The following is a 121,351-nucleotide window of genomic DNA, read 5'->3' on the forward strand; positions in this document are numbered from 1 at the left end:
GCGGTTGACGTTGGTCTCAGCATCTATATAAGCAGGGCCAGCTGATGCAGTGTGACATTTTAGTTATCGATTAGTTAGTTATCGATGATTTCCTACTACTATCGATAGGTTTTTCATCCCTATATAAAAGCCTGTTTCAGTCGAAGCCGCTTATAATAGTTCTAGACAGCGACAACAACAGTCCTCCCTTACCAACAGCAGCAGTAGTGCACTAGTAAATGCATTCAGTGAAAAGTTGACTCATATTGACAACACATGAGCCGTCTAGTTCTGAGGGTTAAATCAGCTTTTCACTGTTTATTTTATCACAATGAATACTTTATTCTCACTGTCAGTGATAACGCCAAGATGTGATCGGTATCTCATCCGATATTGAATTGAACAACAAATTAAAAAATGATTGACACGCAAGCAGCCGGGTTTTCTTTCTTGTAAAAGTATTTTACTTCATCCTTGCGGTCGTGGCTTTGCACACAACCCTCTTGTGATTTTTTGCTTGTAGATGGTTCAAACGTCACAGGATCATAACCCGTTTCTGTAATATTAGAAACTCCGGTAGAAACGGAATCTGCATCTGCACATATAAATTTACTAGAGGAAGCAAGAGAGGTATCCTTTCCAATCGTTTGTATTGATGAAAACCTGCCGGCAAATTATGACCTCATGTCATTCAACCTAGCTCAGGTATAGTAATAGCTATATTTTCACACATTATTTATTCAAACAACCATTTTTAGAATGCCGACAATTGCATAGATCTTGCGAAGCGAGAAATTTTGGACAAATTGGATAAAATTAAGAAGGAAGTTCGGGAATCGATAGTAGATGCCGTTAGAAGTATGTTCGTGAAAACAGTAGCTACTTTGAAAAGCGACCTGGAAATTAAATTGGCATTCATGCAACAGGTTACAATGACAGAAACTCTTGTTCATAACTTTCAATTCGAGCCAGTCAAATCAATTTCGGATTTAAAAAATTTGGAACAAAATTTGGAAAATTCAGAGTATATGGAGAAGTTTGTAAGTATAACTGAACTACTAAGCTACTAGATATTTTGGTGGTAAATCACAAATAGCTAATTTGTGTTCAAATATAAGCTCTCATGAAACTCAAAAACACATCATGAAATATAGAATAAAAGGCTCTACATTTTTGTTTAAAAAAAATATTTTATATATGTCAATTATCTCGTCTTTTTCAGTATAACTATATGAAATCTGTAATTGGACCGCAAGGTGATCCTTGCAACGGGCTCAATGTATGCTACGATTTAATTGACAACATCTTCGAACGGAAATTTATGGTATGTGCTCTTGGACGGGTACGAGCCGAAGCGAGCAACCAAAATATGCTATCAAAGAATTTAGAAACATTCTCAGCGCTTTTTTTACTATAGTGAAAAGTGTAAACAATAATTTTTCCATCAAAATGATGGAAAGTTTTTTCAAATCCATCACTAAAAACGCGAAAAAACGAAGCGAAGCGAAGGGATTGCGGATGTCAACCGCTCATCGTCGAACAAAGAAGCCGAAAGCTGGTCCCACTAATTTCTCAATAGGTAAATATTAAAATGCTTTACTTTCTATAGAACCAAGGGTAATATTTCTATGTATTTACTATCACAGATGAAATCGCTATCTTAAATAACCAATCTTCTGAAGAAAATGGAACAGAAACGAGTAGTCTGAAAGAGAATGATGAGAATGACGAGAATGGCGTAAGTGACGAATAGGAACGAGGCTCGAGGAAAATATATTGTTTAATATATATTGTAGATTTAGTTATGCGTAAGTTTATCTGCTATCATAATTTGTAGTCATTAGCTTCATGGTTGGTTTCGAACCCATTTTTAAATAATTAACTGTACTTAAATTAATTCTTAATTAGTTATACCATATTGAATATATTTCTTTTTATTATATTTAGTACAATTTTCTGCTTTTTATACGTACATGAGAAATCAAACGTAAAGAATCAAACAATTAATCTTTAAAAAACAGTCTTGCTTTCTATGCTACATAGTTACTGTATAGTGTGCTGAAGTGGTATAAAAACATATCTAGTTTTTTTGTATTTGATTGCAATTAATTTGCATTTTATATCACTAGGACAATATACTTTTTCTTTTCCATGGCATGTTATATCAGTTATATATATATTTAAAACTGAGGAACGAATAGGAATTTTGAAAAAATCTTCCTTTTGCTTAAGGTGGCAACCGGCAATTTTCAAATCCTTATGCGAAGTCATTGTCGCAGAAGACGTTCTTACTATTTCATTTTCATAGGTTAAAAACCATGAATCTTTAAACGCAGTACTTAAAGTAAATCCTTTTAATTTACATTTCACAAAATCGCCTTTTTTATCAAGATGCACTTGCACTTCATCTTGATTTTTCGATTTGTTCTGGTTTAGTTGGAAAGAATTTTTTTCAGCAAATAGAAGCAGGAAATGAAAATAAACGCGGTCATCTAAAATATCTTTAAGAATCACTACTCCTACATAATTTAAAAAAATTCGAAACTCAACTCCTTTCCTAAAAGCAATACAATCTATGCCTCGCATAGATCGATGTATTTATAACGGTAGTTTCATACTTGTCAATGCAGCTGATAGTTTTTATAGATAGAAAGATAGTTTCTCGCGGCCACAAAGTTTTGCAGTGAAACCGAGGCTTTCATCACGCCAACCGATGAGACAGCGTTTCATAACACCTAGTTCTAGCAGGTGAAGCGGATCAGCTATAACGATATCTTTGATTATGTGGAAACCAGGTAGTTTTAAAATCGGTGAATCTTCTTTGTGGTGTTTTCCATATATCTTTCGTCTAAATTCAGTGTCTGTCCTTAAGGCGCAATGAATGTTTGGAAAAACTACCGTTCGTGATATATATGAATATTCACCCTCTGTTGTACATTTTAAACATCCGTGAATTCCGTTGAAATTTACAACACCTAATGAAAAATCGAGAAAATCGCTGTATTTATATTCATTTTTTTTTATTATTTAAATTTAGTGTAAAATATGTAAAGAAAGTGTAAATGGGTGCTAACAGGTAATTCAGTGCTATAACGTTGGATTTTTTTGTGTAGGTTTTTGTTTTTGCAAAATAAAAAGTCACAGATAGTGTCTTAAAATAAAATTTTTAAAATAATTGTAATTTACAGTCAGGTGTTCAATGTCAATAAATGTATACCTTTTATAAATGCACGTGCCGGAGAACCACATATGAAGCATCTTATATTGATTTTTATTTTACAGCCATTGATGGTTTGTCCATTTTGCAGAAGAGGTATCATTTCGTTTACGAATGGAGACAGATATTCGGTTACATCTAGTGGTTTTGTCTGACCGCAAAATATTCCAATCACCATTGGTTTTACATGCTCCATTCCATGAATATTGGCCAGGATTGGCCAGAACCGAGCCCTCGAACTTTTATGAAGAGGCACTCCATCGATGTTTATGTTTAACTGGATCGATATGTCGCTTGATAAATCTTTAAACGTACACCGTAAACAATTCCCGAGCCCTTGATGCCAATATTTTCCGCGAGATATACTTGAGCAACGTGAACCAGTATTTTTTGGGGAACCAAGTAAAGTTCTCGGGTCAATGGGAAGGTTCACATCGTCGTAGTGGTTACGCAACAAAAGTAAAAGTTTTCCAAGAGCCTTGTGTCTTATGTTGTATTGAAGCGCCCATTCCTTCTAGTTGTCTGAGAACTTTTCCATTGGTTTGTTGTTCAAATTTTCTAAAATTGCACTCAAGTGCTCATCATCATGGAACTGTGGTTCCGACCAGATGTGAAATGAAGACCCGTCTTCTTCGAAAGATGTAGAGCTTTTTTCGTCCAGGTTCGTCGAGGAAAACTGGCAATCATTAGCCTCCGGAATAGAACACGGGTTTTCTAATTCTAAAAAGTGCACAGAATCCCATTTCAAAGTTCATGTGGTTTTAGAAAAGCTTTAAATTTTCAACAACAACAAAAAAATTTCAATCTTACCTGCAGCCGTTTCGCTTGATGAAAAATCTTCTTCACTAGCCGCTAGCATTTTTTTTCAAGTTATCTTTCCATTTTTCGCGATTCTTTTTCAATCTTCTATGGAACGTTCCACTTTTTTTATACTTTTTAAAAGCTTGTTTGTTGAACATTTTTGCAATGTCACCAACTTTCAATCACCGGATTAAACAATTGACAGATTAACTTTTAAGCAGAATACAGAATATTAAAAGAAGCGCTTATTCAGCCGATTTGTTCAGTATTTAATCGATGCTGTATAATAGTCAAATTTTTAAGTTGAAAAAAAGCTTAACAAGCCAACAATTCAGTGATGACATGAGGTTTATCTACAAGTTTATTTAAACCTGAAATGATTGCTTATTCAGCTAACATATCAACCTGAATGTTGTGGCAATCAGTTCCACCTGTAATCAGACTTTATTCAGCTATTCTGAAATTTTTAGCTATTTTATTCAGCCCAAATGTTTGTTGGGTCGTCTTTGGAGCTGTTATATACTGGGAGACCATCTATATTTATGTTAATAAATATATTTGTCGACTGCATTATTCCACTGAATACCTTTTCTATGCAAAACTTAAATCCATGGTGCCAATAGTGACCATTTCCTACTGGATTCAGAAAAATTGTTTGTTTCGTTTTTAGGAAAGTTCGAGGATCTCTAGGAAGTTTATCGGAAAGCTGGATGTTTATTATTTTTAAGAGCTCTTTCAAAGCGGTGTATCTGATATTAAAATTTAAAGCCCATGACTGTAGATTAGGGTGTCCCAAAAAAATCGATGTTGAAAAAGTCAAGGTGCTCAGCCTTAAATTGAGATAATGTTATTTATAGCATTTTTGTAAAACATTTCGACCTTCTAAAAAATCGTATTAGGTTTCCCAAATGTGATTTATGAAAAAATGACTTTTTCAAGCTACAAAACAACCGTTTTGCAATTTTTTTTTATTTTTTTTTATTTTTGTATTTTTATTTACATTTTTTTTATTTTTGTGGGGTTGATCTTGAATATTTTTCATGGTTTGGTTCAGCATCGCATTCAATTATTTGACTCACGGAGCCTATTAAATATCACAAAAAAGTGATTTTTTCTCATAGCTTTTAGATAAAAACCTTCAGAACACATATAAAATTTTTTTTGATATAGAACTTATTTTTGCCTGCAAAGCGGGATTCAAGACGCAAATTTACATGAAAAAAGATACTTGATATCTTATCAGGGGGCTGAGATATTGGCGTTTTTACATGTGATGGAAAACTATGCATTTTCTCAAAAATGCCTCTAAAGCTCAATATCTCCATTGCACAGTGTTTTTTTTTGCCGTTTGTGCGAATAATTTCCTCAATTCAAATAATGAGTGATTCAAATAATGAATATAGCCATAAGGTATGTTCGGAGAAGTTTCAGGATATTCAAAAATGCATCTTTGGATGTAGAAAGATGGGTGATCAATCCACCAATGAGTGAGATAAAAAAATTACTTTTTAATCAGAATAAGATAGATGCAAGGTGTCTTCGGCGAAGTTTTAGGTTATCTTAAAACAAGAAACTTCACTGAAGACATCATGTTTCTGTTATATATTACGTGCAACATTGAGTTTTTTATTTGAAGGCACTAAAAATCACAATTTTTGTTCTAACTTTTTTCGCAGATTTTTCTGAATTTTTAAACCTTCTACTAAGTTTTCAGTCATCCAAAAACGCATTTGTTTCCTGAACATTGTTATTTTTTATCTCCCAAAATAAAACAGTTATTAAACATATTTGTTAAAATGCATAATGATCCATCACATATAAAAATACCAATACCTCAGCTCCCCGATAAGATATCAAGTATCTTTTTTCATGTAAATTTTCGTCGTAAATCCCGCTTTGCAATGAAAATTTCAGTTCTGGATCAAAATTTTTTTTATTTGTGTTTTGAAGGGTTTTATTTAAAAATCATAAGAAAAATTAATTAATCTGTGATGTTTAATGGGCTCTGGGAGTCAAAAAACTAAATGCAATGCTGAACTGAACCATGTAAAATATTCAAAAACAACCCCACAAAAATAAAATTTTTTTCATAAATCACGTTTGGGCAACCTGAAAACAATTTTTTAGAAAGTCTAAATGTTCTACAAAAATGCTATAAATAACATCATCTTTCAGTTTAGGGCTGAGCACCTTGACTTTTTCAACATCGATTTTTTTTGGGACACCCTAGTAGATCCTCCAGCAAGTTTGCATAGGTCTCTTCTTTAGAAGAAATGAATCTGTTGTCCTCTGTGTGCTTTTCCTCTGAACAGGCCGATTTTATATTCAAACAGTGCTGATTCTGATTTTCGCAGGCTACATAAGTATCAACTTTTCCACTAGATGAAGTGACGTTTGGCATAGGCAGCGTTAGTATTTGCTGCATATTCGTTTCAACTTTCCTTTTGAATGTTCCACTCGCTTTGATTTTTTCAATTCTTCCATCAATTGCTTGCAACTTCGAGAAAATTTGATGACAAAGTTTTTTGGCCTCTCTTAGGAACGAAAGTTTTGTGAAGTCTTTTAAAGTATACCCAAAGTATTAAGGTTTTTATTTTGCTACGAGAAGTTAGAAACAAAACTTGATTGTATGGTTTGATTGTTCGTTTGTACTAAGTTTTAAGACAGGATCGAAAACTATTTAAGTGTACCAGTGAAACCTGAATGCAAAAGTTCTAACTTAGAAGTGAAAAATATATTTTTAAGAAAGCTTTAAGCGTTTATTTTTATGACTGCTGCTATAAAACATTAATAAAAAAGTAACAAATGTGCTAAGCATTCGGATTATTACTTGGGGTGTTTAATTCTAAAGTCCGCAGAAGCGGCATTTCTCATCATTGAGTTTGCCTATCTATCTTCTTCATATGGTACTTACTCGGACAGTGCCCACAATATATCTAACTAATGGTAGCAGTGGTCATAGGCTCCTACAGGATGTGCAACTTTTTTTTCTCACTCACTTTTCTCAGAGATGGCTGGACCGGTTTTTATAAAATTAATTGCGAATGAAAGATCTAGTTGCGCCATAGGCTAGGTTGTGGATGTGGGTTTGTGGTTGGTTGTGAGTGTGAGTTTGTGAACCACCAATTAAAATCACTATGATGAAGCAAGTTTGGAACATTCTCAATTGATCCATTGCGGAACAGACCATTTTTTTCAAAAATGAGTTTTTTACATAAACCGCATCTACTCAAGAAGCTGAAGTTAGGAGACTAGAAAAATTTCGAAAAATCGAACTTTAAAGCTAATTTATACCATGTTGAAATTTCGTCCGAAACAGAATGGCCATTAGGGGCTTCGCAACTTTCTCCACAGTCCAAATAAGCACTGACGAAGGCACTAAGTAAGTGTTGAAATACGTATATGCAAGTGATAAGTGAGAAGTAATAGAATTAAATAGTGAAAGTGGATGAAAAGTATAGTGTTTAGTGAAAATATTCTATCAAGACGCTCGAACAGAAGTTTATTTCTAAGTGCATCATCTGACATAAAGTCTTAATGAAAAAGGATAATCATTAAAAGTAACTAGAATTAGTTAACCTACGTTTAAAAATATGACTAGGCACACCAAAATCAAAAAGATGCTCGACACTCGTGAATGTTCTCACACAAAAGGCAACAGGTTCATAATAACCATAGTTCGTGCGATGGAATTGGTTTAAAAGCATCGAAGAGGGCCTCAGCATACGTTGAGATGCACGGAAATTCATCAATGACAGCAACTTCGGGGAATCCAGTTCAGCGTTTAGAATCTTGGCAATGCATACAGCCTGTTGTACTTTGCGGCGGTGCTCTAGAGTGTCTAGTCCAAGCAGGCGGCAACGATCCGGGCAGGGTGGCAGATTCGTAGGATCACGCCAAGGTAGTTCTTTCAGGGCCAATCGGACGGAACGTCTCTGTATACGCTCGAGGCGCAGGTTCCATGAAAGCTGGTGCGGACTCCAAACCACACTTACGTTTTCTAGTAGGGGTCGTACAAGGGAGCAGTATAAAGCTTTCAGACAATGGGGATCCTTGAAGTCACGTCCAATTTTTGCGATGAATCCTAACTGCCGACTTGCTTTCGAAACAATTGCAGTACGATGACTATCGAAGGTCAGCTTTCTGTCAAGTATAACTCCAAGGTCGTTGACGTAATCTACTCTGCGCAGCACTTCTCCGTCGACAGCATAATCAAAAAGTATTGGCCGTTCAATGCGGTGAAAGGTTATCACTTCACATTTAGCAGTACTTAGAACTAGCGAGTTTAGTTAACACCACGTCACAAAGGTATTTAAAAGTGATTGTAGATGATAACAATCCTTGATGGTGCGAATCGTCAAGTAAATTTTTAAATCATCGGCGTAGACCAATCTGCAACCAATCCCAAGTGCATCAGCAACGTCATTGAAGAAAATAATGAATAGAAGCGGTCCTAGGTTACTACCCTGTGGTACGCCAGACTTGTTCGTGAACGCAGACGATAGACCTGATCCAAGCTTAACTTGCAAAATTCTATTGCACAGGAATGATTCAAGCCATTTAACGAACCGTGATGAAGCACCAAGACGGGAAATTTTGTTCAGCAGTATTCGATGATCAATTCGGTCGAAGGCAGCTTTGAGGTCAGTGTAAATAACGTCAACCTGTACGTTTCGTTCGAGTTCAGAAATACAATTCGACGTGAAATCCATCAGATTTGTTGTTACAGATCGCCCAGGAACAAAACCATGCTGGTCCGAAGAAATGTATTTGCGTGTGCAATTCAAAACAATAGAGCTTACAATGATCTCGAACAATTTAGACGCAGCTGACAGATTAGTTATTCCACGGTAGTTTTTGACATTTCGTCGATCACCACTTTTAAAAACCGGAAACATATAGGAGTGCTTCCATACCTCAGGAAACTTCCCTTGAGCCAAAGATTGGGTGAAAATTGTGCAAAGTGGAGCAGCCAGAATATCAATACAACGGCGCAAAAGAACGGCCGGTATTCCGTCGGGGCCAACAGTGTACGAACATTTAAGTTTCTAAGCGGCGGTAGTAATCATGTCATGTGTGACATCAAAAATGTCAAGATCAACAAGGTCGGCTAGCACATTAGCCGCAGCACGCCGAGCATCGTCATTTGAGGCACAATCCGTGGCAAATACTGAGGAGAAAAACTTCGCAAAAAGCTCACAAGAGTCAGAGTCCGAGCAGGATACCATTTCCTCCAAATAGACGTCCGAAGGAGTTGAGCGACTTTCCCGTTTTGAATTAACGAAATTCCAAAATTTTTTCGGATTTCTGCGCAAGTCTGTTTGAACTCCCAGAACATATGATTTGTAAAGACTAGAGTTTAACCGCCGATATTCTTCACTTGAGCGTTTAAAATTTTGTTTAGATTCGTAAGACCGCAAACGGCGAAGCCTGCGCAGGCATGCGTTTCGTTTACGCTTTAAAACTCTTAAGCTGTGATTACTCCAAGCTGGAGTGAAAGGCTGTTTCACAAATGGTAAATTTTCTCTAAGCCATGAACCAACAACTGAGCAGAAGTTTGCTGCCATCAAGTCCACATCGTTACTGTTCAACAGTGCTGGCCAGTCAATGTTTTAAATAAAAGCATTAAAAGCTTCAAAATCGATTCTTCTGTAGTTTAATTCCCGCCTCACGGGTGTGTCACTAGAACAGCCAATCGCATTACACAAGTTAGTAGTAGAAATTTGTTAGGGGGGGATGGTGTACATCAACGGGTAGCATCGGGGCAACACTCTCATCAACGGAGATTTCGCAACCAGAGGTGTAAAATACCAAATCAAGCATGCGTCCAAGGTGATTCCGAGTTAAATTTCCTTGGTTCAAGTTTAAAAAATCCATACCGTCAATAAGAGTAGCACTCGCGTTCGATAGTTGCGTGGATTCATTGTGCTTAATGACACCATTGTAGTTGTCCCATACAATACGCGGTTGGTTATAATCCCCACATACCATCATGATGCTATCGACTGCGCTGCTCGCATAAAAATCTCGTAGGGAAGCAAGTGAAGTGAATAAATACCGTCATGTTATATGTGATATGTAACATTTTACATCTGATATGTAACTTGTTATTTGTCCTGTAACATGTTACACGTGATTTGTAGCATGTTACACATAATGTAACACAAAAAATGTAACATTTAAAATATCATGTAATATGTAACATGTTGTGTTATATGTAATGTTACATGTGACATGCCATGTACATCACATAACATGTGACACTAGCCATTTTATACGAGTTAACGTCATTTTTATTTATGTTTATGTACATAGTGGTCTGTTCCGAAACGATACGAGGATTCCAGTAAAATATATATGAAGTCAGAGTGGTCTATGAACATTGGTGAGATAAAATCACCGATTTCGCAAAGAATTTGTTAATTTTATGTATCTCAATGTTAAACCACTTCATAACCTTTATATTAGAACATTTTGTTTGAAAAAATCCGTTGAACAGAGAGATCCGTTTTATTCAAAGATTTTTCGAAAATTGCTTCTCCTGAAAAATTTGCTCGATGGCACATAGACCACTCTGTTTCGCAATAGCTCAATTCATCGTTTAGCAATAGAACATGAAAAACATGTAAAAATAAATATATTCTTCATTGAACCTTATTGCAATGCCTCTCAATGTGTCATCTTTCTTGTTCGTTTGGCTCGGATTTTGACATGTTCGTTTGACTCACAACACTCTCTTCGCATATCTCTCCCTCTGAGTATTGCTAGGGTTTTTCTGTCTAAAAATCTATTGTTTTGTCTTTTGTTCGTAAATAAACGTTTGATCGCTTGCCAGAATCTGTCTTCTCTCGGGTATATCGAAGGCCGTGAGTAATCTTGTAGTTTTGACTACTTTTTCGGTGGAATATGAAAATGTTCCACTGGAGTAAAGCCGCCCTCTATACATGGGGTAAAACCGCCACGTATACAACTGTTTGTTGTTTTACTTCAAGACCCAAATGCCTCGACACTACAAAGGGAATGTTTGGACGACCAGCAAAGCAAACTCAAGCCACATTAGACATCGATGTTAATCGACCATTTTCGATTAGGTTGAAGCTTTTCTAGTAATATTTTTTCAACAAGACTCATTTTTGAAAAAAGTAAACTTGTGTAAAAATGGTATTAATGAATAAAAACAATGTTAGAGTCAGGACGGTTTGTTTGGTCGGTATGAAGTCTCCGGCAGAGTTGAAAATAGTAGTTTTTTACTTTCGAAAAAAGTATACCATGTAAAAAAAATTAAAGAAAAAATATAAAAATAGAAAACTGTAAAAAATATAAAAATAGAATTGAAAACAAAGATTTTTGACTTTCTCCTAGGAAGGTATAGCAATCACTGGAAAAACCAAACTCGACTGAGTTCGACGAACTGAGCATTTTCTGTATGTATGTATGTATGTATGTGTGTATTTATTGTGTGTATGTGTGAATGTATGTGTGTATGTATATGTATGTGTGTGTATGTGTGTATGTATGTGTGTGTATGTATGTGTGTGTATGTATTAGTTGATTAATTGCTATTATTAATTGATTAATATTAATTAATTAATTGCAAATGAGAGGTCTAGTTGCGCCATAGGTTGCTATTGAATTTGATTGTAATCGGATTTTTAGTTTAGAGGTTATGTATCAAAAATCACGAAACATCAATATCTCAGAAACCACACAACCGATTTCAATAAAACTGGTTGCAAATGATCGGACTGTCAAAAAAAAAAAAAGTCATCCTGAGGTTGTTTAAACTCACTCATTTTTTTCAGCGATGGCTGAACCGATTTTCACAAAATTAGTGTTAAATGAAAGGTCTAGTTGCCCCATAGGTTGCTATTGAATTTCATTGTAATCGGATTGTAACTTTGTCCGTTGCTAATCAAAATGTGAAATCACGTAATAAGAGTAAACATTTTGACTTTCTCCTAGCGATCACTGGCTAATTAAAAGGCAGAAAAGTTATCCAACTGGCCGAATGTCATATTCTACTCGACTAAGTTCGACGAACCGAGCATTTTCTGCATGTATGCATGTATAGGTGTACATGTGTGTGTGGATGTTGGTGTGTACGTGTATATGTGCACGTTTTTTTTTTCACACTCACTTTTCTCAGAGATGGTCTGACCGATTCTTCCTATCTTGGTGTCAAACGAAGGGTCTATTAGGGGGCCGCTTAGGTTACTATTGAACTTCATTGTAATCAAACTTTCAGTTTTGGCGCTGCAGCAAAATATGAAAATCGCTACTATATCTCTATGAACATAGTTGAATTCAAATTAATGGGCTTTAAAACCCTTAAACAATGAATGTCATAATGTTAACACATGTGGTTTAAAAGTTTTAGAAAAAAAAACTTAACCCGACAGTTTAAAACTATAGCTACGATCAAAATATGTGGCCTCAACATCATTTGAATTCGGTATTGTACTAGTTCAATGTTTGCAGCCTTGCTCGTTATTGAATTTGAAATTAGGAGGCATTTCTATCGGTGGCCACATGCGACGGTTCCCCACAGTTGTAGCAGTGGCGTTTTGTATCTGCATTTTCGCTCTCTTTCCTCGGTTCCGGTTTCCTACGTTCCTTTCGCTTCTAACCAAAATCATCGGCTCGAGGTTTTTTCGTCGATTTCGTTTGCACCTTCTCGAAATTTGGGAGTTTCTCTTTCAACTGGCTGATGCTCTGGGCTTTGTAGAGGGGAGATCGATGGAAATCATCATCAGTGATTTCATCAACCACGTACTCGCAAATGCTTGCTTCGTCAAGGTCAATTGCCAGAGCGATGCGCTGTATTTCGTATATGTAGTCTCTCGAGCTTTCCGTTGGCTTTTTCATCCGCGCAGCCAGTTTGCGATGGACGTCGCTCGCTCGAACAAATGGCGCCAATTCCTTAATCAGAGCGTTCTTCAGTTTCAAGCTGCGCAAAAACAAATCGTCTGGCAGTGCCCGTCATTTTCTTCCTGCACATAATCATTTTTTGCTCGTCACTACAATTCGCCGTTTTCGACATGGTTTCGAATTGCAGCATCCAGTCTTTTATATCCTGGCCCTCTTCAGCACCGAATTATTCGATGCTGTCTTCGACGTCGCGGAATGAATACAGTCGTTGTTCCACCGGTTTAGCTCGTGTATCCTTCGGTGTTGATGTGGGTGCATCAGTACGGAAACGCAACGAGATCTCGTCATTAGTATCATCGCTGTTGCCATCGTCGTTATGGCGGCTGTCGTCGTTGTTTTGTTTATCATCGTCGTCGTCGATATAATCACCGTCGTGTTCATCGCCGAAATCCTCCTCTGCATGACGGCTGTCATGCTCCTCGGTTTCGGCCACCGTCGTTGCATCATGGGCGAGTGTTCTCTTCGCCATTGTTTCTTCGCTTCCCGATGAGTCAATTTGACGCCTCTCACATTCTCGTGCCAAGCCGATCTGAGTGAAATTTTCGTTCGGCCATCTTAAATTTTACTGAACTACTTTTCTGCGTTAATTTTTTCACTCAAATCGTAGCTTTCTACGTCTCAAATGGCTTTCCAACAACTCCACATCTCGGTTGAGCCCCCCATGAAGAAAGGAAATGTGAGTTGCTGGGGAAAAAAACGTACAGAATTTTTTTTTGTTGGGTTTTAGCTACCGCGACCAAAAATTAGATCTATTGTAGCATTCCCCAGCTTTTTATTACCTGATCAGAGTGAAAAATTACTATGAGAAGTAACTCTCAGCCCCTGATTTAGGTATGATCCCAATTTGGTATTATGTGCCGTATAAACTGCACTACCTTATTAGGACAAGACAGCCAAATTTCAAAGGGCTGTAACAGTCCCTTTTTGAAAAACATTGCTCTTTTGTTGTAAAGTGCTGGACAAAAACATAATAAATGTGCTGAAGACTCGATTTCTTCATTACAAAAACGACAAACATCGTTGTCAGCCTTTCTAATTATTTTCAGATGATATTTGGCTGAACAATGCCCTGTAATTAGTCTTATATAGGGGCATAGGTCTTTTTTAGATAGAGCAATTTTGTGTGTGTTTGATGCATGTAGCATCACAAACTGTTTTGATTGCCGGGAAGTGATAGTATTTTTCCAGTTTGAATCTATCATCATTTTTTCCCAGTTTCTGAATTCCATTTTTATGGAGCATGGAGAGATACCACAAAACGGTTCTGGTCCGAAAAGCTGTTTAGAAGATCCTAGTTTGGCTAGTTCATCAGCTTTTTCATTACCTTCTATTCCACAATGTCCCGGAACCCAGTAAAGATTTATTGTATTCTGATTAGACAACTGTTGAAGCAGCTGAATGCACTCCCACACCAGTTTTGACGTACATGTAAATGATTTTAACGCATTTAGAGCAGCTTGGCTGTCAGAGAAGATGCAAATATTTGCATGCTTGTATTTTCTCTTCAAGCAGACAGTGCTACATTCTTTAATCGCCTTAATTCCAGCCTGAAATACGGTTGGCCATCCACCCATAGAGACTGACAGATTGATTCCGGGACCTGTTACTCCAGCTCCCACTAGACTGTTGAGTTTTGATCCGTCAGTATAAAATACTACAGATCCTGGACGAGTTTGTGGCCCTCCCGAACTCCAAAGAGAACGGTTCGGTTCTTCCACGTTAATCTTACGGTCAAAAATGAATTTCGTTTCCATCCAGTCATTGATAACTGTTACTAATGGATTGATGCGAATTCGATTTATAATACTCAGGTGTCCTTCAGCGGTCCCTGTAGCTGATGACTTTGTTCGCTGTAATCTTAGAGCTGTTTTCCCAGCTTCTAATTGCACAAATTGATGTAGTGGAAGAAGATTCAAAATTGCGTTCAGGGCGTTCGAGGGTGCACTATGCATCGCACCTGTAGTGGAAACTAAAACCAATCGTTGCAGTTTGTTCAACTTATCGATTGCACAAACGTATAGAATACTTTATGAAAAGTTTTAGCTCAATCGGACTTACAAGTAATAAATTTCATAACAATTTGATATGTGGTTCAAAAGTTATGGAAAGAAACGAAACCCAAAGACTGTTCAATACTAGCTGCTTTGATCAAAATATGTGGCCTCAAAATCATTTCAATTCGAACGTTCCCGGCGGTGCTCTAGACCATTTCTATCATTTCACTATTTTTAGCACGAATATTACAACAAATTTCAAATATTATACGTGAATTATTACTTCAAATACAACAATGTTCAAGAACCCAAAGATTGAATGTATGTTGTATTTGAAGTAATAATGAATGAATTGGATTGCATTTGGCAATTTAAAGATGTTTTCAAGAAAGCGGAAGTCGTAAATTCGTATTTCAAAATGAAGTATACAGTTGATTCCTGGCCTCTTAACATTATTACGGGTGTTGGAAAACTTACATCCGGTAATGTTTGTACCTTTGAGACTATTTTCCAGAAACCGGAAACTACTATCTAGAAATATGAACGGCGTCTGAAGTCGATTTCTGGCCTCATCGGATAATATTTGGTAGCTTTAGATTGTTGATCCGAAACTGTCGTCATCGAAATACCCAGACTAGACAATATTTGGCAAATTTACGATGTTTTCAAGCAATCAGAAGCAGTCATCTGGATTTTAAATGATGTTTGAGGTCGCATTCTGGCCTCTGGGTATCATCTAGGTTTCTAAAACCCATATTAAATGGTATTTGGCCATTCTTTTGATGCACCTCAGAAATGAAGGAAATAATATCAATCAATGCGTTAAAGAATTTCGTATTCACATATAAATTCGATTATTTAAGGAACCAAATTTAATTAGACATTATTTGTAAGATACTAAGTACAAAGGCTGACATGAATAATTTGAATATAGACGCAAAAGTTGGATGGTGCGAAACCAGTACAAAATTGTGCGTTTTTAGTGCAATTGTTGATGAAACTTTTACCCAGTACAATAAATGCGTGTGAGGCATAACGCAAATCATGCTCTAGCATTTTTTCAAAGTATTTGGCAGCTCCAAACTACTACACTTAAAAGGTTTCCACTGGCGTTAGTATCGTCATGTTTCTCTGTATTGGTATTGATAATGTTTTACAGAAGGTTGCTCTCGTTGAAACAGTGCAACCAGCAATTAATATTTATAATTTAGGTACTACTAGATTGATGAAAGTTTTAACTGATCGGTTCACTTTCATGAATCCCATCATTTCAAAACATCATTGAACCATTAACAATTAAAAAGACATTCAGTTTGTTCAAAACATTTGGCATTTAACTATGGCTCTGTCATTCGTTGTTTTGCTTTCGTCTCGATTAGACGCAAATTGTTCATCTCCGTTTGAGTTTGCAAAATAACAATACACGAGTTATCGTACGGGTGTTTTTTTTTGTCGATTAGTTCTTGTGCTGCGCGATAACAATAGCCGGTAGTTTATCGGCAGAAACATCTTCTGCACACTGGTAGGGGCAGGCTACCCCGCCAGTGATCCGATACGCAGCTGATATATCAGCAAGAATAATTCTCCCGCACCGCTGTTACCCCGCTAGCAGCACGGACCACCATACGATCGAGCGAGTGGAAGTTAACTACAAGTGGCATCTACAAGGTCGCGTGTAGGATACGGCCACTGTGTCACAACACGAAGCTGGATCGACGCTCGATTAATCCTACTATCAGCCGTGAGGTCGTGACTTAGACGTTCGGTGAAGTATTCACTTTAGAATTTTTATCATTATTATTAATAGTATTATTATTATTGTTATTATTATAATTATTATTACTATTATTATTATTATTATTATTATTATTATTATTATTATTTTTAATATTATTATTACTATTGTTATTAGTATTAGTATTACTGCCTTTTTTTTTATTTTGATCCATTGTAGTTTGAAAAATTGTTTTTAAAATTTAATAGCAACTACTTGACCCCCCCCCCCACATTCGAATATTTATCGTTTGTGTGCGGTAGAGCGTAACGCTCCCGCAAAATGGACGACATGCAGGTGCAACTATTCCTGGATGTGGAAACAACTGGGGAAGAGATTGAGATCTCCCCCATCAATTCCCCTCTACCTTCCCCGCTACCTAGCCCCGTACCAAGGGTACCGGCAACACGGGTGAAAGCTTACCCAGATGCTTCGAAAGGTCCGTTCGTAGTTTACTTCAGGCCCATAAAGAAGCCTCTAAATATAATTCAAATCGGCAAGGACCTGGCAAAACAGTTTTCGGACGTAACCGAAATTACAAAGGTTAGACCGAACAAACTGCGAGTTGTTGTGAGTAGCTTGAAGCAAGCAAACGCAATTGCTAGCTACGAGCTCTTCACGAGAGAGTACCGCGTGTACATCCCTGCCAAGGACGTGGAGATCGACGGTGTGGTTACCGAAGGAAGCCTCACGGTCGATGACATTTTGCGTCACGGGGTTGGATGCTTCAAGAACCCCCTGATTCAAGATGTAAAGATACTGGATGTCAAGCAATTGCATTCAGTATCCATCGAAGAAGGGAAGAAGAAATTCTTCCCTTCGGATTCCTTCCGTGTAACATTCGCCGGATCCGCACTGCCGAACTACATCTCTTTGGACAGGGTTCGTCTGCCTGTACGCCTGTTCGTACCGCGTGTCATGCATTGCCAAAACTGCAAGCAGTTAGGTCATACAGCCACCTACTGCTGCAACAAGGCACGCTGCAGCAAGTGCGGAGGCAATCATGCTGAGACCGCTTGCAGTGAGGATACTGAAAAGTTTCTTTACTGCGAGGGAACTCGGCATGACCTTTCGGCGTGTCCCGCGTACAAACAGCGCGAGGAAAAAATAAAGCGTTCCCTCAAGGAACGATCAAAGCGCTCTTTCGCAGAAATGCTGGAGAGTGCTGAGCCACCCTCGACAGGAAACATCTTTTCCTTTTTGCCAACCGATGAGGGTACATCTGACGATCCCGTCGAAGGGTGTTCTTATGCCATGCCAGAAGGATCTAGGAAGAGGAGAATGATCAACTCTCCTAATCTTTCTCGCAAAGGTCGCAAGATAACCCCTAGCGGAATGACCAATAAGCCAACACAAAAAGGAAGCGGTGAAGAAAAACCGAAGCAAGTACCTCCCGGTTTTAATTTTAAATCAAACCAGGAGTACCCACCGCTTCCTGGGGCACCAAAAACCCCTCGTGCACCCATTTCTCGATCAGAAGATAAAAAAGAAACAGGGTTCATAAAATTTTCTGATATTGGGGACTGGATATTTAAAACATTCAACATACCAGATCCCCTACAAAATATTCTTCTTGCCCTTCTTCCTACAGTGAAAACCTTTTTGATGCAACTAGCAGCAACTTGGCCCCTCATTTCAGCCATCATATCTTTCGATGACTAATACGGCGAAAGAGGTTAGGAATTTTATCACTGTATTACAGTGGAATTGCAGAAGTATCATCCCCAAATTCGATCTATTTTCTCATTTAATAAATACATACAATTGTGACGCATTTGCGCTCTGTGAAACCTTTCTCAATTCAAGCGATCAACTCAATTTCCACGATTTTAACATTATTCGTCGAGATCGAGACTCACACGGTGGAGGGGTACTTTTAGGGATTGAAAAGTGCTATTCCTTCTTCCGAATCGACCTCCCCTCGATCTCGAATATTGAAGTCGTTGCCATTCAAACGAATATGAATGGAAAAGACCTATGCCTTGTTTCGTTATATATGCCTCCATCCGCGCGGATTGAACAGAAGCATCTCACTGATATAGCAGAGTTGCTTCCCGCGCCTTTTTTGATATTGGGAGATTTTAATTCTCACTGTTCGCTATGGGGGTCGCTGTACGACGACAACCGATCTTCTTTAATCTGTAACTTGATCGACGACTTCAATATGACAGTTTTGAATACTGGGGAAGCGACACGTGTACCTAATCCTCCAGCACGTGAAAGCGTGCTTGACCTATCCCTTTGCTCGACATCACTAGCGTTAGATTGCCGGTGGAAGGTAATCAACGATCCCCACGGTAGTGATCATCTTCCAATCGTTATATCAATTGCTAATGGTTCAACTCCCCCGAACCCAATCAATATTTCCTACGACCTTACACGTAATATTGATTGGAAGTGTTATGAGTCTATTATAGCGCAATCTATCGAGACTCACGAGGAACTTCCTCCGGAGGAAGAATACGCGTTCTTAGCTGGCTTGATAATCGACGCCGCGACTCAAGCTCAGACGAAATCGATACCCGGGGTAACGATTAGACAGCGCCCTCCCAACAAATGGTGGGACAAAGAGCGCTCTGAGCTGTACGCGCGAAGGTCCGCGGCGTATAAGGACTACCGGGAGTACGGCACTGTCAACCTGCTTCGAAAGTACGAGGCACTGGGCAGGCAGATGAAGAGCTTAGTAAAGGCGAAAAAACGCGGGTACTGGCGGCGGTTCGTAAACGCGTTGTCCAGGGAAACAGCGATGAGCACTCTTTGGGATACCGCCAGATCGCTGGATACTCGATTTTGCCAAAAAGGTCTGTCCAGACTCTGTACCGGAACAGAAAACCTTTCGCGACGCGTTATTAGTAACTACGGAAGAGCCTCCATTTTCGATGTTGGAATTTTCAATGGCTCTCCTGTCGTGCAACAATAAGGCTCCAGGGTTAGATAGAATAAAATTCAACCTGTTGAAGAATCTACCCGACTCTGCAAAAAGACTCTTGTTGAATTTGTTCAACAAGTTTCTTGAGCTAAATATTGTTCCGCATGACTGGAGGGAGGTAAAAGTCATTGCTATTCGGAAACCCGGGAAACCTGCCTCTGATCACAATTCATATAGGCCGATTGCGATGCTCTCTTGCCTCCGGAAATTAATGGAGAAAATGATCCTCTTACGGTTAGACAAATGGGTCGAAACAAACGGGTTACTTTCAGATACTCAATTTGGCTTTCGCCGGGGCAAAGGGACGAACGATTGCCTAGCGTTGCTTTCTACTGAAATTCAACTAGCCTTTGCTCGAAAAGAGCAAATGGCTTCTGCGTTCATGGATATTAAGGGGGCTTTTGACTCTGTCTCTGTAGAAGTTTTAAGCGCGAAACTTCATTCGCAGGGACTTTCACCAAATTTGAATAACTTTTTGCTCAATTTGTTGTCAGAAAAGCATATGTATTTCTCACATGGCGATTCGACAACTTCCCGAATTAGTTTCATGGGTCTTCCCCAGGGCTCATGTTTAAGTCCTCTCTTATATAATTTTTACGTCAATGACATCGATGAATGTCTTGCAAATTCATGCACGCTAAGGCAACTTGCAGACGATAGCGTTGTATCCATTACTGGTGGCAAGGCTAGCGATCTGCAAGGACCATTGCAAGATACCTTAGACAATTTGTCTGAATGGGCTCTTAAGCTGGGTATCGAATTCTCTCCGGAGAAAACTGAGCTGGTCGTTTTTTCTAGGAAGCATAACCCAGCTCAGCTGCAGCTCCTACTAACGGGTAAAACGATCTCTCAGGTTTTAGTCGCTAAATATCTCGGGGTATGGTTCGACTCCAAATGCACCTGGGCTTGTCATATTAGGTATCTGACACGAAAATGCCAACAGAGGATTAATTTTCTTCGTACGATTACCGGAACTTGGTGGGGTGCTCACCCAGGAGACCTTCTAAGGTTATACCAAACAACGATATTGTCAGTTCTTGAGTACGGCTGTTTCTGCTTTCGCTCCGCCGCGAACACGCACATTATAAAATTAGAGAGAATACAATATCGTTGTTTGCGTATTGCCTTGGGTTGCATGCAGTCGACCCATACGATGAGTCTTGAAGTGTTAGCGGGTATTCTTCCGTTGAAACATCGTTTTTGGAATCTCTCTTACCGGTTGCTAATTCGATGCACAGTTATGAACCCATTAGTAATTGAAAATTTCGAGAGGTTGGTCGACCTTCAATCTCAATCCAGATTTATGACTTTATATTTTGACTATATGGCTCAAGATATTAATCCTTCTTCATACGATTCCTCCAATGTCGCACTTTTAGATACTTCTAATAATGCTATATTCTTCGACACCACCATGAAACAAGACATTTCTGGTATCCCGGATCAATTGCGACCCCAAGAGATCCCTAAGATTTTTTCCAATAAGTTTAGACATGTTAGTTATGATAAAAGGTTTTACACTGACGGATCTAATCTAGATGAGTCCACTGGCTTCGGTGTTTTCCACGAAAATTTTACCGCCTCCTACAAACTCGATGCTCCTGCTTCCGTGTACGTCGCAGAACTTGCTGCTATTCAGTACTCTCTTGGAATTATCGAAACGCTACCCATAGACCACTACTTCATCTTCACAGATAGTCTCAGTGCCATTGAGGCTCTGCGATCAATGAAGCCTGTGAAGCACACCCCGTATTTCCTGGGGAAAATACGGCGGTTTTTAAGTGCTTTAACAGATAAAAATTACCGGGTTACCTTAGCGTGGGTCCCTTCTCATTGCTCGATTCCGGGTAACGAAAAGGCTGACTCTTTAGCTAAGGTGGGTGCTATTGACGGCGATATTTATGAAAGACCAATTGCTTATGATGAATTTTATAGCATTTTGCGTCAGAGAACACTCAACAGTTGGCAATCATCATGGAACTCAGATGAACTGGGACGGTGGCTACATTCCATTTTTCCTAAGGTATCGACGAAAGCATGGTTCAAGGGGTTGGATGTAGGTCGGGACTTCATTCGCGTGATGTCCAGACTTATGTCCAATCACTATACGTTAAACACGCATCTCTTTCGTATAGGGCTTGTAGACAGTAATCACTGCGTTTGTGGCGATGGCTACCATGACATCGAGCATGTTGTTTGGTCGTGTACCGAATACTGTGGTGTTAGGTCTGAGCTTATAGATTCCCTTCGGGCCCGAGGAAAACAACCGAACGTACCCGTTAGAGACATTCTGGGAAGCGGTGATCTCCAGTACATGACACAGCTATACGTGTTCATAAAACACGCTGGTATTAAAATATGAAACTCTTCTATCTATTTGTTAGATTACCATTCCCGCTACACGCTGAAAGAAGATGATACACTAAGCTGGAGACACTCAAACGAAGACTCGGCATCTTTATGTTCACGCAGACACCTCAGTCCAAACTGCTCAAATAGAACATCACTGCTTAGCCATGTACAAATAAATAAATCGTATAACTCAATATAGTTAAAATCAAAATTGTAACTCCCCTCCTCTCACCTTAAATCCCCACTAGCTCGTAGTCGGCCGCGAGAATAAAGAAAAGGCCTCCCTCTTTTCCCTGCTAATTTAGAATTAAAAAAAATGTACTTGGCTCAGTTAAACATAAATTGTATCGTGCCGTGTCAAATAAACTATTTAAAAAACTATGGCTCTGGTTTTGTCCATATGCATATGATTCCACGTTACTGGCACCAGCGTCACTAAGTTTTGTGGGGGAACATGAATCGCTGTTGGTTGTTTTGGCTGCAGAGTATTATTTGGGATGAGCAAGTCGTTTATATGAACCGGCGCACGAAAGTGAAGCATGATTTTTCGAGCGTCCCAAAATGATCGTTCCCCCGAAACTGAAGTTTACCGGAACATTAAGATTCTCATGTATATGATATATATTCGGATTTCAATTTTTTTGCGAATCGGGAAGACACATTGATTTTTCAAGACTTGAACTTTTGCGTGTATGTACGTAGTACATGAGTACAGTGACGTTTCGATTATACTGATATGTGTATGTGTATGTGAATGTTAAGTTTTCAATGTTGGGTATAGTTGTGGTCAGTGGTGGGCACCGCTAACCGAAAATTTAGCGACGCTAATCGCTAAGTCGCTAACCGGAAAATTTAGCTTGATAATCGCTAAACGCTAAACCCACATTAGTGGAACTTTCGCTAATCGCTAATCGCTAACTTTTTAATAGGTAAATAGTCATATCGCTATATTTATTGCTCATGTTTTGTAAGATTTGGATCAGTTTGATCTGTTTTGGTTAAACAAACGAAAACAATTACTTTTTAATGCTATTTACAGTAGGAGGTTCACGAAACGGTATTCATATTTGATTTTGTAAAAACAAGAATAACAAAAGTTATTTAGCTTGCATTGAAAATAGATACTCTTAGGAATGTTATCATGAAAATTCAATTATTATCTTAATCGAAAAAATAGAACCAAAGTTCTCATAATTTCAAGCGCATTGCAATTCATCAAAGTTCTTGGTGTGCCAAAAATTCAATCTAGACCTTGTGCTTGTTCTTCAAAATGCTCCTGTGGCTTGTACGATAACTGGAACTCCATTCTAGGGTAAAAAAACTGACAAAAGTAACTTTCGCAGTAATGTATGTTCATCTTTCGAAGCAATTTACGTACGCCATCAGCAATTCACAGTTTTTCTAAATATTTCTATTGTCGCTTCTCCACAAAATTTAGCGAATTAGCGATTAGCGTTTCGAAGGCCAAAATTTTAGCGACGCTAACAGTTTCGCTAACCAGCTCAAAAATAAGCGAAATCGCTAAATCGCTAACTGCATTTTAGCGTCGCTAATTAGCGAATTAGCGGAATGGTGCCCACCACTGGTTGTGGTATATTTATTATTGAGAGTGAAAAATAATTCCAGCAAAAAATATCTTCTAGAAAATCTATAACGAGCGTCTTAGCAGAGTGATTGAGATCAATCAAAGAAATAGTTATCGGTTTCCGTTATACTCTACTAAATTTTTTGGAAATAAATATTGAAATTCAGTCCGCAAATATATATTTCGACTGTGACGTACAGTCTTCCTCAGTGCTTATGTGGACTGGTAAAGAGCAAAGCGTAAATCCTGTTTTTTTATTTGTAGTAGGTAAAAATGAAAATTTAGCACCCTTAATTGGAGTTAGGTAGGGAATTATGCGGTCGATTGTTTACCGTACCATGTCTGGGGTTTTTGGGAAGCAGATTGAATAGCCATGAGGGGTGATTACCTGCGTCTTTATTGAGAAGCGTGCATGAGTGTTGTTTATAAATTTCTAAACTTTCAGCTACGTCTAATTTCCATAAATTATTAACGGGGCGGAGGAGGTGAATGTTATCCGAAGTTAGTGGATGTTCCTCGTTAAAAATATGTTCAGCCACTTTTGATTTGAAATGGTGTGGTGGGGCATTTGTTGAAACTTTACTTGCTTTGGTCACTTCTGCGAAATGTTCTTTGAAACGTATCAATAGGTTACGTTTAGTTTGTCCAATGTAAACCATGTCACAGTGACTGCATGCAATTTTATAAATTCCAGCTTTGTTCAGGGTATCAATAGGGTCTTTGGTAGACCCTAATTTTGTTTTGAGTTGGGTATTTCTACTAGTGTAGACAATATCCATCCCAAATTTTCTAAATTTTGAACGAAGTGGGCGTGTCAAGTTAACGTCATATTCAACTGCTACCCTTTACCAGTCCACATAAGCACTGAGGAAGACTGTACGTCACAGTCGAAATATATATTTGCGGACTGAATTTCAATATTTTTTTCCAAAAAATTTAGTAGAGTATAACGGAAACCGATAACTATTTCTTTGATTGAAAAAATATCTTTTTTTTCTAAAAATTGAAAAAATTGTTCATGTAAATCTATCATATGGCTAAGTCTCACCGCTAGGTGGATTAGTTCGTGTTTTTGTGTATTAGAGTTATTTCAAATTTCAAAACTCCATATTTCGGTAAAATCGTAACGAAAAAGATTTTATTCGTAACAAGAATGATATATTATGAGAAATCAGTGTAATAAAGTCTAATTTGCGTGAGAAGTTATTAAATTAATAGGAGATATAGACACAAACAAGATGTGGTACACAAATTACGCGAATCAAAAAATCTGGATTTTGTACCCCCTCTTCCCCTTTGTAACAATAGATAACGCTTGGCAGAATATATCCCCCCCCTCCCCCTCCCTCAAAAAATTTCGTAACTTTGAACAAACTTCTTCCCCTGATTTTCCAATTTCGAAGAAAAGAAAATACAGAGACCACATTTGTTTATTTCAAAGCTTTTTCGTTTCAAAGGGCTTTAAAGATAAAATAAACGCTATCAATGAAGCTTTAAGCACAGACAAACAGACGTGCCTCATCGAAGTAAAAACCTGGAAATTGTCGTCGTTGTCGTTGTGCGTCAAAAAGAATTACTACCTACTAACTAATTTTTTTAAATACAGGTTTTGTCTTCGCTTAAGTGACACCAGCGGCATTACTGGCGGTTCTTGTTCTTGTCGTTAATGAGCGTGCACGCTTACTTACAGTGACACTAGCGGCCTACCAAACGAATTTTCAAAATAATTGTTGTTTTTCTGGTCTAAAAGACCGTCATCGAGTGGCACGTCTGTTTGTCTGTGCTTTAAGTGAATTAGAATTCTCGACTATTTTTTGATAAGGTCGTATGCTTAAACGTAAACAAAAACGAGTGAGAGTTATATTCCTTGTACTTCACATGCACAAATCATCTCTCACTCGTTTTGTTTACGTTTAGACATACGTCGTAATCACAAAGTAGTCAAGAATTTCCTTTTAAATTTATTTAATCAGTTACGTAACTGTCCGAAGTACCCCGCTTCTCCACTAATTCAATTAAATTTTTTTAGTTTGTTTTTTTTTTTTAATTTAAACCATTATATAAAAATGAAATAATACGTGGTTTCAAGAATTAATAATGAATAGTAAGTATATTTGCAACACCGTAAGTAAAATGTCAAATCAGAAAAATAAATAAAATCAATAGGAAATGAAAAATTCGATTGGAACTATTTTTTTTTCAATCTCGAACATTTTTGTTCACTTTATCATATACTTCAGGAAAAGCGACTTCACATTGGTACTTTTGACGCATCTTATCGTACAAAGTATGGTCGAACATGCGCCGGAACTCCTTTTTTGTTCTGTAGGTATCTGCGTACAGCATTTGAAAACCTTTGCTCTTTTCGACCAAATCTTCAATGGCACGGGTTGTTTCTGAAGCATTGAAGCGGCGATCCTTTGGCACACCATATACACCAATGTCGACATACAGATCTTCATCCATCCCGTTACTTGGCATCAACATTCCTGGGTTTCTGGGTAGCAAGAAGGGACATAGCCAGATTGGATATACGTTCACCAAACGATCGAACTCTTCACAGCATTTTTTCATGGTACTTGTTGGAACCAGCAGGTCTTGAATTATATGATTGTTTTCATATAATTTTTTGACTGTTTCAGTTTGCGTAAGTTTAAGAAGAGAAACTTTGATAGGTAATAACCAACCGAATAGATAACGGAAAATGATGTTATTTCCAAATGGAACAATATCCTGAAACGAGAGATATTAATGTGATATTATTACATAAAATAGTGAAAAATTATAGAAACAGTATTAATATTTTCTTATTATTTAGAAACTAGAACATAGGTGGTTTGTGTTGTTGTAAGTTTAAACATTGACTACACACAGACAGCTGTTTTTTTGCCTTTCTCCTAGAAAGGTATAGCAATCACTGAAAAAAAACAAAGGTATAAAAGTGCTCCAAAGGGTCGAATCTCGTATATCAATCGACTAAATTCGACGAGCTGAGCATTTTCTGTATGTGTGTGTGTATGTGTGTGTGTATGTATGTAACGGTCTCCCAAACTCACTCGATTTTCTCAGAGATGGCTGGACCGATTTTCATGAAACTAATTGCAAATGAAAGGTCTAGTTGCACATAAGACCCTATTGAATTTTATTTTAATCTCAGAGACTACAAAATCGATTTGAACAAAATTGGTATCAAAAGAACGGGCTTGTTTTTTGAAACATTTGTGATATAATTTTATAATGATTGGACATGTAGTTCAAAAGTTATGTAAAAAAACGTGTTTCAAACACTGTTTAAACTCACTCACTTTTCTCTGAGATGGCTGGACCGATTTTTCACAAAATTAGTGTCATATGGAAGGCCTTGTTGCCCCATAAGACCCTATTGAATTTTATTGTTATTGGACTTTAACTTTATCCGTTATGTATAATAATGTGAAATCAGGCTATGACAAGAAACATGTTTCTAAGACTGTTTGAACTCACCCACTTTTCTCAGAGATGGATGGACCGATTTTCACAAAATAAGTTGTAATAGAAAGGTCTAGTTGCCTGATAAAACCCTGTTGAATTTTATTATAATCGGACTGTAACTTTGTCTGTTATGTATCAAAATGTAAAAGTTATGAAACTCCATTATCTCAGAAACTACACAACCGATTTGAACAAAATAGGTATCAAATGAATGGGCTGTCCTTAAAACCCCTAAATAACGAATTTCATGATGATTGAACATGTAGTTCGATAGTTCGAAGGTTAAGAAAAGAAACGTGTTCAGAAAACTGTATCAAATTCACTCGTTTTGCCAAAGATGGCATCAGGGGCCATTCACATACCACGTGGACAGCTTTGGGGGGGGGGGGGGGGCTAATGTCCACGGTCCATACAGTCCATACGGAAGCTACTGACTAGAAATTTAAAATGGCGTCTGAAGATGATTTCTGGTCTCAGGGTATCATACCGCTTCTTCAAATCGTATTGGATGATATTCGTCACTTTAGGTCACTCGTTGAAAATCTGTCCACGTGGCTGTGGATGAAACTTAACAGTATTTGGCATCGTTTGCCATCAAAAACTCAAAAATGCAAACACTGTTAAATTTTAAATGTTCGGTATAGTTGTGCTGTTGGCTACCAAAAATTTGTTGTTTAGAATGAATAAAAAATAAAGCAGAAATAATCAAGGTGTATATTTTAAGTGTTAGAGTAAATCTATTTTAACAAATTATAAGTTCGAAGGAGAAAGGCTGGGTCTCGCCGCTAGATGGATTAGTTTAAGTTTTTTGCTATATAATTTCATTGCTGAGCAGTGAAGGAAATATTTGAAAAATAACATAAAAGCAGAAAAGGTAATTAAAATTTTATACTTTTGCGATATTATTTAGGGATCTGAAGATTTACAGTTTACTCACTAATCGTTAAGTAAACGAAATACACTAAAATCGTGTTTTAAACGGATTTCGGAATTTACGCGGATTATTTTTCTACGAAGATTTTCCAAAAAAGTCGTTTTTACGCGGCATATTTTCAACAGTGTTCCATTTTGAAATCGTTAATTTTAAGTGTCCGATGTGTTTACTTAGTAAAATAACTGAATATTAACTGACCATTTTATTTTTAAGGCGAGTGCTAAGGTATTGATGATTACAGGACACATTCCACGCTCTTCTACGCCAAGACATCAACATTTAATATTGCATATTTGACCCAGAACTGTTGTGTATGTGAAAGAGAATAAATTGAACTGCACGGAAAACGTTTGTTTCATTTGAATTCATTTGAAACTCATCTAAATGATTGAATTAAAACACTCATAAAAGATTAATAAAATCATAGTTTTGACACTATTTTAAAAAAATATGCTTAACTGATACTATTTTGAAGCTATGGGCATGTGATACATCAGAAAGTAATGGGTTTTTATGGACGTATTCATGGCCTAAACGTAGTTGTTGCTGCTATTTTGTAGATTCAATTGGTAGGTCACTGACAAACAGGTCCTTTATTATGGTGTCGCGTTACAAAAATAGTAAATTTTTTCATATTGTGCAAATGTTACAAACTGTAGAAAAGTAGTATTCAGGATTTTCTTAGTACTCGATGAGACCTTTCTTAGCATATGCTGGTATGTGAAATTGATGCATTCTACTCAAAGTTACAATAGGGTCAAAGTTATGGTGTCGCCTTACGAAAATTTTATGTGTTTTTATAAAGTTACCAAAAACGAGTTTTTGAGCTTTTGTCAGTGTATATTGATAATACAACATGGAATTATGATGAATAATAGTGATCTGCATCAAATTATATCCACCTAGAAGTGAGGAGGTTGCTTTTCACTGGAATTAGATCATTACATATTCAATGCCAATGGAAACCTATGAGAAATTACTAGAAACCATCAAAAACCATCGGAAACCATCAGATGACATTAAAAATGTAAAAATATCTTTGTGCTTGAAAATTAAAATAAATTATGGAAACGCGAATACCGTCTGCCGGGGTGAGATTGTGCCAAAAAAGGATACGTTTTTGTTCCTCGGCTTGTAATGCACACATTTAGGCAATGAGTTTGATACAAATCACGTCAATGCACACTTGAATGTTTAGTTAACGACTGCCGCAAATATGGTTAAGTTACAATAAACTATAATTTTGCTAAAATTGAATGAACTTTGGCCTAATCTCACCCCTTCTATGGGGTGAGATTGTGCCAAAAATACAAAGTTGACTTCAACACCTGAAAAATGAACAGTAGTGTATCTACGAATAATTCACATGAATAACATGATGAAACAGTAAATATAGGGTCGACCATAAACAACGTGGACTATTAAGGGGCTGTAGGGGGTTGACCAGAAACTACGTTTCATATGAACTGTAGAAAAATGTATGACTGGATCAAATAGATATCTGGAGTAACCAGTTATGAGAACGTGGCTTATAGACAGTCTCTATACACATAGTGGCGTCTCCAGGTAGCCTAGAAAGAGATAACGTTAGGACATAAGGCCTGAGAAGACTTTTCGTTTCAATTATTATATGTCATTGACCACTGTATATTCCATTGGAGATCTCAAAACCACTGTAAACGTACCCACAACTATCCTTCCTCGCTTTGAAAGTCATTATTTTTTATAAAATAGGTGTACAAAATTTTGTAACAATCCATAAGTAATATCAGTCATTGTAAATTTCCATCTAACTAACAGTTGTTAGCTTACTGTTCTCAAGCTTTTAGTAATTATTTCTAATAATACCATAGCTAGACAACATGCCCTATGTAAATAATGCAAGTGTTTTGGTGTATACTGATATAATTTTCTCGTGAATGTGAATTCCGCACACTGTACCGTTCATTATAGCTTGGCACAATCTCACCCCAAAAGGGCTCGAAAAGTGTACAGTTTGGAAAAATATTATTTTCTGAGCCAAGCCAACACAGGTTTAATGCATAATATTTCCTCAACACATTGAAGACGACATCTTAACGTACCAGCTGAGTAGTAAGTTGATGTGATTTATTGATCGGATTGGTTTGGCTGGGACATTTTTGGATAAAGTTTTTAACGCATGTTTTTCACCTTGTACTTTGAATCATTATTCAAGTGAAACAGTTCACTGATATTATCTATATTCCATTTGAAGTTGTGGATAAATATGTCATGTTTCATAAAGTATTGAATTTGCGATAATAGGTTCTAGAAATCTCAAGTAATTCAACATACAAACATTTCCCGTTTTGGCTTAATCTCACCCCCGCACAGTGGGGCAGATTGGTCTGTTGGCGCGACAAAACCTTATAATTCCTTAACAGTTGTTTGCACAGTGTTCATATCTTCGGCAATGTTGTTCACCATAAAAACATCTTCTTGAAAAATGTATTCAAGCAGCTTTAATTTTTGTTCTACAGATGGCGCAGACATCTATCTTTTGAATAAAAGGTTCTTGCCATTTTGTTTCTTCGGGAAAGTTGATTATATCATCATTGACATAAAGTTGTCGAACATATTACAACTGTAGGACTGACCGTTAACGAGATAAAATTATTTTCATTGTTCATAAACCCAAAATTTCAGTAATGAATTATAACTGGGACTTAATTACATATGCTTCTATTTCAGATATATTCGAACTTTCGAGTCATCATGAAATGAATTATTGAAGGTTTGTAGTTGCCTTTGTATAGTTTTTGTCAACCTATGATGTGTGAGAAAGAATATAAAAAATAGTTTTAATGTTATTGTTTGTGATAAAATATTTCAAATAGGAACATTGTTCAATTAAAGATTAGTTGGTCATGTTCCCTTTCTAAGAGCTCTTCTTGGGTAATTTTATACCATTTAACATGAATACTAAACGCTTACTTTTGTTTAAAACACTGTTCACCCAATAACAAACTGTTTCCTAGTACTAATAATTATTTCCGAGGGGTCTTAATACTACTGGACGTCAGTATCGAAAGACCCCCGAACAAAATCATGGTCGTGTTGCATACACCGGCATTCAGCAAAGCCTATTGTAGGAAAAACATCGATACGGATACTGCTGATTGACGATTTTTTATATGAATTGACATGAAAACAATCGTTGCGAAAACTCGAATTACTCGGTAAGTCGCAACTAGTAGCAGCTGATTTTTGGTTTAGTACTAGCCAATACCTTTTATTTTAGTACAATGATAGTGTCATAGCAGAACAACGTAGAACTTTATGTTTTCCATATTGCCGAAAATGAGGAAAAATTACAAAAAAAAAAACTTGTTTTACACATTATGCCTCCTACGAACCTATTTTCAACAAAGCTGTCTTAATATCACATTACCTATTAGTTTATACTTTTTCATGAGGATCATTTGAGTTAGCTAATTATTTCCTAAGTATTTGTATGCCCTACTGGAAAATATCTGAGAAAATTTTTTCTTCCATTTTACAAGCCTTGTAAATCCTCACTTTTACAATATTATAGGACATTTTCTAAATTATTTTTCAAAGTGAATTATCATGATTTCCAGTCGATAACATGTCTACTGCAAGTAAAAATAAAATGAGGCCTGAAAACTTAATTTCATTTTATTTAGTTTTGTCGCGACTTTTCTTGGTTCTGCCCCACAGTGCCCCGTGGCTCTATCTCACCCCGGCAGACGGTATATTATTATTTCAAAGATAGTGTAAAACAGTGTATTTGACTATTTTAACCTCTAATAGACTTACGCTGTTTCTTAAGCCATTGATTCAATTGCTAGGTTTAGTGTCTAGTTTTTCTTTGCTTTTTGGTGTAAATACTGCTTTAACTAACCATGTTATTTACGAAAAACACATCAACAATAATCATTGCCACATGACAGAGAAAACAGAAACCTCACGTACACGACATATACTCTTGTAATGTTTTTACTTCTAGTCAAAAATTGAAAACGTATTATACCCAAACGATATTATTTTTATTTTTATTATTATTTTTATTGAATAATTCATCCGACAGTAGTCTTAATGAATAAATATTAAACTATATGGCTGGGAAAAGCCACCTTGAAAGGCCGTGAATGCAACCATTCAAGCTGGCATAAAAACCCAACATCTTTTGCAAATAATACATGGCAACAGTACAAGTATAAAATAACATACATTATATACAATTCATAACATACAAGACATGACTAAAAATTAAAATTTGCGTAGTATCGATTGAAGAGCACGGCCATTCGGCGAACAGGTTCATTCTGGCCGTAGTTCGTGTGGTGCGAATTCGTTTGCAATAGGCTCTGGCTTCGACGAGGACGAATGGGACAATACAACTGCAGCAACGTCAAGATGGCTGGACAATCATACCGGCTAGTCAAAATATTGTGAGTCATTCTGGCAATTATCTCCTTGCGGCGCTGCTCGAGAGGGGATATTCCAATCAACAGGCAGAGGCTTTCGTAAGGTGGCAAATGATCTGGATCTCTCCATGGCAAAGTACGGCAGATCCTTCTATGCGCTCAATTCGCTGACTCCAAAATTCATAATGCGGGTCCCAAACAACGCAAGCAGTTTCCAGAATAGAGCGTACTAAAGAACAATAGAGAGCTCGCATGGTGCCATAATCAACAAACTCATTTCCAATTCTGAATATCCAACCAAGTTGACGATTAGCTTTGGAGATAATCATCGACAAATGCTGCCTGAATGTTAGTTGAGTGTCTAACAAAACACCCAAATCGGTGACGACATTGGTACTTTGTATACATGTACCGGCAATGTGGTAATTGAACAAGAGAGGCTGTTTCTTGCGCTGGAAACTGATCACGGTACACTTCGGAATGCTTAGCATCATATAGTTGCGATGGCACCAGTCATTAAAAAGTTCAATCAGCGATTGAAGCCTACAGCAATCTTCAGCAGTCTCGATAAGTTTAAAAATTTTCGTATCATCTGCGTACAATAAACGTGTGCCAGGTGGTAAAACTTTTGTAACGTCATTAATGAACAGCGAAAAAAGTAGCGGTCCCAGGATGCTACCCTGTGGAACCCCTGAACTGTTACTAAACCAGGTAGATCGCGACGTGCCCAACTTAACGGCAATCTTACGATTACGCAAGTACGAGTCTAGCCATGCCACCATTCCAGTTGCAGTTCCGAGTTTGTCGCACTTGGCACAAAGTAGGCCGTGATCAACACGATCGAAGGCAGCTTTGAGGTCCGTATAGACAGCGTCGATCTGAAGGCCCCGATCCATGCCGCGAAGGCAAAATGATGTGAACTCTAATAAATTTGTTGAAACAGATCTACCAGGAAAAAATCCGTGCTGCGCAGTAGAAATGTAGTTTTTCACGTTAAACATAAGATGATGATGAATAATGGCTTCAAACACTTTGGAGCAGGCACACAAACATGAAATTCCACGATAATTTTCAACATTACGTTTATCACCTTTCTTGAATACTGGAAACATGAGCGATTCTTTCCAGCTGCAGGGAAATTGATGTCGTTGCAGAGAAAGATTGAAAATAGCGGTAAGCGGTGATACCAGACTATCAGTACATTTTTTCAGAAGAACGGCAGGAATTCCATCGGGACCAGGAGAGTAAGATTGTTTTAAGTTACAGATGGCTTGAGCTACTTCTCCGATTGTAACCGTGAAGATTTCGGCATCGAACACATCGCTCGGAACATGAGCCAAAGCTGCGGCAATGTCGTTAGGTGAAGCACACTCCGTGTTAAAAACGCTGGCGAAGTGTTCGGCGAACAAATCACATTTTCTGTTGTTCGATGAAGCTTCACTGTCCAGCAAAAACATACTGGATGGTAATCCTTCCTCCTTACGCTTCGAGTTAATGAACTTCCAGAAGCTTTTTGGATTTAAACGTAAGTTGTGTTCCGTTTTGCGCACGAACCTCGTGTACAGAATTCTATTCAATGCTTTATAGGAACGACTGGCAGAAATAAACCGGATCCGATTGATAGGGTTTCTATTCTTTTGATATGCGCGCAAAGCTGACTTTCGAGTGCGGTTAAGCTTAGTAAGATGCCTGTTTCCCCAAACAGGCTTACAACGAGGACGATCTTTTGGAATATGCTGATTTATAAGTTCCTGAACTATTTGAGTGAATTCTGACACGGCATCATCCAAGTTTTGACATTGATTGAGAAATGACCAATCAATATCACTCAAAGCAGAATTGATTGCATCGAAATTCCCACGCCGAAAATCAAAACTGGAAGGATCAAACTCGTCTATGAACTGAGTTTTGATAGCTCTGTTGAAAGTATCCATCAAAGGAGGATGATGAACGTCAATGTTACATAAGTGATCAGGTGCAATAGTGACTGAGCATGCTGGCAAAGCATGCGAGTTTGCGAAAACTAGATCTAGAAATCGGCCATTCTGGTTGCAAACAGAATTAATTTGTTGCATGCAGTGAAATGCCATACCGTCTAATAAATGGGTGCTACCGGCATTAACAGAAGAGCGCGAAGCGTCAACAACGAGATGATTAGCCTCAGTCTGCATCGACCAGGAAAGACCAGCACGGTTTAAATCTCCGAAGATAAGAAGATCGTCGTTAATACTAGTCGAGTTGACAGCTTTTTCGACTGATGAAATATGCCGATCAATTATCTCAACTTCATTTCGCAAGTTAGGAGGAATGTAAATAGCGCCGATCACAATGTTCAATTCACCGTTATTAATTGTTACCCACAGCTGCTCAAGCGAGTCATCCATAGCTTCAATCAATAATGCCGACGCCAACGATCGTCGCACAGCAACGATTACTCCTCCACCCCTTGCCTTGGTGCTATTAGTCGAGCAACGATCGGTCCGGTACACGGTATAATCAATGCCGAACAGTTGGGAAGATGGAATTTGAGAATCTAGCCAGGATTCGGTGATAATGATGCAGTCGTAAAGCGAATTGGACACTTCCAAAGCAAAATCGGTTACTTTGCTGCGTAGACCATGCACGTTCTGATAGTAGCAGAGTAAAGATGAAAGGACAGTGTCGCACGGAGAGTCGCATTGTTGCCGGTCAGCTCGCATGCCACTATTGTCCGAAGATAAAACAGTCCTGGCTGTCTGCTGCTCACCAGCGTAATCGTCCAGTGGAAGAGCTCGTCGGGGAGGGGTCGTAGACACAGGCGTCAGGTGGGGCGTCATTTCGCACTGTGCAGTGCGATTAGTCATTGGGCTATGGGGAATAAATTGTGCATAAATTTTTTGAATGTTGGGAAAATGCAAAGACTTAACTGGACTGGGGGCCGGCTGGCCCCCAAGCTCCCTCGGAGGTTGAGAAATCAGTTTGAAGGCGTCAGATGAGGACTCACAGCATGCTGTGAGGTTAACGTGCGTATAAACTTCGACGATCTCGGTTTCCAAAAATCCACGGAAGTATTGCGTTCCTCAAACAGCCGAAAATAAATTCCCTTTGGCCAGTTGGTAGCATCAAGAGCAACATCTTTTAGTTGCAAGTCAATTCCGACTTTAAAGGACACAAAAGCAAACGATTTTATATCGGCATCTTTCTTAATCAGCTTTCTGACAACTGGTTGTGCGCCAGGTACGCATTCTCGGACAAGAGCCGATATTTCATCTTCAGAAACGTGCGGAGCAATGCGCGAAAGGTAGATCCAACACTTAGCCGCTGGCTGCGGAACAGTTTCGACCAATTTAGGAAAATTTTCAGTTGACTTAGTACCACTAATCAAGTCAGCAAATCCACTAGATCTTTTAGGGGTCAAGTTCGGAGAAATAATCCTAGGACGCTTAGAGCTACGACTAGCCGATTAAATCGCAGGTGCAGTATTGGCGAGATACTTGTCAGATAACGACCCGATAAATGCATTAATCTGGCCAAGTTCAGTTTTAACTTCGTTCAAGCAGCAGGAGATTGAATTAGCTAAAGATGACGAAACATCAGTAGCAGACCCCGATGAATTACGCTCCCTCAAATTCTGAACGGATATCATGCATTCGGTGCAGAACCAAAGCAAGTTGGTTTGACCATTGACAAAATCTAAATTCGATCGTGCCCATCCGAAGCATTTCATGTGGGCAACGCGCTCGCATGAATGACATTTGATCAAATTAAGGTTTGTAATAGGTTGCGAGCATTCGTAGCAATTTTTATCCATCATAGCAGTAGCTTTCTGTCGCTCGGACGGCATGAATGGAGGCGTTTGGCGTACACGGCGCTTGCAGGCGATGGCGATGACAAAAAGGCGATGAAGCTTGCAGTTGTTACTCACAGATGTCGCTTCGGCGGAAAAAAGCAATGAACAAAGCAGTTGGAGCGAAGATAGACTCGGATTCAACTAGAAAACACTTCTTCTGAATTTGCACAAAAAAGTTAATAGAAAAACTATGAATTCACTATAACCACGACGACGGATATCACGATAGCCGACAGGGTTACTTTGGTGAAATTTCAATAACAAAATCGAGCAAAAAAGCGAAATAAAACACGAACTCAAAAATAGTCACTCGATCGTTACACAGGCAAGGTTGCCAAAAAAGATATACCTAAATATTAAACGAGGGAAACTCGTTGGTGTTCAATGCTAAAACCTCCGAAACACGAAAACAACCAGGCCAATTACACTTCATCTCGTTCCTTGGGGAGTTGCTGAATAATACCTTTTCAACACACGGTGGCGAACTAGCCTGTGGCTGACCTTAATAAAGCAATAAAAAAAAGCTTTTCAACATTCATTCAAACTCATCGAACTCTAGTTTAAATTTCTTTTCTTTCCATAACTTTTGAGCCCCATATCAAATTGTTATGAAGTTTGTTATTTGTAAGTTTGAGAGATGACTCGTTCGTATGACATTAGTTATGTTCAAATAAGTCATGTAATCTTTGAGATAATAGACTTTCGTTGTTTTACTAACAATTTATTGCTTAACGGTGGCTTATATTCAATTTAAATCAAATGAAATGGGAACGTATATAGCAGCCAAACTTCGAAACCACGTGTTCAATCATAATTCATCAATTAACCCTTAACTAGCACGCTCATCTAATAATAATATTGTTTAAATCGGTTGTGTAGTTTCTGAGATAATGAAGTTTCGTGATTTTCACATTTCGGTTTATAACAGACGAAGTTACAGTTTGATTACAGTAAAATTCAATAGGGTGTTATGAGGCAGCTAGACTTAATAATTGACGCTAATTTTGTTGGAATCGGGTCAGCCATCTCTGAGAAAAGTGAGTGAATTTAAGTAGTCTTCGGAATATGTTCCTTTTAATAGCTGGATTTCACATTTTTAAACATAACAGACAAAGTAATAATCCGATTGCAAAACAAATCAATCTTATGGGGCTACTAGACCTTCCATTTGACACTGATTTTATGAAAATCGGTCCAGTCATCTCTGTGAAACATGAGTGAGATTAAACAGTCTTCAGAACAAATTTCTTTTCATAACTTTTGAACCACAAATTCAATCTTTATATAATTCAAAAGTGAAGGGTTTTCTAGGTAGCCCGTTCATTTGAAATCAATTTTGTTCAAATCGGTTGTGTAGTTTTTGAGATAATGATGTTTCATGATTTTCACATTTTAATACATAACCTCTAAACTATAAATCCGATTACAATAAAATTTGATATCGTCTTATGGGACAAGAAGACCTTTCATTTGCAATTAATATCATGAAAATCGGTCCAGCCGACTCTGAGAAAAGTGAGTGAGAATAAAAATTCTCATTTTATTTGATTATAATTAAACTTAAGCAACCGTTATGAATTAAATTGTTAATAAAACAACAAAAGTCTATTATCTCAAAGATCACACGACTTATTTGAACATAACTAGTGTCATACGAACGAGTCATCTCGCAAACTTACAAATAACAAACTTGATGACAATTTGATACGTGGCTCAAAAGTTTTGTAAAGAAAAGAAATTCAAAGACTATTCAACACTATACCTGCTTTGATTAATATATATATCTATAAATATGGCCTCAACATAATTTGAATGTGGTATCGTACTAATTGAACGTTTCCGGTATCGCTCGTGATCAACTTGTTCGAAATTAAGAATCATTTCTTTTTTTCGCTATTTCTTAAGCACTAACATTACGTCAAATTCCATATTTTATACTTCAATTCCAACATCAATATTTTAGACGTTAAGGCTAACATTACGTCAAATTTCATATTTTATATTTTAATTCCAACATCAATAATTTAGAACCCAAAGAGTTAATATACATTTATTGGATTGAATCGTTCATGTTAATCTATTTTTACAAATAAAAGTTTGAATGAGAAAGGCTGGGTCTGACCGCTAGGTGGATTAATTTAGATTTTTTTCTTGATTTTTCAATGATCGGTCCGATTGCATTGTTTGGATAATCTTTTGTAGTGTTATTAAAAAATCGATATTGAAAAAATGAGCTATTTCAGATAATTGGTTTTTAATTTTTCTTTCAGCTTTTTTTCAAAAAATAAAAAAAAAATTCGTAGCGTATATTTTTTCGGAAAGACAAAATTATTTTCTACAACTTTGTGGAAGACGTCACACCAATCAAACAAACCGTTTGGGCTCGGCAGAGCTGCATGCCACCACGGGTCGACGTGTGGCGATCGTCGAGGGCGCACAATACAGGTGTGACCACTGACAGTACCGAACAGTCCCGGACCAGCAGCGGGAGGTCGCCTAGGGGTGGTGAGCGTCGGACCAGGGATAGTCGACTGCTCGCAAAAGCCACAATCACCCGGAAGCACCTCTGACGGAGCGAAAAGAGCCGCTCCCAACACCCAAAAGCACTTACCCGCCCATCGGGACTGATGCCAGTAAGGTTCCGATTATGGCAACTGGCAGCGTAGTGAACGGATATGAGCTGGATTTCGGAATGGTACCGCATCCTCGGGCTGGCACCTGCATCGAGCTCCCTTAGTAAAGTCGTGTGACAACGGCTTGAAATGGCGAGGTGGTACCCGGTGCAGGGGTCTCCGTCCCATAAAACCTGGCAGGCCTTCCAGTACGTTCCGAGTCTATTGCCTGGTGGGAATCAGGCAGGAGTAGGATCAGATGGTTGTTCCTGACTTGCGCCGGTCGGTGGAGTCATAGTTGCCCATAAGGCGCTATGACTGCTTACCCTAGCCATGACTTCACTGCTTCGGCATAGACCACCATGGGACCACATAGGCGACTACTCCACCATGGACAAGGATAGCGGCTGGAAGGGGGACCCATTTAACATCAAGATGAACACATTCAAAACGAAAGAGACGAGTGCGGAGGGATTACAAAATCCCTTCGCAAGAGGTGGCATCCAGCGGTCTCCGCAGAAGAAGGCGGAGACGGATGCGGCGAAGTCTGGAGGTGGAAAAACGGTGAATCCGTCGGTGTCAACACCAGACATCTCGGTAGACGGTCCCTTGCTAGTCAAGGCCGTCGAAAGGTGTATGGACACGCGGCCAAGAGTGGCGGCGCTGTCTGAACAACTCGAAGCCATAATCGAGTTCTTGGCGAACAGGCGAAACATCGCTGGCGACCTGAAGCAGAGCCTCCTCCTGCTTCGGAGCACCATTGATGAAGCCAGAAAGGAGCACGAAGAACTCGTAGCTCAGGTGAAGGCGGCCGAGAAAGCGGCCAGGAATGGGAGGGCGACTGCATCTAAAGAGGTGCAGACAGACGCCCCCTCGTTCACTCGGTCTGCTCCACGGGGCAGGTCGCTAAGCGAACGAGGCAGTCCCCGGGGGAATCGGCCCCCGGGAACACCAAGAAACGATTGGTCGTGCTACTCCCACGGGAACACACGCCAACCGGTTCAAGGTCCACCGCGGAAAAGGCACAGGTGGAGGCTACGGGCAACCCTTGGACTACCGTAGAGGGTAGGAAGCGTCGGGAAGGTGCGACGCGACATGATGGCGGAGCGGCCAGAGGACCAAAAAAGGTCAAAAAGGCGCGGAGTAGGGGTGATGCCCTCATACTCAAGACGGATGGGTCGAAGTACTCAGATGTCTTGAAGAAGATGAGGGGGGAAGCCCAGCTCAAGGATCTGGGGGCGGATGTGCGGAGTATCCGCCGATCTCGCACTGGCGAGATGATACTTGAGCTCCGGAAGGACGCCAAGAACAAGGGGGCTACCTACAAAACGGTAGCTGAAAAGGTCCTAGGGAAGGAGGTGCAAGTGCGGGCACTCACCTCAGAAGTGACTCTCCAGCTTAAAAACCTGGACGAAATCACTGAGGGGTGCGACATTGCACAAGCCCTAAAAGCGAAGTGCGGGGTGGAGGTGGCTAAGGAGTCAATCCGCCTCCGCAAAGGTCCGGCGGGGACCCAGATAGCTACCTTCCGACTACCGTCGGCGGACGCTAACCTGGCCATGAAAGAGGGCAAGTTGAAGGTCGGCTGGTCTGTATGTCCTCTGGGCATACTACAGCAACCAGACATTTGCTTCCGGTGCTTCGAGGGCGGACATAAGTCCTGGACCTGCAAGGGGCCCGATAGGAGCCAGCTGTGCAGGCGATGTGGAGGTGCAGGCCATAAAGCAAAGGACTGTGGGGAGTCTCCCAAGTGCATGGTATGTTCCAGGAAACGGGATGCCAAACACTTTATGGGAGGCCCCAGGTGCCCAGCCGGTAAGCCGGCTGCGAAACCACGGGCGTAAGGGTGACGCAACTGAACCTGAACCATTGCTTCGCGGCTCAGCAGCTGCTACACCAAGCAGCCACTGAGTCGTTGTCGGACATCGCCGTCATATCGGATCCCTACCGCATCCCTCCCGGAAACGGTAACTGGGTTGCGGATAGGTCCAGTTTGGCGGCCATATGTACGACGAGCAAGTTCCCGGTTCAGGAGGTTGTCTCAACCTCAGAAGAAGGGTACGTAGTTGCTAAGGTGAACGGAGTGTTCTACTGCAGTTGCTATGCTCCGCCACGTTGGTCTACCGAAAGGTTCACCCAGATGGTCGACCTCCTATCCATGGAGCTAACGGGCCTAACGCCGTTGGTGGTGGCGGGCGACTTCAACGCTTGGGCTGTTGAGTGGGAAAGTCGCTTCACGAACCAGAGGGGCCAGATCCTGTTGGGGGCTTTTGCAAAGCTCAACCTAGATCTGGCCAACGTTGGGAACAAAAGTACATTTAGCAGAAATGGTGCGGAGTCGATCATCGACGTGACGTTCTCCAGCCAAGGACTGATCAAGAACTGGAGGGTAGACGATGGCTACACTAATAGCGACCACCAGGCGGTCTGTTATAGTGTAGACAACAACGAGAGGCGGCAAGCAACGGGTAGAGCCAACACTCCGACCGTTCGCGGGTGGAAGACATCGCACTTTGATGCCGAGGTATTCGAAGAGGCAATGAGAAGGGAACGCGAGGGGGGCAGTTGGCTCCGCCCGACTGCTGACCAACTAGTTGCTATGCTATCGCGGGCGTGCGACGCCACCATGCCTAGGACTCGCCAACCTAGGAATGGAAAGCCACCGGTATACTGGTGGACGGACGTGATAGCCGACCTTCGCAGTGCGTGCCTCCGTGCAAGACGGAGGATACAGCGTGCGCGAAAGGAAGAAGAGAGGACAGAGCGCCGCGCAGCATTCAGTTCGGCAAGATCGATGCTGAAGAGTGCGATAAAGGCCAGCAAGAGGGCCTGCTTCGATAGGCTATGTGCGAGTGCCAATACAAATCCGTGGGGTGACGCCTACAGGATCGTAATGGCCAAGATTAAAGGCGCGCTGGCGCCTGCAGAGCGATCACCAGCGATGCTGGAGAGTATCATCGAGGGACTCTTTCCACGCCACGAGCCAAGTCCTTGGCCTCCGAAGGTCGAGTCTCACGTCCGACGTTCCAGTATCTCAGACATAGACCAGAGATGGTCGGCCAACCTGCCGAGCATCCAATCCGTGAGCGACGACAGCCGTGTCGAGGCAGGGGAGGAGGCAAGGGTTACGAATGAGGAACTCATCGTGATCGCCAATCCCTAAAGGTAAGCAAGGCACCGGGACCGGATGGTATCCCTAACCTGGCGATCAGGCTGGCGATAAAAACAGCCCCCGGGCTGTTCAGGGCAGTCATGCAGAGGTGCCTGGATGACTGTCTCTTTCCGGACAGGTGGAAGCGGCAGAGACTGGTCTTATTGCCGAAGGCTGGGAAACCGCCAGGGGACCCATCGGCATATAGGCCTATCTGCCTGCTGGACACCGCGGGCAAGGTGCTTGAGAGGATCATCCTCAACAGACTGGTGAGGTACACGGAGGGTGTACACGGTCTGGCAAGTAACCAGGTCGGCTTCCGGAAGGGCAGGTCCACGCTGGACGCAATCTCTTCCGTCATCAAGACGGTGGAGGTAGCAATCCAGCGCAAGAGAAGGGGAATACGCTACTGCGCAATCGTCACGCTCGACGTGAAGAATGCGTTCAATAGTGCCAGTTGGGACTCCATAGCGCTCGCGCTCAGGAGCATCCATGTACCGGTGTCGCTGTACAAGATTCTGGAAAATTATTTCCAGAATCGAGTACTTGTTTACGACACAGAGGAGGGTCAGAAGTGCGTCCCAATTACCGCAGGAGTTCCGCAAGGTTCTATCCTGGGCCCGGTGTTGTGGAATGTCATGTATGACGGAGTGTTAAAACTCAAGTTCCCTGTAGGGGTTGTGATCGTCGGCTTTGCAGACGACATAACGCTGGAGGTTTACGGCGAGTCTATCGAGGAGGTCGAGTTGACGGCCGCGCACTGTATACGCAAGGTCGAGGACTGGATGCGCTCCAGGAAACTGGAGCTCGCGCATCATAAGACGGAGGTCACGGTTGTGAACAACCGTAAATCGGAGCAACAGGCGGTGGTCAGAGTCGGAGACTGCACCATCACCTCGAAGCGATCCCTGAAGCTCTTGGGGGTTATGGTGGACGACAAGCTCACGTTCGGGAGTCACGTCGACTATGCCCGTAAGAGGGCCTCATCGGCTATTGCAGCACTATCTCGTATGATGTCCAATAGCTCAGCGGTTTATGGCAGCAAGCGAAGACTTCTTGCCAGCGTGGTTTCGTCCATACTTAGGTATGATGGGCCAGTGTGGTCCAGAGCGCTAGGTACTAACAGTTACCGTGGTAAACTGGAAAGTACCTACAGGCTCATGTGCCTGAGAGTTGCGAGTGCGTATCGTACGGTGTCATACGATGCAATCTGTGTCTTGTCCGGCATGATGCCTATCAGCATCGCCATCAAGGAGGACAGAGAGTGTTTCGACCAACGTGACACAAGGGGCATACGAGGTACCAGAAGGTCATTCTCGATGCTTCGCTGGCAGCGGGAATGGTCCAACTCCACAAAGGGCAGATGGACGCACCGACTCATACCGGAGATATCCGGCTGGGTCGGGAGACGACATGGTGAAGTGAACTTCCACCTGACACAAATCCTGTCAGGCCATGGTTGTTTCAGGCAATATCTGCACAGGTTCGGACACGCGGTGTCCCCCATGTGTCCCGAATGCGTGGAGGAGGAGGAGACTGCTGAGCATGTCTTCTTCGTATGCCCCCGTTTCGTAAGAGCGAGGTGCAACATGATGGCTGTGAGCGGGCCTGGCACTACTCCGGACAATCTAGTCCGGAGGATGTGCGACGACCCGGACATCTGGAACGCGGTCTGTGCGGCCGCCTCTCAGATTGTTCTGGAGCTGCAACGTGTGTGGCGGGTCAACCACCAACACGCCAGTGGTAGCTAATTACCAGTCTCCAGGTAGTTAGCTAGGAGGTTATAAGAGTAAAGAGGGTGCATCACGCACAAAAGCCACTCCCCGACGTAATACTCAACCGTCGTTCCGGGAAGACCAGGGCTGGAGACTGGAGGGGTTTTAGTAGGTCGGGACAGGGATCAGTAGGTGCCTGGGCGAGTGTAACTACCCCAGCATCTCTCCCCTAGTCTCATCCCCACACCCTGAGTTCTCTTCTCAGGTGTCTGTTTGCAGATTTCCCCGCCACCTTAAAAAAAAAAAAAAAAAAAAAATTAATTCCAACATCAATAATTTAGAACCCAAAGAGTTAATATACATTTATTGGATTGAATCGTTCATGTTAATCTATTTTTACAAATAAAAGTTTGAATGAGAAAGGCTGGGTCTGACCGCTAGGTGGATTAATTTAGATTTTTTTCTTGATTTTTCAATGATCGGTCCGATTGCATTGTTTGGATAATCTTTTGTAGTGTTATAAAAAAATCGATATTAAAAAAATGAGCTATTTCAGATAATTGGTTTTTAATTTTTCTTTTAGCTTCTTTTCAAAAAATAAAAAAAAAATTCGTAGTGTTTATTTTTTCGGAAAGACAAAATTATTTTCTACAACTTTGTGGAAGACGTCACACCAATCAAACAAACCGTTTGGGTCCCAAAAACATTTGAAATCATCTATACCTTCCCAAAATAGCATTCTCAAAAATTAGTCGTGTTCCAAAATAATAAACCAACAGCACAAAATGGCATCTTTTACAGTGATTGGTTTCACTTGAGTCGTTGGTGTGACCAACGTCTGGTGGAGCCTCTGTGCGAAATCCGCATATAGATGATTTTTGGGAACGAATGCTTTGATGTCGTTTCAAAAATTACGTACCTGAATTTCCCAGAAAAGAGCCCTAGAATGTCTGTGGTAGTATTCCCTTAAAGGCACATACTCATAAGTTTTTTCTCGCTTCTTGAGAATATTTTGCACGTGTGCGTAGAACCATGGCTTGTACCACTTTCCGATGTCATTGAGCTTCGTTAGCTCAATTTCGCTTTCTTCTACCATCTCACCCGTCATAATTACAGCTTTATTTAAGGTATACATCAATCCTTCGACATACTGATTTTTTTTCGTATCACGAGAGGCTTTTTCGAACTTATTAACGATATTCTGCAGTCCAACAACTGGTTCGTAGTGAAGTCGAATATATCTAGAGTGTTTAAACGAAAATAAATACGATATATGAATTAAGTTGACTTTACATCCAGTAAAAATTGGCATGTACTTTGTAGCTGGTATTATTTGGATTTCTACAGCCGTTAGCAGTCCGAGCGTACCATAAGACCATGGTACAGCGTAAAAAAGATCAGTGTTCTCTACTTCTGAGCACTTTATAAGGTTGCCGTCTGCTAACACCAGTTCATAAGAGACACAGATATGTTGGAAAAGGCCGTAGATATGGGAGCTGGATTCAACGCCAGTACCCATAACTAATCCACCAACTGTTAGATCATCTAGTTCAGGCACTATGGGGATAGTCCATCCAAGAGCGGCCAAGGTCTCTGATAGTTGCCCTTGCGAGGAAATATAGACCGTTATTAGTATTATGTATATATAGATATACATACAGTCGAATCCCTTTATAGCGACATCGCAAGGGACTGTCGTTATAGCGAAATGTCGCAATAATACGAAGAATTATTGCATATGTAGAACAGAAGATACCGTTGAGAATGTCGTTATAGATTTAGCAATGTCGTTATGAGAGATTCGACTGTACTATTGTCGCATTAAAGAATGACAAGTATTAGTTTTTGTATGCCGTTATAGAGGAAATGTCTCAATAAAACAAAGAATTTTAGTATAAAACAGAAGGGACTGTTGTGAAAGTCACTATAGCGAGATTTGTCGCTATGAAAAGTGTCGTTATAGAGGGATTCTACTGTATACAGTGGAATTTTATCACGGTCAAAAACACTTTCCGGTAAAACTAGCGAAACTTCGGATACGAGGAAATAATGGAGTTCAGTGTTTTTTGTTGCATAGCAATGAAATCTAACAAAGAATACTGAGTTTTATCATTTCACTAAGTCCCAAGATGTTTTTTGACCGTGATAAAATCGAAATTCCACTATATATATTATGTATATATTTATTAAGACCATTAGTCGGATGAAATAATTAATAAATAATCATAATAGTATACATACCCATGTTTACTAAAGGCTCCACGCGAACTATTTTCCTGGTTGTATCTACTTCTAGCACATCAACAAGATTACAGTTGATTTGATAACATGATTTTTTATACATTGGCTTTCTAAAGCTCATTGTCTGCCATCCAGGGCGAGCTGTGCACATTTTAGCAACTGTTCCGGATTCTTTCCACTTCCGTACCTGGTGATGACATGATTTTTCAGATAAATGTAAAATTTAACCTTTTCGTTTATAAAAGCTCAAAGCACAAATAGGGTTGCCACCTCTCCGGGTCTGGGAGATGATCTCCGGGTCTCCGGGTGAACGCAAATTTTCTCCGGTCCTGGGAGATAGTTTCCAGGTCGCACTTATTTGCAAATCGATCTGGAAACGGCATAAATCATAATTTTGAACAACCTGTTTTCAAGTCTTACGCACCTATTTGCCGAAAAACTTAGAAATAAAGCGAAGTATTTTAAGAGTTTTCGGTTTCAATATTGAGAATTTCACCAAAGAAGATTTGAAGGCTGTTGAGTTCAGCAAACTACTTTGTTACTAAACTTCATCGGTTTTACCTATTATCGTCAGGGGTAAAAGATGTTCAAGATTGGTAATTTCTTGCATAATGGTTCTTAATAACGAAGAGCACCTTCCTGCAAAAAACTAGTTCTCTATGACTTCATTAACCCCCTGGACGATAATAGGTAAAGCCTGACGATAATAGAGGCAATACCCTACATAAATTGCGTAACCATAATTTTAAGTATCTTTGGCACCAAACAAGCCAATGAAAACAATTCCCCCGCTCTCAAATTTGAAAATCCTCGGGTAAGATATCAATTTCAGGTGGCAACCCTAAGCACAATATTATTTTTCCAAAAAACGAGTAATTAAAAGCTTTGACTAAGCGTATAACCTTTATTTGTTATTTTAAAAAATTAACTGCACAATTTCAAATTACTGAAAATAAATTTAATTTTGACTGTTGTAAAACTTCAACTTGTGTTTTATTGAGCGCTAAGTCTATCACTAATTGGCGTCAAGGTAGGGTTTTATTTCGTATTTTCAGTGAGAATCGGTGATTTATTAACCGAATTCAACAACAGTAAGTTTTTAAAAAATACCAGCAAGGGTATAAAACAACATAACATATTAAGGTGGAAGTGCGTCGAAGCCATAAATGACCGACTTCAAGCCACCACGTGGTCGACTTCGATTTTTTAAATGTTTACCACTCGGTAATAGTTAATGCATCACTTGTGAAAACATATCATCATGTTTGTTATGGTGATGAACACATAAAATAGTGTTTTCATAGATATCGCATTAACAATTCCTGAGTCTTGTTGCGCTGAAAATTCGTAGTCGGCCACGTGGTGACCACGTGGTGGCTTCTACACACTACCACCTTAAACAGTGGAACACGTCGCTTGAAGAAAAGCTCACATAGTTTATTTGCAGATGTGTGCGTGAGAACGGTTGCACTGCGTTTAGAAAATAGTGGTGAAATTTTGGAGAAAATTTCTCTGGAAAAGCCCCCCAATGAGTTCTCACGTAACTTTCCAAAAAAAAAACAAAATTGATCCACCTAGCAGTGCAGAAACCTTTGTTTTACTAACTATGCAAGTAAACGACAAATCATATACAGCTTCTTACGCGCCATAATCGCGGACACTATAATGCAAAGTTCGTAATAAATCACCCAGCCCTTTGACAACTCTGCTTACGTCAGTTTGAAGTCACGTGTTTTGTCAAAATTTTAATATATATATATATATATATATATATATATATATATATATATATATATATATATATATATATATATATATATATATATATATATATATTTTTTTTTTTTTTTTTTTTGTTTCAGGTGGAGGGGAAATTTGCATCCAAACCCCTGAGGTGACCAACCTCAGGGAGTGTGGGGTTGGTTTGAATCAGTGACCGGACCCACTAAAACCCCTCCAGTCTCCAGCCCATAATACTCCCCGGGACCACCGCTAGGTATTGCTTCGGGGAGCGGCTTTTGTGCACCCTCTTGGTTCTATAGATCTCTTTGCTAACTTAGCTAACTAACCTGGAGACTGGCCGTTAGCTAACACTGGCGTGTCGGTGGTCAACCTGTCGCCTGTTTTGCAATTCTAAAACTATTTGAGAGGCGGCTGTACAAACCGCCCTCCAAATGTTTGGGTCTTTACACATCCTCCGAACTAGGTTGTCCGGAGTGGTGTCTGGCCCGCTCACTACCATCATGTCGCTCCGCGCATGCACAAAACGAGGGCACACGAAGAAGACATGCTCAGCAGTTTCTTCCGCATCCGCACACTCGGGACACATGGGGGACCCCGCATGCCCGAATCTGTGTAGATACTGCCTGAAGCAACCATGACCTGACAGAATCTGTGTCAAGTGGAAGTTAACTTCTCCATGGCGCCTCCCGACCCATCCGGATACGTCCGGAATAAGTCGATGCGTCCATCTACCCTTTGCGGAATTGGACCATTCCTGCTGCCATCTGATCATCGAGAATGACCTTCTGGTACCTCGTATACCCCTTGTGTCACGTTGATCGAAGCATTCTACGTCCTCCTTAATGGCTATGCTGATAGGCATCATGCCGGACAGGACGCAGATGGCGTCGTATGACACTGTACGGTACGCGCTCACAACCCTCAGGCACATGAGCCTGTAGGTACTTTCCAGTTTTCGACGATGACTGTTGGTACCTAACGCTTTGGACCACGCTGGCCCACCATACCTAAGTATGGACGAAACCACGCTGGCAAGAAGTTTACGCTTGCTGCCATATACCGCTGAGCTATTGGACATCATTCGAGATAGTCCTGCAGCGGCCGTTGAAGCTCTCTTACAGGCATAGTCGACGTGACTCTTGAATGTGAGCTTATCGTCAACCATAACCCCCAAGAGCTTCAAGGAACGCCTTGAGGTAATGGTGCAGTCACCGACTCTGACCACCGCCTGTTGCTCTAATTTGCGGTTGTTCACAACCGTAACCTCCGTTTTATGGTGCGCTAACTCCAGTTTCCTAGAGTGCATCCAGTCTTCGACCTTGCGTATGCAGTGCGCGGCCGTCAACTCGACCTCTTCGATCGACTCGCCGTAGACCTCTAGCGTGATGTCGTCTGCGAAACCGACGATCACAACCCCTACAGGGAACTTTAGTTTCAACACCCCGTCATACATGACATTCCACAACACCGGGCCCAGGATGGAACCTTGCGGTACCCCTGCGGTGATTGGGACGCACTTCTGACCCTCCTCCGTGTTGTAAACTAGTACCCGATTCTGGAAATAATTTTCCAAAATCTTGTACAACGACACCGGTACGTGGATGCTCCTAAGCGCTAGCGCTATGGAGTCCCAACTGGCGCTATTGAATGCATTCTTCACGTCAAGCGTGACGATTGCGCAATAGCGAATGCCCCAACTCTTACGCTGGAGTGCTACCTCTGCCGTCTTGGTGACAGAGAGAATAGCATCCAGCGTGGATCTACCTTTCCGGAAGCCGAACTGGTTAGTTGCCAGACCGTTTACACCCTCTGTGTACTTCACCAGTCTGTTGAGGATAATCCTCTCAAGCACCTTGCCCGTAGTGTCCAGCAGACAGATAGGTCTGTATGCCGATGGGTCCCCTGGCGGTTTCCCAGCCTTCGGCAACAGCACCAATCTCTGTCGCTTCCACCTGTCCGGAAAGAGGCAGTCATCCAGGCACTTCTGCATGACTGCTCGAAATAGATCAGGGGCCACTTTCATGGCCGTCCTGATGGCCAAGTTCGGGATTCCATCCGGTCCTGGTGCCTTGCTCACCTTTAGGGAGTTGGCGATCACGATGAGTTCCTCATTCGTAACCCTTACCTCCTCCACAACCTCTGCACGGCTGCCGTCTCTCACGGATTGGATGCCCGGCAGGTTGGCCGACCATCCCTGGTCTGTGTCTGAGATACTGGAACGTCGGACGTGAGACTCAGCAACCGGAGGCCAAGGATTTGGCTCGTGTCGTGGAAAGAGTCCCTCGATGATGCGCTCCAGCATCGCTGGTGATCGCTCTGCAGGCGCCAACACGCCTTTGGTCTTCGCCATTACGACTCTGTAGGCGTTGCCCCACGGATTCGTATTGGCACTCGCGCATAGCCTATCGAAGCAGGCCCTTTTGCTCGCCTTTATCGCACTTTTAAGCGCCGATCTTGCAGATCCGAATACTACACGGCGCTCTACCCTCTGTGCATCGGTACGTGCACGTTGCAACATCCGTCTTGCACGGAGGCACGCGCTACGGAGGTCCGCTATCGCGTCGGTCCACCAGTATACCGGTGACTTACCATTCCTAGGTTGGCGGGTCCTAGGCATGGTGGCGTCGCACGCCCGCGATAATGTGGCAACTAATTGGTCAGCACTCGGGCGGAGCCAACTGCCCCCTTCGCGCTCTCTTCTCATTGCTTCTGCAAATACCTCGGCATCGAAATGCGATGTCTTCCACCCGCGGACGGTCGGAGTATTGGCTCTACCCGTCGCCTGCCGCCTCACGTTCTGGACTACGCTATAGCAGACCGACTGGTGGTCACTATAGGTGTAGCCATCGTCTACCCTCCAGTTCACGATCAGTCCTGGGCTGGAGAACGTCACGTCGATGATCGACTCCGCACCATTTCTGCTGAATGTACACTTGGTTCCAACGTTGGCCAGATCTAGGTTGAGCTTTGCCAAAGCTTCCAACAAGATCTGACCCCTCCGGTTCGTGCGGCGGCTTCCCCACTCAACAGCCCAAGCGTTGAAGTCGCCCGCCACTACTAAGGGTGTTAGTCCCGTCAGCTCCATAGATAACAGATCGACCATCTGGCTGAACCTTTCGATAGACCAACGCGGCGGAGCATAACAACTGCAGTAGAACACTCCGTCCACCTTGGCAACCGCGTATCCTTCATTTGAGGTTGACACAACCTCCTGAACCGGGAACTTGCTGGTCGTGCATATGGCCGCCGGACTGGACTTATCTGCAACCCAATTACCGTTTCCGGGAGGAATGCAGTAGGGGTCCGATACGATTGCGATGTCCGACCGCGACTCAGACGCTGCTTGGTATAGCAGCTGCTGTGCCGCATAGCAATGGTTCAGGTTCAATTGTGTCACCCTCACGCCCGTGGTTTCGTGGCCGCCTTACCGGCTGGGCACCGTGGGCCTCCCATAAAGTGCTTGGCGTCCCGTTTTCCAGTACATACCAAGCACTTGGGAGGCTCCCCGCAGTCTTTAGCTTTATGGCCAGCACCACCACAACGCCTACATAACTGGCTCCTATCGGGCCCCTTGCAGGTCCAGAACTTGTGTCCTCCCTCGAAACACCTGAAGCAAACGTCCGGCTGCTGGAGTATGCTCAGGGGACATACTGACCAGCCAACCTTAAGTTTGGCTGTCTTCAGGGCCAGAGTTGCGTCGGCCGATGCAAGCCGGAAAGTGGCCACCTGGGTCCCCGCTGGACCCTTTCGGAGGCGAATTACCTCAGTGGCTACTTCCACTCCGCACTTCTCCTTGAGGGCCTGTGCAATATCGCACCTCTCGGTGATTTCATCCAGGTTTTTGAGCTGGAGAGTCACCTCTGAGGTGAGTGCCCGAATTTGCACATCTTTCCCGAGGACCTGCTCGGCTACCGTCTTGTAGGCAGCGCCCTTGTTTTTAGCATCCTTACGGAGCTCAAGGATCATCTCGCCGGTGCGAGAACGACGGATGGTCCGCACATCCGCTCCCAGATCCTTGAGCTGGGTTTCGCCTCTCATTTTCTTCAAGACTTCGGAGTACTTGGACCCCTCCGTCTTGAGTATGAGGGCGTCGCCCCTGCTTCGCGCCTTCTTTCCCATTTTTGGACGATTTGTCGCCTTCTCGTCGTTGCGCTTGCTGTCTTTTTGGCGCTTCCTTCCTCCCACGGTAACCCAAGGGTTTCCCGTAGCTGCCACTTCGGCAGACTTTTCGGCGGACTTGGAGGCCGTTGGTGTGCTATCTCGCGGGCTTAGCACAACCAACCGTTTCTTGCTGTTCTCGGGGGCTTCCCCCGGAGACTGCCTTGCTCTTTTTGCGGCTGACCCGGAGGCGCAAACCGCTGCAAACGTGCAGGTGTCCGTTTGGACCGACTTCGTCGCCCTTCCGGTCACCTCCGTTGCATTCTTCTCTGCAGCCACCGCTCTTGCCTTGAGCTCGGCGTGCTCCTTCTTCGCAGCATCGACGGAGGACCGAAGCATGTAGAGAGCCTGCTTCAGGTACTTCGTCGTGTTGGTGCGACTTTTCGCAAACTCGATTATGGCATCGAGCTGCTCCGACGGCGCTACTACCTTCGGTAGCGTGTCTCGCTGTCTTCGGACCGCCTTTATCAACAGTGGACCAGCCACTGCGATGTCTTGCGTCGATCCGGTAGGCGTACTGCCTTTGCCGTCTTCGCAGGCGTCCTTTACTGCATCCATCTCCGCCTTTCTCGGCGGAGACCTCTGGATGCCTCCTCGTGCAAACGGGTTTTTCAACCCATCTGCGCCCAATTGTTGATCTTCATTTTTTTCAATATTCATTCTTGTCAATTGGGTCCCCCTTCCAGCCGCTATCCTTATCCATACTGGAGTGATCGCCTATCTGGTCCCATGGTAGTCTATGCCGAAGCAGTGAGGCCATGGCTAGGGGCGGCTGCCATAGCGCCTTATGAGCAACTATGACACCCCCGACCGGCGCAAGTCAGGAAAGGACATCTGATCCCACTCCTGCCCGGTTCCCACCGGGCAATGAATTTGGAACGTACTGGAAGGCCTGCCAGGTTTTACGGGACGGAGACCCCTGCACCGGTTGTTGTCTCGCCGTTTCAAGCCGTTGTCACACGACCTTACTAAGGGAGCTCGGCGCAGGTGCCAGCCCAGAATCGTGGTACGAAAACGAAATCCGACTCTTATCATATGGCGTTGCGACCAGTTACCGTAATTGGGAACTTACTGGCATCAATCCCAATGGGCGAATTAGTGCATTTGGGTGGTGGGAGCGGCACTATTCGCTCCGTCAGAGCTGCTTCCGGATAATGTGGCTTTTGTGAGAATTCGGCGGCCCAATGCCTGAGTCTCACCACAACCTAGGCTAGCTCTCGCTGATGGTCCGGGACTGCGTTCCTGCAGTTAGCACTTCCGTGGCCTACGGTAATCGCCAAATACCGACCCGTGGTGGCATACAGCTCTGCCAAATATATATATATATATATATATATATATATATATATATATATATATATATATATATATATATATATATATATATATATATATATATATATATATATATATATATATATATATATATATATATATATATATATATATATATATATATATATATATATATATATATATATATATATATATATATATATATATATATATATATATATATATATATATATATATATATATATATATATATATATATATATATATATTAGGGCGGTTCGATTTGTAGGGGATCAAAAAATCGCTTAGGCACATATGGTTTTCGGATTCTAGGGATCAAAATAAGATACTTTGCTCAAAAAACCATACCTCTAAAATGAATTCTGATGTCCCTTGTACTAACGTGTAGGTACCCAAAAGGTCAAATTTCAAAAAAATCCTGTTTTGACCCATTTAGAGTGCCCCAATCGAGTCCAAATGTATGACCGACCCCCACTAACTTTGGAGGGCCGACCCACCCATGCTAGTGTTACCCCCCTGGGACCCCCCTAGGGGGTCTCCCATACAAAAATATCAAAAAATATCAAAAAATCACCATTTTTGGCACTTTATATGACAAAAATCAGTGAAATGGCTATTATTTTTCCGCACAAATGAAGTTTCTAGGAAAAAAATGTTTTATTTTTGTTTTTGGATTTTTGTTTTCTCCTGCTTCGCATGGGATTCGGTCCTGATACTTCAGCGCATACATACACAATTACACATATTTCTGAGCCATTCTCATTGCAGATGGCCTTTGCAGTTGGCGTCCTTTTGAACATAAAATCGTATATTACTCTGTTACATCATATGTAATATTTTTATTTCGACCAGTCAGGCGAGCACTGCTGGTATGCTACCACAACGGCTACCACGCACGGACGCTCCGTTTTCACTGTTCCCACGCACACTGTACAACCAGAGTGAATAAATAGAGTGACGCAGAGTCTGAAACCAGAAAAACCAAACGAACACTGCAGAACAGCACGAATATTCCACCGATTCGCAGTACTTATACGACATGGCACATGCAATTTCTAATGGCGTGGTTTCTGTGGATCTGGCTAACATAAAACCAGGGAAAATTGTACATTCTCGCTGGCTCACCAAGGCCGCTAGATTATTACGATTATATGTGACAATGAAAAAACCACCTAAAAATTTAAGAATTCTGGTTGAATTTATAATTAAGGTTTATGTGCCAATGTATTTTAATATCAAGTATTACAGCTCTGTCGTGTACGGTAGTGTATTATTTTTCAAGTACATTACTTGGGCACAATTTCTGGAGCCAAATTTACGCACTGTTGTCAATCATGTAATTAAAAATAATCCATATTTTGCACATTCGGAAAATATCTTGCTATCAATGTTGTTTGATGATAGGAAAGAGGTGCGCGACTCTGCTATCAAGAAAATTTTACGATATCGAGACAATGTTGAAGACCCATCGAAACTTAGAGAATATAAAAAACCAGATATAAACTTCCATTGCTTCGATTACACGAAAATGATCGATTTGGCTGAAAAAAATAACGTATTTGAACCACCATTCACGCGAATCATTCCGTATGAAACATTGATAGCATATTTAAATGAAGATGATTCACCATTTACTGATCCGCATATTCCATTACTTATACAAGGAACGGAACAACACGTTCAACTGCTAGCTAGCGTTTCCAAACGAGTAATATCGGAAAATGTAGAGGCTGTTATGGAGGCGACATTAGAGAGCCGTGCGAAATTGCCCAGTGTTGAAACCAAAAAAGACTTCAAACAATATTTTTTTAGTTTCTTTGCTATGTTCTGATCGAATAAATTTTATAGGAGAAAACAAAAATCCAAAAACAAAAAAAAAACATTTTTTTCCTAGAAACTTCATTTGTGCGGAAAAATAATAGCCATTTCACTGATTTTTGTCATATAAAGTGCCAAAAATGGTGATTTTTTGATATTTTTTTATATTTTTGTATGGGAGACCCCCTAGGGGGGTAACACTAGCATGGGTGGGTCGGCCCTCCAAAGTTAGTGGGGGTCGGTCATACATTTGGACTCGATTGGGGCACTCTAAATGGGTCAAAACAGGATTTTTTGAAATTTGACCTTTTGGGTACCTACACGTTAGTACAAGGGACATCAGAATTCATTTTAGAGGTATGGTTTTTTGAGCAAAGTATCTTATTTTGATCCCTAGAATCCGAAAATCATATGTGCCTAAGCGATTTTTAAATCGACCCACCCTAATATATATATATATATATATATATATATATATATATATATATATATATATATATATATATATATATATATATATATATATATATATATATATATATATATATATATCTGGCAACATTTGTGTTGCCAATTCCTCAGAAATCCCAAAACTGACTTATGCAGAGAGGTTCGCATATTACGAACACGCATTATAGCGCCCGCCATTATGGTGCGTAAAAAGCTGGATACCAACGCAAGAAGTTCGCTTTCAATAATCAATGAAATGAATTTAAAAGATAATTGGTAGGTATGACCCCCTGCATCATTTGGTGCTATGAGATTTTTTTTTTAAAGGGGGGATTTGTTAGTAGCTTAAGTATTTATGATAAATATTAGTAAATAATGAGTATGTGTGTCCAATCACAAATGGTGACTTCTCAACACTATTAGAAATTTGTAATTTTAATTGTTAGGATTTGTTTGCTTTCGCAATTAGGACTTATCATTCGTAGGGATTTAAACCTACATGTCAGAAAAGGGGAAGTAAACTTACAACTAACTTAATTGCTAACTTATTGGCTATAAAGAGAGCTTATCGTAGCAATTGAGGATTGCAACGATTTTTGTCGCAAATTGTTAATAATTTTATTCGACATAGCTTCTAATGGTTCAACACAAGTAAGTCTATGTAATTCGAGTGTACCAAACCAAGGAGGACGCTTCAAAATCATTTTCAGAATTTTATTCTGAATCCTTTGGAGCGTTTTCTTCCTTGTTGAACAGCAACTTGACCAGATCGGAACGCATTCACAAAGGCAGTTAATTCGAATATGCAGTACTGATATAAAGTCGATTCTATCAATCAGCATGAACAGAATTGCGTCGTCTCTCAACTGCTCAGTTGCAACATGATGCAACACGCAACAACGAGCAAACGAAATCGCTTGATGTTACAAACCGCAATAAAATACGGGTTAAAACCGTTGCGTGTGTGAGAGCACCATCGGTGTTTATTCGCTGGAAACAAATCGTCGGCTTCGTGCAACACTGGCACAACTCAAAATTTTGCATTTTTGAGTTTTTGATGGCAAACGATGCTAAATATAGTAAAGTTTCATCCCACGAAACCCCGTTTCAAAATTCCCAAAAAAATCAGAGTTATGAGTAGAAGTGCCTTTGCTGCACAAATCGAAATTTCTTCATAAAGTTAGTAAAAATAAGGTTTTAACTTGGACAACGTTCTCAAAATGTGTGCATAATAGATCTAAAAGTGTTACATAAGGATTGATAATTTTAAACTTCAAAGTTTCCTTGAAAATCGAAAAATGAATTTTCGACGCAAATTTTCAAACGCGTTTTTCTCGAAACTATGTTTTTTGAGTTGTGCCAGTGTTGCACGAAACCGACGAAATATCGAATACGAATTGTGGAAAAATTCGTCTAAAGAATATTAAAGAATTAGACAACTGAACAGAAGGGCGTGGCCTATTACGTAGCACCCTTCGGCTATAAAAGAGTGTTTCTGGGAAAACTAGCTACATTCATTAGTCGGAAGGTGAGCTGGATGGACCGTCCACAACGTTGACAGCAGTAGAAGCAGATACAGCACTCAGAAGTAACAGCGCGTTGCGCCTGTGGCTGCCTTCAAATAAATAAATCACTTGCGCTGCGGTTGGTCACCATGTCCCAGTAGCAGCGCGGTTCTTCTCAGCGTGCCTCGCCAGACTGCCATTATTCCCCCACTGTTGGGGCAGCATAAAGATCGTCATCACCAAATCCAATTTTGAACAGCAAAATGCCTTTTTTCAAGGCAAATAAACAAGTCATTGAAAGTTAATAATTTTTGACAACGTAAGCAAGCATTCTGTGCGGATTCTAGCAGTTACATCTGTCGCGGCCGTCTAATTTACAGAAGGTGAAATAGCTTCCACAGTGCATGTTGTCCGTGTATCTTAACTCCCCCACTGTCGCACAAAGGTTGCGATCAGCAACCGATTTTGAACATCAAAATGCCTTTTTGGCGTAGAACTACGTTTTACTTTAGCATACCACACAGGGATGCAAACTGAAAAACTGGGACGAAATTTGTCCCTTTTCAAATGCTTATAGGTCGGTTGGTTTTCAACCGATTTTCTTCATTCTTGCAGCAATCGATTGGAAAATTATACACGCATCTGCCCAAATGCAGAAAAATGTTGTTTGAATCTACGAACTATTGCACTCTTGAAAATTGTCAAGCCTTGTTGAAATAAAAATAACGTCCTCTGGTTGGTCGCTTGCTGGCTTCGTGTGTATGATATGGTATCATGTGTGTATGTGTGTATGTGTGTATGATATGGTATGATGTGTGTATGGTATAATGATATGATATGATGTGTGTGTGTGTCTATGATATGGTATGATTTGTGTGTGTGTGCTGTGTATGGTTTTTAACTCGACACGATCTGCTAACTGCTGAAACCGGTTCACGAAATTCACAACCCTTCATTAGTAGACATTATAACTCATTACCCAAGTAAGAAAATTGGTTTTATCAAAGTTTTATAGCGCTCAATACAGCCAAAAAAGCGCTATAAAACTTTGATAAAAACAGTTGCGTTACTAGGGTAATGAAACACTCAATGCATTTGTTAATAGTGTACGTAGTTCTACGTCATTTATGCGGTTGTGTCTTGGATACAACCTCCTACTTTTTTATCATAAATTAGTCCCAAGTACTTAACCTTGTCGGACCAACTTAAAATAACCCCATTCATCTAGACAACGTGATTATTGTTTGGCTTGAGGAAAGAAGCCCTAGGCTTATGCGGAAAAATTATCATTTGAGTTTTAGAAGCATTGGGAGAGATTTTCCACTTTTGCAAGTAGGAAGAAAAAATATCTAAACTTTTCTGCAATCGACTGCATATGACACGAAGACTTTTTCCTTTTACGGAAATGCTTGTGTCATCGCAGAACAATGATTTTGTGCATCCTGGAGGCAAATCAGGAAGATCTGAAGTGAATATGTTGTACAGGACTGGACCCAAGACTGAACCTTGAGGTACACCTGCTCTGACAGGAAATCTATCAGATTTTGAATTCTGATAGACAACCTGCAGAGTTCAGCTTTTTCAGCTCCAGTGGAATAACCTTCAATTTGTTAGCTCGTATCATATTAGTAACTCTGAGCAATTGATGAGTTGTGGAATGCCCATGGCGAATTCCAAACTGTTCATTTGCAAAAATTGAATTTTCGTTGATGTGTGACATCATTCTGTTAAGAATAATTCTCTCAAACAGTTTACTTATTGAAGAAAGCAAACTGATTGGTCGATAACTTGAAACTTCAGCTGGGTTCTTATCCGGTTTCAAAATTGGAGTAATTTTTGCATTTTTCCATAATTTGGGAAAATATGCAATTTTGAAGCAGCAATTGAAAATTTTCACTAAAAATTCCATTGTGCTCTCAGGGAGATGTTTGATTAGTATATTAAAGATTCCATCGTCACCAGGTGCTTTCATATTTTTGAAATTTTTAATAATTGATTTAATCTCATTCAAGTTAGTTTCAATTATTTCTGCAGGTGAAAAATTCTGGGAAGAAATTAAATCAAATTGACGTGTGACTTCATTTTCAATTGGACTCACAAAATTCAAGTTTGAGTTATGAACACTCTCGAACTGCTGAGCAAGTCTTTGAGCCTTTTGTTCATTGGATACAAGAAAACGTTCACCATCTTTTAAAACTGGAATAGGCTTTGAAGGTTTCTTAAGAATCTTCGACAGCTTCCAAAAAGGTTTTGAATATGGTTTCAATTTTTCAACTTTAGTCTCAAAATTTTGATTTCTCAGAAGAGTAAATCTATGTTTAATCTCTTTCTGTAAATCTTTATAAATAGTTTTAAAAACAGGGTCACGAGAACGTTGATATTGACGTCTGCGGACATTTTTCAAACGAATTAGAAGTTGAAGATTTTCGTCAATTATTGGTGAATCAAATTTCATTTGAGCCTTTGGAAGAGAATAATTCCTGGCATCAACAATTGCACATTTTGATGCTTCCAAAGCGGAATCAATATTCACTTCATTTTGCTGGTGCTATGAGATTTGTGATTAATACACTGGGGCCTTTTTTTACGCGGTTGGTTGCACCGCGTTGAAAAAATCCGCGTATAAAAAACCCCCCTAATTTCGAAAAATCGTGTAAAAAAACTCCATTCAATAATAAGATCCGATTAAAAATAATGGCACGTAATAAATGTAAACTTATAACATGATATAAAAATGGTAACGAAACACACAAAATGAGTTTATAGTGCTTCTAAAATGAAAATTCATTGAAGAACATAACAATAACTTTTTTTCATAATAATTTTGCCACATGTTTAAGCTTTCGTTCCTTATTCGGAAGCTAATCGCAACGACCCTGAACCATACGATTGATTTTTACTTTATTGGATTTACTTATACTAAACTTATTTAATACCGCGTAAAAATAATCTTCCAAATCGTATAAAAATAATCCGCGTTATATAAAAAAACCGCGTAAAAATAATCCGCGCTATTGTAAAAAATCGCGTAAAAAAAGTCGCGTATAAAAAAACCGCATAAAAATAACCCGCGTAAAAAAAAACCCCAGTGTATCCCTAAAAGGGAGATGCAAAATCTATTTTATTTCGTTTCATCGAGATACAGAGTTGATGTCTTCGGTAAGTTTATGGGTAAAACCAATACGCCGAAGACACGAAATTCATATCTCTTACTCAAATTGATTGCGCATAAACCATATTCCGACGGTAGAGGAAACGCTTCGCCAACTCGAGCGTCTGTACACTGAGATGGTGCGGCCAAAGACAGCGTCTGATCTTCATGTTACAATCGGCATGGAACTAGGCAACGAAATAAGGACTACGATTGGAAACTTGGGACATGGAACTGCAAATCGCTCTGCTTTCGACAGGATAATCTACGACGAGCTACATCCACGCAACTTCGAAGTCGTAGCGCAGGAACTTTGTTGGACAGGACAGAAGGTACCTGTACCAGACTTGTGGCACCACCAGCGAGCTGGAAACCGGCTTCATAGTATTGGGCAAGATGCGCTAACGCGTGATAGGGTGGCAGCCGATCAACGCAAGGATGTGCAAGTTGAGGATAAAGGGCCGGTTCTTCAACTACAACATCATCAACGTGCCCTGCCCACATGAGAAAAGACCCGACGACGAGAAAGAAGCCTTTTTCGCGCAACTGAAGCAGGTCTACGATAGCTGCCCGCGACGGCACGTGAAAATTCTCATTGAGGACATGAATGCTAAGGTAGGACGGGAGGCAATGTACAGACCGGTAATCGGACCAGATAGCCTGCATGCCGTGTCTAATGATAACGGCCATTGGTGCGTAAACTTTGCGGCCTCCCGTGGTATGGTAGTCCGAAGTACCTTCTTCCCCCGCAAAGGTATCCACAAATCCACTTGGAGATCACCCGACCAACAGACAGAGAACCACATCGACCACGTTCTAATCGACGGCAGGTTATTCTCCGACATCATCAACGTTCGCACCTACCGCAATGCGAACATAGATTCGGACCACTACCTAGTAGCTGTGTGCATGCGCTCAAAACTATCGACGGTGTATAACACCCACCGAAGTCGAACACCGCGCCCAAATATTGAGGAACTGCGGGACGCCGAGGCTGCACAGGAATACGCGCAGCAGCTGAAGGCAGCGCTACCCACGGAAGAGCAGCTTGGCGCAGCTACCCTTGAAGATGGCTGGAGGAGTATAGATAGCACTGCTGTAGCGCTACTAGGTACAAGGGCCCCAATCATAATATGACTGGTTTGACGGCGAACGCAACTTGGGCGAGAGTGCTGTACCGTACGAGAGCGAACGTGAAACGATAACGACAGGCACGGAACAGCCAAAACTCAGTCCTTCGAAAGAAGAGGCGCCAGCAAGAGGACCGAGATCGCGTAGCGATGGAAGAGCTGTACCAAGCTAACGACACTCGGAAGTTCTACGAGAAGCTGAACAGCTCCCGGAGTGCTGCAATTACTGGGCAATCACTCTGTTGAACGCTGCCTACAAGGTACTCTCCCAAATACTTTGCCGTCGACTATCACCATTTACGAAGCAGTTCGTGGGGTACTACCAGGCGGGATTCATGGGTTCACGTGCCACCACGGATCAGATATTCTCGGTTCGGTAGGTTATGCAGAAATACCGCGAATATAACGTGCTCACACATCATTTTTTCATCAATTTTAAATCGGCGTACGACACAATCGATCGGGACCAGCTATGGCAAATTATGCACGACTACGGATTTCCGGACAAACTGACGCGGTAGGTCAAAGCGACGATTGATCGAGTGATGTGTGTAGTCCGAGTTTCGGGGGCACTCTCGAGCCCCTTCGAAACCCGAAGAGGTCTAAGGCAAGGTGATGGTCTCTTGTGCCTACTGTTTAACATTGCCCTGGAAGGTGTCATTAGAAGAGCGGGGATTAACACGAGTGTCAAGATATTCCAAAAGTCGGTTCAACTGTTTGATTTCGCCGACGATATCGACATTGCGGCTCGGACCTTTGTGAAGATGGCGGATACGTATATCGGACTACAGGCTGAAGCCAAACGGATTGGACTGGTCATCAATGCATCGAAGACGAAATACATGAAAGGAAGGGGTTCACGAGAAGACAGTGCTAACCTCCCACCTCGAGTTCAATTTGGTGGTGATGAAATCGAGGTGGTTGATGAGTTCGTGTATCTGGGCTCACTGGCAGGGTTGATATTTGTTGACACTCTTGAGTGGAAGTGAAAAAAAGCATCCATAAACGTTATTTTTTTACAATCCTTTCAGAGTTCTCCTTTCTCGCTTTTTGCATGGAAGTGAACTGTCAAAACACCTCATTATATTTCATGCGATGGAAGCAAGACAACAAAATTAGTTTATCAGTTACCGAAGATTGTCAAGACATCGGTCAGTGTCAGTGAAAAAGTGTTTCGGTGAGGTTTATTTTTGTTGAATGGACTGTTTGTTTTTCTTTTTCGCTTTGAAGTGAAGATCATTTGGTTGGATTTGTCGTCAAATTTTATTCCGTAACCGTGAAAGATGCGTGCGATCTATTTCATTTGAGAAAAACAGCACGTTACTAGGACGAAAGTGTATCTGAAAGAGTGCTGCGATCATTGGAAGTGAAAATTGAAAATGATTGGCTGTAATTTTCGAAGAATTTTGCTGGGGAAAAAGACTTTTATCAGAACTGCTCACTGGTAACTGCCGACAACGATACCAGCAGAGAAATTCAACGGCGCATTATGGCAGAAAGTCATGCATACATTGGTCTCCGGAGGACGCTCCGATCGAGTAGAATTCGTCGCCGCACCAAGTTAACCATCTAGAAGACGCTTATCAGACCGGTAGTCCTCTACGGGCATGAGACATGGACTATGCTTGTGGAGGACCAACGCGCCCTTGCGGTCTTCGAGCGGAAGGTGTTGCGTACCATCTTCGGTGGACTGCAGATAGAAAACGGAGTGTGGAGAAGGCGAATGAACCACGAACTGCAGAAGCTGCTGGGGAGCCATCTATCGTCCATACCGCTAAGATACGCAGGTTGCGGTGGGTTGGGCATGTTGTAAGGATGTCGGACGACAGCCCGGTAAAAATAGTTTTTGAAACCAATCCGTCAGGGAGGTGCACAGCGGGCAAGGTGGAAGACGACCGGCGGACCCTACGCAGACTGCAGAGCTGGCGAACTGCAACCATGGACCGAGTGGAATGGAGACGACTCTTACGTACAGTAAAGGCCACACCACGGCTTGGGACCGTTTGGTACTCAAATTGACTTAAAGAGTTTTTATCAAAACAAGACCTGTCAAAACACATTTTTCAATGAAACATATTTTTTGCTATTTTCTAGGCCTCCACTATGTTCTACAAAGTTGTTAGTAGCCTTAATATACACAATTGTCTGGAAGATACTATATTCGTATTGTTTGAAAAACTATGAGTTATCAACTATTTTTTAATTTTTTTGCCATATTTCAAATCTCTGTATCTTTCTTAGAGGGAGTTGGTGGGAGTTTACCTCGAAGGTTCCCAATAAAAAACAATTAAAGTGATATTCTAACAATAAGTTGATAACTGCCCGCATAATCGATAACCGTAAAACGTGCTTAACAACTAGTTCGGGAGCTGCGTAGCCGCAAGGTTACAGAGTCCGCTTTGTCAAGCGGATAGTCGTGGGTTAGAATCTTAGTAGTCAGGCCATCCGATGTCAAAAAAGACTTAAGCATGGGTTTATTCTCAGGCTCCCCACCAGTTACCCTTCCTTTACGCTGAAATTTACAAATTCCTTTACGTGACTTCCTGTTAACAAATAAATAAGTCCCTCTTATCAATAAAACTGGCCAGAAGGACGCACGACGAAACTTCTCCAGGGAATTATAATTGGTGATATTTGGCAAGAGGAACGAGTATCGGTATAGTAGAACAGTAAGCGTGTAAGGAAGAGTAGCACATTACACACAAGCACTGATGAACAATAATAATAAGCATGCCACTTCTCAATAGAGGTATTGCTATAAACAGAAGTGCGGGATACAGCAGACAGCCGGGCTACGATCACAATAGATCTACGATTCTGGTCGCAGTGAGGAAGCGCATACAGGAAAAAAAACTAGTTCGGGATATAGTCCCGACTGTATAGGGTATCGTTGAACCATAAGGATTATCATCCGTTTATGGTTATTGATTATGCGGGTGTAGAACAAGTTAACTTACCATAAACCGAACGAAAATTGAAACTAGGATAATTGTTGCCTATAATTGTATTTTGATAATCCATATGGTGTAACGATAACCCATACAGTCGATACTTTATCCCGAACTAGTTGTTAGGCACGTTTTATGGCTAGTGATTATGCGAGTAGTTAAACCAAAAAATGGTATGCAGACAATAACAAACGTAGCAATAAAAAATCAATCTTTTAAGGTTCAATCGGTGCGAGCAAAAAATGAGCATTTCATACTTTTTAAGTGTATGCCATGAAACAATAGACTTCTCCAAATAAGATCTCACAAATCTTAGCATCATTTAATCTAAGAGAGATCTACGTATGGTTCACTCACTGCATGTGCAAACCTTGTTTCGTACGCAATGCTGGAATATTTATGCACTTACTTGTCTTTGGATGTTGACCACTTTCTGATCATGATTTCTTGGTGCTGAGTGCAGCCAAAAAATTATTTTACTCCGTACACTGTAGAATAAATTATACAAAAACGAAGCTGGTAGTAGAAAGAAAAGCACAACAATCCACCGGTACTCAATCAGGAAAATTTCAGTAAGATTTTTGTTCACCATTTTGCACTGCAGAAGCTGCGTATTCTTATTCAATGTTTGCCACTTGAGTGGGATTAAGCTACTATACGAGAGCGGGGTCACAGTGACGAAACGATCGTGATCACGTATACAGTATGAGTGAATTTAATTCAAATTTCGCGAACTGGAAAGTTGAACCTTCTTTATTGTTGGCTTATTTCGGCATTTACACTCTCACGTCTAGCTTCGTGGCTATATATATCAGCACTCTACTTATATGGACTGCAATTGATTGCATTATCATGGGTGCCAACTGATATTAGTAAGCATTTGAGTTACCCGAATGTTGGATTTTGTATTCTATGTTTGAAGCATTCAGTTTTATAGGTATTTCGAGATTTTTTTCGAGATCAAGCAAAAATGTATAATATTAGTTTTAGTTATAATCATGTTTTTATAGAAATAAGCGTCTTTATTATCAGAATATTTTTAATAATCGGGTTAATACTTTGGTGTATATTCTGAATTAAAAATAAAACACATTTGCTTATTAGAAACACCGCTGCTTTTTCTAATTTTTGCAAACAAACGTAGAACGTAGTTTTTACTACTTGTAAACCTCCGAATATTCAAAAATCGCAATTCTCACGGAAAGAGCGATCTTTTAAACCTATTGTGCTTGAAACATAATTATTAAATGAATGATAAAAGATTATAAGGCATATTTGGATGGCTTTAAAAAAAACAGTTTCAACAGACTGCACCCCAGTATACACGTAATCGTACGTCAAATTCTTTCCCCTATTTCACCCTTGGCGGATTTTGTGCCAACCTGACCAGATATTAGCATTTAATGAAACTTTGTGGGCATGAAAGCTTTAGTAAACTAAAGTAATTTGATTTTTATATATGAAAAAATGCTCATTTTTACTTTAAAAATCTTATTGTACAAATGATGAGTTATGTTTTGCGACTTCATTTGCGTAATAAAACACATCAAGTAATTTTACGCAAGAAGAAAACTGTGATAAAGTGTATTGTTTGATACGTATATTACTCTACATAACCATGGGTGTTCCGACCAGCTGTTGAATAGACTAATTGGGTTCAATAATCTCATAGAGATTTGCACCTGTTATAATCTAGTTTGTTCCTAATTGAGGATTTCATTACTGTTGCCGGTCGTAAATCATATCCGCCACGATCTGGTACATGTGATAAATACACACAAGTTATATTACACAATCGCCTCTGTTTTTTTTTAATCGTAGGAATCAATCAAACAATGTTTTTTTTGCAACCATGATTTTCACAACAGGTGTTTTGATATAGCTACTTTTTTGAGATTCAAATCCTATGTTATTTTGCTATTTATTTATGTTATATTCTTAAAGTTTTTTCACCTTGCTTATCTTTCGTCAGTGTAATTCCGTCACTCTTGTGTCGTTTCCTGACGCTAGCAAAGGTGACTTAATCACCCAGTCTGATCATAATAGGGTAACTAGGGTAACCGGATAATGCTTCCGGGGTCCGAAAACATTCGGTCAAAAAAGATAAAAAGAATCAACGTGACTAAAATCACCAGCAGCTTAGACTGCAAACTCTTTTATTTTGCATTTATATAAAAGTGCAGAATCGGGATTTCATTTGCGTGATGTCCCGGCTTATGTCCAATCACTATAGATTTGACGCGCATCTCCGTCGTGTTGGGCTCGGGGAGAGTGGTGTCTGTGCCTGTGGTGAAGGTCATCACGACATAGAGCACGTTGTTTGGTCATGCCCTGTACACCGTGATGCCAGGTCTAAATTAATAGCTTCCCTGCAGGCCGAAGCTAGGCAGCCGGCTGTTCCTGTTCGTGATGTCTTGGCGAGCCGTGACCTACCCTACATGTCCCTTATATAAGTTTTCCTGAAATCCATCCACGCCCCAGTTTAGTCCTATTCCCTTCCGCCTACATCCAACCAAACGACAAGAACACTTTAAGACCCCGGATCCGGAAACAGCAACCAGACCCGCACGATACTCTCAGGATCCGAGGGAGACAGTCCGTAATATCTTGACCCAGTAGCGGAACATATTACATATGCTGCTTACCTATGGCAATGAAAAACCATCAAACAACAAACCAGTGCTTTTAATGCAAAACATTCTAGCTTTAAGTTAGATTTAGTTCCAGCTCGTAGTCGGCAGCAAGGATAAAAAATTTGCTTTTAGTTATTAAGATACTTTAGAAAGTAAGCTACCAGATATAATTGGCGTCGTTAAACATTAAATTGTATTTGTGCCGTGTCAAATAAATTATAGATGAGGAAAAAAAGTGCAGAATTTATTTAATGCGACATATTATTTTAAAGTGAAAGTCAAATACTTTCAAAAACTATTTGTTATGTTTACATAACTACTGTTACAGACAAACTCGGAGAAAATTTTTTGAACATTTTTTTCAATAATATTTTGATAGTTTGTACATTAAGTTCTTTGTGGGAAAGAGCGCCCGGATGGATTTGCAATACCCTCCACTGATTGTGTTAAAATATGTCGTGCTGAATTATGTATTGAAAATTTTTATTGCTTGTAAACAATCGGTTCGAACAGATACAATACAACATACTCCGTACGTGAAGTCTTCAAAATTTGTTTTTTCTTGTTTTTGCTAACATGAACTGCTCATGTCAACGGCTTTAAACTCCTTTATATGTTCAATAACCTACTTAAGATATTTTGGGCCGTTTAATTTGGTCAAAACAATAAAGGTAATTTTTAATTTAATCAAAACAAAGAAGTAATCGAAGTTGCCCCAACAAAAAAAAACATTATTTGATAACGACAGAATTTAGCTAGCGAATGAATCTTGCTTAATACTTACATTAAAAATACCCTAACTTTTCTATTCAGTAAATTATTAAAATATTTAAGAAATATTCAAAAAAGGAATCTAAGTTACCGTAAGTAGATCCGTGATGTCAGGATATCAGAAAATAGCATAGCGCGAGCTGTTTCACGGCGTATATTGAAAAGTTCCGATCTGGAGGAGCTGGCACTGGTCCTCGTATCTGGTGTCACGCATGGGCTGCTGCCAGGGAAGCATTGGAAGAACGTATCGTATAAACCGCCGTTGAATGCCTTCGATGCGATAGATGGCATTGATGTAGTAAGGGATCCAAACTGTAGAACAGTACTCCAGAGAAGACCGCACAAGCGATCAGTAGAGTGTAACTAAGCAATGGATATTATTAAATTCACGTGTCATTCGGAAAATGAGGCCCAGTTGTCTGGAGGCTTTCGCTACGATGTAAGACAGGTGCTGTTTGTGGGTAAGTTTTTCGCTCAGAAGTACGCCGGGTCGATAAATTCGACCCTCTGAGTAAGGAAAATATTTAGAGTATACCGCCGGAATTCGTTGGTTGGAACACGACTGCCACCCAACCAGCGAATCGTGTTCGTTAGTTGGTTGAATTGACAGCTGGGCAAATTTTTCACAGGGGAGCACCGATTGTTCGTTTTGCTCCTGTTTTGAAAATATGTTCTAATTTCATTGAGCTAGAACTATGTCAAAGAAAATAAACTTTGCTCTTCTGTCTTGCTGCTGTGGTAAATATTTAAAATATTTGGTATACTTTTTTATACTCAAAATCCAACGAGTAGCAGAGCGATAAAGCGCAAGCATATCACTCTGCTTTTTGCCTAAAAATGGAAGATCAAGAAGCTGGTTATTTTCGGTGAAGGCAATAAAAGAAATAAAAGAACAAACAACCGAACAATAAACCTCTAAAATACACACAAAATGTTGTAGATGTATAACATGTACTTTTTAAATTACGCCATTAATTATGTCAGAGATGATCTGCATGATAGCACTGAGAACCAAAATTAATAATGCTGAATAGATTTAGCGTAATTACTAAACATGTTTAGTATTATTTGTTTCACTTTTCGGACCCCTCAAATACATTTGAATGACGTTGAATTCTGACATTAGAGTGCTGTTTAGTTGGGTGACGGCCCAACTAGCGAACATGTATTGGTCGGTGTTTCCTGGTGAAAGTTAATATGAAGCACTTAGACGGGTTTAGTACCATGCGGTTCAGCTCGTACCAGTGGGCAAATATATTAAGTTGTTGCTGAAGAAAGCGGCGTCTGATTTTATTTAATAAGATGGCTGCCAGCGGAAAATGATTCGGAAATTTCGTCGTCAATTTTTACCCTCAGAGTACGTCCCACTAAATATGACTCTAGCCAGCACAGCAGGTTGCCGCTAAAGCCATAACGGTCGAGTTAAGCGACAGCAATGCGATGGTTTATTTTGTCGGAAGTGGCAGAGAGGTCCGTATAGATAGTATCCGTTTGAGATCGTTCAATAAAGCTGTCGATTACGAAACTTGTCAGGCAAATTAAATTCGTTGTACAGGAGCGTTTCGGAAGAAACCCGTGTTGTTCGTCGGCAATTATGTTCTGGCATTGCGAGTAAATAAGTTGCAGTACGATTAGCTTGAATAGTTTCGATATAGCAGACAGGTCAGATATTCCACGGTAGTTATCAATTTTCGTGCGATCACCCTTTTTATGATCCGGAAACGAATATGCATGTTTCCAGGCAAGTGGAAATCTTCCTGTGGAGAGTGATAGGCGAAACAAAAAACTCAATGGTAAAATTAAACCTGAGATACACTTTTTTTAGCAATGTGGCTGGAATACCGTCCGGACCAGGAGAGCAAGAGTGTTCCAGTTTAGTAGCGGTGGTAAGAATTATGTCATCATCGATGTTATCCGAGGCCATAGAATATCGTTGAGGAAACGTTGTTGGCGGCTTTAAGAACTTGGTTATCAGAAAGAACTTCATTGTTGAACACGCTCGAGAATTTTTTGGCAAACAGCCGGCATATTCCAGTGGAACTATCAGCTTTCTCACCACCTAGGTACAAGTGTAAGGCAACCCTGATTACCTCCGCTGCAGGTTAACGAAATTCCAGAACTTTTTAGGATCCGTCTTCAGTTTACTCTCCACGTCACGTACCGTCTATAGTTAGAGCAGCAACGTCGCCGTAATCTTTTATATTCGTAATTTATCTGACGATAGTGCTCGCGTAAACAAAGCGTACCACTTGCTGAAAATTTTCTCAATACGGCGTTTTTCATAGTTTTTAGACGACGTAGCGCATAGGGTTTGCAATATTCCCGGGAATCGATTTCCCGGGAAACGAGAATGAAAAATCGCATTTCTCGGGAATTCCCGGGAACCGGGAACGGACAAATTTTTTAGCAAAATGTGATTTTAAATGAAGTTTATCAGTCAAAGATAAAAAAAAAATGTTTAAAATTTCATTCTCAATTCGCATGAAAAACAAAAAACAAATAAAATACAAAACCTATTCAAGTTAACATCAAAAATCCGTGATAGATCTTGTAGCATATATTTGCAGAAGAGAAGAATTAAAAATGTTATTTTCTTCTGTAAAACTTTGCTCACGTCTGCTGAATCACCGCTGATGTTCGATTTCTAGAATACTTTCAAATCACCGATTACAGCTTTTGCTACACTTAATTGAAAACTGGTGTCCAATTCTTTCAGTTTGTTGAAGAGAAATCTGAGTGTTATGCAGGCATTGGACGCGGAAAATATTTGCTATATTCGGTACGGATTTTTGGGGGAAAATATGTTTTACACTACAGTAAATATTTACTGTTTACTTGAGCGGTAGCAAACATATTCTCTATTTTTTTTTTAATTAAAAAAATTGCCATTGTGATATTTTTAAATAAACTGCGTCGCAAATCTAGTTTTATTAAATTATTTATTTTAGGTCGAACTAGTTTGACGTATTTAATTTTATTGCAATATTGCATAAGAAACTATAGTGAATTTTACAAAATTTTTCACGGAACTCGTGAATCCCGGGAATCAATATTTCTGTTCCCGGGATCCGGGAATCCCGGGAAAAGCTATTTCCCAGGAAATCGTTCCCGGGATTGAAAACCCTAGTAGCGCAGATGATTGTCAGGAAACATATCTCCGATTTCGTACTTTGGGAACGAAACGTTCCATTAGTTCGTAACAGCCAAGAGAAAAATCGCTGACGGCCGAATCGATATCGGTAGTTAGCTTGGCGAAAATTGAATCGAATCATGTTTGATGTAGCCGGGTGATCGATTCTAAATCGTTTGTCAAGAGACAGGACAAGAGCCGGGTGGTGAGGTACGGTTTTAACAAGATGGTCGGGAACGCCGTGACGGCAAAAAAGTACGAAAAGTAGACCGAGCCGGGCCAGGGTAGCGAAAGCCGTCGCGAGAAGGGCGCCAGAACAGACTGGGCAGGTTAAAATCTCCAACTATTATGATTCCGTCGCACGGTTTGGTCTTAGCGGTTATCAAAAAAACAGACTGCAGATGAGCATCGATCAGTTGCTTTTCACGAGCACGATCCGGTGGAAAAATAACAACGCAAATGAATAACTTGCTATCCGCCAGCTGGACAGACACCCAAATCTGTTCGAGCGCATTCCATGAGGAATCGCGAATAATGTTAGCTTTCAAGCGGCGACGAACCTCCACCGATCTTTTTCACGCTGTTGAGTGAGCTTCGGTCGCAGCGGAAACCCTCATACTCGTCCCCAAACAAATAAGAAGACAAAGTTCGATCGTCCAGTCAAGTTTCTATTAGTGTTGTGGACATAGTCGTCGATGATAGAATTCTTTTGCTTTATGAAGCCATAAACTTCTTGAAAGTTAGAAGTCATCATGTCTTCATGTGAAGTCATCATGTTTTCATATTTAAGAAAGGTGATAAGCACTATGTGGAGCATTACCGTAATCACTTTATTATGCGCATGTTCCAGAATATTAGAGAATGTTGTCTATAAACATCTTACGTTCCGTGTAAAAAGTTACATATCCACTTCACAACTTGGATTTTATCTAGGCCGATCAGTAACAACCAACTTAATGGAGTTTACTTCGTTGTGCTTACGCACCAATCATATGGATGCCATCTACAGTGATCTCAGAGCGGCATTTAACCGGGTGATATATTGCTCGCTAAGCTTAACAAACTAGGTATGTCATGGTGCTTGCTTTCGTGGTTAGGCTCCTATCTCCTATTAAGTTGGGCTCATCTCAATCTTGTTGGTTTCATATTCGCTCTGGAGCACCACAAGGTAGCATTTGAGGCCCGCTACTCATATCACTGTCGATTTATGATGTCCGTCGGTTGCTGCCTCGTGGATCCAGAATACGTTACTCTGATGATGTTGAAAGCTATTTGCTGATAGAGTTTATCGAATAGAATTCATTGATCCTCGTACTTTTTACTGTTTTTTAGTTCGTTCTATCCTTGAAACTAGCTATGTAGTTTGAAATCCACATTATGAGTTCTGGACTTACCGTTTGGAGCAAATACAGAAATGTTTCATTCGCAAAATTTGCCGTATACCACCATGAGGAAACCCTGATGCTCGACCGCCCTATGAAGAACTGTGTCTACTGATGGTTTAGCGCAGCTCTAAAAACGTCGCAAGGATATCTCAACAAACATCGCCCATAGGATATTATTGGGTGTTTATGATTGCTCTGCTGTAATGTCGCTTCTTCAATTACACTCTCCACATCGACCACAACGGAACAATCAGCAGCTGCGGGTTTGTTCACATCGCACCAACTACGGACTGCATGAGCCAATTCGTCAGATGGCGTTAGAATATAACCGACGTGATAATAGTTTAGCCTTTTAACTGTATTTGTTTACTTCAAAAGTGTTCTGTAATGATAAAATCTTATAGTTTTATTTTGTGATTGTATTGAACTAGAAAATATTTTTATGCTGCTTTGAGCGAGGGCTAAAGGTCACTCAATGAGGCTTTTTCCAGTCCAAACACCAAGCACCATTTAGATGTGTAGTCGGATAATGAGCAATACTAAAAAATAATAATAACAATCCAGAAATACTCCTATGAGGTGGTATTTGGTCATCTATGGCTGTTTTTCAGATCGGAAGTTGCCACTTTGGATTACAAAGAGGCATCTGCAGTCGATTCTGGTCATCCACTTGGTCCACCTGGTTGGAATATTTAGCCATTTTTGACTACTACTAGTTTTTTAAAAAATATGTCATTTGTATGATGAAAATTTTAATAATTTTGTTTTTTTTTTCTGCATTTGAGCAGATCCATGAAAAATGTCCCAGCTATTATTTTTTTTATTTGTCATTTTTGATTTGGCTGAAACTTTGCATCGACGTTGCTATGGGCAAAAGATGCCATTTTGTGCTTATTTTTAATCACGATTTATTTTCGAGAGGCTATTTAAAATGCTATGCTGAGAAGGTATTGACGATTACAAATATTTTTAGAGCCAAACGTTTTGTTTGATCGATGTGACGTCCTCGGCAAAGTTGTAGTTAATAATTTTGCCTTTTTGAAAAATATATAAACTACGAAAAAAGCTTTTTTTTATTCAAAAGTCAGGGAGCTCCGTAGCCGCAAGGTTACAGAGTCTGCTTTGGTAAGCGGGTGGTCGTGGGTTCGAATCTTAGTAGAATCAGGCCATTTGGTTGTCGAAGGACTTTAGCATGGGTTCATTCTCAGGCTCCCCACCACGTCCCCCTCCTTCAATCTGAATTCTACAGTACCTCTGTTGACTCTCCTTCTAATAAAAATAAGTCCTTATTATAATAAAACTGGTGTGAGTAACATATAAAAGTTCTCTCCAGGGAATTGTAATTAGGCGATATTGTTAGGATGGACAGAGGCTCGGTATAGTAGAGCAGCAAGCTTGAAACGGAAAAGTACAACTTACACACAAGCACGGATATGGATGATAAGCGTATCACTTACTTCAATAGTGATACTGCCAATAATATGAAGTGCGGAGTACAGAAAACACCTGGGCAATATCACAATAGATCTAATCTCTGGTCGCAGTGATGAGTCCACACAGAAAATAGAAAATTCAAAAGTCAAAAGAAAATTTAGAACTAATGATCTAAAAGAGCTAATTTTTGGAAATTTTTTTTTTTATGATATCTAATAAAGATTAACTAATACATATTGATGATTGTCCGATCACGAAAAAATCAGGAAAAAAAGTTGTATTTTGTAGAATAAATAATTTAAGAACTTTTTTTTAATTCTCCATGATCGGACAGTTATCAATGTTAAACTTATCTCTGTGTTAAGCTATTTTTTAAATTTTTGAGAAAAAATTAAAAAAAAAATAAAATATTATAACTTTCTTTTGTTGATTTCTCCATGATAAGACAATCATCAATATTTAGCTAATCTTCTGTAGTTTTCATAAAAAATAGTTTCAAAAAAATAAGCTTTTTAGGAGATCTATTTTTAATTTTTCTTTTAACTTTTTTGAAAATATTTTTTAGAGTGTATGTTTTTTTCGGATAGACAAAATTATTATCTACTGATTTGCCGAAGACGTAACACTGATCAAGCAAACCACTTTGGCTCTAAAAATATTTATAATCATCAATACCTCCTCAACAAAGCATTTTTAAATAGCTCCTCAAAGATGAGTCGTTTTTAAAAAAAAAACAATAGCATAAAATGGCATTTTTTGCCCAAAGAAACGTCTAAGCAAAGTTTCTCAATCAAAAATGGTCGATTAAATTAGTTGCTTGTTTTTTTTTTTGGGTTTGAATATTTTTAACGAAGATCAATCGCTGCCATTTCGATCACAATAGAAGAACTTTGGGTGACCAATCCCAAAATATGGTGACCACAAAAACGGGTCTATTCGATATATTTTACCGTGGAATGGGGTGAAATTGATCAGTGGGATGAAATTGATCACCTGAAAATTCGTGATAAAAAATACTAATCAAAAGATATTGCTCTTACAACACTAGTTAATGTTAACGTGTCCATAAACGCAACTTTTGCATGATTCACATACCTGTCAAAGTTAACCCTTGCATACCCGGTGCAATTTTCCATATTTTCGAAAAGTTCTTCTAACTTAGTCAAAACTCAATCAAATTTGATCAAACAAGTTTCCAAATAACAAAAAAAAAGTATTGAATTCACTTGTAGTAATCTTAGTTGAGGGTTATTTACGTTAAATTTGTTTATGTTAAATATTTACGTTAAAAGTGAGTAAAGTTTGATAAAAGCTAAAAAAATGTAATTTTGAACAATGATCATTCCATACCATTAAAGAAATACTGACGAATTCGCAGGAAACCACAAAGATTTTAATTTCAGAGCTAGTTTGAGCTCTTACAACAAACCGAATTGAAATCGGTCTAACGACGATCAAATAAGAGCAAATTTAGCAACAAGCAGCTCGTGAGCCAAAATAAACAAATTTTTACCTGAAATATCAATATTTTCGTTTCCAAACTAGCTGTAAATGGTATTTTTCAGTACAGAAATCATCATTTATCTTTAGCATATCGAAAAAAGCACATTGCTAAAAGAATGTATGGATTTCAATGGTGATCAATTTCACCCCAATTTACCTCATTGTACCTTATAGGATTATCGAATTTATCTTATTAAGTAGACGATATAAATTTCACCAATAGCCATAGAGGTTTACTGGAGCACATACCAGTACTTGTTTTAAAATTCTAGTATTCCGGGAAAAATATACATGAAGCAAGTTAATTGGAAATTGTTATGAAAATTGATCAATTTCACCCCATTCCATGGTACTTTGAAAAAATTCATATCTTATTATTGTCTTCTTTTGTGAAAAAATACTGAGAAATAGAATCTGTGTGCTTCCAAATACCAAAAATTAAAATTATTACAATTTATGTCATTTTTTGAAATTGAATTTACACGTATATAAAATAATAATATATTTTTGAAAAGTTCTTTGTATATAGATCAAGAAACATTTTTTTATATATGCTCTAAAAATAACGACAAATGAAAAAGGCATTTTGACGTAGAACTACGTCTCCCAGGAAGTTCGGCTACATATTCGGCTACATAGGGATGTAAAATGAAAATCTAGAATCGGAAAAAGTGAAAAGTATGTCCAAAATGATTTTTTTTGTATTGACCTCACTGCGACCAGTAGTTTATTTGATTTTTTGTGGCTTTGCCCGGAAATTTTTGCTGTTCGCACATGTTTGCTTTTTTACCCTCTCTGCAGTGCTTATTATTGAGAAGTAATCTGCTCCGTGTTATAGTGCTTTTTGCTTTCTCCTTTAGACTTGATCACTTAATTTTTCTCCGACTCTATCATATCCTTCTGCAAGCTATCACCAGTGCACAGTGGTCCAATAAGGCAAAAAGTGGAACTTAATTCCGTAGAGCCTTTTACCTTCATCCTAGTTTAAAAGTGTCTTCGGAACAATTGTTGGTATGAATGACCCGCATAATTGCAAATTGTCAAAAAGTATGAAAAGTTTACTATACTAAAAATAAAAAAAATAACTTTTTTGTGTTAAGAGATAGAAGAATCGTTTGTTTAAGCAAAGTTGTAGAAAATTCAAAAATATGAAACTTTGTTGAACAAATGAAAATCCTATCTTCTTTCGGTACAAAGTTATAAAGTATATTACATGGAACTTACTCAAAAGTTAGTTTTTTGTACTTGACTTTTGTTAGTTGCATTTTACGCGAAAGTATTGTTCGGAGGAATTATTAGGGCACACAAAACACACATTTTTGCTAAAGGTCATATATCTCCAGGACTTTTCCTTACAAAGTTATATCATATTTTAGCTTTTTTTTCAATAACTTCAAGAACGTATAAGTTAGAAAGGAGCAAGTGGAATCATGATGTCAATACTTTTCTTTGAGGTTAGGCTGAAGTACTATAAACTCCTTTAGGTTCCATTTGTCCCAATCCATCTATATTAGAGTACGGCGAGCATATGTTACAGTAGGTTTTCATATATAAAAAATACGAACTTTTTTGTGTTAAGAGATAGAGGAATGGTTAATTCGGCAAAGTTTTAGAACGTGCAAAAATATGAATCTTTGCTGAACAAACAAAATTTCTATCTTCATTGGGTACAGAGTTGTAGAGTATTTTCTGTAAAAGTTACTTAAAAGTTAATTTTTTGCACTTAACTTTTGTTAGCTACATTTTACAAGAAAACGGTGTTCTAAAGAAGCATTTGGGCATGCAAAACACACGTTTTTGTTGAAGACTACACATCTCCAGGACTTTTCCTTACAAAGTTATAACACATTTCAGCATATTTTTTCGATAACTTTAACAACGTATAGAATTAAGATTAGGTGGATTGGGACAGGTACAACCTATAACAAGTTCGAGCACTCGAACTAAACTCCGAGAAAAAGTATTAACATCATGATTCTACTTGTGTGTGTGTGTGTGTGTGTGTGTGTGTGTGTGTGTGTGTGTTTTTACAATTCATCTCCCACTGGCCGGCAGTGCTTTTATGGAAAAAACCTATCTGCATCTATTTCTATTTAAAGCTGATTCATTTTTTTATTGATTTTTTAATATATTACATAATACTAAGATGGAAATATTTTTAGCCCTGGAGATGAAAGGTGACAGCTCTACTGTAACATATGCTCGCCGTACTCTAATATAGGTGGATTGGGACAAATGGAACCTAAAGGAGTTTATAGTACTTCAGCCTTACCTCAAAGAAAAGTATTGACATCATGATTCCACTTGCTCCTTTCTAACTTATACGTTCTTAAATTTATCGAAAAAATAAGCTAAAACACGCTAGAACTTTGTAAGGAAAAGTCCTGGAGATGTGTAGTCTTCAACAAAAACGTGTGTTTTGTATGTCCAAATGCTTCTTTAGAACAACGTTTTCTTGTGAAATGTAGCTTACAAAAGTTAAATGCAAAAAATTAACTTTTAAGTAACTTTTACAGAAAATACTCTGTAACTCTGTACCCAAAGGAGATCGCAAATTTGTTTGTTCAGCAAAGATTCATATTTTTGCACGTTCTAAAACTTTGCCGAATTAACCATTCCTCTATCTCTGAACACAAAAAAGTACGTATTTTTTATATATGAAAACCTACTGTAACATATGCTCGCCGTACTCTAATATGGGTGGATTGGGACAAATGGAACCTAAAGGAGTTTATAGTACTCCTGCTTAACTTCAAGGAAAAGTATTGACATCATAATTCCACTAGCCCCTTTTCAACCTATACGTCCTTGAAGTTATCAAAAAAATAAGCTAAAATATGACATACTTTTGTAAGGAAAAGTCCTGGAGATATATGACCTTTAGCAAAAATGTGTGTTTTGTGTGCCCTAACAATTCCTCCGAACAATACTTTCGTGTAAAATGCAACTAACAAAAGTTAAGTACAAAAAACTAACTTTTAAGTAAGTTCCATGTAATATATTTTATAACTTTGTACCGAAAGAAGATAGGATTTTCATTTGTTCAACAAAGTTTCATATTTTTGAATTTTCTACAACTTTGCTTAAACAAACGATTCTTCTATCTCTTAACACAAAAAAGTTAATTTTTTTTATTATTAGTATTGTAAACTTTTCATACTTTTTGACAATTTGCAATTATGCGAGTCATTCATACCAACAATTGTTCCGAAGACACTTTTAAGCTAGGATGAAGGTAAAAGGAGCTATGGAATTAAGTTCCACTTTTTGCCTTATTGGACCACTGATAGTCTATATGATATTATCAAAGCTTTAGATCAGTGGTTATTAAGTCTGGAAGGAAGATTTTATGTGAAAGAGCCTAAGAATAAACCCATACCATGGAACGGGGTGAAATTGATCAATTTTTATAACAATTTCCAATTAACTAAATTCATGTACATTTTGCCCGAAATAGTATAATTTTAAGTACTGGTATGTGCTCCAGTAAATCTCTATGGCTATTGGTGAAATTTCTATCGTCTACTTTATGAAATAAATTCGATAATTCTATAAGGTGCTATGAGGTAAATTGGGGTGAAATTGATCACCATTGAAATCCATACATTCTTTTAGTAATGTGCTATTTTCTCGATATGCTAAAGATAAATGATGATTTCTGTACTGAAAAATATCATTTACAGCTAGCTTGGAAACGAAAATAACGATATTTCAAGTTAAAGTTTGTTTATTTTGGTTCACGAGCTGCTTGTTGCTTAATTTGCTCTTATTTGATCGTCGTTAGACCGATATCAATTCGGTTTGTTGCAAAAGCTCAAAAACTAGCTTTGAAATTAAAATCTTTTTGGTTTCCAGCGAATTCATCAGTATTTCTTCAATGGTATGGAATGATCATTGTTGAAAATTACATTTTTTTGGCTTTTATCAAACTTTACTCACTTCTCCAAATTTAACGTAATTACCCTCAACTAAGATTACTTTAAGTAAATTCAATACTTATTTTTGTTGTTTGGAAATTTGTTTGATCAAATTTGATTGAATTTTGACTGAGTTAGAAGAATTTTTCGAAAATATGAAAAATTGCACCGGGCATGACAGGTATGTGGATCGTGCAAAAGTTGCGTTTAAGGTGAAACCTCATTGAATCCAAAAATGGCCGACTTCGAGTCACCACTTCCAATTTTCAAAAGCACAAGACTCGGAAATACTCATTGCGTTCCCTGTGAATATTCTATTTTATGTTTGCTTCACCACAGTAAACTTAAAATGCATTTCACAGGGAACGCATTAACTATTTCCGAGTCTTGTGCTTTCGAAAATTCGAAGTGGTGACTCGAAGTCGGCCATTTTTGGATTCAATGAGGTTTCACCTTAAGGACTCGTTAACAATGCCTAGTGTTGCAAGAGCAATGTCTTTTGATTAGTATTTTTATCACGAATTTTCAGGTGATCAATTTCACCCCACTGATCAATTTCACCCCACTGATCAATTTCACCCCATTCCACGGTACTTGAAGTCCTTTTGCCAACGAATGGCTTGGTTCTACTAAGATTCGAATCTATCACCACTGGCTTGTCAATGCGGACTCTGTGACCTTGCGGCTACGAAGCTCTACTCTATGTAGAAGTGTTTTTGTTTCATAAATAAAAACGATCTCGATTCATTTTGTGGTCCCCGTGGCTCTGTGGTTAGGATGTCGGTCGGCTAGCTCTCGCACACGGTTGTGATATCGGGAACGATCGATCGAGTCGAGGATCTTTTCGAGCTGGAAAATTTCTCGACTCAGTGCTGGGGCACATTGTGCCAGAAACAATATCGATAACGAATTCTCTCAACCTAATAATCTAGTTGGTCGAGATTACTATTAGCCCCCAGGATAAGCTGCAATATTGTTTTATCTAGTTTTATCCATCATAAAAGAAACTTTAGAAGGCCCAGTAATAAAAATGTTGGGGCATATATCTTAGAATCAGCTGAATCAATAGTATCCGTAATAGTCATTCAGTTCAGTTTGATTGAGGTATTATCTCGTAATGTTGTTCGCAAAGCCACGACAGCAAATTTAACGTAGAACTAAATAAGGTTGTTTGTTACATGGCTTGCATTATTGCATGTGAAAATGATTGCAAGGGATACATGCGAAGTAAGCCTCTCTTTTTCAATAATTGTTTGAATGATAGTCGATAAGATTACGATGAATTATCTTATATCAATATGTTTATGTCAATAACTTTCACAAATCATTTTTGGCTGTTATCCTGAAAACGGAAATCGCCATCTTGGATTTGGCATCTAGAATCGATTTCCGACTTATGGGTATCATTTTGGTTTCAAAAACAACCAATAAATAGCACAAAAGTATTCGGTTACTTTCGGAAACCGAATATCGCCATTTTGGTTTTGAAAAAGATGGATTAGGTTCCCGATCTCTGGGTATTATAGCGATTCCGGAATGATCATTTTTGGCTGTTTCCAGCAATTTAACGTTGCAATTCTAAGTTTTAAGTTGCCACTGCGGATTGAAATTTGTCGTCAGGGGTCGATTTCTGGCATGTATGCATCATTCCGATTACAGAAGAACCCATTTTTAGTGGATTTCTTGAAACCTTCATTCACCATCTTAGATTTCAAAAGAGCGTCTTTAGTTGATTGGTCTCTTGGCATAATTTCGATTCCAGAAATACCCATAAAAGGTTGTTTTACGGAAAACCGGACGTAGCCGACGTGGATTTCAAGATGATCTGTGGAGTCGAGGCTCGGCTTCTGGATATTATTTTGATTCCAAAAACACATACTTTGTGGTATTTGGTCATTTTCGGTAACCAGAAGTCGCAATCTGGTATTTATAAATAGCGTCTGGATTTGACTTCCGGTCTCTATGCATCATCTCGGTTATGGAATCACTATTTTAAGCTGTTTTCCAGCAACCGGAAGATGCCTCCTCGAATTTCAAAATAGCATCTGTGGACAATTTTTGGTCTATGTACATCATATCGATTACAGAAATGCTCATTTGGAGTGATATTTGGTCATTTTCGGAAACCGGAAGTCGGACCGGAAACCTGAACGGAAACCGGAAGTCGCCATCTTTGATTTCAAAATAACATCTAGAGTTGATTCCAGATCTCTGGGGTTTATCTTGATTCCAAAAATATCCATGTTGGGTGGTATTCGGTCATTTCAGGCTGTTTTCTGTAAACTGGAAATCGTCATTTTGAATTTCAAAATGATGTCTGGAGCCGATTTCCGCTCTCTGAGTATCATTTTGGTTCCATAACAAACAATAATAGGCAGTATTTGATAATTTTCTGAAACCGGAAGTCGCCATCTTGGATTTCAAAACAGATTTGATTTCCAGTCTCGCCACTGTTCTGATTTGAGAAATATTTATATTGGGTGATATTGGACCATTTTAGAATATTTTCCAGAAACCGGAGAATGTCATCTTGACATCTTGGGTTGATTTTTGGCTTCTAGATATTACCTCGGTTTCGAAAATACCTATATTGGCCTCTTTTCAGTTCTAATTGGTCGAAATCTGAGTTTAAAACATGTTTCGGCATTTTTCAATAGTTCAATAGTCATAACATTGCAATTTTTTCGCACAATAAAGGAGACGTAACTAATTTCCCAATCCATTGTTGCAAAAAACGAACAAAACACCTTGAAGACTTAAAACACCTTGCAATTAAATTACAATTAAATTAAATGATGATAAAAATAATTGATCTCTACTTTGCAATACAAAAAATTCAACCGCTTACCCCCTCCCACTTACACGCGCTAGTGGAATGAAGCGACACTGTCATATTATAAACTCCCGCTTTTTTCTTCCTGTTTGAGATAGACACAATTTAAAGCCTTTGAAACATGTACGCTACTAAATAATAATCGGTTAAGCAGCTTAAAAATGAATAAAGGTTGACTAAATTCATAAACCGACCCCCCTACAAAGGCTAAGGTTTAATTTTAAATTCTTTTTTTTCTTGACAAGTAGGTTTACAATTTTTCTACAATTATAATCACTTAACTGCGGAAGCAATTACAATCTTTTAATGAAATAAAAATTAAAATATATGTAATAGTGTTGATATGTCACCGTTTGTGGCATAACACACAATATAAATTCTGAATAAATATTAGTAAAGATATGTCACGAACAAATAAATAAAAAAATATTTCAAATATACATAAATAAATAATTAATTCATCACAAAACATCTCCTCCTATTAACCCCCCCCCCCCTCTTTACCTCAACTACGTCACTTAGATATGGCAAAGTCTCAGATGACAGAGTTATGCCGCAAAACCACGTCTCATATTCGAAACCACCTGTATATAAACTTTTATGATGTGCATTTTAATCATTTACAAACAATGAATATAGTTCATCCCCCCCTTACTACGCCACTGGGATACAGAAAAATCAATGTTATAAAAACACACCCATCAATCGAAATTGGCACGGTGAGCAAGTTACCCAAGCAACCAGAAGTTCGAATCCCAAGCAACCAGAAGTTCGAATTTCACTTAACACACGAACTTAGAAGTTCACATAAGGTTCAGATTTGGTTCCATGGAACTTTCTTGCTGAAAAACAGGACACATTACTCACAAACCGAACTTCATTCAAAATAAAGTACCGTCAACACCTGAAAGCAACTTGAAAGTTCATGAGAAGCTGCTTGCTTCCCTTTATTGGAACCTTAAAGTTCACATATAGTTCACACGTGATCGGTTTGCTTTGATAGTCGTTCTTCGCGTGTCAAACATCAGGTTGGATTTTATTTATTTTATTTTGTTATTTTGTCATTTTCAGTAAATTGGCAAATTTTTCGTACAGTATCACAAACGCGACAAAAAGACAATGGCGATAATGACCAAAACAAAGGTGACAGCTACCTCTGGTATTACGCACACCATTGCAACTGCTCGGAGAGTGTTTTTTTTTCAGCTGCAAATTGTAGTCCGGGACGGTATAGTCCTGCCGTAAAAACGAATTCGACATAAAGTTCGGTTAGCATTTTATCCGTACTTCTAATCAGCATGAAAGTTCATGATAAGCTGCTTGTTCCTCTTCATTGGAACCTTGAAGTTCACATAAGGTTCACACGTGAACCTCAAAGCCGTCGAAAATTGAAGTTCGGTTAGCATTTTATCCGTACTTTTAATCAGCACGAAAGTTCAGGAGAAGTCTATGTCGTTCTTTATTTCCACTTTTGAGTTCATGATAAGTTCCGACTTGGCTTTGGCGAAAGTGAAGTTTGCTCCAGGATTAGTGATGAAAAATGAGTTTTTCAAAAACAATAATGAAAAGTGGTTTGTTTTATTATCATCGGTTTTTTATTATCTAAATAAACGGCAAACGGAAAACAAAGCTATAATTCAAATAGATAATATTAGGGTGTTTAAAGGCTATCTAAACACTTTCATTTGTTACGTTACAGGAAATCAACTATGAATTCCGATTCCCAGGAATGCGCAGATCAACAGAAAAAATAAACTTAGTGTTAGCTGTGAATTCCCGTTAGGCACTCGTTTGCGCGTGATGCTTCCATCCCTGAGCAATTTGTCCAAATGAGTCGTTGCGGAACAGAGTGGTCTAAAGATCATTTTTTTCGAAAATGAGTTTTTTTTGCATAAACCGCATCTACTCAAGAAGCTGAAGTTGGGAGATTAAGAAAATTTTGGAAAATCGAATTTCAAAGCTGATTTGTTCCGTGTTGGAAATTCGTCCGAAACAGAATGGCCGTTTAGTTTCGGAACAGAGTGGTCTATGTACATAAATCGATGTAATACTATCATGTAACACGTAACATGTAGCATATAACATGTGATGAGGAACAGGCAACTTATTTTGTACATGTCACACGTGATATGTAACATGTTACACGTAATGTAACACGAAAAATGTAACATGTTAAATATTATGTAATATGTAATATCTTGTGTTACATGTAATGTAACATGTGACATCTCACTTGTGGCATGCTATATGTATCATATAACATGTGACACTAGCCATTTTATACGATTTACCGTCATTTTCTTTGTCATGTACCAGGGTTGTGTACATAGACCACTCTGTTCCGAATCGATTCGAGGATTCCAGTGAATATATATATATATGAAGTCAGAGTGGTCTATGTACATTGGTGAGTTAAAATCACCGATTTCGCAAAGAAACTGTTAATTTTATGTATCCCAATGTTAAACCACTTCATAACATTTATATTAAAACGTTTTGTTTGAAAGATTCCGTTGAACAGAATTTTATTCAGAGATTTTTCGAAAATTGCTTCTCCCGAACATTTTGCTCGATGGCACATAGACCACTCTGGTCCGCAACGGCTCAAATCTTAGGTGTTTTTTTACGTTCAGCCACAGCATGGTTGCCGGTTGCCGGTTCTGGAAGTCCGAATCTATTTCTCGGGCACCACCGAGAGTTTTCTATGTCACCAACGGCTCGTTTTGACTACGGCAAACAGCATATCTATTAATCTAAAAATTTTTTATCGATTTCGATCATTTATCATATTTTGTATATACTGCTTACCACAATAAATTTTCAATAAACGTTTGAAAGGAAAATATTGCGTACGCAACCTTTTTCAATTACATTACCAACAAACTGCAGTAAAATCAAAACAAACCAGAGAACTGTCAGACTTAAAGTTCACATTGCGTTTCGCGTGTTCTTTTTCTGAACTTGAAAGTTCAGAAAAAGTTCCGCGTCAGCCTTTTCTGAACTTCCTAGTTCGCATGAGGTTCCGCCTGTACTTTATCTGAACTTTCAAGCTGAAAGAGAGACCCGGTATGTTTCTAGTCATGAACGTGTAGGTAACGAAGAGAAAATCGATGCTGATCTCATATAGCGGGTAAGGAGCAGTGGTATGAATCTAGGCTTCAAAGAGGGAGGACTCGAGTTCGAAGCTTGGTGGTGTAGTAAGTTGCAAAAAAATATGAAATTCAATAATAAATGGAGCCTAGATCTTCTGATCTCGATTTTTTCAGTAAATGATTATCATGGGATTATACCAACACGAATAATGAGTGGAAGGAATTGAAAAATTGATTTTTATTTTAGGTTTTTTGAAGTTTTCTTTTCAAGCTGAATAGCGCTCTGTTCGGCGACCTATCCGAACTTGATGTGAACTTTCTAGTTCGGTTTAGAAGTTGCTTTGCATGCTACTCGTAGTTCATTCAACAAATGCAAACTTGAAAGTACGGTTAATTACCTAAAAATTGAGCTGAACAGAATTCTATTCATGATCGTTAGATTGGCTGATTAGTCTATGAATTCTACTTTTTTCCGAACTTTTGGTTACTTGGGTAGGTATTGAGGATCTTACAAATAGTTAATTTACCAAGCTAAACGAAATATATGAAATTTGAAGTATCCGATGTGATATTAAACAACAATTTTCTCATAAGGAAAACAAACAAATTATTAAAGACTAGTTGAACGTTCCCGGCGATGATCGGGATCAAAGGTTTCAAAATTAGGAATCATTTTGTATAATTCATTGCTTTATTAACACAACTCACTCTAAAAATATTTCACATCTTATACGTCCATCATCACTTTAAGTACTTCAACATTCAGAGAACGCAAAGAACGGAAATACTCATATTGGATTGCATTTTGTGATTTTGGGCTGTTTTACAGAAACTGGAAGTCGCTATTTCGGATATTAACGTACAGACGTACAGAGTTCCACTTTCGGAAGTATTGAAATGGTTGGCCAAATACCACTTCAGGTTATTTTCCTGAATTCGCCATTTTGGAAAATATTGTGTGGGGTCTTCTTAGTTCCGAATATACCAAATTCGGGTGATGTCCGGATATTCGATAATCGTTTACAGTAAAACCTCTTTTATGTGATTTTTGAAAGAAAGAAATCGATGTAATGAGAATTGAGCATGACCATTCATGCTTAGTTCTCCTCTATAATGATATTTAAAAAGATGACATGTGAATTTTTATAACGAAAATGTTTGTTGGTGTCCCAAGAAACACGTCTGAGAAGAAGTTAATTCTTCAATCCACAAAATTACGTAGAAATTTAAAAAAATTAATGCATAAGTCGCCTCCTAATCGATGTTTATATTAATGAAATGCGGCCTTTCCTCCAGCCAAATGTCCCAAGATCTAGTTTAGGTAAAAGTAAAAAAGTAAATCGAATCCCGTAATGTGTTACCATTCACAAAACTACGAAAACATCAGAAATGTAATTTTTCTTCTGCTCGACTCGCACATAATCAAAACATGGATTTTTCTGCAAGAAAATATTCGCAGATGTTGAAGGAACAGCGAACATTTTATTGAAAAAAAAATCACATGTCATCGCTTAGAATTTTTTATTTAGAGGCGAATCCTGAACATTAACAAACATTTAAATGAATAACAATTACTTATCATAAATTTGAATTTTGATTTAGAGGCCAACTGAGCCCAAATATATATGATTTCGCATGTTTTACAGGGTGTTATTTTTACTCAAAAGTCATTCCTGAACATAAACAAACATTTTAATGAAAAAAATCATATATCATAGCTGTGAGACAAATTGAGCTTAAAATATCATGGTTTTGCATTTTTCATGTGGTTTTGTGAAGAATATTTAAATTTTAAATAATCAGATACCTATTAATTTTCCCTCAAATATCTTTCTTAAACATCAACGAACATTTTATTATAGAAAAATCACAGATCACAGCTTCGGGTTTTGATTTAGAGGCAAATTCAGCTTAAAAAGTCCTAATTTTGCATGTTTCACGTAGTTTTGTGAATAATATCTCGAGTTTTAGTAACCAGATACCTGTTATTTTTCTTCATATGTCTTTCTTATACATCAACAAACATTTTAGTGAAAAAAAAATCACATGTCATCGCTTTGAATTTTGATTTTTAGACGAATTAAGTATAAAAAGTCATAATTTTGCATGTTTCACGCAGTATTGTGAATAATATCTTAAGTTTTAGTGATCGGATACAAAATACTTTTCCTTAAATGTCTTTCCTGAACATTAACAAACATTCTAATGTAAAAAGAATCATATGTCATCGCTTTGAATTTTGATTTAGAGGCAAATGTAGCACAAAAAGTCATAGTTTTGCATGTTTTACGTAGTTTTGTGAACGAATATCTCATGTTTTAATAATCAGATACTAATAGTTTTCCTCAAATGTCTTCAGTGAACATAAACAAAAATTTTAATTGAAAAAATCACAAGAAGGTTGTATGCAAAGCCACGACCGCAAGGTTGAAGTAGAATACTTTTACAAGAATAATAACACGGCTGCTTGCGTGTCAGTCATTTTTTCTAGTTAATAAACGTTAACCGTTCATTGGCAGTATTGTAATTTCTTTTTGTTTGATATTTTGAATGAAGTTCATTGAATATTTTTAAATTTTGTGCAAATGAGAAGTTGAAGTGCTGCCGAATTGTAATATGCACATTTAATACGACATCATTAAACGGGAACGGAACAAAGGCTACGGTTATGCAGAACGCGAATGCCGGCGCGATGCGATTCGCCTTACCGTGGTGAAATGTACAGCTCTTTTTAAGGCGAAGTAGAGCTATACATTTCAACAGATTTCGTCTTGCCGAATCGCATCGCGCCGTTATTTGCGTTCTGCATGACCGTAGCCAAACACTAAGCGACGCAAACACGTAATAATAGTCAGAGTATGCATGAAGATGAAAATAAATAACTATGGATTATAGCGCAAAACGAGAAAATATTAACTCTTCAAACATTCATTTGTGTTATTCAAATTTCAGTTGTTCAATTTAATATCCGATGAAATGCCTGTTTATTATCTGATGAAGCTCTTATATAGGCCAAATGATGCATTCCCAATTCACTAGGTCCATAACTCTGCCGACCGTGCTTGGGAATGCGACCAATCAGAGGTCGAATTTTGTGTTTTGACAAGGCTCAAGAATTTTCAATAGTACAATAGTTCGAATGATAAAATTGCAATTTCATGCATTTGGTTGGAATCTTAGAAGATTTTCTAATCGATTACTGCAAAAACGAAGGAAATCCATCGAAAACTAACCGATTTATTAGCATTTGGAATTTTTCTCCCTTTTTTCAGTTTTAGATTTTCATTTCACATCCCTATGTAGCCGAACTTTCTGAGAGAAGTATTCTACTTCAAAATTAAATCTTCATTAATTCATTTGTTGTCCTTATAAAGGACAATTGTTCAATTTATCATAGGATGTAGTGTTTATCTTACATCTCTGTGTTACCTTGACAGTGAGGACTAAGGCGCACGGTCAACACAATAAGAAAGGTGTTTTCACATTGAGAACTAGACACCAGAGGGGATTCACTGTTGTCAAATTTCATATATGTGTACGTTATCGCAGAACAACTCTGGTCCATGACGTTTGTTGGTCCATGATGTTTTTAACTATTAACATTAATGGGGGAAAAATCACTACCAACACATTCATGAAAGTTTTTTGCGGTTTCTCGAGTTTTGATAAAATAAAACGTTCGAATTTTATAATATTTTTCATCGATCAATTTCATGACTAAAAAGAACAAAAACCAAAACAAACGCCATGTTGCCGTAGATGTTGGTTACACGATGTTTGACAGAAATATCCCCCCTGCTAGACACGGCTTTACTGGAGGAAGTGTTGGCAAATGCATCTACCGCCAATACCACCGCTCTCATACGAAAGCGCGTCGTTTCATGTGGGGAATATCAACAACGAAAACTGACGCGCGTCTAAGCATAACCCGAACTGTTTCGCCGTGCTGCTCCCATTTACCTTTACATCGGCCTCAGGGAAGTACCGGCTGCATCTGCATCTACCGCTGAGGCTGTCACTATACTGCTATTGGTACCAAAAGCTATTAATTCTTCAAATAAGTGTTTTATTTGTTCTCAAAAGAACAATTGTTCAATTCAAAATCGGATTTACGCAATCGCATCTCTGTAATATTACTGACAATAATATTCTTCTGAACAAAATGATACAACTTTCCCATTAGTCCTCTGCCATAATAGACGCGAAAAGCGACGCGCACCGATTCGCTCGGCTGTAGGTTAATGTACAGCCATCAGTAGAGCTGTACATTAACCTACGGTCGAGCGAATCGGTTCGCGCCGTTTTCCGTGTCTACTGTGGCAGAGGCCTTAGAGAAAGTTGCTGGCTGATGTATTCACTTCATGCAAGCCTGCTGCTGATGCTGCCCGCTACCACACTGAAACAACATTTTAGTGAAGGGAGTGTCGTTGCATCAGCTGACCCTGCTACTATCGATGCTGATATACTCGCTGTAACAGCTACGCTATGCATAGCCATGCCACAGTTGTGGCCGCTATACGCTGCCATTGGTATCCGCTGTACCTGCATCTGCTAGCCCAGCTGCTATCGATGCTGAGATCCGCTGAACTGCTACGTTTATTCGCAGCCATGCCACAGTTGTGGCCGCTATCGATGGTACCCACTGCACTACTCCCGCTGCTGCTAAGGGAGGACTGCTGTCGTCGCTGTTCAGAACTATTATGAGATGAGCGGCTTCGACTAAAACAGGCTCTTATATTGGGATGAAAATAGGAATGAATTATTTTTCGTACGTGGTGGAATGATATAACTTGAAAAATATGTGTGACTTCATTCTGGCTCAGAGCGATCATTTGATATGTTTTTGACCTTTTTTTCCAGTTTCTAAAGTTTTTCCTCAGTTTCGTAGCACGGATGTACAAAAATGATTTCTTGTGGACATTCTGTCGAGCCGGACCGATAGCACTCTCATTGAAGCAACAAAATCACATGTTTTGTGTCGTGTTGCGCAGCTTGATTGAAGAAAATGTTCCCGTTCTCGTGTCGCATGGAAGCACATTATTGCGTGTTTGATATTGCCGATGGTAGACATGAGCTGCTGTGATGTTAAACTTTAACCGTCTTCTACAAGACGTTACACCCTTGTTAATGAAGAGTTGTGAATTTTCTAAAATAGACTCAGCATCGTAAGCAGAACGTGCTGACTGCTGTACATTTGCAGCAGCATTAAACCTCAGTTGCAGTTTATTGATAACCTTTCAATATGCTCTTCGATACATTTAGTAGCTTTGAAAAGGCCGATTGCTGCAATTGCAATTTTCATTCAATTATTGCATGAATGCTTCATAGTCAGATAGCGTGCAATATCCGCTCTGACATAATAATTGTTTCGAATGTTGTGGAATGATATAACTTGAATAATATGTGTGACTTAATCATTTCCAGTTATACCATACTACATCGTTCGAAAAAAAAAAACATCTCTTCATTCTGGCTCAGAGCGATCATTTGATAAGCTCCACCTCTTTTTTCAGTTTCTAAAGTTTTTCCTCAGTTTCGTAGCACGGTTGTACAAAAATGATTTCTTGTGGACATTCTGTCGAGCCGGACCGATAGCACTCTCATTGAAGCAACAAAATAACATGTTTTGTGTCGTGTTGCGCAGCTTGGTTGAAGAAAATGTCCCCGTCCCCGTGTCGTATGAAGGCAGATTATTGCGTGTTTGACATTGCCGATGGTAGACATGAGTATGACGGTCAATATTCTGCTGAGGTATCAAAATATAACCGTTTCAATTTAAGACGCAAGAGCGTAAGTGCTGCATTTCTGTTATCTGCTGTCATCCAGCACGAGAACAAGTATAAATTATAACCGGTCCTTCTCAGGGCCACCAACACGTTCTTGAGGCAATGTTGAATTTTTCCTCGCTTGCAAATGCTGAAATTCGCGGTTTCCGTCTGTTACACATGATGAAAAATTTTACCTAGTTTAATCACATAGTTGAAGAGCATCAAAAGGTACTAATAAATTTCACAACAGTAACAACACTGGCAAGTTTGTTCAATTATCATCATTCCGGATAACCATTCGCCGATGATTCTAGATTTCCCGGTTTCTCTAGAAGAATTGCCTGCCATTTCCAATAATTCTGCAGCTACTGAAAACTCCATAACAGCCGCCAGATAGTCAGGTGCTTTTTGTGACGCTCTCGATGTTTTTGGTCCCCTGTATATGTTGCCGTAAGACGTAATTCTACGTCAAAAAGCATGTTGCGTTTCAAAACCGGTTGCTAATTACAACCTTTGAGCTGACAACATGCACTGTGGAAGCTATTTCACATTCAGTAAATTAGACGGGTGCGACAAATTTAAATTGCTAGGATGCAACACAGAATACTTGCTTGCGTTGACAAAAATTATTAACTTTCAATGACTTGTTTATTTGCCTTGAAAAAAGCATTTTGATGGTCAAAATTGGATTTCCTGATGGCAATCTTCATGCTGCCCCAACACGGGGGGAATAATGGCAGTCTGGCGACACACGCTGAGAAGAACCGCGCTGCTCTTGAGACGTGATGACCAACCACAGTGATTTGTTTAATTTGAAGGCAACCACAGGCGCAACCCGCTGCTATGGTCTGTTACTGCTGAGTGCCGATATCTGCTGTTACTGCTGTCAACGTTGTGGACGGTCCATCCAGTTCACCTTCCGACTAATGAATGTGTTTTCCCAGAAACACTCTTTTATAGCCGAAGGGTGCTACGTAATAGGCCACGCCTTTCAGTTCAGGTTTACCATTTCCTTATGTTCTTTAGACGAATTATTCCACAATTCGCATTTGATTTTGGTATCCAGCGAATAAACACCGATGGTGCTCTCACACACGCAACGGTTTTAACCCGTATCTTATTTCGGTTTGTAACATCAAGCGTTTGCTCGCTGTTGCGTGTTGCATCATGTTGCAACTTGGCAGCTGGGAGACGACGAAATTCTGTTTATGCTGATTGATTGAATCGACTTCATATGAGCTCTGCATAGTCGAACTAACTGCTTTTGTGAATGCGTACTAACAGGGCAGTTAATTATTCAATGTCGGTTATGCTGATCGCAGCCTTTGCGCTGCCCCTGGCGTGGGGGGTTTACTAAATAAAGTGAAAATTGGACAACTACAACAGAATTTGATTTCATCCCGCACAGAATGTCTGCTTGTGTTGATGCCAGAAAATTATCAACCTTCAATAATTTTTTTATTTGCCTTGAAAAAAACATGTTGCGGTTCAAAATCGGTTGCTAATTACAACCTTTGAGCTGCCCTAACATTGGGGGAATTAAGATACACGGACAACATGCACTGTGGAAGCTATTTCACATTCAGTAGATTAGACGGGTGCGACAAATTTGAATTGCTAGGATGCAACACAGAATGCTTGTTTGCGTTGACAAAAATTATTAACTTTCAATGACTTCTTTATTTGCCTTGAAAAAAGCATTTTGATTTCCAAAATTGGATTTCCTGATAGCAATCTTCATGCTGCACGGGGAAACAACACGGGGGAATAATGGCTGTCTGGCGACACACGCTGAGAAAAACCGCGCTGCTCCTGAGACGTGGTGCACAACCGCAGGGCTAGTGCTGCTGCTAAGGAAGGACGACTGCTGTTGTCGCTGTCTAGAACTATTATGAGCGGCTCCGGCTGAAACAGGCTCTTATATAGGCCAAATAGCATGTTTTCAATTGCAAGGTATATAATCCTGTCGACCGTGCTTGGGAAGCAAGCATATAACGACCAATCAGAGGTCGAATTTTTCGTTTTGACAAGGCTTGACTATTTTCAATAGTACAATAGTGTGAATAATAAAATTACAATTATCTTATTTTGGGAAGAATCTTAGAAGATTTTCCAATCTATTGTTGCAAGAACGAAGGAAATCCATCGAATACTAACCGATTTATTAGCATTTGAAATTGGACATATTTTTCACTTTTTTCGGTTTTAGATTTTCATTTCACATCCCTATGTAGCCGAACTTCCTGAGAGAAGTATTCTACTTCAAAATTTTACCTACTTTAATCACATAGTTGAAGAGCACCAAAAGGTACTAATAAATTTCACAACAGTAACAACACTGGCAAGTTTGTTCAATTATCATCATTCCGGATAACCATTCGCCGATGATTCTAGATTTCCCGGTTTCTCTAGAAGAATTGCCTGCCATTTCCAATAATTCTGCAGCTACTGAAAACTCTATAACAGCTGCCAGATAGTCAGGTGCTTTTTGTGACGCTCTCGATGTTTTTGGTCCCCTGTATATGTTGCCGTAAGACGTAATTCTACGTCAAAAAGCATGTTGCGTTTCAAAACCGGTTGCTAATTACAACCTTTGAGCTGACAACATGCACTGTGGAAGCTATTTCACATTCAGTAAATTAGACGGGTGCGACAAATTTAAATTGCTAGGATGCAACACAGAATACTTGCTTGCGTTGACAAAAATTATTAACTTTCAATGACTTGTTTATTTGCCTTGAAAAAAGCATTTTGATGGTCAAAATTGGATTTCCTGATGGCAATCTTCATGCTGCCCCAACACGGGGGGAATAATGGCAGTCTGGCGACACACGCTGAGAAGAACCGCGCTGCTCCTGAGACGTGATGACCAACCACAGTGATTTGTTTAATTTGAAGGCAACCACAGGCGCAACCCGCTGCTATGGTCTGTTACTGCTGAGTGCCGATATCTGCTGTTACTGCTGTCAACGTTGTGGACGGTCCATCCAGTTCACCTTCCGACTAATGAATGTGTTTTCCCAGAAACACTCTTTTATAGCCGAAGGGTGCTACGTAATAGGCCACGCCTTTCAGTTCAGGTTTACCATTTCCTTATGTTCTTTAGACGAATTATTCCACAATTCGCATTTGATTTTGGTATCCAGCGAATAAACACCGATGGTGCTCTCACACACGCAACGGTTTTAACCCGTATCTTATTTCGGTTTGTAACATCAAGCGATTTCGTTTGCTCGCTGTTGCGTGTTGCATCATGTTGCAACTTGGCAGCTGGGAGACGACGAAATTCTGTTTATGCTGATTGATTGAATCGGCTTCATATTAGCTCTGCATAGTCGAACTAACTGCTTTTGTGAATGCGTACTAACAGGGCAGTTAATTATTCAATGTCGGTTATGCTGATCGCAGCCTTTGCGCTGCCCCTGGCGTGGGGGGTTTACTAAATAAAGTGAAAATTGGACAACTACAACAGAATTTGATTTCATCCCGCACAGAATGTCTGCTTGTGTTGATGCCAGAAAATTATCAACCTTCAATAATTTTTTTATTTGCCTTGAAAAAAAAACATGTTGCCGTTCCAAATCGGTTGCTAATTACAACCTTTGAGCTGCCCTAACATTGGGGGAATTAAGATACACGGACAACATGCACTGTGGAAGCTATTTCACATTCAGTAGATTAGACGGGTGCGACAAATTTGAATTGCTAGGATGCAACACAGAATGCTTGTTTGCGTTGACAAAAATTATTAACTTTCAATGACTTCTTTATTTGCCTTGAAAAAAGCATTTTGATTTCCAAAATTGGATTTCCTGATAGCAATCTTCATGCTGCACGGGGAAACAACACGGGGGAATAATGGCTGTCTGGCGACACACGCTGAGAAAAACCGCGCTGCTCCTGAGACGTGGTGCACAACCGCAGGGCTAGTGCTGCTGCTAAGGAAGGACGACTGCTGTTGTCGCTGTCTAGAACTATTATGAGCGGCTCCGGCTGAAACAGGCTCTTATATAGGCCAAATAGCATGTTTTCAATTGCAAGGTATATAATCCTGTCGACCGTGCTTGGGAAGCAAGCATATAACGACCAATCAGAGGTCGAATTTTTCGTTTTGACAAGGCTTGACTATTTTCAATAGTACAATAGTGTGAATAATAAAATTACAATTATCTTATTTTGGGAAGAATCTTAGAAGATTTTCCAATCTATTGTTGCAAGAACGAAGGAAATCCATCGAATACTAACCGATTTATTAGCATTTGAAATTGGACATATTTTTCACTTTTTTCGGTTTTAGATTTTCATTTCACATCCCTATGTAGCCGAACTTCCTGAGAGAAGTATTCTACTTCAAAAGATTCATATGTCATCGCTTTAAATTTTGATTTAGAGACTAATTCAGCACAAAAAGTCATAATTTTGCATGTTTTACGTAGTTTTGTGAATAATATCTCAAGTTTTAGTGATCAGATACTTATATTTTTTCTTCAAATGTCTTTTCTGAACATTGACAAACATTTTAATAAACAAATAATCACATGTCATCGCTTTAGATTTTGATTTAGAGGCAAATTTAGCACAAAAAGTCATAGTTTTTTCATGTTTTACGTAGTTTTGTGAATAATATCTCAAGTTTTAGTGATCAGATACTAATAATTTCTCCTCAAAAGTCTTTTTTGAAGATTGACAAACATTTTAATCAAAAAAGAATCATATGACATCGCTTTAAATTTTGATTTAGAGGCAAATTCAGCACAAAAAGTCATAATTGTGCATGTTTTACGTAGTTTCTGTACACCTCAAAGACGAAGGGAATAAAATCAATAAGATCAGGCGTTAGGGAATTCAATTTTTATATAGTAGATTTAATATTTTCTCGGTTTGCGCTAGAATTAGAAGTAAAACGTTATTTTAATCTACAAACACTCTAATTGTTGAAACTTGTTTGCGTTATATAGTGTTTGCTTCATTCCCGTTTAGTAATGTATGTGCCAACTAAAATTCGGTAGCTCTTCAAATCCTCTTTTGCACAAAATGTAAAAATATTCAATACAAGTAATTTAACAAACAACCTTATGTAGCTCTACGTTCTACGTACTTGCGGTCGTGACTTTGCATACAACCCTTGTGATTTTTTTTTATTAAACATCAATAACTTTGAGTAGAATTGAAACAATGAAAAATCAGTATTGCAAATTTAACATTGAAAGTCGTTCAAATATAGTGTGAAAATTGGACCAAAAAAGTTGTTTTTTCAATCTAGTTCGGTTACTGTCAAAGATAGAGAAAAACTTTTTTCTGCTTCAATATAACATGGCTACAACATAGTAGGACAACTTTTTTTCTATCTACAAAGATATAGAAGGTAGATTTTTGTTTTCATCGAAAATTGGGGTCCCCCTTATTTTTGGTGAAAAATTAATAGGTGCTTCATCATATATAACAAGTTTGTAGAAGAAAGTTTTTCTCTAGAGTATCGCTATCGAGTTCTAGATACAAGTTTCCCCCTAAACTCGGTTTTTGGACTATTCTGCAATATGCTCATCAATATTTATGTGCTATTCTCTTAACAACGTTGATCCCCATTGGGAGTTACCCACAAAGCTCGGTTTTGCAGAGGTCTAATAAACTCCGATTGAATACACAAATGCATTGTTTGAATAAATTGGCTGTCATGGAGCAACACCACATGAACTAATTTTTTCAATGCTCTTCGAATGCAGTTATTCTCATTACGGAGATTGTAGTAATCATAATAAATCACTTGCTATTTATTATCCTGTGAACTTTATCTTGGGTATTTATGGTCGCACATGGATAGGTGGTGTCGCTTTGCATTTCAATCAGTTAAACTCTCTTACGCGTTTCCGAAGGAAAAAGGGTTACTTTTACTATATAAAAATGGAATTCTATAACGCAGTTGATCATATTAATATTATTCCATGCGTTTCTGAGGTGTACAGTAATCGCCATCGTTTTAAATCGTTTTAAATTTAAAGAAAATGCGGTGACATGTAGGTTTTTTTACACGAAAACGTTCGTAGATGTTCGAGAAGGTCATTCGAGTAATAATAAAAGGTATCTGACAGCTAAAAGTTTAGAAAATAAACACAAAACTACGTTATTCATGCAAAATTGTGAGTTTTTATGCCTAATTTACCTCTAATCAAAATTCAAAGCGATAATATGTGACTTTCTTTTTATTATAATGTTCTTTAAAAAGTTTGTTATTATTCAAACAAGAAATTTGAGGAAAAATGATACGTAACTTATTACCTAAAATCAAGATATTTCTCACAAAACTACGTGAAATATACAAAATCCTAACGCTACGTTCCAATTAGGTCGTAATCCAGAACCATTTTGTCTGAGCTTTCGTCCGCCATCCTAATGAAATGTCCAGGCTACGGTGGCCTTCCGATTTCAGCCGTATAGACCATAGTGGGTTCCCCCAGTAGCTAAAGAACCTCTGGCTCATTCGTCGTTTCCATGTCCCATCTTCCATCTGCACCCAGCGGTAAACCTAGTCTAACCCGATTGGCCACTGCCATGAGTCTGCTGTACGTTTCCGTCAATGTCACAAAGTTGTGTGTTGCGTGTCGTCGGCGATTGTGCCGTACGCCGCTCTGATGTCGATGAATAAATGGTGCTTAATTACGTTGTACTCGCGGTTTTTCTGAATAGTGTTCGACATCGGAACGAAAATTGGGTCCGCGTTCCGGTCCGGTAAAAAATCGGAACTAGTTCGTTCCGGTCCGATTGGCTTCGTTCCGGTTCCGGTCCGAAGTCCGGGAACAAAAGTTGCCAGTTTATTCGAGAGCGTTATTTTAGTGAAAAAATTATCATAACGACTGATATGCATGTTGGAAACTGTTTGACTGAATCAATACAATACAAACTAAATTTTGCAATTTGTTTTTTCTATTTTTTTATTATATTTTTTTTCTAATTTAAAAATTTGGAGTGTAGTAACAAAATTTTTCCTAGTTTTGGAACATTTATTTGAGCCAATATTTTAGTAAAAGTAGAAAAAATAATAAACATGAAAAATCAATGGATATATAAATTGTCATTCGACATTTACTAAAATAATACATCCGGCTTTAAAACCAACTGCGCGAAAAACCATAAATACCAGAACCCACGGTTAAAACGACTAGAGTTCTCGATTCCGATACTATGAAAAGGATCGATACATTTGCGATCGATATAGTAATGCTTTTTATCAGAGATTACACAAGACTCTCAAGAGAGCAAACAACACAAATTCTGATACTCCAGAGTCCTTTGTGTGATGGGAGCAGCGAAGCTAAATGAGATTGAAAGCTTGAAAAACAATGCCACAATACAATGAAATCAACGTTCCACTGATAGCAGGGATTACAAACGCTGAACTGAAGACTGCCGCGCTGATATCAGAAAATCGTCAGACATCAGTAGTCTGCCGAGTGCCGATAGAGTTCTATCGAAAAAAATCCGATGCTATCTACCGGTAACTCTATTTCTTAATGTTTAATTCTCAAACTGATTGAGCATGTATGCCAATGGCATTCAATTAAGCGCAAACTCAGAACAAGTTGTGCGATTCTATCAGTTGTTCACCAGTTTCGAAGTGAAAGCAGGAGCAAAATTGAAATAGCAAAAAATGTAACAATCAATGTCTTTCTAATTTTCAATTAGAGCATATATTACAGGTCAAAAAGGCGATCAAGGCCATATGGGTTGACTTTTAATAAAAGCAGCGAAGAAAATCAAATAGAATTAACAACTTGCTGCGTTCTATGACCTAAATTGAATTTTTTTTTCACTGAAAATGTCCGGGGTCCGGAAAGCGATACCTGGTCCGTTCAGAAGTGGATGGCTCCGTTCCGGTCCGGTCCGGAAAATAATCGGACTTCGAAGGTTGCGGTCCGATCGGACTTCGGACCGGACCGGACTGGACTTTGACCGGGCCCCACCCGGTCCGATGTCGAACACTATTTCTGTATTACTTGCCGCAGTGCACAGATCTAGTCCGTAGAAGCGCGGGCGAGTTGTGCTAATGCGGCAATGAAATATACAAAATCATTTTTAATTTTTGATCCCGATCATCGCCGGGAACGTTCAACTAGTCATGAACTAGTCTTGCTTGAGTAGGGTGGCATGCTGTACAAAGTATAAGGAAAATGTGCCCTCTTCAAATATATATAATCTTACTACTGGAGACAGCGGTAATTCGCGGCAAAAAAACTTAGAAATTCGCGGGTAGCAAAACAGTAAGTACCATGGAACGGGGTGAAATTGATCAATTTTTATAACAATTTCCAATTAACTAGCTTAATGTACATTTTTTCCGAAATAGTATAATTTTAAAACAAGTACTGGTATGTGCTCCAGTAAACCTCTATGGCTATTGGTGAAATTTCTATTGGCTACTTCATGAAATAGATTCGATAATTCTCTAAGGTACTATGAGGTAAATTGGGGTGAAATTGATCACCATTAAAATCCATACATTCTTTTGGCATGTGCTTTTTTTCGATATGCTAAAGATAAATGATGACTTCTGTACTGGAAAATATCATTTACAGCTAGTCTGGAAACGAAAATAACAATTTTCAGGTTAAAATTTGTTCATTTCGGTTCACGAGCTGCTTGTTGCTAAATTTGCTCTTATTTGATCGTCGTTAGACCGATATCAATTCGGTTTGTTGCAAAAGCTCAAAAACTAGCTCTGAATTTAAAATCTTTGTGGTTTCCTGCGAATTCATCAGTATTTCTTTAATGAATCATTGTTGAAAATTACATTTGTGAGCTTTTATCAAACTTTACTCACTCCTCAAAATTTAACGTAATTACCCTCAACTAAGATTACTTTAAATAAATTCAATACTTTTTTTAGTTATTTGGAAACTTGTTTGATCAAATTTGATTGAGTTTTGACTGAGTTAGAATAATTTTTCGAAAATATGAAAAATTGCACCGGGCATGCAAGAGTTAACTTTGACAGGTATATGAATCATGCAAAAGTTGGGTTTAAGGACACGTTAACATTGCCTAGTGTTGTAAGAGCAATATGTTTTGATTAGTATTTTTATCACGATTTTTCAGATGATCAATTTTACCCCACTGATTAATTTCACCCCATTCCACGGTATTAAAATGACGCACTAATATCGCGGGGAATTTTTCGTCAGAAATTTAAAATAAGCCACAACTGTTTTATTTAAAGAATATACGGAAATTTGACGGTACGATTTATGGTTTCATTGCAATGTTGACCTAAAGTGCATATTCTGACGTCGACACGTTTCAACCAGTTAGTGCCCAAGTTAGTTTTTAGACGGACTTCGGTTAAATCACTATGAATCTTTATAAACAAGTTATTTTTATTTAAGCTTTTTAGAGGTTCGATTGAAACCTGAAGGTGGCATTGGGCACTAGAGAGTTAATCGAGTTATACTGGCTCACACTGCGTTCCACATCGATGAAACGATGAAAACGTACGGGATTCGGAATTCGAAAGTCATTAGGGCTTAACACTGTCAGTATTTCTCTCTTCATCATGGAAGTTTAAATTTTTATACTGCACACTCTGCAATTCCATCAATCGCCAAAACCTGACAATATCCAATGATTAACATAGAATGTTACTGGGTTTTGTTAATTTTTTTTCGACATTTCGCGTGTTTTTGTAAATTTCGCTGTCGATGTCGATTTTCGCACAAATCGCGATTTTTCACTTTCCCTACTTATTACCGCTTAACCCTTTACCGGGCCGAGGCTAAAAAAATGTGAATAAATTTTATTGTTTATTTCTGATAACTGATCATAGCTCGTAATTATGAAGCAGAAAAAAACGAAAGTTGTTGGTGGCAATATAGTTGCCACTGCCTTATAAAGGTTAATGGATTTTTAAATATCTATATCACAAGTGTACCCCAATCTTGTGGTATAATGTTTGGCACTAGTGAATTAGTGAAAAGTTGATAAGTTTCGCAGCATTTAGCCAATTCAGAGCTCACATTTTATAGCTGCTACTAGGGATGGGCGATACTAGCATCGATACCAACGGTATCGATACTAGGGGTAGCGGCATCGAGTATTTTGGCATCGATACTCACCGCGAGAGGTGAGCACCGGTATCAATACTTTCTAAATGACGATTTAAAAAAAAATTGCAGGTCTGATACCGATACTATCGAAACATCGACAATCGATACTCCTTCAGCCGATACTTCGATACCTGGCATCGAAGTTCATTGAAGTATCGCGATACCAAATTATCGATACTCTCGTCAGTATCGCTCATCCCTAGCTGCTACAGGTGTTGTAACCAGAGCCTGACAGAGCCATTTTCAATTGACAATTATCAGGTTATAGTGACGCTTTGACCCGACGCTTTCAATTGAAAAGCTTTCGCATCATTCTCAAGCTCTTCGTTAGTCACATGAAAACTACTCCAAAGCTCTTGCTTTGATTTTGATAACTGGAGGGCTAGAAACTGATACGAATGCGATGCGAAATAATCAGCGCGAAATAATCAGTTTCATTGTTTTGTTTCGAAAACGTGCAGCCCTAGTTGTAACATCGTTCTCAAATGTTTATGATCTTACTACCGCTAAACGGATTTCGAAATTCAAGTTCATGGAGTAATGCCTTGTTCAGACTGCGCCGCATATCACCTGATATCGCCAGATGATATCGGATATCACCTCGGGTGTTCACACAACAGCAAGCTGATATGATTTGACATTTGCTTTTACAATTGACAAGAGAAGAAAACCAAAACAGGTCAAAGCAAAAACAAGACAAAAAGAACAATGCAAGAGTGGTGATGTCAGCTAGTTGACTCGCACCAACGCGAACTCTCATATGCAATTGTCAAAATGTGCGGGATGACAAGTGCAAAAATAATTCCTTCCTTGTTTTTCGCATGCAACGCGAGTTTCGAAATTTGTAGGGTTGCGTCAAATGTCTTTGGGCCGTGTTGCCAACTGCTACAAATATGGTTTTTATTGGTTTTCGAACATGATATCCGCGATAGCGTGTAGCCGAGGTGATATCCGATGACAGCTCGATTGTATGGGATAGCAGGTGATATGGATGGTGATATGGCCTCGATTGCACGAATCGCCTGATATTAGGTGATATGCGGTGTAGTGTGAACGGGGTATAATTCGCTTTGACGGAATTATGGTACTGCCGCCTCTCAAGCAGGAGAGCATAGTAAAATCATGCTGTCATGTTTTCGTTCATTTAGAATATGCATTTTTGTAAAATTATAGTAGTAAAAATCTGATTTCAAAGAAAAAAATGGAGTTACTTCAAGCTTATGGACAGCGGTTAACGAAATCCGAGAAGTTTCGCTGGAGAAGAAAAATGTGTAAATACCGATTTACTTGACTGTGTCTATGTAGGGACTGCCCAGAGGCATTCGAAGAAACGGAAAAGGCATGGAATTAAGGCCCAGCAGCGGAAAAGCAAAAGTAACTCGGGAGAGTAATACATCGGCTTTAGAGGAAGACAATTCGATGGAAAAGTATTTATAGAGACAATTTGCCAATGCAGGATACATTGAGGCGTAAAGGTATCACAAGATTCAAGGAAACCTGCGTTCGAATCTTTCTGAAACATGAGATTTTTTATACAACAAATATTTTTGTGGCTTGATCAAACAATCACATCACATCAAACAAAACAATTTCACACGTCACACCTGTTCATAAAAAAGGATCTCGATCAGATGTCGAGAACTATCGTGGTATAACCATCCAATCCGCTATGCCTAAGCTAGTGTACGGCTAGTGTACGACACTCTCTATGAGGTAGTCGCTGATCGCATTTCTCCCGTGCAACACGGGTTTCTAAAAAAGAAATCCGTCACCACAAATCTTTGCGAGTTTACTTCACTGGTAACCGATTACATATCTAGAGGATTTCAAGTCGATTGTATTTATACAGATATGAGCAAGGCATTTGACGCGGTTAAAACGGACAGTATTCTTCAATCTTTATGTGACTTCGGAATTGGCGGTCCACTCTACGACTGGCTACAAACATATTTAGTAGGAAGAGTCCAGTATGTGAAAATCAAGGGACAAGTCTCGGCCTCGTTCACTGTAAATTCCGGTGTACCTCAATAATAAACTTCCAGACTACTTGACTAATGCCATAATCCTGATTTATGCTGATGATGTAAAAATTTTCCTGCCTATCAAAACAAGCAGTGACTGTCTTAAATTACAACTGGACATGCAAAGTTTCGGACAATTCTGCTCAGATAGTGGCTTAAATGTCAACGCGGACAAATGTTCAGTCATGACATTTTCTCGTAAAATATCTCAGCTCATGTTTAGGTACCATTTCAATGGAACTGAACTAACACGTAAAGAAACAGTTCGCGATCTAGGCGTTATATTTGACCGATCGCTTTCGTTTACTAACCATATTGATAATGTAGTCACAGACAGCTTAAGATTATTTTCGCTCGTGAGACGGCACGGGCGTGACCTTAAAGACCCTCATTCCATATTAGCCATTTACAAATCGTTAGTGCGAAGCAAGCTGGACTTTGCGAGCGTCGTTTGGCGCCCCCAATATGTAACACATATACAGAGAATTGAACGAATTCAAAACAAGTTTGTGCGTTTTGCCCTACGGAACCTCAGATGCAATGGAGATCAATTACCTCCCTATCAAGAATTATGCGCATTAGTCAATATTGACACAGTACATTGCCGACAAAGGATTGCTGATATAGTGTTTTTCACCAATATATTAGCGGGACGGGCCGATAGTCGTAGTCTCTCAGCTCGAATACACCTGAATAGCAGCCCAGTTACGCTAAGAAATCCAAGAGTGTTCAACCCTCCGCAACGAGCTCGGAATTATTCACAACACGAACCTACATGCCGTTTTATGAGATCTTTTAATGAATTACAGCACATTATTAATATCGACATGTCTCCAACAGTTTTAAAAAATAGATTAAGTTTATATTTAAGAGGACAACTTCGTGACTGTTAATTTTTTCTTCATCTATAATTTATTTGACACGGCACAAATACAATTTAATGTTTAACGGCGCCAATTATATCTGGTAGCTTACTTTCTAAAGTATCTTAATAACTAAAAGCAAATTTTTTATCCTCGCTGCCGACTACGAGCTGAAACTAAATCTAACTTAAAGCTAGAATGTTTTGCATTAAAAGCACTGATTTGTTGTTTGATGGTTTTCCATCGCCATAGGTAAGCAGCATATTAAATTTGTTCCGCTGCTGGGCCAAGATATTACGGACTGGCATATTGGGTTGTTTCCATCGGGCCTTGAGAGTATCGTGCGGGTCTAGTTGCTGTTTCCGGATCAGGGGTCTTAACGTGTTCTTGTCGTTTGGTTGGATGTAGGCGGAAGGGAATAGGATTAAACTGGGGCGTGGATGGATTTCAGGAAAACGTATATAAGGGACATGTAGGATAGGTCACGGTTCGCCAAGACATCACGAACAGGAACAGCCGGCTGCCTACTTTCGGCCTGCAGGGAAGCTATTAATTTAGACCTGGCGTCACGGTGTACAGGGCATGACCAAACCACATGCTCTATGTCGTGATAACCCTCACCACAGGCACAGATACCACTTTCCCCGAGCCCAACACGACGGAGATGCGCGTCAAATCTATAGTGATTGGACATAAGCCGGGACATCACGCAAATGAAATCCCGACCTACATCCAACCCCTTGAACCACGGGTTCGTCGATACTTTGGGGATTATGGAATGTAACCACCTTCCCAATTCCCCTCTGGTCCAAGCATTTTGCCAACTGATGATCGTATTCTGACGTACAAGTGCGAAAAATTCATTAAAAGCAATTGGTCTTTCATAAATATCACCGTTTGTTGCGCCCACCTTAGCCAAAGAGTCCGCTTTCTCATTGCCCGGTATCGAGCAGTGAGAAGGGACCCACGCTAAGGTAATCTGAGTAGATTTTTCGGATAAAGCACTCAGATGTTCCCGTATTTTCCCCAGGAAATACGGAGAGTGCTTAACATCTTTCATCGATCGGAGAGCCTCAATGGAACTGAGACTGTCCGTAAAGATGAAATAATGGTCCGTGGGCATTTTTTCGATAATCCCTAGGGTGTACTTAATTGCAGCCAATTCTGCGACGTGAACAGAAGCAGGATTATCGAGCTTATGGGAGACGGTTAAATTGTTATTGAAAATACCGCAGCCAGTGGACCCATCGAGAAGTGATCCGTCAGTGTAGAACATATTGTTGCAGTTGATGTTTCGATATTTATTGGTAAAAATTTTGGGGATCTGCTGCACGCGTAAATGATCCGGGATTCCACGAGTTTCTTCTATCATGGTTGTATCGAAAAACACAGTGGAATCAGAAGTATTTGATAAGTCGACACGATTTGGAATATTCGAAGAAGGGTTAATATTTTGGGACATGTGATGGAAATACAATGTCATAAAACGGGTTTGAGAATTAAGTTCGATTACCCTTTCAAAATTTTCAATCACGGGACGGTTCAAGACCTCACATTTGATAAGAATACGAGAAGACAGGCTCCAGAAGCGGTTTTTCAATGGTAGTACTCCAGCTAAGACCTCCAAACTCATCGTATGGGTCGACTGCATGCAACCTAAGGCGATACGCAAACAACGATATTGTATTCGCTCCAGTTTGATCAGATGTGATGTGACTGTTAATTGTTTGTATTGTTGTTTTTTGAATTTATTGTATTTTAATCTTAAGTGTGGATAACGGGTTTATAGCCTATATTTTCCTGGACAATAAATAAATAAATCGTTTCCTGCCCGTTTGCGGTCAACGGTACCAAACATTGCTCAGAAAACGGTTTCAAACTGTTATACACTGTTCATCGATAGTGACCCAACTATCTGCAAACAATTGTTTTGCAAACGTTTCAAGTTTCAAACGGACGCGTGGCTAGAGCTTTAAAGATTTTTAGAATTGAGGAACATACGGATCAGCGCGGACGCAGCGTTTCTTCGAATAAAACACCTGAAGAAGTCGTTAATCAAGTTCGGCATCACATTGAACGTTTTCCGCCCTTTCAATCTTATTACATACGATCTCATAACACAGTGCAACAATTTTTTTGCCTTGGCTTCTATGAATAATTTTTTGATGAAGTTTGATGCGAAAATAAATTTTCCGGAGTTTGAACATATTTCATCTTAAGGGGCAACAATGGCGCCATTTTGAATTTTTGAGAAACTGGAAATTTTTGAGGTTTTTTCGAAGCCATTTCAGACACGTACCATTCGATTTCTGAAACTTTTTTACTCAAAATAAGATATAATTTGACTACCGTTTTAAGATATTAGCGAATTACCATTAATGCTCAGAAATAATCGATATTTTTTTGCTTTGTGAAATATACTAAAACTATGCCAAACCCAGTTTCGTAGAATCACCGTTTTGAGCTCAGTTTTTGTCCGATTTAAGATCTGTTTTTTTCAAAAGATGGGTAAAAAGATGCTAATATGTGGACAAGCTCTTAGAATTTTGATATTTGGCCTCAAAACAAAATGGAGTCGAAAAAACATCAAAAATTACCGGTTTTTCAAAAATTCTAAATGGCGCCATTGTTGCCCCTTAAGTTGAAATATGTTCAAACTCGGGGAAATTTAGTTTTGCATAAAAATACACAAAAAGCCAAGGCAGAAAAAGAAGTCAATTTTTGTTGCACTGTGTAATTCAAATAGAAAATATTTGTCCCCTAATCTCAACGTTCGTCTAATTTTTAAGTTGTGATGAAAATAATATTCTAAAGGTTAAGAAATCTTGACACCGATCCATTTTGAATAACGAATTCAATCTTATTTTTCATGAACCAACTAAGAACCCGTGTGCAAAATGTGATCATTTTGGGGCAACTAAGGATACCCTAGAATCAAAATTAGGACTGATGCCTTCAAGGCACAAATGAAATGAATTCGTATCTACCCGATGATACTGATTTTGCGTCGTTTGAGAATTGTTCTAAAAACCGGACAATATACGTTCCTAATGATTAGTATGACGTTATAGCCAATGCTAGATCCACACTTTTTTGCGCTCGCTAGAATGAAGTTTTATTCCACAACAAATTTAGAGAATCATTGCCGCAGTAAGCAACGAAAACGAACGGACGCGAAAAATTATCGTGTTACACTTTTCAGAATTTCGGTTGTGCTTTGTGAAAATATACAGATATTTAGACAACTGGTATTAGTTAGGGTATATCTGCCTTTGATGGACCACTACGCTACTAGCTGCAAATTTTGCAAGAAAAAGTGTAAATATCTAAATTTTCATTATTTGTAAACATGTATTTGTATGTATTTCATTATTTGTAAACATGAAGTAACATGTTTATCATCTATTCTACATGAAAAACAACATGATAATACCTCTATTTTCTTATAACAAAAGAAATAAATCATCGCTTCAGTTTCCTTTAATGGGCCACCGTTTCCTTATTTGGACCACAACAGTTTCCAGGTCTAAATAATATATCTCTTCAACCGTAGCTGCCGCTGATGAAACTAACTCTGGCTTACGCACTGAGAGTATTGGATGGCGGTTCATGAATCCACAGTACCTTACGGGAGCCACTTCACGGTGAAAACAGGGGAAATGTCGCAAGGAATATTGCAATAGCATTGAATAACATGAAAGTTTACTATTGTATCAACATACCGGCTTTCATCTTGCAGTCCGAACGACGAGGGTTTTCTGAGATGAAGTCTTGTAGACTTCGTAATAGGGAATCCATTATGTGCCAACCGAGTTATCCAACGAATAATTGAATCCTCTTCCGCGGCAGTCAATGCAGTTGGTTTACCTCTTCGTGGTTTTCCTGACCACTTGCTGCTTGCACGGAACATTACGGTGGATCGTGGAACATTGTAGCGCCTGCAAGCTTTTCCAGTCGAAACACCACTTTTAATTGCTTGAAGACACTCAGTAACAGCTTCATTATATTTTTTACCAATTTCCGGCGTTTTTCCCATTTTAGCAGCAATTTTGTACAATAACACGATCATAACAAATTTATGGTTACTATGGTAACTATGATTCGCGGCATTACATCGATGATAGCTCTTGTTCGAAATGAAGCATGTCGGAATAAGGAAAACAATATTATTTCCACCCTTATTTGGGCCACTTTTTTTAATATATTAAGTGTTTTTTCTAGTAAAATTTATTGCTTATCTTTTATAGACACTATTATCCTACCCGTTCATCGAAAATCTGATTAGTTTCGCTCGAAAAGTGTGATGCCAGTACAGTTTTTGGTAAAGCCCTTTCCTATGAAAACGTTAACAGACCATGGTAAACCAGGTAGCTGTTATTAAAAGACATTTTGACAGCTTTAAGGAAGAATATTATAGTAAACGTCTGTTGCAACATTTTTAATGAAGAACACTATTGAAGTTGTCAAAGCACAAATCATAATAAGTATATTTATAAAGTGTCATTTGGTGTAAGAAGTTTAGGTGGTCCACTAAAGGAAGTGGTCTATATTAAGCAGATCTACCCTAACTGATCGCGTTTGTGCTGCACTAAGTCCAATCCATCTGCGCTCAAAGTCTTCTGTTACTGTTCGTCGCCGACAGTTGCCGCATCGTTTAGATATTGGAGTGATGTGCTGGTCTACAGCTCCCGTGGATACTTGCTACAACACGGTTGAGGAAACGAAGAGTGAAGGAGAAACATCGTTCTGCGTGCGCTGCTTTCTTGAAGGTATTGTGCAGTGTGTCGTGTGCCTCGGTGCTTAGAACAGCTATGTAGTTTTTTTTTTATTTATTCTTCAACTCTGGTGTGGACCTTTTTCTTAAACTTTGGTGGACGTTCCACGCGATTGAGGTGAACGTGGGCTTAAACCCATCCAACGCAGAAGAGCATACGGAAGAGTTCCCACCGGTTCCTCGAGCTTAAAAGGTGCATAGGAAAAATTAACCCGGCTTGCAAGAACAGGCCAAAAAAAGTTAAGTTTCGCCCAGAGGATTCGTCTGGGCCGTACGTAGTATTCCGGCGTCCCAAAAATAAAGCATTAAATTGTATGTAAATTTCATAGTATCAGTGAAGAAAATTTTGATAGTCCGCCCAAACAAATTGCGTGTCCCTGTCGCAACCCTGAAACAAGCAAATGAGATTGCTGGTTGTGAGCTTTTCACGCGGAAGCAACGCGTCGACGTCCCTGATCGCGTCGTAGAGATCGACGGTGCGGTCACAGAATCAGGTTTGACAGTGGAGGATCTGTTGAGTTGAGGGACTGGCTTTCATCGAACCTGGGAAGTCTAGGAAAAAAGAAAAAATTTCTTCCCCACAACTTCTCAGGAAAAGACCGAGGACATCTTCAAGTGGAATGATAGATACTCAGAAATCCAGAAGTGGTTTACAGAACTCGAAGCAAACACCTCCCGGGCTAATGGAATTGGATTCTGGAAAGGAGTTTCTACCACCTTTGGGAACACAAAAAACCCCAATATATTTTTGATTTTATCAATAGTCGTTTTTATCACTAGTCGCCAAATTCACGCTCGCTTTCCTCACGTTTTTCTCATCACGCTTAAAAAAAATATAAATCAAGAATAATGTTCTTCCAGTTGTTGTATGTGTTTTTTTAAAGCTTAATTTTCGCTTTTGCCTAGTGTCCTTGCATGTATATAGTTTTATGAACTCAATTTATTTGATCAATTCCCTGTATAGAGCAACCAAGTGTCATATCTGTTACAGTTTATGGTAATTTTGTGAAATATGAACCTTCACGGTTCATAAGTATTTCATTGACTTTGGAGCAAAATTACGTACTATTACTCAAAAAACGTTGATTAAAAACTTATAAAATCTGGCGAATCCGCGATTTCACATAAACAAGCATTAATCTCTCTCAACAATGCTAAAGAATGGGCAATACAAATCATATTGATATTGCATGTATTATTGCTTTGAGAAAGTTTGTGAAAATGCTATGGCGATAAATATTATGAATAAGAGGGAAGGGATTAAGAAGTGCTGTTCCTTCTATCACGGTCATCATAGATGTCTTCATCACTTGTGAAACGTTGGAAATCTGCGTGCTTCTAATTCACTCTTTGGACGGCACGGCGGATACTACACATTTATTCAAGGTATGGATCAGAATTTTTAACTCTTATAACATAGGAAGATGGACTAACAAAAGTTTCTCCTTAAAAATATAGACAAAATCATCAGTTTTAAATTTTAAATTTATAGGTACGATAATCGATAATACGGATTACGCTGCAAAGGGTTTTCTAGCTGTTGGTGGGTTGTGGGATCCTAGATTGGTGGTACTTTGATTTGCAATGTCTGCCATCAAAGTAGCACAAATTAACATCCAACACAAACGAACAGCAGCCATAAATCTTTGCAGAATAATTCAAACAGGTACTGCCGACATTGCTTTGGTCCAAGAACCTTACTTTAAACATGGAAACTTCTATGTTGGTAATCTAATAAATCCCAACTTTGACATTTTTAGTAAAAGTGGAATGAACAATCCTCGAATTATGCCACGCGCATGCATACTCATAAATAAAATAATAAATGCTACTCTTGTCTCCAGTTTAACTACTAGGGACATCTGTGTTGTCAAAATAGATGTTAAAATCGAAAACGTAAATAGACAGTACGTCTACTGTTCTGCATATTTTCACACGATGAGGCCTCTCCCACGGAAGACTTCAAAAAAGTTGTGGCTTATTGTGAAAATGAAAATTTACCTTTAATTGTGGGCAGTGATGCAAACGCCCATCATATAATTTGGGGTAGTTCAAATATAAATCCCAGGGGCTCTGACCTGATGGAGTATCTTTGTTCTACGAATTTGAATATTTTAAATATAGGAAATGCTCCAACTTTTTTAAGCCACTATAGAGAGGAAGTGCTAGACTTAACACTTTGTACAAATAATGTTATTCATGAAGTGAACAATTGGCGGGTTTCTAACGAAGAATCATTGGTTGATCATAGATTTATATTCTTTGAGCATCTAAATGATTGTTTAGAGGTAACTCGTTTCAGGAATCCGAAAAAATACAGATTGGGACCCCTATGTCGACGCTCTAGCGTCGAAATTTCACGGGTATTAATCTGTTTTGGAAAGCCCACATGATCTAGACGATGCTGTTGAAATCACAGCATCCTACATCATGGAGGCTTATGAAGAAAGTTGTCCCTTACGAACAATTAAATCAACACGAGGCACGTCCTTGTGGAATACTGAACTTTCAAAGTTACGCAAGAATTGCAGAAGGGCTTGGAACAAACGCCGTACAGAGGGAATCATTGCTTTTAAAACAGCTCGGAGAGCCTATAAAAAAGCTCTGAAATCCTCTGAACGACGGGGTTGGAAAAACCTCTGCACAAACATTTCTAGTGTGAATGAAACTAGCAGACTTAATAAAGTTTCAGCGAAATCTAAGGACTTTCAAATTAACTCGATAAAGAATGAAGATGGAAATTTTAGTACCAATGATGGAGAGGTTCTAGAAAACCTCTTTAGAATACATTTTCCGGGGTGCTTAGAGCTGGAACAATATGACGTTCCCGATCACTTTTCTGTTCCTTATAACAATCGAGTCAATAAAATGGGCTTTGGATAGTTTTTTGCCATATAAGACTCCTGGAGCTGATGGAATATACCCATGTTTGCTCCAGAGAGGCTTCCTACTTTTAAAAAATATTTTAAAGCAGATTTTTACTTGCAGCCTTGCTACAGGATACATTCCAAAATGCTGGAGAGAAATAAATGTCAAATTTATTCCAAAGGGGGGACGTGCTTCATATGATGAAGCAAAAAGCTTTAGGCCAATCAGCTTGAGCTCGTTCTTCCTCAAATGTTTGGAGAGAGTTATCGATCATAACATTCGCAATGAAATTTTGTCCAGACGACCTCTTCATGAAATGCAACATGCGTATCAAAGAGGAAAGTCTACAATTATTCTCTTACACCGTGTTATCCATGATATAGAAAAGGCCTTTTCACGGAAGCAATCCTGTTTAGGAGTTTTCTTAGATATTGAGGGAGCTTTTGACAGTGTTCCATTCAATGCTATAGTTGATGCGGCACACTTTCATGAAATACCCTCATTTATCGTGACGTGGATACATGAGATGCTAAAAAATCGTTATTTGAACTCATCGCAAAGAGCAACGTACATAAGAAAACAATGCATCAAAGGATGTCCCCAGGGAGGCGTTTTGTCACCTCTGCTGTGGAATCTCGTAGCGGACGGTCTAATACGAAAACTAAATAACTTAGGATTTCCTTCTTATGGCTTCGCTGATGATTATCTTGTTATGATTACTGGAATGTGTATAAGCACAATTTTTAACCTGATGCAACAGGCTCTGAAGGAAACTGAAAAGTGGTGTCGTGAAGTTGGGCTCTCTGTAAATCCCAATAAAACATCACTTGCATTGTTCACTAAAAAAAGGAGAATCACTGAAGTTCGTCCACTTCGTTTCTTTGACTCTGAGGTCTGTGTGACAGATCAAGTTAAACACCTTGGAGTAATACTAGACTTTAAACTTAACTGGTCTGCTCACATCGAATCAAAAAGGCATGCATGGCTTTTGGACAATGTAGACGAACAATTGGTAAAAGCTGGGGTCTTAAACCTAAATACATTTACTGGATTTATACTGCAATAATAAGACCAATACTAGCGTACGGATGTCTCGTATGGTGGCAAAAGGGAGAGCTGAGTGGCACTCAGACAAAGTTGAATCATCTACAGCGGATGTGTCTAATGTCATTGTCTGGTGCATTCTCTACAACACCCACTGCTGCTTTAGAAGCTCTTTTTGGTATAAAACCGTTGCAAATTTTCTTGAAACAGGAAGCCTACTCGTGAGCATACCGGTTACAAGCAAATGGATTTTGGCACTATGATATCGATAATAACAATTCCCATTCACGTGTGTGGTCACACATGCTCTCGTGGGACCAACTTATAGTTGCTCCAAGTGATATGACTCTTCCTGTGAGTTTTCCTTATGGTGATTTCAGTACCTCTTTACCTGTGTTACGCACAGGTAAAGAGGTATCATTACGTGATTGGATATTAGGCCGCATAGAAAGAGAAATTTCGGATCATATTGTTATTTATACGGATGGATCTCTGCTTGAAGGAAAAGCTGGAGCCGGAGTTTACTCGAGTGAACTAAGATTGCAACAATCGTTTTCATTAGGTATCTACTGCACAGTCTTCCAAGCTGAAATCTTTGCTATTATTTGTGGAGTGCTGGCAGCCCTCCAACAAAAGGTAATTGGGCAAATAATCTATATTTGTTCTGATAGTCAAGCTGCTGTCAAAGCACTTGGTTCTCACAACTCTAGGTCGAAGCTAGTCATTGCGTGTCGCACTTGTCTAGAAGAACTTAGCATCATGAATACTGTTGATCTTCTTTGGGTCCCTGGACACTCTTACATTGCTGGCAATGAATGGGCAGACGAGCTTGCCCGAAGTGGTGCATCTAACAATTTTGTGGGTCCTGAGCCCGCGGTACCTATTCCTGAGTCTTGGATAAAACAAAAGATCTGCTTTTGGGCTTTATCTGAGCATTTCAGGTTGTGGACAAATCTTGACTCCTGTCGCCAAACAAAATTGTATTTACCAAGCTTATCTGTAAAAGTTAGTAACTATCTTTTGAATCTATCAAAAAAAAACTGCAGTGTGCTGATAAGAGTTCTAACTGGCCACTGTAGTTTGAACTATCATTGAGCAAGCATGCATCGTTCAAATACTTTTGGTTGCGACCTCTGTGAGGGCGATTATGGGTCTTCTTTTCATTTAGTATGTAGTTGTCCCAGACTTGCCCAACTGCGTTACAGGATTTTCGGTCGTCATCTCATAAATGAATCTTAATATAGATCTCTTGATTTGAAAAATATCCTTCAGTTCATTCTCAATTGCGGGAAAGAACTCTAGAGCTTTCTAAATTTTTGCTGGGACTAGGACTAGGAAGACGAACTTCATGGTTTGTCACTGATAATTCCTAGAACACAAATATCCCATGCTTTTTCAATGTTTCCAATCCTTTCTTTATCCTTTTCCTCTCCCACTCTTAATACTACCTTCTTCTTCTATGTCTTCTTTTTGTCAGGTAAATGATGAGAAGGTTCCTACGGTTAGGCACAAATCCTCCACATGTGAGGGGAACGTGTCGTTATAAGCCATGGCTTTTAGCCGACCTACCTGATAATACCCTGATCACGCTTTAAAAAAATATAAATCAAGAATAATGTTCTTCCAGTTGTTGAATGTGCTTTTGCCTAGTGTCCTTCCATGTATATAGTTTTATGAACTCAATTTATTTGATCAATTCCCTGTATAGAGCAACCAAGTGTCATATCTGTTACAGTTTATGGTAATTTTGTGAAATATGAACCTTCACGGTTCATAAGTATTTCATTGACTTTGGAGCAAAAATTACGTACTATTACTCAAAAAACGTTGATTAAAAACTTATAAAATCTGGCGAATCCGCGATTTCACATAAACAAGCATTAAACTCTCTCAACAATGCTAAAGAATGGGCAATACAAATCATATTGATATTGCATGTATTATTGCTTTGAGAAACTTTGTGAAAATGCTATGTCGATAAATATTATGAACTAGTTGAACATTCCCGGCGATGCTCGGGATCAAAGGTTTCAAAGATAGATTTTTTTTATATTTCATTGCTGCATTAGCTCAACTCACTTCAAAAATATAATTTACATCTTATACTTCCATCATCACTTTAAGTAGGGTGTCGAACGTCTTCGTCAGTGGTTTTATTCGGACCTTTTTTGCATAAGATTGCGCCAGTAAAACTACCGAAGAAAACCACTGACGAAGACGTTCGATACCCTACTTCAATATTCTGAGAACGTGCAGAGCGGAAATACCCATATTGGATTGTTTTTTGTGATTTTGGGCTGATTAACAGAAACTGGAAGTCACCATTTTGGATTTCAAAATGACGTATGGAGTTCCACTTTCGAAAGTATTGAAATTGTTGGCCAAATATCACTTTAGAAGTCATAAATTTGCATGTTTCATGTAGTTTTGTGAATAATATATCAAATTTAGTAATCAGATACTTGTTATTTTTCTTCAAATGTCTTTTCTGAACGTTAACAAACATTTTAATGAAAAAAAAATTGTGTCATCGCTATAAAATGACGTATGGCGGTCCACTTTCGGAAATATTGAAATTGTTGGCCATATATCAATTTAGGTTATTTTCCTGAAACCGGAGGTCGCCATTTTTTAATCCACAAAACTTTGTAGAAAATAAGAAAATAAAAGATTTTTAATGCTTAAGCTGCCTCTTAATCGATATTCAAACAAATAAATCGTAACCTTTCCTGCAGCTAAATGTGAGTTCTAGTTTGGATTAACGCAAAAAAAGTAAAACAGTAAGATTAAGAGCTGAATGACCGTCTGGTTAAAAGCTCTCTAATAAAAATCAAATTCAAATTCAAAAGTACAAAAGTAAATCGAATGCCGTAAAATGTAACTATTCACAAAACTACGAAAACATCAGAAATGTAAAATGTTCATGCTCGAGACATGGATTATTCATCAAAAAAAATTGTAGATGAAAGAACAACGAACATTTTATTGCAAAAAAAAGCAAATCATTGAATTTTGATTCAGAAGCTAATTGCGCATAGAAAGTCAAAGTTTCGCATGTAATCGTATAAAAACGTATAAATTAAAATAAAATATTTTTCGGTGATTTTCTGTATTCTGATTGCTGTATGTGGTCCTCGTGGCTCTGTGGTTAGCGATGTCGATTGGCTCCCACACGGTTGTGATATCGGGTTCAATCCCCGATCAGGTCGAGAATCTTTTCGAACTGCAATTTTTCTCGACTCAGCTCTGGGGCACGGTGTATCGTTGTTCTTATCCTACAACATGCAAAATGTGCTAAAACAATATCGATAACGAATTTTCTCAACTAATCTGGTTGATCGAGAGCGCTATTAGAAGGCTGCAATATTGTTGTGCTGCATACAGAAAATCATCTTCAAACATACATTTTATATTTTAACATAAACAAACATTTAAATGAAAAAATAATCACATGTCATCGCTTTAAATTTTGATCTAGAGAAAAATCCAGCACAAAAGCTATAATTTTGCATGTTTCACGCAGTTTTGTGAATAATATCTCAAGTTTTAGTAATCATATACATTTTATTTTTCCTCAAATGTCTTTCCTGAACGTTAACAAACATTTTAGTGAAAAAAAATCATATGTCAACGCTTTGAATTTTGATTTAGAGGCAAATTTAGCACAGAAAGCCATAATTTTGCGTGTTTTCGGTAGTTTCGCGAATAATACTCAAGTTTTAGTAATCAGATACTAATTATTTTTCCTCACATATCTTTCCTGAACGCTGACAAACTTTTAATGAAAAAAGAATCACAAGTTATCGCCTTGAAATTAGATTTAGAGGCGAATTCAGCATAAAAAGTCATACTTTTGCTTGTTTTACGTAGTTTTGTGAATAAAATCTCAAGTTTTAGTAAACAGATACTTGTTACTTTTCTTCAAATGTCTTTCCTGAACGTTAACAAGCATTTTAATGCATAAAAAATCACAATCACAAACGACAAACGTTTTAATGAAAAAAGAATCACATGTCATGGCTCTAAATTTTGTTTTAGAGGCAAATTCAGCATAAAAAGTCATAATTTTGCAAGTTTTACGTAGTTTTGTGAATAAAATCTCAAGTTTTAGTAATCAGATACTTGTTACTTTCCTTTAAATGTCTTTCCTGAACGTTCACAAACATTTTAATGTAAAAAAATCACATGTCATCGCTTTAAATTTTGATTAGAGGCAAATTCAGCATAAAAAGTCATAAAGTTGCATGTTTCACGTAGTTTTGTGAATAATATCTCAAGTTTTAGTAATCATATACTATTTATTTTTCCTCAAATGTCTTTCCTGAACATAAACAAACGTTTTAATGAAAAAAGAATCACATGTCATGGCTTTAAATTTTGTTTTAGAGGCAAATTCAGCATAAAAAGTCATAATTTTGCAAGTTTTACGTAGTTTTGTGAATAAAATCTCAAGATTTAGTAAACAGATACTCGTTACTTTCCTTCAAATGTCTTTCCTAAACGTTTACAAACATTTTAATGTAAAAAAAATCACATGTCATCGCTTGAAATTTTGATTTAGAGGCAAATTCAGCATATTTTTGCTTGTTTTACGTAGTTTTGTGAATAAAATCTCAAGTTTTAGTTATCAGATACTAATTATTTTTCCTCGAATGTCTTCCCTGAATATTAACAAACATTTTAGAGTGAAAAATCATATGTCAACGCTTTGAATTTTGATTTAGAGGCAAATTTAGCACAGAAAATCATAATTTTGCGTGTTTTACGTAGTTTCGTGAATAATATCTCAAGTTCTAGTAATTAGATGCCTATTATTTTTTCTCAAATATCTTTCTTAAACATCAACGAACATTTTAATGAAAAAAGAATCACATGTCATCGCTTCGAATTTTGATTTGGAGACGAATTAAGTATAAAAAGTCATAATTTTGCATGTTTTACGTAGTTTTGTGAATAATATCTCAAGTTTTAGTAATCAGATACTAATTATTTTTCCTCGAATGTCTTTCCTGAACATTAGCAAACATTTTAGTGAAAAAAGAATCATATGTCATCGCTTTGAATTTTGATTTAGAGGCAAATTTAGCACAGATATTCATAATTTTGCATGTTTTACGTAGTTTTGTGAAAAATTTCTCAAGTTTTAGTAATTAGATAACTTTTTTTTATAACTAATGTCTTTCCTGAACATCAGCGAACATTTTCATGTTAAAAAAACCTACATGTCACCGCTTATTATTTTTGATTTAGAACGATTCACAATGATGATGATTACTGTACACCACAGAGACTGAGGGAATAATATCAATAAGATCAAGCGTTACGGAATTCCATTTTTATATAGTAGATAAGAGGGAAGGGATTAAGAAGTGCTGTTCCTTCTATCGTATTTATCTTTTCTCGATTTCAGGCATCGAAGTCGTCGCATGTCAAATAACAATACAGCTTTGTATTGCTTCAATATATGTATATTCCCCCAGAGCACAGGTTGGCAATGACTGCTCATTGATTTGATAGAACTTCTTCTTTCACCACGTTCGATTTTGGGAGATTTTAGCTCTTTTGACGTGGTTTGGGTGGGGTTTCATTTATAATTATAACCGCTCCTCTTTGATCTATAACCTTTACGACGACTTCGACATGACAATTTAAACAATGGGGAAACGACACGAGTCCCAGAACTTTCAGCTCAACCACGCGCTTAAAAATGATCCACAAATCGACGTCGCTGCTGTTGAATTGCACGTGGAAGGTAATCCTTGATCCATACGGTAGCGATCGTCTGCATATCTTAATTTCAGTTAACAATGGATCAAATCTCGCAAAATCGATAAACATTCCGTATGACCTTACATGAAATATCGATTGAAAGTTATACGAGAAAGAGATTTTACGAACTGGCGAGTCGATTCAAGATCTTCCGCCACTTGAAGAATACAACCTCTTCGCGGGCTTGATTCTCGACACTGCGTTGCAAGCCCAAACGAAACGATATCTCGGTGTGAAGATTGAAAAACCGCCTCCTACTCTGTGGTGGAACAAAAAGTGTTTCAATGTCTACGTGGAAAAATCCGACGCGTCTAAGGCTTTTCGGGAGGCAGGAAAACTTGACGACTTCAATCGGTATTCGGGGCTTGAGAACAAGTTTAAAAGCTTGTTTCGAGCAAAGAAACGCTGTTATTGGCGTCGGTTCGTAAATAAAACGTCGAGAAAGACATCCATGAGCACTCTGTGGAACACAGCCCGAAAAATGCGAAATTGTAATTTAGTCAACAAAAGCGAAAAGTCTTCAAGTCGGCAGATATTTGATTTTGATAGGAAGGTATGTCCGAACTCTGTTCCAGCGCAAAACTTTGTTCGCGATGCGTCTCCGGGCCACGACGCGATAGACACACCTTTCGGGACTTTCGGTGGCCCTCCTGTCCAGCAGCAATAATGCGCCTGGGATAGATAGGCTTAAATTCAACTTTGTGAAAAATCTTCCTGGCATTGCTAGAAAGAGGCCATCGAATTTGTTCGATAAGTTCCTGGAGCAAAATATTGACCGAAGGATTGGAGGAAATCGAAAGTGATTGCCATCCAAAACCCGGGAAAACCTGCCTCCGATCACAATTCGTACAGGTCGGTTGCAATGTTATCCTGAATCCGGAAATTGATGGCGAAAATAATACTCCGTCGTTTAGACCGTTGGATCGAAACAGATGGTCTTCTATCGCATACTCAATTTGGTTTTCGCCAAGCCAAAGGAACGAACGATTGTCTTACGTTGCTTTCTACAGAAATTCAGCTAGCGTTTACTCGCAAAGAACAGATGGCATCCATGTTCATGAACATTAAGGGGGCTTTTGATTCCGTTTCTATTGACATCCTTTCGGGAAAACTTCACCGACAAGGATCTTTACCAATTTGAAACAATTTTTTGCACAATTTGTTGTCCGAAAAGCATATGCATTTTACGCATGGTGATTTGGCAACTTTTCGTATTAGCTACATGGGTCTTCCCCAGGGCTCATGTTTAAGCCCCCTTCTTTACAATTTTTATGTTAATGACATCAACGAATATCTGACAAATTCATGCACGATAACACAACTTGCCGACGACAGCGTGGTCTCTGTTATAGAAGCCAGAGCTGCCGATTTGCATGGTCCTTGGACAATTCGTCTGCTTAGGCCCTATAGTTAAGCATCGAATTCTCTGCGAAGAAGACTGTGATAGTAGTTTTTTCGTAGAAACGAGAGCCTGTTCAGCTCTAATTACAATTAATGGGTGAAACAATTTCGCAGGTTTTAATATATAAATATCTTGGCGTCTGGTTCGACTCGAAAGGCACCTGGGGATGCCAAAAATTTCAACAGAGAGTGAACTTTCTCCGGACAAATACTGGATTACGGTGAGGAGCCCAGCCAGGAGACCCTATAAGGCTTTACCAAACAACGATATTGTCGGTGCTTGATTACGGGTATTTCGTTTGGGTGTGTGTGTCGAATACTGTAGCACCAGATCCCAACTTGTCGACTCCCTCAGGGCCCGCGAAATATAACCTTTTGTTCCAGTTCTTGATATTCTTGGTGGGCGAGACCTACCTTACGTGTTGCGGATATACACATTCTTGAAAAACAGTCATATACATATTTTTTCTGCATTTCGTTATCATCTTCAGAGCAACTTGACATCCGTCGCAAACACCAACGATTGACGTGTCCTGAAAACCAACAGCAGATAACAACAATCTTGAGACTTCAAAAATTTGTTTTAGTTTATAATCTTAGTTTTAGCACAGAGAACAGACATTCATGTTCATATGAAGTAATTTGAAAATCATGTGTAAAAATTTGAATCAAATACACTAACGACATCTGTCTTGTGGTTCTCCAGTTGCACAGCATAAATATTTTATCGATATCAGTGCTTGGTTTGTAGTTGACGTCACCTGAGCACTTCCACATAGCGGAAGCATTACCACTTACAGGTAAATGACGGTTGCAAGTTTTTAACCTCCTTCGAAAATACGATGAACGTCTGTTCTCTGTGGTTTTAGCTTGTAAACCGCGAGACTAAAAGAATCATCTTTAGATATTAGGTTAGCCCATTCCCCGCGGGTGGTGCCATATGGCATCACATGACATTTAAACTTTGATCAAAGTTTAACAATTATACTTGAAATGTTGAACCATGAAACAGTTTAATACGGTTAAAGAACAGATTGATCTTTAATGTTCTATACAGTTTGTACCTATTGTGCATAGAGGTGGGAAAAAATGGTTCACTATAGTGAACGGATCAGAGTGGTTTCGCTCACTAAGGTGAATTAGTTCTTTTCAACAGCTCACTCGCTCTTTTCGTTCCTACATAATTTTTGTTTTCTATCAGTGAAGCAAATTATCAGACACTGCAAGCGAGAGCCATTTGAAAGCTTTACACCCGCCTTGCCAAGCGCAAGGCCGCACGCAAAACTGCAAAAGAACTCCCGACAACAAGCTGCCACCAACTGCACCAACTGCATTTCCCAGCACTCATCCACCAGCTAGACGCGAAAGCATGCAAAAAATCAATTTGCCACAGTCCATACACAGGTACATGAGTTGACTAACGCCAAGTACGCACATGAATGGATGTGGAACGAAAAGAATGAGATAACTGATTCACTGATCTTCTGGCAATCCGCTCGCAGGCTGATCAAAAGACTCAGTTCTTTGAAAGAGCGAAATCCTTCGCTCTTAGAAGAACTGGAACCAATGGCTCTTTAGTTCAGCTCGCAGGCAATCCGCTCGCGATCAGAAGATTTCGATCTTTTAAAGAACTGATTTTCTGATCAGCTCGCGAGCGGTTTGACTGCATATGGATTCAAAAGATTAGTGAACCAGTTCTTTCGTTCCACTTTTGCCATCCTTTCAGATAGCAGAGCAGACAGTCGGTGGCAGCTGGTTTCTGGGAGTTCTATTGCAGTGTCGCACACTGCATTGCGCTTGGGCTGTAAAGCTTTCATATGGCTCTCGATTGCGGTGTCTGATCAACAAAATCAGCTATCAGCTTTTTGCTAGAAGTAAGGGGTGAGTTACAACTCTTTAAAAAAAGC

At 39.1% G+C, this 121,351-nt stretch overlaps 1 protein-coding gene and 1 long non-coding RNA gene across 2 annotated transcripts in view; one reads left to right on the forward strand and one right to left on the reverse strand.

Moving 5' to 3' along the window:
* The window catches only part of LOC129725713 (uncharacterized), a 3,481-nt gene extending 1,217 nt beyond the window's left edge, over window positions 1-2,264 (forward strand). Inside the window, exons 3-4 of the long non-coding RNA XR_008728150.1 lie at window positions 1,202-1,558; window positions 1,626-2,264. This is a non-coding gene — a long non-coding RNA (uncharacterized LOC129725713). The remainder of the gene's footprint in view (window positions 1-1,201; window positions 1,559-1,625) is intronic.
* Window positions 2,265-25,641: 23,377 nt separating this feature from the next.
* Window positions 25,642-64,961, reverse strand: LOC129725691 (delta(24)-sterol reductase-like). The gene is made up of 5 exons (XM_055681779.1): window positions 64,554-64,961; window positions 45,925-46,111; window positions 45,000-45,288; window positions 44,603-44,924; window positions 25,642-26,292 (listed from the first exon to the last, which is right to left on the reverse strand). Exons 1-5 carry the CDS (start codon window positions 64,734-64,736, stop codon window positions 25,759-25,761), a joined length of 1,515 nt encoding a protein of 504 aa, XP_055537754.1. The 5' UTR covers window positions 64,737-64,961; the 3' UTR covers window positions 25,642-25,758.
* Window positions 64,962-121,351: the final 56,390 nt, after the last annotated feature.

The sequence above is a fragment of the Wyeomyia smithii genome, chromosome 1, assembly GCF_029784165.1.
Source record: "Wyeomyia smithii strain HCP4-BCI-WySm-NY-G18 chromosome 1, ASM2978416v1, whole genome shotgun sequence".
NCBI lineage: Eukaryota > Metazoa > Arthropoda > Insecta > Diptera > Culicidae > Wyeomyia > Wyeomyia smithii.

Excerpts from the sequence above, each read along its gene's own strand:
- LOC129725691 (XM_055681779.1), bottom strand. The coding sequence starts at position 64,736 with ATGGTGAACAAAAATCTTACTGAAATTTTCCTGATTGAGTACCGGTGG. Across the intron at positions 46,112-64,553 it reads TGGTCAACATCCAAAGACAA|GTACGGAAGTGGAAAGAATC; the intron begins GTAAGTGCATAA and ends TGTCATCACCAG. Across the intron at positions 26,293-44,602 it reads CTCTTTTCTGGGAAATTCAG|GATATTGTTCCATTTGGAAA; the intron begins GTACGTAATTTT and ends CTCTCGTTTCAG.